Here is a 144,179-nt window from a genome sequence, read left to right as displayed (position 1 = left end):
ACTTTTCCCAGTACCTCAAGGAAAAATACTGAACACCCCAGCCACCTGCCAAAACTGATAAATTAGGCACAGTCCCTAAAATGAGCTTCAGACAATAACTTTTTCAAGACTATAGCATTCCTAAAAAGTGGGCTGACCTGTTTGTGTCCAGAATTTTTTTTTTTTTCTTTCCAATGGTGGAGGATTCTAGGAATGTGACAGCATGGAGGGCAAACCAAATGGCACTTGTGAATTAACACATAGATAAAAGGCTTTGAAATCTTGTTTGTTAATAACAAAGGCTCGGATATAGGCCAACTGTCTGGAGTGTGAGACTGATCCAAGGGCACTGACACATCAGCAGTGCACAGATACAATAGGTAAGATAACAAGACATGGAAAACAGCATGCATTTAAACTTTCCCTCAAGATGTTTGGTTTATTTGAAGGATTCTGTGAGATGTAATGATCCCCTGCACCTTTCTGCATTACAGTAAGATATGCACTTGTCATGTAATGCGTTATGACATGCATTATGGGCATAACAGAGTAATTATGCACTTTTTACAATAACCAATGTGCAACTCTGAAACAATAAAACTCAGCTTATAGCAGGTTTTCTTGCAAATACACATTTCCATCATCTAAAAACAAGAAAATACATTTATTTTCTAGTCAAAATAACCCAACCTCCACTTCAAAAACATAAACATTCACCACTTCAATTAACATATATGTTTTAAATATGTTTGTATGGGTCGCCGAGATGTAAAGAAAAGAGTGTTAGACAGTGTTGCTGGGTAAAGACTCAAACGCCCTTCGAAAAATCCTCCCTGAATGACTTTACAGGGTTGTGTACTGTCTCCACTACACACCAAATCCAGTATTTTTCCATCAAGTAGCGCGCTGGACCACGTGACCACAAAGGAGAAAAAAACGCTGTCATGTTTGCATCCTCAATTGACAGCGGTGCACGCGCTATGTGGCTCTCAATTAGCAAAATAAAGCCGGCGCTGATACATTTCTTATCTCTGCTGCCACTGACACTATATATTTAACAGCTCCACGGTTCACTTTGGTAGTGTTGCCCGTTCGGGGAACAAATTCTCCTCCAGGTCGTTTTTCTAACCCCGTGCGTTCATGATCATGTAACCACTCCCACTCGTGGCTGGTGGAAAATTACCAGCTTACAAGCAACAGGCAAATGAATGGTACTTGCGGTTTCGCACATCGTTCAACCTACTATGTGTAACTGCGTGAGACAGCCACTTGTCCTTTCGGGGTATATTGCGTTTTAAAGTTGTAGCGCTTTCACAGAGAGTCAGAAAATCATTAAGAGGCATTAGTTTTACGCATCGCGTTAAACGCACGTGCACTGATGCTATGTTGCATTTACATGAATGCAGGTAATGTATAACTCGACCCTGGGGAATTGCAATAAACGATAGTCGCTTACATATTCGCTATTCTGATAAGCGGGAGTCATGTACAAGTCCATTCTGCATGGGAGTCTGCCCTCTTTTTCTCTCCGGGCGGAGTAGTCGCGTGGGCGCTTGAGCGAATTGAAATAGACTGACAGGCTATTCATCCAATGGGACGCCAAGTAGGAAGTCTCCGCCAAAGCCGCAGCCAATCACAGCGCGGTGTGGGCGTAACCTCAGTCCAAACTTTACGCGGCGCCATCGGCTGAAAACTAAACCGAGATGGAATCTCCCAGTCTGAACCGGTTTCAACCGGTTGCGAGTTAGTTGCTTGAGAGAGGAGAGGAGGCGCAGGCACACAACCTCTACACCGCCCCGCTGGAAAATTATTAGAGTAACGAATTAATTAGTGAATCAAGGTTTACTTTGTTTCGTAAAATGTATCGGAGTGACATGTTGCAGGGTTTGCCGTGATAGTAGTTTTGGAATCCACATCAGTGGTTCTTACCAGCCAGACATCACTCACTGCTGGAGCTGGAGATAGTCAACGCTGCAGAAATAGGAAATCTCTAATCAACAGTGATACTGAAGTACTCACTTTATCTTGTAACTTCTTTGGCAAACGTCACTCTTTTCAGTCAGAGCCTTGGACTTTAGGTAGGTAACTGGGGTGAAGTGCAAACCTGCCATGCCGTGATTAACGTTTCTTGGCTTTATCTGTAACGCTACGGGGAATAAAATGCATCGTGGTGTTGGTATTTAGTTGTGTTATTTTATAATTAACATATTAACTGTCATAATGCTCCCGAAAAGATACGCTAATTCAGAATGCAGTAGCATCAGTGGGATAACCAAATAGCCCTCGACTGCCTGCTAGCTAGCATTTACCACTTTATAAGGATTAGCTAATGTTGGGTGTCAGATAAAGTGCCGTAACTTAATCTAACTTAAATGCACAACTAACCGATGCTACGTCTTGTAACGTTACGTACGACACTGCGGAGTTGCAGAGCTCTGTGTGATTAAATCCGTGCCTCTCCCACCACAGCAGCATCACCCGGGTGTCCGTGATGTGAGCGGATGTCAAGTTGATGTTGCTAGGTACTTAGCGGTAGCCAGTGTTAACTTTATCTCTGCGTAATGCAAAGCGTCTGTTAACGTAACTATCGGGACAACCCGCTGCCAGTGTTCATAGAGAGGGACCACAACACAAAGTGTCAGCCTCGCCAGAACAGTGTTGTTAAAGGACACAGCGAAATTAATGTATGGGCACTCTCCGTACCTGGTATTCTTGGTGGGAGTGGTTGTAGTCGGCAGAGAAGGACCACATGTGAACTGTTTGTGCGACACACTTCTAATCGCTAGCTAATGCTAGCATTTTGTGTAAAGTACGCTAGTGGCGCGTGCACGCTGTTTACGTTAGCCACGCTTTGGGTAATGGTAGTAACTTGACATAATCATAAGCGTTCATTATGCTGTTTTTACCATGACTGCCTGCTACTTGTGTTGCGGTTGGTGTTTGGAGGAGTGAACTCCGTCACTTACAGATGTAAACAACGTGACGTCGCCCAGTATATCCGGCACGTGGCTCGGTTAACCTTCTTAATATGGTCGTAGAAAGAGGTGCATGATTAGTAGAACAGAAGAGGCAGACTGTGCAGGATCTAGCTGCTAATATCTGAGTTTGAATGTATTGTTAAGTTGTTTGTTTAAATCAACGAGTAAATGTCATTGACTTTGATTTTTAGAGTATGCCTAACCCGTTACAAATCACTATTAATACATTTTTGGCAAGATTGTGTGTTGCCAGTTTAGTAAAATCCCTTCTATCGCTAATAACAGTGTGGTTACAAGGTGTTTTCAGACTTACTGTAACAGTCTAGTGTTGGGGTGGGCGATATAGTACTCAAGTAAAATCCAGATATTTCAGGGGCTTTTTGTGATAATAGTATTTTGATGATTAAAAAAATACTAAAAAATCTTTTTTTATTTATGCCAAAAACATACAATGGTAAAAGTTTAAAAAAAATGAAGTGTTATCTTTCTTTATGTGTCAACATAAACAGTACTCTACCCTTCCTACTGTCACGTGTGCCACTCAGTGCTGACTGAAACTTAATTCTTCCACCGCAGAGCTGGTAGCAATTTAACTCACAGCCATTTTTGTTGTTGCCATGTGTAACCATATAACGTCTTTATGTCAACAAGCTGAGATATTGCCGTTATTACGATATGAAATATTCTTACCATGCCAAAAATGATACCAGTGTTATTGTGAACGTTATGATAGGGCACACCCCTAGTCTAGTGTTACCAGCCAGCGGGTGAGATAATTTAGTTAATTTGTCTTTGCTGCCTGAGTCCCTGCTTACAAGTCTTTACTCCTGGGGCGCACTGTGTTCAATTTGTTTATCCAAATTGCTGTTTTCTAATCTCAGTCCATGCAAAAAAAAAGAAAAAGAAAGAAAAAGCTTTCCTCTCCTTTGCATACTTTTTAGACAGTGACAAACCTGTGACACCATGGGCTTAACTTCTTAGTGTGACAGCTCACTGGTGGGGATGTTTGTGTATTGGTCAGCTGTTTGGAATTGTTTCTAAACACACAGTTCACATGACTTTGCCTGTTGAATGTGTTCGCCGCACTCATGACCCCCTCCCTCTTCTGTCCTTGTTGCAGAGCTCTATGCCAGCAATTATGACAATGTTAGCAGACCATGCAGCACAGCAGCTGCTGGACTTCAACCAGAAACTGGATATCAACCTGCTGGATAATGTGGTGAACTGTCTATATCATGGGGTGGGACCACAGGTATGTTGTGGAGCACATACAAGTGCTAAGCCAGCTGACACAAAGTATGCTGGTGTGGCAAACATGTATTCATACCTTTTATAAAATTGACCAGCTGCTTTTCTATGCCACAAGTTGTCTTTAACCCACACTTGACCTACTGTTAATTTGTGTTATATATTTACATTTTTTTGTGATGGCACAGAAAAGTCTATATTGCTGTTCTTTTTCAAATATGCATTTGCAAGTCTCTTAATGGCACCTCAGTGTTATATCTAAAGTGTCATTCATATTTGTATTACAGCAAAGAATGGCACAAGAAGTGCTGACACACTTAAAAGAGCACCCAGATGCCTGGACGAGAGTGGACACCATCCTCGAGTTCTCCCAGAACATGAACACCAAAGTAAGCTAACTCCAGTTCAGAAAACATTGGTGGAGAGACACTTTCATGTGCTTTGAGGAAGTGTATGCAATCACAAATACAATTAGAAAAATGAAAAATAAACTAAAGCATTTCACTGAGCCACAGTGGTTTGCTGATAACATGCTTTAAATTATATAAAATGTGATATTTGGTGGATCTTTTTTTATTTTTAAATTGAGTGCATGTTGTTGGTGCGCATAGCCCCCAGCTGGAGTTGAATACATAGTCCTGGTGGTACTGGCACCATGCCGCAGCTCTTGAGCTATGCAGGACCTCTGTCCTTCTGATAAAAGGAATTCTGTTGGATCTGAACCTGCTAGATGAACAACTGACTTTTCCTGTCAACTCCTGCTGGTAATACAATACATGCAATACAATACTATTTAAGCCTTTGCAGATTCTGCCCTGTTGTGTCTGAATGGGATTGAACCCCTGCCATTTTACCCATCTCAATTTATCGCACCAAACCTATCAGTTCTACTTATTTTTGTGCTGCTTTGTTTGTGAATACAGAGTCAGCAGCAGTGCAGGTCTCTGATTCAGTGAACCCTCTAAGGAATGCACATTTAAAGCATTTTTCTTGATTAATTATCAAGAAAACATTACAAAAATGAGCAGCAGTTGCTCCTGCTTTGCTCGTCATTTAACACATTTCTACACAATGTTCAAAAGTTTAAACCCTTCTGTATAGCTTGCATGTTTTTATCATACATAAATGAAATGAGACTAAAACATGGAGGCAAGTCCAACTCATTTTATATCAGTGAAAAACCTTCAAATACCAACATCAGGTAGAAAAATAAAATGAGATGCCCCATTCTCCTTTCAAGTTAGATACATGGGCATATCTGCAGGCTTTTACTGTAACAGCTTGTTTAAGATCAGTTAAGAGTTAAAGAAAAAAAATGCATCCGCTTCATGTGCTTTGATAAAAAGCTTCAGGCAATAACGCTGGAGTGAACTCACACTTCCAGCACGTCATCAAGGTCAACATACCATTCTCATACAGTTTCCTGCCATATAAAAACACTGCGCCCACAGCATGGGCTCTGATAAGCTATGACAGATCTGGCGACCTTTAAGCATAGTGTTTAGTTGCTAAAAACATGCACACGTGCAAACCTATACTCGGCATATTCTTAAGTTTTAAAATGAATAACAGCAATAAACTGATTACTGATTAATCATTAACATCCCTTGCTCCTTTCATCCGTTATTTAAATTTAGTCTACGGATATAAATTTAATCTAAAAAAATCACCCATAAATCTTATGTTCAAGATGGGAAATTATTGTATGTATTGAGTAAGAAATAAAGTGCAACGCATCCACAACTTCCTCAAAGTACACAGCGTGTGACATTTGCCTTTTTTCATTTTTGCTTGCCTGTAAGAGTGCTTTTAACACTGACGTTTATTACTAATGTCTAAGCTGATGTACCAACAGCACTTTTTCTAGTTTTTTAAATTTGTAATTTCCAAGAAATAGGGGCATTAGAGGAAAAGAGGAAACAAAAGGTAAACACCTTGAATTCTGCATTCATCTTGTTTCATTAGTTAAAAAAGTGCATCATTTCAAAGCACTTTGAACATTTGGCTTTTTCGTAGTGATGACAGTAATTATGATATTTAAAGAAAGAAATGTAATGAATTCAAGCTGTGACTATTTGATATTAATCACGATGTTCCATTATGTTTATGGCTTGTAATAGGAAGAGAAGGGGTGTGTCATCCTGTGCATCATGACACAGCTAGGCTTTGACGGCAGGCCTCCACAAGGTCTACCCTTTTTTAAATTCCCTTTGACTGAATTCTGTTCATCCGTTTCTATTGCATCTGTTTCACTGGACAGAGGGAGGGTGCAGGCTGCAGTCAGTAGGCTCCATTGTAGAGAGACAATCTGTTGATGGCTGAATTTCACCTGTAGGGATCATGGCTCTGTTCCCGCTCCACCCTTTTTCTCCTTTTACAGTGCATCCTTCTCCTCTTCTCCCCTCTGTCCTCCTCAGTTCTCCAGCCAAGACCCTCTAATAATGTGCTTTTGCCAGCAAAAAAACTGCAAAGCATTTGGCAGTTCACTACTGATACTTTGTCTCTTGTAACCTCTTGTGGTGATTTGTGCAAAGCGTGGCAGTTAAAGGTGAAACTAAACATGTCGGAAACGTGTTCAGCACTCAAAGTAACACCTGTCAGTGGTGTACAGTCAGTGTGCTCGTAAGGAGATTTCACCTTTAATCTTCCAGCATCCATTGTCTGTAGCACATTGTTAATCCTGCTTTGATAACATCCTATACTACATGTCATTTATTATTATTTTTTGAATCATTGTCCCCTTGAAATGATGATCCCTACAGCTGAAAAAGTCAGTTGAAGCAACACCAGATCAAAAACATACAAAATATTTTTGTTTTGCTTCACTGTTAAGCAGAAATTAATACAGGGCATAACCTGTGGTTGGTCTTGCTGTTCCTTGTGGCACACCAGTTAAAGAGATCTAATTTAGGCTGACTTTAGACTTTATCCAATATTTTAGTGTTGGGAAATTGAGTCGCATGGTTTAGGGTTGGGTATTGATTAGGGGTCGACACATTATCAGGCTGGACAATTATTGATTATTTGGCATTTTGCAGATTATCTGTATCGGCATTTTATTTTAATGATCACCAGTAAAATTAATTAAAAAGTGAAAAGAAAGTGTCAGCATAGGAGGATTTTTTTATTGTAAAACCTCAGGGATTTTTATGTATTCATTTTTTAAAATATTCACTTGACTTAAAAAAAAAAGTTGCAGGGAACTTGCTGTGTTTAATGTTGAACATTTCAATTTTGATTAAACATTTTCTAAAGGCATTTAAACAAAGTTCTGTGTTGGAGTTTGGTATATTCCAAATCCTGAATGTTGACGGAAAGATTTTCTTTTTTTTTTTTTTTTTTTAAATGCAAATTGGTTCCAAATATTGGTCATTGGTCTCATTAGCTTCTAATAATCGGCATTGGACCTGAAAAAAACGCTATTGGTCAACCCTCAGTATCAATGAGACTTAATTGGTCTTGATTAGGCTTGTTGATTCTTAATCTCATGAAGTGACTGTTTAGACTCTTGGCATGCTGTCTGAGTAATGAAAGAAACCAAACTGTTATGGTGAAAACCACCTTTTATTTTCACCAGATTTTAGCCTGCTATAAAAAAAAAATCACCTGTCATAAATGAAAAGATATTCTGTGATAAACTTTTAGCAATAAAAATGAGATAAGTATTGATATCATAATATAATCCCAATTAACTTGTTTTTATTTTATTTGGGCATAGTTTTCTTGCATATCGTGATAAAAAAAATAATCAAAATATGTTGATTGTGGTAAATGTGGAAAGTTGTTGCATCTTATACAGTCATTTTGTTTTGCGTCACAGTGATCTTTTTAAAATTCACATTCATAATACAAACTTATCTACAAGAAATATATGTTTGTACATATTTTATTGACCCGAAGTACCTTCCTGGATAATGTCAAAGACCAATTCTTGATGCCCAACCCTACATATTGTCTGCAGTCCAAATACAAGAACATTTAACAAAGACCTTGTTATGTCTTGGAGACCATTAGACTTACCCTTGCAGTAATCGGAGCCAAAGCTGGTTAATGGATTGTTGTATTTTTCTTTGTCTTTTGCTGTCTGGTGTGATGCTGGGAGAAACAGCAGGACTTCTGCAGTGTTCCAGCTTAATGCTGCTTGTAGAGATTTAAAAAAACAAACTACAAGAGAATGTTTTGCATTACACAAAATCTGCATGAGAGATGTGGCTCAGTCCAATCCAATTTAGACTGCAAGTTATTACAGGCTGGTTCACTTCATACTGTTTTTGGTTAACATATAAATTCTGCAATGTTGAGTGGTATCATAACAGCTTTATCCTAATGCTTCTCCTCCTTGCATGTTACAGTACTATGCTCTTCAGATTCTGGAAACGGTTATCAAAACAAGATGGAAGATTCTTCCCAGGAATCAGTGTGAAGGTAAAAGCCGGATTTGTGGTACAATCGACAAAGTGTTTTAAGTCTGTCAATGTTAGTGGCTTTTTAAATGTTGTGATGTGCGGTTGCCAAGTTGAAGAGTGTTCCCCCACTAAGCATGCTGGTTTGTTTTCTGCTCGACTGGCTCACACTGGCCGCTGTAAGCAAGGTTGGATTCTGCACTGTAGCAGTTGTTTTAGAGAGGAAGCAGCCAAAATACCCGAGCACTGATTTTGAAAGCTTTTGTGAAGGAGCAGTTGAAAGGGAAAAGAGGAACTCAAGTTATTACTGTGCTTGCTAATTTTGCTTTAAAGTGTTAAAGCCCCCGTTATAGGTTTTTTTGTAACAGTATCTGTCATATTTCTCTGATGGTATGTGTTTTTGCTTGACAGACATTCCCAGTGTTTCTAGCAGCCCATGCATCTTATCGTACCTGTATTGACATCAATTAATCCTTGCCACAGTGTCTTTTAAATGACTACTAGGACTTGCCAAAGTCAGAAATGTTGAAATCTTACACATGGGGGCTTTAATTAGACATCTTGGGAAACAATCCATATTTCATTAAAAATTGTCATGAATGGGAAGTTGTTTATAAGATAAATTCTTCTTAAACATGTGCAGACTTTAAAGGAGCTGTATGCGACATTCAGAGCATGTCTCATGGATATGACAGACAGATGCATGGATTCTATGACTGAGTCTTAGCCATCATTGCTTTCACATACAGTAGCTCTCAACATGAAGGTGGCTGCGCCGACAGCTATTAGCTGATACTGCTGTCAACAGCAACGGTGCTGACAAAGCTAACCATGTTAACATGGGGAGAAACCAGAGGGTGGGCGTTATGTTTCTCAGACAAGGCCACTCTGACATCATGGTTTGGCACAGCGTTATACCACTGTATGAGCACATTGCAAAGGGGCGTTAATTAGCACACCATTAGGATGCACATAAAGGTACTGACATGCACTGATATCAGGCCTTGAAGGATGCCACTCTGCTCAAAATAGACAGGACACTTTGAGCTGCAAACAAGTTCAATTATGAATCAGCTATGAATTTTTGATCCATTACATTTTTTTTCCATGAGCAAAAAAAGATATTTAAAAATTTGTGATGGCATCACAATATAAAGTCTAAGCCTAGTGGGAAGTGGCGGGTTGGGCCAGCAAGAGAAACCCAATTGCCAATATCCAGTGGGCCGTATAGTGCAAAAGTAAAGCAAAAGCTAGAAACTTTTTTGCCTTAGCGCAGCAATTCCATTAGACTGAAATGGGGACATCTTGGGGGGTCGGTATCTAGTTATTATTATTCATCTATTACTAACTTACAGCCAGACCAGTTTCCACAACAAAAAACAGAGAAGCTCAGATTACAACACACACACACAGATATAGCGTGATCTAATTCTTTGGTTAGGACGCCGTTACTCCACTATATCTTTACATAACAGATAATGGTTTACTGCTATATTCATGCTCTAATGTCGTATATTGCACCATTAATTGTTGCCATATTGCCAATTCTACTTCAAATGATCTCTACATGTTCCTGTTTTTTTAGATGCCAAACTGAGAGTTATTGTCCCTGATTACCACATAATGCTTAAAATTCTTTTTGAATCAGATTTTTTTAAGAATCTAAAAACAGAGTGGGATGAACATTGTCTAAGATAAGTTTAGATGGCACAAAACGAAATGAAATTAATTTAATGATAATGTGCAAATCAGTTGATTCTGCCTTCTTCCATTCTTCTCTAATTTTGCTCAAAATTCATTTTTTCCATTGACCTAAGACTTCCCTGCTTCTGACCGTAGATGCCTGAATTTTGTTCAAGTGGCTAATCCAGTGCAGGGCGACCGGCAAGTATGTCTTTTCCCCCTTGTGTCAGAGTATTGCCTTGTTTTCGGCTCCGCTCACTGCACCCCAGCACATCATTTTCAGAGTACAGATACAGCTTAGTAACATGCGAGGGAGCTGAAAACACTTTTTTTTGAAGATGCTCTGCTCACATTGACAATCTTGGCTGTCTACAGAATACCTGGGGAATGGTAACTTCCACTGAACTGACCAAAACTTAGACCCTATAGAAGTTCAGTGGCAGTTTCACCCCACATCCATGTTTTTAATCAACTGGTTTGGCAAGAGTACGTAAATAAAGAACTTTTTTTAACATTAGGTACAAATATACTGGGATAAAATTGTCTAGATTCAGCTAGTTCTGAGCCCGCAGAATGTGTTGAGTAACATGCTCCAGGCATTTCGTCATGTCTGGATGTGTTTCCATTTCCACGTTTTATTGGTGCCTGCTAACAGTGTCCTTCTGATATCTTTGTGTGTTTGCCAGGTATAAAAAAGTATGTTGTTGGTCTCATTATCAAGACTTCATCAGATGCATCAAATGTGGAGGTGAGTGAAAACTGAATTCAAAACAAAACCTAACCGTTTTGGTAATTGTATGGGTGAATTAGCATAACGACCTAACAATAACTAAGAATGAGAAAAATAATAAGAATTATGAAAAGATAAATCCTAAAATAATGGGAAAATTATTGGGAAAAATGGAATATATAATAAAAATATTGAAATTAATTTAAAAAAAAGAGAGAGGTAAAAATAGAAATATGTGGCATTGGTTAATTTTTGAGCTCAGTTCCAAAGTTGATTCTGAAAAAAAACCTAGCAAAAATGTACACATGGACAAATAACTGTTATTCTCCATAATAATAAAAAAAATCGGTAACACTTATCTTTACCGTCTTAAGTTTTCCTTACCACAACCAGGGCTACATTAATTCAGTCAACACCTGACGCATGAAGGCCGTTTTTACCGATCTGAGTGAAGATCTGAGTGAATCTCATTATGTTTTGTGTTCATGTTACATGAGGACAGCCATGAGTAATGTTGGTAACCATAGTGCTGCGTCGTCCAGACCAAAGACAGTGACATCAGCTGCTTTTGAAAGTGTTTTCAGCCAGCTTGACCTCTCAAACAACCAGAAGGTTGAGATGTTAAGATTGTGTTTAACCTACGATAGCACCTTTTTCTGCTGTCCTCTGGAGATCGCAGCATTTTGACTATTACCTATTGTAAACATACGTTTGTGTGATTGCTCTGTCACTCACATGAGAGAGGCAGCAAGTGTACAAACACAGCCGTCTGATGTGATTTAGTTTGAAAATGAAGTACATTGACATTCAAATCCACCAATCCACTAATGCTTACAGCTACTTCTGAAAAAGTCACTTTTGCTGGCTCTCACTCTGCTGTATAATCCAACTGTATGATCATGACATGCGAAGGAGGGAGCAACGCTGCTTATGGGTGTGTGAAGTTGCCTATACCGTTATACTACAGGTATAAATTATAATCGAATCTATTTTTTCCTTTTTAACAGAAGCATTATTGTTACTGTGAATGAAAATTAGCACTAAAAACATTTAAGACTAAATATATTTTATTTTTATGACAGTATGAAAAAAAGAACGTGAAACGGAAACAAAATGAAACTTTAAATGTATCTGGAAAACCAAACAAATTAATATCAGAATTAAGCAGGTCTGATGAAGGTACAGTACAAATACAACATTGTGCTGTTGCTAGTTTAATCAAACCACAGTCCAACTGTTATTCCACCACTGGGCTTTTAGTATTTAATAAGTAACTTCATGCTGAGAAGGCATAACACTTTAAACCCAACTGGCCAGACTTGTCCCAGGTTATTTAGATTATTGAACCAACTAAGTTGATTGGACTGCTTTAAACTGTAATTTGAATTCTGAAATGAAATTTCACATTCAGGTGCAGGGATTTTTTAACTGGTCAGTTATCCAAAATGACTTCATTTCATTCAGCTTGGAAAAAGATAGTTTGCTGCAGTGTAATAGATGGTATTATCCGAGTGTAAATGCATCACTTAGTTTACTGAAGGCTATAATTTTAGGATACATTTGAAGTTTGTTTTCAAATTAAAATAAGGATGCACAAGGACTTATAAATAAAATAAGTCCTTGGGCGTCTTTTACAAACACAAACGACTTTACACTTTTGTAATAAAAAGGTAACATTATGTATTTACTTTGATTCTTCCAAAAACATGAAACATCATAAATCAAATGTTGAGCTTTTAGTTATCTTGTTGTCAACTTGTACCTGTAATTATCTCACTGTTTGATTTGCAACCTCTAACTCTTCATTTATTTTTTGTTATATTACATTTCAATATGTTCCAAATTAATTTTTTATTGCTGTGATGAAATGACAGAAGGCCTGTGTTCTGAAACTGAGACGGTATGACTAACATTAGTTCATCCCTTGTTTATTTTCACCGTTTAGAAAGAGAAGGTGTACATTGGGAAGCTGAACATGATCCTTGTTCAGGTAAGCCTTCAATACTAACAACAAGTCAAAGAGACTTAGAGCTACTTTTAGATCCTTATGTTAGCTGTTTTTGGAGCTCAAAGTTTTTCTCTTCTTCATACTTGCATTTTTTAAAACAATGTGCTTTTGTATTGTTATAGCCCATTTCCCAAATTATATTACATGCCAACAATTTTGCATGTATACATATGGCTTCTAGACTGTGGATAATATAGTGAAGTTTAGAGTGAAAATGTGTTTCTTTTCTGGAAGGGATGCCTCAAGCCATTTTTTATGATCAGTATTGTCTTTATGGCCATTGCCCATCATTGTGGGTATCCCAGCTGTTAGAAACACCTTATCTTGCTCTGTTAAAATAGTGGTGTTCCTCACCCCACAGTGCTGCATGTGAGTGAGCTGTAGCAAAGAAGTGGCAGCAAACAGTTTCAATGAAGTTATCCACATTGACAGTGGTGAGCTCACCAAAGCAGGAAACTCACTTCTAGCAGCTACTCGAATCCTACTCATTGCCTCAGACAATTGAAGCTACTGACGAGTGCTAAGGCACTCAACGACACTGAGTACCCTGTACAAGAGCATAATATACACAACAACATTATGGCTCACTGGCTGCTGTTGGAAATGGTTTGTTCGTGTCTCACAGGCACAGTTACTGAGTGTTTAGGCAGATGGTTTAAAAGTTAAGTCAGATGAATAAAATAATTAATTAGCGTAAAAACATCAAGCTCTCTGTCATTAAGGTAAACTCCCTGGATATCTTGCATGTTTTTAAACTATAGAACAATGTCTCACTGCACAAGGTCCCAAGACTATTTGGTCCCCAAAAGTCATTATGTTAGTGCGGAGATCGGGAAATTGGCTTGTAAATATTATGCCTGACACAAGTGGAACAACTTGCAAAAGCTCTTAAAATTAGATGCGCTAATCCCCCTTAATCAATTTAAATCTCTCCCGACTGACATAGAGTGCACTGAATGCATGTGTTTTCTTTGATTGGTGTCCCATGTGTTGATGTTTTGGTCTTTTTGTTGATGCAGTGGCTTTTGTGTGTTTTTGCTTGTAATCAGCACTTTAGCATCAGCCACATTTCTCATGTTTTGTCGATGTGTGCTATAGTGTGTTCTGTTGTTTATATATGGAATGTAATTAGGGTGTCCTTGTAAAAGAGGGCTTGCTCTATATGGCCTTTCCTGTTTAAATACAGGTTAAATACAAAAATTGAAATAAAAAATTTGAAAGTTGAGGTAAAAATATAAAAAATATAAATGTAAATATAAATGTAAAAATATATTCCTAATCCTAAAATATAGCAGGATCAAGGACAAATTTAATTTCATTTTCTAAACTTTGTTTAAAAAATGACTAATAAATTTACCTTCTACCCTCTAAAGGAATACTTCACCTGCAAAATTTCAACTTATATACCAGTAACTCACCATGTTAGCTTTTATCTGTGAGGGAAACTTTGTTTTTCTTGCATACTTCCACAGTGAATGAAGAATCCAAAAAAGGCAAACATTCTTCATGAACTGAGGTAAAAAGGGGCCATTCAACAACAGCAAAACTATATCAAAATATAACAAACTCTTACACAATTCGTGCAGTATATTCCAAGTCTCATACATGCTCAGGCTCGCTTAGGGTGCACAAGGTGTATTTGGAAATTATTTATATTGTTGTATTTTAGTGAAAATGCATGGATTTGGGAAGTACTGAGCAAACCGCTGGTTAAATGACACTTGGATAAAACCGCATAAGTAGTATGAGAGTTTGTAAACAGATGTTTTGATGCAGTTTTGCTGTTGTGAAACATGGTCCTTGTTAACTTCAATTCATGAAAATTTATTTTTGCCTTTTTTGGATTCTCTGTTCACTGTAGAGGCATGCAAGAAAAACACAAATTCAAGGTAATACGCAGTAAGTAACGGATAAATCAATGATAATTTTGCAGGCAAAGTATTCCTTAAATGTCACTGCTTGGTGTGGATTGTAGATTGTGGCTTTTCTGTAGCTAAAATGAGGGTGCATGTGCCAAGGAATGCAGTGATTAAGTGAGTAAAAAATATATACTCATTATATAAACATACACTACCTCTAAATGTTAGACAGTTTAGCGCATCTGTATGCATCAGCATGGTACACTTCATATAAAAAAGAGATGGATATGCTGATAGTTTGTTTTAAATAGACTTTTTTAGAATAACAATGTGTGTCTGGGCATCTTACTGCTGCCTCAAGGCTCCCCTCAGCCTTTGCAGTGATACTTTTTAACCTGAAGATGTCACTCTTAATTAGTCTACACGACTCTAAACTGTCCAGGTCAGCTGAGTTCATGATTCCTTATTAAAATTAAATATTAATTCTCCTTGAATGTCTCAGACAAAGGCAGCGGATGTGTTTGAAATTGTCTGTGTGGCCTTGTGGATGGAAAGAGGATCTGAAAGCTGAAGCAGAAGTAGTGAATGTGTTTGTATGGAAACATTAGAATTCAAGATGTTTAGTTTTTTTAAGCAGTAAAGAGGATATTAACAGTGACGCACAACGTAAGTACGGAACAACATATTATATAACGAGTGGTGTCAGTGATGATTGCAGCCATACTCCAGGAAAATGCTGAGTCCTGTAAACACCGGGCCGGAGAAATTAGCTGCTCACTGCTGTGTGCCGTCTGATCAACAAATTAGTGCGGACCACTTGAGGACAGAATAGTGACTCACTGAGATGTATATCAGAAATATCTTGAGTCCAACACATTAGAGCACTTGGTGTCCACACTCTTTCACTCTCTCACTTCCTTTTGTATGCAAGCAGGTGTGAGTTTGTGTGTGTGTGTGTGTGTGTGTGTGTGTGTGTGTGTGTGTGTGTGTGTGTGTGTGTGTGTGTGTGTGTGTGTGTTTGTGTGTGTGTGTGTTTTTGTGTGTGTGTGTTTGTGTGTGTGTGTTTGTGTGTGTGTGTGTGTGTGTGATGTATATTCATGTGAAGGAGACAGAGATTGGCTCACTGGCTACACGAGTGACTTTGCATTAATGCCAGTGAGAATGAGTCAGCGCCTGCGTCAGCTGAGCTAACATTGTTTTGGCCTTCAGGGACTGTAGAGCTCCAGATTCCTCACTCATCCTCATGAGGCTGCATTTAAAGTGTTTGTGCACATGTATGTTGTTTTGTAGTAGCGTTGGGGTTTGCTTGTGTCATGTGATTTCATTAACAAACTTCTACACTGGTTTTTGGTTTTACTAGTTTTTGATCACAGGAAGACAGAAACAGGGGCACACGCCTGACTTGAGATTAAAGCAGTTATTTTTAGCAAAGAGTCACAGATTCATCCCCTTAATTTTTTATTTTCAGATCACATGCGGTTCTCAGCGGAAAATGTCACAGTTGAATTTTGTAACAGAGATGTATGCGTGTTCTCCTCTCTCTCTCTCTCTCTCTCTCTCTGTGTGTGTGTGTGTGTGTGTGTGTGTGTGCGTGTGTGTGTGTGTGTGTGTGTGTGTGTGTGTGTGTAGATCCTGAAGCAGGAGTGGCCCAAGCACTGGCCCACATTCATCAGTGACATTGTGGGGGCAAGTCGTACCAGTGAGAGCCTTTGCCAGAACAACATGGTCATTCTCAAGCTGCTCAGCGAAGAGGTCTTTGACTTCTCCAGCGGCCAGATGACCCAGGTCAAAGCCAAGCATCTAAAAGACAGGTCAGCATGCTGCATCTTTATAAACCCCAGGAAGCACAATCCTGTTATTTGTAGAAATTGTCAAGGAGTTTGTTTTGATGACATTGCTGGGAAAAACCTTCAGTGTGTTTAAAGTATCTGAGTGTATTACCAACATTTTATAATTAACTTATTAAAAGCTGGGGCAAGCAGAAATCTGGAAAAAGAAAAAAAAAACCCAGCTGAATCTGAAATTGCACCCCCTTCCTGCAGCTGTATGCACACACTTCATACAGTAACCTAGTGTTTCCAATACATATAGATTTATTTATTATTTCAATGTAGAGCTCTATCTGTTTATCAGACCACAAATGAGACAAGAATTAGCTAGCTTTTACCCCACTTTCCCTCCACCTTGCTCCCCGCTGCTGTGGACTGCTTTACCGGGTAGAAGATCTGACAGCAGCTTGCTAGATGGACTCTCTGTCGGCAGCTGCAGCGGCTCAAATTCAGCCAGTGACCCACCAGCAGCAGTCTTGGGTCTAACCTGTTTAAGGGCAGCAAAAACGTTTGCTGATCTGACGGGGACTTGGAGCTGTCCAGTCCCTCGGAGGTGGGATTTGTGGTGGCTTGATTTAGGTTGCTGCAGCGGCTGACTGGTGGTCCCTCTCTGGAGCTGCTGCCCGCTTTCTTCATGGCAAGGTTGTCTGTGGTGGTTGGGAGAGAAACTAAGAACTGTGATTCGAGGCTCTATTATTAGCTAATATTAGCTATGTAAATGTGAACTTGAAGCCACAGCCGTGAGCCTTTGGCGCTGGCTAGCAGAAGATTAAACTATTAGCAACAGTGTCTCTTCATCTCTGAAACGCTTTGCTTCTTTTTGGGGGGGCAGTTGTTGCCAATGCTGGAATAGCAACTTTCTCTGTAGGATTCTTTTCCACTGAATGAGTCTTTTAACGAAGGGACATGCACGTGCATCTGCATGTGTAGAACAGCCAATAGGATCACCCGCTCTCTGAAATGACCTGTGATTAGTGAATGTCTCCCGTCAGAGGCCTGATTTTCAAGAACATGAAACAGAGCGAACAAGAGATGCAGAAGTCCAGTTTCCTCTCATATCATTACATTTGATATGCTCGAAAATTTATTCTAAATTTTTGCGCAATGACACCAAAATAAAAAAATTGCCTACCCAAGCTTTAACCCACAAGTTATTTCAAAGTCAAAAGACAGATTTTCTGTTGATTATCACATCACAGGCAAACTATTTGTAAATGCTAAGTAAGAAAAATTTAACTTTTAGAACATGGTATAATATGACCTCTGTGTTGTCATTTTAAAAAATGTTTCAGCAGGCAGTTTATCGAATGATGAAATGCTGTACTCGGTATCTCACAGACTTGCAGACAAACTGCTGTTGCTGTGTACTGGATGCTTCTTGTTCTTGACACTTTAATAACCACTCCATTTGACAAGTCAATCAGTGTCGTTGCAAGTACTGTGCAATTGATTTGCAATTTCAGTGTTGCCCTAATTGCAAACAGTTGCGTACTGTATTTTACACACCCTGCCTGTACAGTAGTAATAAACTATTCACTGGGTGTGTTTTGCTGCACAGCATAGGAAACTTTGATATTCGTAAAATTTTTGCTTGTCAAGCTTACTTGGCTGTGAATGATTTTTTCTCATATTCTATAGTTTATTAATATACATTAAATATTAAGCTATCATTCCATCGCTTATGTTTAGCAACAACCTATTTGGTCTCAGATGTTCCCAGAGTGTCTTATGACTGAATGGAAAGCTGTACAAGTTATTATTTGTGATTTCTTGGACTTCAGATTCTCTGTTCCATATGGTTTTAATCTACTAAAAAGCACCAACTTTTGGAGAGTGTAGTAGAGTTTCCCTTTGGTCTGTTTGTCGTTGATATGATCTCATGCAAGTCACCCATAAAGCTGCAACAGTCTCTCACCTGAATATTTCAACCACTACATTTGACTGTGGCTTTGCTCAGCGTTGTTGTAGCCTCAGGTGTGTCATATGAGCTTTACAGGTGCGACTGTAAACTTGGAGCTTTGATTCATCAGTCAAGGGAACATGCTTTTATCCTTTAAAACAGACATTTTTCCCCCAGTGTTTTATTTGAGAGGCAGCCAACTTGACTGAAATAATTGTCCACCCACACTAACATCAGAAAACAATAATACTCTTAAGAGAAGGAAGACTGACCTTCAGGGGAAATATCAGAATCCTCATTTCACACAGAAAAAGTCATAATTAATCAGTGATTGTATAGAAACAAATTGATCACAAGAAATGTCTCAGGATCTGTCAGATGTAGCTCAGCAGACAGCATCTCATCCCATAAATCCCAGCGGTGATGCGTTTTATATAAAATATCAAGGTGAAATCAATTAAGAAGGAGCTTGCAAATGCAGGAATGTCCCTAAAATGTCAAAATGCTTTAGTTGCATACAGTATGTTCCATAATGCCTCTCTTTTTCTTTCAGCATGTGCAATGAATTCTCCCAGATATTCCAGCTTTGCCAGTTTGTAATGGTATGCAGACCCTCATCTCTTACTTTTCAACATTGGTGTACAATCTTTATTCATCTAGGTGTTGACATGCTAGTTTTTGATGTCTCATTGGTTGCACTTTAGGAAAATTCCCAGAACGCCCCCCTGGTTCACGCCACTCTGGAGACCCTCCTACGTTTTCTCAACTGGATTCCTCTGGGGTACATCTTTGAAACCAAACTGATCAGCACATTGGTGTATAAGGTATGTTCACAGATGCATAGGAGGTCACAATGTCGTTTGCAAAACAAATCCTCCCACGTGGATTTGTTAGCAGCAGTGAAGTAAGACATGTACCAAGCAAGCTTGAAAATACTACAGATAACTGCAAGTGTATACACAAATTGTAGCCTGAAATAGTTTTAAACTAAGTGTGTGTTTCAACTGTTTTCAGTTCTTGAACGTGCCCATGTTCCGCAACGTGACACTGAAGTGCCTCACAGAGATTGCCGGTGTGAGTGTGAGTCAGTACGAGGAGCAGTTTGTCACACTCTTCACCCTGACCATGTGTCAACTCAAACAGGTGGGTAAGACAGAGGAGACAATGTGCAGATTCACATTTATTGTTGCAAAGATACAAATTAAGATTTAATCTGGTTTGTGTAGATGCTGCCTCTGAACACCAACATTCGGCTGGCCTACGCCAACGGGAAAGATGACGAGCAGAACTTCATCCAGAACCTCAGTCTGTTCCTCTGTACTTTCCTCAAAGAGCACGGGCAGCTCATTGAGAAGCGGCTCAACCTCAGAGAAACGTTAATGGAGGTGAGAGAGACAGGGACGCAGTCCAGGGCTTTAATGGCTTGTCAAGACAGGCTGCACGGGAGAAAATTGGGGACAAATAATTGCAAAATAAACGAGTAGGAGTAGATAACTGCCTCCATTGTCTAATTGTTCCCTTGCTCGTCTCCTAGGCCCTCCACTATATGCTGCTGGTATCAGAGGTGGAAGAGACTGAGATCTTCAAAATCTGTCTGGAGTATTGGAACCACTTGGCTGCTGAGCTCTACAGAGAGAGTCCCTTCTCAACATCGACGTCCCCTCTGCTCTCTGGCAACCAGCACTTTGACGTGCCACCACGCAGACAGCTCTATCTGCCAGTACTCTCTAAGGTAACACACACAGTCAGTCGTATTGTATTAAACTGCTTTCTTGAAGAATTCACACCCCTGTAGCCTTCATTGGCATCGCCCCCTTTTTTCCACTTGATGACGTATGCATTGATGCAATACGATGCATACTTGGGATGTCAACAGCATGACCAAAAGCTGTCATACTCAACATTAAGTATTTGAGTTGGCTGTTGTAACTGAATTTGTAAAAGCAACATTTACTTCACAGAAACATTTAAGTTAGAGATTGCAGAGCGGTGATGTGTTAAGGGGTGCAGAATTGTTTCAGTAGAGTCTTAGCTCGCAGTCATATTAGAATCAGTTGGCACTGGTGAAGCAACAGGTGGCTGCTAAACTGCTGCCAAAAGATTTGCTACTTAGAACGTTTGTGAAAATCAGCAGCCCGTAAAGCAAAATAACAACAGATATTTTTCTCTTTAGTGTGAATATTTTACCATCAATTGCATGGTGTGTTTATGAAGCCATTAGACTCATTGTATATTATCCTTTTACATGTATCCCTACTCAGGTTACACACTGTGATATACAGTGTGTGTGTGTGTGTGTGTGTGCGCAGTGAAGCTGTTCTTTGACGTGTGTGCTGGCTGACAGGTGTTTATCTCTTGCGACAGGTGCGTCTTCTGATGGTAAGTCGGATGGCCAAGCCAGAGGAGGTGTTAGTGGTGGAGAACGACCAGGGAGAGGTGGTCAGAGAGTTCATGAAGGACACAGATTCCATCAACCTCTACAAGAACATGAGGGAAACCCTGGGTAAGACTTTGTAATAAGAGATCTACCCCCACATCCACTGCTATTATTCTTAGCCGAATTTTCATGGCCACTTGCCTTAAACTGCAGCGCGTAATTGAATGAGGGGCTGTATTCAATTTATAAAATACAGCACTCAGTTGAACAATTGTTTTTGCCCCTAGTACAAACATGAAAGTTGCAGAGCACTTTCATTTTGACAAAATTACGCTTGAAAAGTGACAAATTAGTGCAAAAAACATTCACCAGAACTCAAAATTGTCTGACAGAGGACCCCTTTTTTGTTGAAGTGAAACCTACGCCCTTGCACTCAACATACAGTGTCAGAGTGGTCCCATTGAAACTACAGAATCTGCTATTGCAACACAGCTGCTGGAAACTGTCCAGTACTGTCCACTGCCCTCAATACCAAAGTCCCTAATGTCAAAAAAATGTCCCATTTGTATGACAGCCCATTATCCTAAATTGTGGGATAGCAGGAATCGGCATGTCTTTATAAAAAACTAAAAGCTATTGTTCCAATGGGCTGTTACTCAGCTCTCTCAGAAAAAAGCACACACATAATTATTATGCAGAATGATGTCATAGGGCCCCCCAATTATGGCAAAGGTATAACATGCCCCACTCATTCATCCTCATTATATGACAAAATTCTCATCTATTAGAGATTAACGCCTGCACTGCTTTGTCACTCATTTTTTACTCCCAAATGTCTGTTTCAGAAACGTGATATTTTTAGTTGTTGTTCCAACGTGTGCATGTGTGATGTTACTGGTTGCATGTGAGGCGTCTAACCAGTTAAAACTGATGTCAGATGTAGGTGACTTCAAACATGAATGCAAAGAGTCTCGATAGAAAGATCAGATCTGGTGGGAAAATGGGATTGAGCATTAAGCCTGGTAATGTGAGCGTAACCTTAGAGTGATTGGAAACTTGTAGACCAGCCGTCCATTGAGGCTGTGTCTCCTGGGACAGACTCCAGCCCCCTGTGAACCTGAGCAAGATTAGCCATTAAGAAAATGGATGCTGAGAAAGCTTTTATGATGATACTCTTTGCTATTGGCTGCTTGTAACATTGGCTATCTAAAATAGAATGATTAAAATGATTATACTGCCTCTAGGATCATAGAATGAGAGCTAGAAGGCACCACATGCTGGTAAAATTAGGTTTTGATGTATATATTGATCAGCATCACCACACTGGCAAAACATTTCACTGTCTCTGTTCATTCTTTTTTTTCATGTCCAGATGTGCAACATCTCAGCTCAGAGATGTGCTTTTGGCTTTTAGTCTACGATGAATTGTACACATGCCTATACTTTGCCATCCTGCAGTGTACCTGACTCACTTGGACTATGCGGATACAGAGCGCATAATGACAGAGAAGCTCCACAACCAGGTGAATGGGACAGAGTGGTCCTGGAAGAACCTCAACACATTATGCTGGGCCATCGGATCCATCAGCGGGGCTATGCACGAGGAGGACGAGAAGAGGTTCCTTGTCACTGTCATTAAGGTACAAAAAAAAGCCCTTAACTTGCAGAAAGAGGAACAATATGCTCTGTATTGTAGTTAAAACTTATACAGTGTGTTGAGAATTTTATAAGTTTTAGGTTATATATTCTGCATATCTGTAAAAAGTAAAAAAATGCTGATTTCAGACATGCTCAAATATTATGATTTTTATAATAAGTGAACATTTAAAGCAGCCCTTTTCTAATAATAGATAGTCATTCTCTTCCTGGTCAGGTGGTGGGATTTTTAAAAACAGAATTTTTAAAGCCATTGTACAGAACACTGAACAATGTGTCTTATTTTGAAAAAAACCCTTCCTTTGTCTCAGGATCTGCTGGGTCTGTGCGAGCAGAAAAGAGGAAAGGACAACAAGGCCATCATAGCCTCCAACATCATGTACATTGTCGGCCAGTATCCACGCTTTCTCCGAGCCCACTGGAAGTTCCTCAAAACTGTGGTCAACAAGCTCTTTGAGTTCATGCACGGTGAGGGATGATAAAGTGCACAGCAATGGTTTAAAAATGTTAAATCTATAAATATCATATAAAGAAATTATCTCAGTGTTGATCACCTTCCATGTCTTTCTCCTCATCAGAAACCCATGACGGTGTTCAGGACATGGCCTGTGACACCTTCATCAAGATCGCCCAGAAGTGCCGGCGCCACTTTATCCAGGTGCAGGTGGGAGAGGTGATGCCATTCATCGACGAGATCCTCAACAACATCAACACCATCATCTGTGACCTTCAGCCTCAGCAGGTCAGCTAATACATGCTCGGTGGCATTTTTATTTAATTATTTATTTATTTATTTATTTTGATGTTTTATTTGATTTCACCGAAATAGACTGTTCACTTGACAATTATGCCCACTTTCCTCCACCTTCTAAAGCCCAACGTCCACCCCATGGTGCGAGTAATTAAAGAAAATAATAATAATGTTACATTAATGTATAAGGGATAAAATATATTTGTATATAAAACACATTGAAGAAAAAACATCAATAATGAAAAAGAAGAAAGACTAAAAACTTTTTAAAGATTCACATGATTTGAAATTTTGATCATAAGGTAGTGTGCTATACTACATCACAATTTGCACTGGAGATCAAAACAATAACATACATGAGCACAAACAACAAATGCATTATTATAACACACATTATCAGCCAATAGTACCTCAAGCTACCCTGTGTGCCATAAATTCGAATGTGGTTGCCATATTTAAAAAAAGTCCTTGACTCTTACATCTTATGTTGTAGTAGATTTTATCTCATGGAATGTAGCTTGACTATTCATTTAACCAATGTAATATTGTAGGAGGGTGATCAGATTTCTAGTAGATTGTAATGCACTTCCTTGCTGCGATCAAAGCAAATTTTCATAATTTCTAAATTATCTCTTGTGCAGAGTGCAGGGAGATGCAGTCATTATTTTATAGCACGCTGCTTGAAAGTAATTTCTCTGATTTGTCTGTTTAAGTTTGTATGCTGACAAGTTTTCCTGTTTGCTTCCAGGTGCACACGTTCTACGAGGCAGTAGGTTATATGATCGGAGCTCAGACAGATCAGGCTGTTCAGGAGCACCTGATAGAAAAATACATGCTTCTGCCAAATCAAGTGTGGGACAGCATCATCCAGCAGGCTACCAAGGTAAGAGACAAGTATGATGCCACAATAAAGTTAACCCAATATACCAGTCCAAACATTTATGAGAAGACAAACAAGAACAGTGTGTTCATCTGTCCTGTGCTTCATCGCTCCTCCTGCTGCTCAGAACGTGGACATCCTGAAGGACCCAGAGACTGTGAAACAGCTAGGCAGCATCCTGAAGACCAACGTCAGAGCATGTAAGGCCGTGGGACACCCGTTCGTCATCCAACTGGGACGGATTTACCTCGACATGCTCAACGTCTACAAGTGCCTCAGCGAGAACATTTCCGCTGCCATTCAGACAAATGGTGAGGGATGTCTGTGTGTGTGTGTTTGTGTGTGTTTGTTTGGGATAATACAACTGACTGACAATATGTCTGTAGATTCATCTTATTGTTGTTCACAGCATGATGTTACATGAGTCAACAGGGTCACATGACTAGTTACGCATGTCAGTTAAGGTGTGTGTAGGAACCACCAGAGATGGCAGGATTAGCGCAGGGCAATATGCACAAATATCACAATAATTTTGACAAAAAAACTCTTGATATTATGACAATATTTTAGAGCTGACAATTGGGGCACTCAAATTATTTACATAGTGAGATTTTTTTTTTAAATAAAAACTCACCAGTAATGTGGCTATCATGACTAAGGTAAAGGCAGATCATAGACCAGCTGGAACAGTCTGGTAAATTCAGAGAGTGACACCACTTTACACAAACATGATATGCCACACACTTTTCTCTGCCAATCCAAACCACTCTCTCCGTTGTGGTAGTGTATGAGCAGGTAAGGCATGTGTTTTTGTATCTGCAGGGCTCCATATTGCTGCTATTTTTAGAATTTTTGACCATGTAGCACCAGTGCGACTTGCAAATGAAATGAATTGGAAAGTTGTTAAATTGTTTCAAGCCTACATTGAAGAAATCATCATTTTTAATATTGCTGCAGTAAAGATTTAACTCACTGCTAACATCAAGCTGTTGACTACAAGCTACAAGTTTTCATCAAAACATCCACACTTCTGTCTGTGGTTGAGTCGGGTGCTTAAAAATAGAAGCATCAGTGGTTCCACATTGATTTATTTGATTAGAAATTCTCTATATTGTAACAGAAATACAAAATTATAATAAACTACAGTTACAGTAAAGCTAAACAAAGCAGCTACTGCCATATAAAAAGGTTCAATAAAATTAGTTATAATAAAGTTTCATAACATACTGTTACAATGAAGTTAATTTAGTGTACAGTAGTTTAGAGATTTCAAAAATACTGAGATATATATTTTGTATTGTGATATAGCTGATAAATATTGCAATATTATTTTAAAGCCATTTTGCCCAGCCCTAGCTTTATTACAGTAGTGCTTAATTTAACTTTATTATATGACAATAGCTACTTTTTTTTAACATTATCATAACTACAGTTAATTTAATAATTTAGCCTTTTAGTAGTCTATAGTAGTTTAGAGGAATATCATCATCTAAATATCAAGATAAATATTGTCTATCGCAATACAGCTTAAAAATATTTCAATATAATTTGTAGCCATATTAGCCCTATGCTCTCATATCACAATATCCATTTGTGCAGGACTTGTTTGGGTTGTTGAGCCTGTGTACAGATCTGTGCGTTGCATAGGGTCCCTTCATTGTTGTTTAGGCAGGCAGTCTTTTGTGTAACTCCAGCATGGCTTCGGTGTGTTGTTGCTGGGTTTGAAAAATACAGATGCTTTCAATACCATATGGTAATTTTACCTTTTCAGTTGGCGCTTAAGTTGCACAACGTATTTGTTTTGTTCTAGCCTTTTCTTTTGTATGTGTGTACGCAGTAGCATTTCAGTATTTTGTCATTCAGTAGTGGCATTTATTTGTAGACCTGCAATACTTTTTACTTGCATGCGCTTGTTTTGGTGACTCATCTGTGAGTCTTCTGTGCTTAAATGGGAGGAGAGGTGCCGTATGAGGTCTGTCAGTAATAATCAAGTATCAAGGACTTCTGCACTTGCCTGGCCGCTGACTCAGAGCAGGGAGGAAATGCCGATCCACACAGGAGGAACAAATCCTATTCAAATGCTCAACCGAACCTTTCTGAGGACAGTGTATAGGTCAGCTTGATTATAATCCTTTTTTTTTCTAAAATAAGACACAGCTGACAGTGATTCAGTGCAGCGCAGATGGTTTTTCAATTCAAAGGAAATAATCATTTGATTGTGATTGAAGCCAGACTCCTCACACCTAATAATGAATGAACTTGTAAGGGTGGGCGATAAGGAGAAAATCTTCTATTAAGTGATATGATGTCAGTTGGGATTGTGTTTTCTGGTGTGGAAATACAATTAAGAAACCAATTATAGATAAAGTAACAAGATGGAAATGTCGGGGATGATCCGTTAATTATATACCTGATGACAAATAAGGAAAATGAATCACAATGATACAAAAATTCTGTTATTCTAACATTGGCATACAGCAGACTTTCTCAGTGATTTGTCATTTTAGCTCACTGAACACAGGAGCTGTTGGTCTGCTGCTCACTAAATCACACAAACAAAATCACTGATTGAGGCAGTGGCCGATTAGCAGCTCCTGTGCTCAGAGATGTTAAATCACTGTTTTTCTCTATGGAGTCTGGCTTTTAAGAGAGCGATATACAAGTTTTAGTTCCATGTCTGACAGCAAGGCAAAGTGGTCAAAGTATTCCAAGTGAAGCGTACACTGATGTTGATTTTTTTTTTTCTTTTAGGTGGCTGCAATATGTTTTTGTTGCCGACCCCTTTACAGTAGAACAGTGCTCAGCTTCTTGCAGGGTCACTGCAGCTTGCCTCTCTCAACTGGGGGCGTACCAACTGACATCTACTGTCTGTAGTACACTGTTGATGGATAAGTACCTCATACAGCCCCACTTCAAAAAATCCAAACTATCCCTTTAAAGTGTTCTCTAGAGCAATTTAGCATCTACCAAACTGTAATGTGCAAAAAAACAAGAGAGACCCCGACACAGAGCTGTACCCCTGCAGATCCTTAGCTGCTCACCCAGTCAGCATTTTTCTGATGCAGAGCTCCACAAATGCTCTGTGTGCAAAACTTCTAGATCAAAACAATATATTAGATGTGTGTGGACATTCTCTCGTGTACTAGCTTGAATGTGTCTCGTCTTTGTGTTGCAGGTGAGATGGTGACGAAACAGCCCTTGATCCGGAGTATGAGAACAGTGAAACGAGAGACACTGAAACTGATCTCCGGCTGGGTCAGCCGATCAAACGACCCACAGATGGTGAGAAATCGCTCTGAAAGGCGCATCACTGCTGGGGGAGGAAAACCTAATATTTCTGAAGCTGTCTGGGGGAACAATAGCCTATTTTGAATATTCCTGTCTAAATTCATTTAAAAAATGCAAGGAATGGTTTAAGATGATGTACTTAAGTTTTTTAAAAAAGTTCATGTGGTCCTGAGCAAACACTAGTGTTTTATTTTTACTTTCGTGACCTCAGGAGATACTACACTCTGTAGCAATCAATGAAACGGTTGACAGTAGAAAAGAAGCAGAACTAATCCATCTGGTATTTTTAGATCAAACACACAGATTTTGTTTCCTTGTGGCAGACTTGGACAGTTGCGCCCTCAGCTGTGTTTTTATCTGCATAACAATTAATATTCATAGCGTGTCAGAGTTTAGGAACATGTGCAAAAATTTTAGCTGCACCTTTGTAACGTACCTGTCGAAACTGAGCCTTAAACAATCCTACTTCACTGTCTTTGCTGCACCTGTCTTCAAATGTGGATACTCCTGTTTTTTTCTCTTTCAGTTGTTGATCCTTTCTGTTGTTTTTCAGGTTGGGGAGAACTTTGTTCCACCGCTGCTGGACGCCGTCCTCATCGACTATCAACGCAATGTTCCCGCTGCCCGTGAGCCCGAGGTCCTCAGCACCATGGCAACCATTGTCAACAAGTTGGGGGGGCACATCACCAGCGAGATACCGCAGATCTTTGACGCCGTCTTTGAGTGCACCCTAAACATGATCAACAAGGTAAGACAGTGATGGACGCAGCTTGTGATCTGACAGTTAGGATTCTAAATGGGCTGATCATCATTTCAGCGATCCATTAAAAAAGAGTCTGGTTTACTGTGTGGGTCTGTGTGTGTCGGTTTGAAAGGTTTTTCTAATCGTGATACAGACAGAGATCTTAACATTTCTGTTTTTGATATGTGATATCTAACACTGATAAGTACTTGTCTGATATATTTGACATAATGCAGATCTTTTGCCGCTTCACTGAGCTGATCAAGAACACAAACATCTGAATGAACAGGTTTCATTTACACACAGATAAACAGTCTACACCATGTGGCCTTCACAGCAGTCTGTTCATCAGAGCGCTGTGTTGCACTGATAATGGTTGTCCTCTCTGACATGAGAGGACATTTTCAGTAGAAAACCACGATGAAAATATGTTTTATCAATACAGGAACAGTGTCTTTTAATGACCCACGTTGGGTTACAGCCTATAGGGATATATATATCAATTTCCCCTGTAGTTCTGTATCATTGTCTCAAAGTAGAGTGCAGTTTCCACACACTATTGACTTCATTGGCATGTGCAGTCACTCTTGGGTTTACTAGCAGTCATTTCCTGTCGTGGCTTTCAAGTTTCAGGAAACTGAATTAGATAATCTGTGATATAAATCTATTGATCGTGCTATTGTCTACTGAACTACTGACTACAAAAACTATTGCAGAAAAAAATATGCTGCAGGTAATAACAAACAAAGACAACTGTAAATCATTCAAGTTAGTTTCTCAATTGCTTGTAGGTGTCATCTCTGAATCTATGATGCAGACTATTCAGAGCCTGCAGACAGACTGCAGAGCAAGTCTCCCCATGCTCTACGTTTGTTTGCAGAAAATGAATGAATGGATGGATGGATTTTTTGCATGTTTCTAAAATATATATCTATTGATGCTTAGTACAGTCAGACTCCACTCCTTGATTTCATGCATATGACAAACCTCACCCCTGTGTACAAGGACGTCAGTTTGTTTTCATAAGTAAAGAACAACATTAAAGGTTTGAGGTTATTTATTATCAAATGAACAACAATTTCAAGAGCAGTCATTGCCACCGAAAAACTTGTTTCACTGACTTTTGTGAAATCACTCAAGTAGAAACACATATAGAGAAATTGAATATAAGAGTATAAAGTAGTGCGAGTTAAAATAAACGATAAAACATAAGTAACGTGAGGTAAGTGATATAAATCAGTCAGTAGTTGCATGATTTCTATAAAATGGAAGAGGAATGCACTGAAGTGAAAAAGAGAGACTTCAGGAACTCTACCTAAAACAATAAAGAATACCATTTTGAAAAGTAAGGGGGACATCCTCTGTGTAAGTTGTTATCTAAGTCTGTCTAAATACAGGCCACACTGATCTGACTGTAGATTGAATTACATAGTCATATTTAAACAACTTGTTTTTGTGATTTCTTTTCCCTGATAGAACTTCGAGGAGTTTCCAGAGCACAGGACCCACTTCTTCTACTTACTCCAAGCTGTAAACTCTCACTGCTTCCCGGCATTCCTCGCCATCCCTCCCGCCCAGTTCAAACTGGTGCTGGACTCCATCATCTGGGCCTTCAAACACACCATGAGGAACGTAGCTGATACTGGTGAGGCTGCAGACACGCCCACTCGTTGTACTACATGCATTAATGTTCATATTGAGCAAAAAACGCCTCGAGCATGAACACTTAACACTTTAAAACAATCTGGGTCTTGTGTTTAATCGTGTCAGGAGGACAGAGTGTATCACAGGTGCGGACGATCTTCAAACAACAAAAAGACATTTTTGTTGCCTAGGCAGAAATGTTCCACTGCAGATGCACTGTGATACACTGTGTGTTACCTCGGAGATGTTCAGAAGCAGTCGCTGGTAGTTTCATGTCAGTAGAGCTTTTATTCTCTGCTTGAACCCAATTAGGACCGACCGAACGGGTTCAGGCCGAGCGGTAATTTGTCACCATTCCCTCTGGCTTTAATCGGCTTCTTGCCAAATTAATGTTTGTTTATTTATTTATTTTTTAAATAACTGTTGTAAACTGCTCATGCTTAAATGGCACTTTGGCAGGCTTTTGAATGGACTGAATCAAGAGGAAAAGAGAGAGAAAGAGGGTGGAGAGAGGGAAAGCGACGAAATGTGGAGAACTGAGGAAGAGAAGGAAGGGGGGTTTGCAAGGCAAGATGGTTGGCAGTTTCTGCTTCTGCCTTCAGTGGAAGAGATGTGCATAACATGCAGTTGAGTGGTGATCTACATCTGCGTGCTGCATCACCCTCACCATGCATACCAGCGCCTGCTTTGCTGAACCTGTCATGCACAAGATGACAGACTAACAGAAGGAAGAGAAGAAGGACAAGTGGTGCGAGGAAACACTCCAGCCCTTAGCTTGTAATACATGTTTTAATATCAAAAAGTAGTCATTTTATAATATATAAAATGTAATATACTGTAGGCCTATTTTTTCAGTAAAAATTCAGGATTTTAATCGGGCCCGGGCCCAAAACTGCTACCGTGGCTCGGGCTTGGGTTCATGTAGGGTCGGGCCTATTTTTTTGGGCTCACTCTAAGCTTTACTTGTCAGATCGTTTTTCTGGCCGTGTAATCAAGTTCAGGTATCGTGTTCCTCGTGTGAGGAAGTTTGAGCTGAGCAATGTTTATGAAGCTGAGGTGGAACTTCTGCTGTTCCAGGTCTGCAGATTCTGTACACGCTGCTGCAGAACGTGGCCCAGGAGGAAGCAGCCGCCCAGAGTTTCTACCAGACGTATTTCTGTGATATCCTACAACACATCTTCTCTGTGGTCACTGACACATCGCATACTGCTGGTGAGTTTAAACACACGTGTAAGCCGTGGGGAGACCTGAACACTCAGGTACAAACATCTTTTACAGATGAATAATTGAAGTTTCCTTAGTAAAAGGTTGTGTGTTGGTGTGTGTGCTGCAGGCCTGACGATGCACGCGTCCATCCTGGCCTACATGTTCAACCTGGTGGAGGAGGGGAAGATCACCACAGTGCTAAACCCCGCCAGCCCCACCAACAACCAGGGCTTCATCCAGGAATACGTGGCTAACCTGCTCAAGACTGCCTTCCCCCACCTACAAGAGTCAGTATCAACACGCACAAACTCACACTCTTTGTGTCGGAGTAAAACACACATTTGTTAACATCACTGCGAATGTGTGTGTGTGTGTTAGTGCTCAGGTGAAGGTGTTTGTGACCGGCTTGTTCAGCTTAAACCAGGATATTCCCGCCTTCAAGGAGCACCTTAGGGACTTCCTCGTCCAGATAAAGGTGAGGTTTTCAGACTGTGCCATCATACACAATGCTCCTCTCACTCAGAAATCACTTTTCACAGCATCAGCTGCTGCAGGTGTCAACATGAATTAGAAAAGAGCAAGCAGATCTTGTTTTTGTTTTGTTTGTGTCATAAATTCATTCTAGCACCTTGGCTGGGTCCAGACTGTCGAATTTGCCCACTCCATCAAGTTGATTCATTCGTCAGCATTATGACTTGAAAAAGCTGTTCCTGGTTTGAAATTACAAAAAAAAAAAAAACATTCAAAAAAAAAATAAACATCCGATGAGCAATTAGCCCAAATATTATCTTATCAACTTATTGTATGATGTACTGACATAACTTAGAGATTACCTCAATATGTCACCCTACATTTTAGCCAACATATTGCCAGAATAAACAGCAGTGTTTTGCCGATCATTTTGAGACTTTGACACAGCATTTCTCACCTTTTTTTTCTCCATTGCGCCAAAGAAAAATAAAACGCTGTTAAGATGACACAGCATAGTTTACCGGTAGCCTGCAGCTGCACTTTCGGGGTGGAAGAGGCGCAGTCCTGATGGGTGTTAGCTTACCAACCAGAGTGAACCTTTAACCTTCCACACCTTCATTCTCTGTAAATCCACCAGCAAACCTCCTGCCTCCTCTGCTCTCCGTCCTCGGCTGCTGACTGCTGCACATCAGCCCGATATCTGAGAAAACTGCAGTTTTGTTCTTGTTGGCCAAATTTTATATTAAGCCTCAAACTAAGTCATTGAGGGCTGCTCGTATAAAAGAACTTTAATTTATACTTTTTTGTTTACATTAACAATAGTTAATATTTAAAAAATATATGTCATTTTTTTATATTCAAATTCCAGTGTCTTAATATTGTTAAGAATTTATAGTTCATTGGTCTTTGAAAAGGTGTACTACTTGCATCATTATGCGATTTATATTATCATTATGTCAGTGGCATAAAATGGTCTCAAACTGATAACACTGTTAGTCCCAGTTATTTCTGGGGCAAGATATGGTCCAACAGAAGCAGTGATGGTGACAGGCCTAATCAGCACCACGGTTGTGACAAATGCTGTTGTCAAACTGCACGCTGAAACCAAGAAATAACTACAAAGGCGAGCACTGAAGGCAAGAGGGATGCTGCTATCAAGGCTGTTTGTTACTGTCACGTCTTCTCAATATCGCCCAACGTTGTAGTTAGTTTTTACATCAGTGTGGACATGAAATAATGTTAGTTTCAGGCAGATATGTTTGTCTCTACTGATTGGTTAGAGCATTGAATCCCTCTTCCCCTTGTGAATACAATATCAGACTGAAGATTGAGACGAAATGCAACGAGTTGACAACTCTGCCTGATATTCGGAAACCTTATTCCTCCTCTAAGGGGCGAAACAAGATAAACACAAAAGCCAAAGCTTCTACTGCTTCTACTGAGTGTTAATTGAACATAGTATATGTGAAAAGTCTCCGTGTGTGTTTGTTTGCTGATGAGCTGAACTGAACGAGGCCCTGCATGCCTCCGGCTTTGCTGTTTGTCGGCGCTGCGCGGGCTTTGTCTCTGGTCACAGAGGTTATCAGGGAGCACATAGTTAGCTGCTTAGCTGTTGTTTCCAGAAATAACACTTTCCTGCATGGTCAGGTTATTCTGCTAAGTATATGGAAGGTCTGCCGCTGCTGTGCCAGCTTATTGTTGGAATAAAACTGTGTATGATGATGTGAGGCTCATGTGTTAGTGTTTTTTTTTTTTTTTTTGGTCCACAGTTATCAGCTATCAGGCTCGGTGGATTTTACGGTTGTTATTTTTTCAGACTGTAATCTTAAAATCTGAGATCAAACTGAGCTTTTGAAATCGAGGCTAAAATAATTTGTTTATCGAATTTGTTCTCAGCAAATCAAATTATTTTTCATAATTTTGATACTTGGATTCCTTCCTTATTGAGCAAAAATGCAAAACATTTGTTTGGTGCATTTTTCTCTGGTTGAAATTGTTTTAAATTCACTATATTTGCACATTTCATTTTACCTCTGGGAAGTTTACAGTCCTGGCAATTTTCAAACTAAAAGATTTCGCAGTTAATAAAAAAAATGAACTGATAATGAAAAACATCAAAAGTTAGGGTTTCTACAGTCATAGAGACCCAAAATCACATTTATCGTGTTTTCCAGGCTTGGAAAAGTAATGGAAAATGGAGTTTTGTTGTGTATGCTAAAATTGTTTCAGTAATATTACGTGGATACTGGGGTTGCACATTGAAAGCACCTTCCATAACTGATTAATTGGTAAAATTAACGATCAGTTATTATTTTGAAAAAAAAACCCCAGCTTTGCTTATATTAAACAAAACCAAATACGTTTTTATCCTCAGTCAAAGCTCACAGCAACATATTGCAAATATTTTGAAAGCACATGACAACCTTTCAATTTATGTATTAAATTTCAATTCTGAACGACTGATTAATCGATCAAGTATCTGTTATCATCTCTAGTGGATACTCGTCCATGTAATGTAACATAACAGCAAATGTATTCTCTAACATGCATGGATGCGTAACGGTTTGTCACATACGTTTCTTTATATTTTGCCTGTGTTTTGTCTCTCCATGTGTGCGGGCGAGCAGAAATCATCTTAGAGTAGTTTGAATATGATGTGTTTGGAAAAACGCCAGGCAGGTGGGGCCAGAAAACAAACAAAAAAATATGTTATTATCAGTCCTTGAAAAGTTGTGAACTTTTATCCATTAAAAAATGTGTGGTGACCGTGTGAGTTGCAGCCTCAGGATCTTGCACCGGGATCAGCGAGTGTAGTTAGCAGATAGATGGAGGTGTAGTCTGTCTTTCTAACAGCAGCTCTTCTGTTTTCTGCTGCTTCTTCAGGAGTTTGCAGGCGAAGACACCTCAGACCTGTTCCTGGAGGAGCGGGAGGCGTCACTTCGTCAGGCCCAGGAGGAGAAACACAAGATCCAGATGTCAGTCCCGGGCATCCTCAACCCGCACGAGATCCCCGAGGAGATGTGTGACTGAGCAGCAGCTCCACCAAACTGTACAGTACTCCAACAAACCAACACACAAACAAACAAACAAACAAACAAACAAACCCTAACCACAGCAGACACAACAAAACCCAAGAGAGGCACTTGAGTGTGGCGGGAGGCCGCTCACCCTCTGCAGAGCGCGTCGTCCCGTTGGATGTTTGTTGACCAAAACAATGCCAACAATATGTAAATGATTACCGCGTCACCCTGTGGCCCTTTTTACATAATCTGCGTTTTCTATGGAGACTTTTTGTGTAATATCTTTCCAGAACTGTTAATCTAAGCTTATGTTTTGTTGGTCTCTGGCCCAGTCAAGACCTGCATGAAGACGTTGTAACGATTAGACAACTTAACCATCTTGTTTTTTGTTCTGTTCCCTCCATGTTTTTCCCAGTTCTTCCCATTTTTTTCCCCATATAATTGTTTATATATAAATATATTATATATACAGTCCGAGCAGGGTTTTTGTGAAAAACGGCATATGTGTCAAGTGGGCATAGAGGCTTCCAGACCTGTGGCGTGACAGACAGGAAGTGGTCTTTTAGTGGCACACGCACCGCTTGTTTGGTGCCCCACGGCATTGTGGGAGAATGTGAATCTAATGGATAATGAATGAAGGCCGAGAGATGCTGCGTCACGGATCAGCATCTGTTGCTCATGAGTTCTGCTTCACCTAAAAAAAAAAATATTTTTTTTTTTAATAGGGAAAGCAAAACTGAATCTGTGCATATCATCCCAATTGTATAGCATCTTTAATACCATGGGAACATTTTTTTTCCTTTTATTCTATTGTTTCTTTTTGTTGTGGGTGTGTGCGCGTGTGTGCTGTCGCCTAGTCGACATCAGCGTTTTGTTTTCCTCTAAGAGGATTGTTGCTCATTTGTGAGCCTTCATTAATGGGATGTTTTAAGGAAGTGGCGAAGGTATTTATGGGTTCTTAGTTGGTTGCATCTTTATAACAACTCCTGTTTAACTCAGATGGCTTTCCAGATTTTGAATTGTACTAATTTAGATTGTTTACCATGCAGTAGTGCTTCAAGACACTACCTTTAGAGCAAAATGAAAAAAAAAAATAAAACTGGGTTTACATTTAATTTTTTGGCATTTTTTTCAGTTGTACCTGTTTGAGTTCTGTCCAAAAACACAAAAGGCTTTTTGTCCGGAGAGCAAATGAATTGCCAACGAGTTTAATTAGGAAAAGAATGTATAAATCCAAATAAGTACCCAATCTCTAATGGCAAATTTCCCTTCTCAAGGTGTTACATTTGTTGTGAACTTTTTGAACTGATTAAAGTTGAGAATTTTATAACCCTGCCTTCGCTCCCATTTCTTCATTCCACAGCAACTAAAAATGCTAAAGTCCTCCCAGTCCACTCAGAAAGGTGTTTTGTAACTCCAATGGACGATTAAGCTCCACTTCGAATATAAAGGAGATGGAATTTCAACAATTTCTAACAATTTAATTGGCCATAAAGTGTTTAGACTGTTTATTTACTGCTCTGTGAAATTAAAGTCAGAGCCCTGCATGCTTTATATTTAAAGCATTTATATACATTAACTGAGTGAACCAGTGGGAACAACTTACTGTACATTTCTGTTATTTGGTGTGTCGCTTCTTAAACTCTTAGAAGGTACTGAATTTATTAATGACGGTGTAAATAAGTCATTTCATCACGATACAATATTCTATCAATTTTTTTGAACACCGATTTGATAATCACTGATATCACAAAGTCTGCTATGATACGATTCGTTTCAGTTCGGGGTCCTCTGATCGATATGAGGGGATGTCAGTAAATGTCCTAATTGTCTTCCTCTTGTCTCCTTAGCATTATCGGCCTGGTGCTATACTGCCAGCTCAGTTTGAACTTCTAGGAGGCAGGTGAGCTTGGAAGGAAATCAGGAGAGGGGAATTTTACAAAGATGTATTCTCGAGATGTCGATGTGTATGGATGTTTTCACTTTACGTAGATGATATTGGATTGTTGATCACTGAATCGATATATCAGCTCAGAATGATATATCATTACACCTGTATTCGTTAGTCTAAAGATAAAGCCTAAATTGATATTGAAATGTCTTCAATCAATATTTCAAAAGTCATAAAAGACGTAATTCAAGTCAATTTAATTCAATTTTATTTATAAAGCCCACTATCACAAAACACAGTTTGCCTCAGAGAGCTTTACAGCATATGACATATGACAACTACAAAAAATATAGTTTTACTTTTTTTTTTAACCACAAATGCAGTGTATTTATGTCCCTTCTCTTATGTAATCCTATATAATAATTTTAAGCACGCCTGAAGTGATTGAGCCTACTGATAATATAGCCACAGTCTTTCGCTTGTCTGTTCATTTATCATCAAATTCAAATAGAAGTAAGCTTGTATAACTCCTGAATTTTTCCCCCATGTCCCGTTGAGTATATACCGCTTGAAATTCCTCATAGAGCTCCATCAGCAGTTTTTGTTCAGCTGCTGCGACTCATTTGATCGTCTTTTCGTCCGTCCACTCATCTGGGCTTCTTATGCACCCTGTGTGAGCACATGGAGAGGCTCTGCAGCCTGTCTGTAATCAGCCTTGATTAGATGAGGCTTTGAGTTAGTGGAACGACTTGAAGCTTATTTGAGGGATGGCACTACTTTAAACTGGGCATTTTCAGGTGAGCTTGGCTTAAAAGTGCTGAAAATCGAAAAAAATAAATAAATAAATCGTATAGAAAACTATACTTTTTTTCTGTAACATCATTTGAAATATATGCAGTTATAATTATTGGAAGTTTAGTTTGGACATGTCTTGCCAATTTCCTAATTCTCTGCCATGTTTACAAAAGAAATCAAACCCAGATGCCCAGATTTCAAAGTGTTTGCTCGTCACACAAAAAAACGGATGCCGATCCAGTTTTAAAAGGGTTAAAAAGCAGTCTTTAGAAATCTAAAATCTAATTTGCTTTAAGCTGTTGGAACCCTAAACTAGGTGTGGTGCTGCTCTCAGTACAGTGAAAATTCTTGATCCAGACCCACACCGGGACTGCTCTGACCCGAGCTCAAACTCACTGCTCTCACACACATAAATCCTGAAAGGAAAGGTAGATGATGATGTTGATGGATGTCATCTGTCACACACACAGTATTCCTGTGGCATCTGGCCATTTCCGCTCAGATCTCTCTGGCCAAGGTTGATGCTGTGTAAACCGAGCCCACCAGTAATCCCTGTGAACACGCTGGTATTACATTAAAGGTTATGATGACGCCCTGACACTGAAAGTCGAAACACTCGTCTGATGCAACCTGTCAGCTCTGATGCAACCAGAGAGGAAACTGCCGGAGTCTCACCATCGGACTCTGAATTCTGCATCATTCTGCATAGAATAAATAAAGTGCTCACTTTGGTTGATGCGGGATGCAGGAATATAACTAAGTACATTTACTCAAGTACTTGGGTTTTTGAATCTTAAGATTTTTGTTAGAAAAGAGTTTATAAGTTAAATTACCAAACAGTTTTTTGGCCCCAGATAAGTGAGCGACGATGGATGGAGGGAGGTCTTTTTTTTCTCGCTGGTTTTTAATAATTTGGTGTTTTAGGTTTTTTTAAAAAATATTTCTTAAAAAAGTTAAATAATTTTTCATTTTTGAGGAGGGGGTCTTTTTGCTTCTTTTTGTAATAATTTTGAGGGGTTTTGTTTGGTGTTTTTATTTTTTATTTTTTCTTTTAGTAATTTTGAGGTTTTTGGGGTGTTCTTTTTTTTCATTAATGGTTTTGTGTTTCAGTGTGTTTTTTCTATTTTGTTTTTAAATAATTTTGAGTTTATTGTGTGTCTGTCACCATATAATATGATTTCAAGTGGTCTTTTCTTTTTTTAAATTATTCTTAGGGGTGTTTTTTTTAGGGTGTGTTTTCGTATTCTTAAAAAATTTTTTTTTTTGCATTGGGTACTTTTACGATAAAGACTTTAAGTACATGTTCATGATTATACTTACTTTTACTTAAGTAACATTTTCAATGCAGGGTTTTTACTCGTTACAGTGGCATATTAATACTTAATACTCAATACTGAAGGATCTGAATACTTTGTCCACCACTGATGTCTGTTCTGGGTCTGATAATGTTTTATGTCAACACCTGGACAGAGGCCACTTGTTATGGCTGCAACACACCTGTAAAGTGCTGCCTTTGCCAACTTTAGTGCTTCAGCTTAATGTGGGCATAGTTTTTTGGAGTCAGCATCTCCTTCTGGTAATTACTCCTTCATATGTTTGCTTTGGTGCTTTCATATCTAACCACCTCACTGGGGCTATAACTCAGTCCGGCTGTAACTGGACCCCCCCCCCCCTTCCTTTCCTGACCCAGATCCAGAGATCTTCAGCCATTCTTGGCATCCGCTGTCGAGGAGTAGAGGGAACAGCTGGGGTAGCCCCCGCCCACCCACCACCTTCCCAAAAAGATACAAAAAAATCCCAGCTCTACACCTCCTCATGCCCAGCTCTGTGTCTCTGCTGTGGGCAGGAAGAGTTATTTATACCCCTGTGAGTAAGTTGGACAGGAAGAGCCAGGTTAGCACACCCGCTGGACAGCGCCTCTCCAACAGAGAGGGTGGTTGGCCCTCTACCCAGCGGCACATACCAGCCCTCTGCCCAGCACTCTCACACTGTTTCTACTAAATGAACCAGTTCCAGTCTTTCGGGCGAGAGAAAAAGGCCCACTAAGGACAAATTTAAACAGTAAAAGGAGTATAGACAGCTTTTTTCATGTAAATTTAATTTTACTCTCATAAAATTCTTGGATGTCATCTAGCAGTGACTTGGAGCAGTGGTGACAGGTTGTGGTCAAACTGGGGCAAAGTTGATCATTAAGAGCTCAGTAACTCCCCCAGGTAATACTGCCACCCAGTGGAAAGAAACCAGAGCACAGGGTTCCCACAGCCAAAACACCTTAGATTGTAGAATTTTTTAACAGTTTTTAATGCCGCTTAAAATATAATTTAACACCATATAGTGTAGTATATCATAACATATGTCAAAGTATTGCATGTAACACACATTTCAAAGTACAATATGTCAAAAACTCTGTATAAAAAGTCAAAAAGAAGTCATAGTATAGTATGTGGTAAAAAAAAACTTATAAAAAATGACATGGTATGGTCACTCATCCAAAAATCATAGTATAGTATGTCATCTAAAAATCATCCAAAAACATCATTAAAAGCACACATCGACATAGTATAATATGGTGAAAAATGTCAAAATATGACATATAAAAAAGGGCTGAAAACAACAAAGAATACCATGATGAGTCATGTCATAGTATAGCATGATGAAAAAAAACAAACTAAAATATCATTTTAAAGCACTTTGAAATTTCAGCCAAAATCGACGTAGTATAGTATGTCGAAAACTGTCAAAATATGACATGTCAAAAAAAGGGCTGAAAAAAACATAAAATTGCAATTCAAGTCATGTCATAGTATAGGTGATAAAAACAGCCTAAAACATCATTTTGAAGAACTTTGAAAAATCAGCCAAAATTGGCATAGTTTAGTATGTCGAAAAATGTTAAAACATGACATGTCAAAATAAGGGCTGAAAACAATCTAAAATAGCATTTCGAGTCAAAAACATCATTAAATAGCACATTGAAAAAATGGTATGTATGTGTATGTGTATATGTATATAGTATGTCGAAAAATTTCGAAATAGGACATGTCAAAAAAGGGATGAAAACAACATAGAATTGCATGTCGAGTGATGTCATAGTATAGCATGTTGAAATAACAGCCAAAAACATTAAACAGCGCATTGAAAAAATGGCCAGAATCGACATAGTATAGTATATTGAAAAAATTCGAAATATGGCATGTCAGAAAAAGGGCTAAAAAAAAAAAAAATAGCATAGTATAGTATACAGTGGGACAAAAAAGTATTTGGCACCCATGATTCTGCAAGTCGTCCCACTTAAAAAGATGAGGTCTGTAATTTTCATCATGAGTATACTTCAACTGTGTGAGACAGAATGTGAAAAATAAATCCAGGAAATCACATTGTATGATTTTTAAACAATTTATTTGTATAATCGTGCAGAAAATAAATATTTGGTCAATAACAAAAGTTCAGCTCAATACTTTGTAATGTTACTTTTGTTGGCAATGACGGGTCAAACGTTTCCTGTAGGTCTTCACCAGGTTTGCACACACAGTAGCTGGTATTGTGGCCCATTCTTCCATGCAGATCTTCTCTAGAGCTGTGATGTTTTGGGGCTTTCGCTGGGCAACAACGACTTCCAACTCCCTCCACAGATTTTCTATTGGGTTGAGGTCTGGAGACTGGGTAGGTCACTCCAGGACCTTGAAATGCAGCTTACGGAGCCACTCCTTCGTTGCCCGGGCACTGTGTTTGGGATCATTGTCATGCTGGAAGACCCAGCCACGTTTCATCTTCAATGCTCTCACTGATGGAAGGAGGTTTTTGCCCAAAATCTCACCATACATGGCCCCATTCATCCTTCAAACAGATCAGTCGTCTTGTCCCCTTTGCAGAAAAGCAGCCCCAAAGCATAATGTTCCCACCGCCATGCTTCACTGTGGGTATGGTGTTCTTGGGATGCAACTCGGCATTCTTCCCCCTCCATACACGGCGAGTGGAGTTATTACCAAAAAGTTCTATTTTGGTCTCATCTGACCACATGACATTCTCCGAATCCTCCTCTGGATCATCCAGATGGTCACTGGTAAACTTTAGACGGGCCTGAACATGTGCTGGCTTAAGCAAGGGGACCTTTTTGGCGCTGCAGGATTTTAATCCATGACAACGTAGTGTGTTACTAATAGTAACCTTTGTTACTGTGGTCCCAGCTCTCTTCAGGTCATTGACCAGGTCCCCCCGCGTAGTTCTGGGCTGATTCCTCACTGTTCTCAAAATCATTTGTACCCCACGAGGTGAGATCTTGCGTGGAGCCCCAGGTTGAGGGAGACTGTCAGTGATCTTGTATTTCTTCCATTTTCTAATTATTGCTCCCACAGATCTCTTCTCAACAAGCTGCTTGCCTGTTGTAGACTGGCTCATCCCAGCCTTGTGCTGGTCTACAATTTTGTCCCTGGTGTTTTTAGACAGCTCTCTGGTCTTGGCCGTGGTGGAGGTTGGAGTCTGACTGTTTGAAGGTGTGAACAGGTGTCTTTTATACAGATAACGAGTTCAAACAGGTGCCATTAATACAGGCAACGAGTGGAGGATAGAAGAGCTTCTTAAAGAAGAAGTAAAAGGTCTGTGAGAGCCAGAATTCTTGCTTGTTTGTAGGAGCCAAATACTTGTTTTGCGCAAGAATTTACAAATAAATTGTTTAAAAATCATACAATGTGATTTCCTGGATTTTTTCCCATTCTGTCTCACATAGTTGAAGTGTACTTATGATGAAAATTACAGACCTCTCATCTTTTTAAGTGGGACAACTTGCACAATCAGTGGCTGGCAAATACTTTTTTGCCCCACTGTAGGTAATGACCAAAACAACCAAAAACATCATTTTAAAGCACTTTGAGAATTCAGCCAAAGTTGACATAGAATATGACATGACAAAAACAGGGAAAACAACAACATAAAACAACATAAAATAGCATTTCAAGTCATATCCTGGTATAGGAAATGAAAAAAGTGCCAAAAACATAATTTTAAAGAACTTTGAAAAATCTGCCAAAATGGTCATAGTATAATATGTTGAAAAATCAGTCAAAAACATCATTAAACAGCATGTTGAATAAACTGCCAAAAGCGACATAGTATAGTATGTCCAAAGATTAAATATGACATGTCAAAAAAGGGCTGAAAATAAAATAGAACTGCATGTCGAATGATGTCATAGTATAGCATGGTGAAAAAAACCCAAACACATAATTTTACAGCACTTAAAAAAATCGGTCGAAACTGACATAGTATAGTTGAAAAATGTCAAAATGTGACATGTCACAGGCTAAACATCGTACTTGTAGTATAGCATGTCGAAAAATGTGAAAATATGACGCCAAAAAAACAGCTGAAAACCTCATAGTATAAAATACTAAGACACGTCATAGTATAGTATGATGAAAATACGGTCAAAAACATCATAATATAGTATGTCGGAAAAATGGCAGAAAATGTCATAGTATGTTGAAATATGTCAAATATGACATATCCAAAAAACAGCTGAAAACAACATATCATAGCATGTCAATACACATCATAGTATAGCATGTCGAAATATGTCAAAATATGACGTCAAAAAAACAGCTGAAAACCACATAGTACCACATAGCTGATGTTCAGGTCCCACTTGAGGTTCTGGGTGATGGTGGTCCCCAGGCGGCACAAAGACACAGCATTGCAGAGGGTGATGGCCGCAAACTTTCTGAAATCCACAACCTTCTCCACCGTCTTCAGAGCATTAAGCATTAACCTCTAAGTTGTTCTTAGATAGTATAGTATGTCGTCCAAAAATCATGAAAATGACATAGTATAGTATGTCATCATAAAAATCATGAAACTGACATAGTATGTCATAATCATAAAAAAATAATAAAAATCATTTAAAAAAATGACAGTGTGGTATGTTGACATTGTTTAAGATGTTGTCCAAAAATCATAAAAACATCATACTATAGTATGTCCTCCAAAAATCCTGAAAAGGGTCATAGAAAAGTATGATGTCCAAACATCATTAAAAACATGATAGTATAGTATGTCGTCCAAAAATCATCAAAGACACCATAGTATAGTATGTCATCCAAAATTAGTAAAAGAAGTCATAGTATAATATGCATTCTAAATATCATAAAAAAAACCATCATACTACAGTAAAAACTGCAGCGTGAGTTCGACTCCGGCCTCTGCTGCATGTCATCCTCTCTCTCTCCCCCTTTTCACACTTGTGCTGAAAAGGGGAAAAAAACACCATACTATAATATGAATTCTAATTCTAATTCTCATCAAAAATGTCATACTATATTATGTCATCGTCCAAAAATCACAAAAAAACACATGAATTCCAAAATTCATAAAAAAATCTCATGGTATAATGTTGTGAAAAACTAAATTTATCATGTTGTCCAAAATAAAAATAAACATTATAGTATAGCATGTCATACAGGAATTTTTAAAAAATTCATAATATAGTATGCCAAATCACAAAAAACAACAGTTAGTAAAGTAGTAGTATATTATAAAAGTCATAGTATATTACCTCAAAAGTCATACTGTAGTATGTCATAAAAAATGTATAGGTCATGTTATAGCATGTCATAAAAAATGTCCATAGTACATACAGTAGTAGTAAAAAATGTCATAGTATAGTATGTCATAAAAACATGCTGTAGTATTTTTTAATGTAAAAAAAAGTCATAGTATAATATGCCATCAAAAATGTCAGCATTCTATGTCAAAAAGTCAGTTTAGGTTGTCATAAAAATGTAATTATAAAGTATTTCATAAAAAAATGTCACAGTATATTATGTCACAAAAAAGTCAGTATTGTATGTCACAGTATTTTCTGTCAGGAAAGATGTCAAAGTGTAATATGTTAAAAAACAATGAAATATGTCATTGTAATATATCATGCATAAAAATATGTATTAAAAAAAGACGCTACCATTTCTTTTGAGAATGTACAATGCGATGACAGAAAAACGTACAAAAAATGTATTTAGGCCCTGCTAATACCAATTAAGGCCTTATTTTAAGATGAATGAATTTAATGCCTTTTTTAATGATTTTTTAAGGATCTGCAGGAATCCCTGAAAACAACTCAAATAAGGTTCTGGCCACAGTTCAGTTTTATTCGTGTTTTATTGGTCCCAGTGTTGTACAGTGCAGTCACATTCCAGTACAAACAGGAATGACTAAACCTATATACCTCTACCAGGACTGGGGGGTGGGGGGGTGGGGGACATGTTAGTAACTGTTCTGTCTGTCTCGTCCAGATGGCTTCACCACAGAAGACAATGAGTGCTAATACAGAGTTCATTTGAGCGTACTAATGTTGTGTGATTGGTGGTTTAACCAAAACAAGCTGAACTGTGTTGACGCAGCACTATCTTGCATTTGGCATCACTTCTCTTTCTCTGAGAAAGTCACATACGTGTGGAGTTCACTGGATCCGAATAATTCAGGTCTTCAGGTCAGATGAAAGAATAAACTAGCATTTCTCATGTTGTCCTTTATGGAAATTCCCAACTTGTCAGGCTCCAAAACTAATTCCTGAAGACACAGTGAGATCAGTTCAAGTGCATTTCCCTAAACTGAGCTGGACCCAGAGAGCTTGTTTTCCAAGGACGGACCACAGCTGCACAAATAAGTAGCTAGCTGAGACAGGGGGCGCAGTTGATGGTGATGCATACATAGTCACCTGAGTTAAGCACAGAGGGGGAGGGGCAGGTCTGACGAGGGGCGAGGGTGAGGAGAGGGTTCACAGCTGGGTTATAGGTTGTGGCTGTGCTTAGGGGGCTACCAGGAGGAAGTTTTTTTTCTTGTACTGAGCCCTCGCAGAAGGACCTCGCCTCTTCCTCTTTGTTCCATTGACTCTTCATCAGTTGTCATGCTCGACTCTTGGGCAGCTCAGGTCCTTTATGTTGTCCGGATTTGAGCGTAGCGTATTTTAGATCTACTGAAAAAGAGGAAACCTGTCGGTTATTGACTGGGACATGATGATGTGTGTGTGTGAATACAACTTTTAAACCTGGGGTATTCAACTAAAATTCAAAGAGGTCCAGTTACTAAAATTTCCTCCCCACAAAGGTCCGAACCTCATAATGTCTATCAAATAAAATTAAAAACGTACAATTCCATATCGTTTTGACAATAATTATTGTCAATTTTCAGAAAACAGACACATTATGGCACATGTATGGAAAACAAATAGCTGCATTTACATAAATGAAGTTATTCCCAGCACAATAAACTTAAGACCTCCAGTAAAAGACAACAGACCATAATCCTTCTGAATGAAAACTATGCCTTGTGCAAACAGAGTTTTAAACAAACTCTTTTTTCAAATTCTTCTCTACTTCCCTTCCTTGCAAAATAAAATTAAGGCCTACATTTCAAATGAAATAACAAGTATCTCAAGTAAAAAGTAGAAATAAAAAGTGCAACTTTTGAGAAAAAGTGTGAACAGTGTGGGGCAGAGTCTCTCTGTCCCTCTTTCTCTCTCTTTGTCTCTGTCTCTTTCTTTAAATTATTTTCTACTTTCCTTACTTTGGAGCAGGCCGGACAGGAGGGCGTTTTGGTCCGCCATTTGGTGCTTGTTTAAACTGACAGAGTGAGGACATTTAGCCCGGTCCTCACCGCTTCAAGGGTCTGTTTTAGTGTTAAGTCTTGGTATTAAGGTTCAGGCTACAATTAGGTCAGTTTTCGGGTTAGGGTTGGTGTTAGGCATTAAGTTGTGATGGTTGAAGTTCGGGTTAGGGGCTCGGAAATACATGATGAAAACGTGGGTCCTCATAAAGACAAAAGTACAGGAATGCGTTTATACGAGTAGTACCTGGGTGTCTTCTCTGAACTCTGTCTGGTTTGAGAGGCACTCTTAAACTGCGCTTCCAGTCTGGAGTAGATTCCTCCTGTAGGCTGCAGCAACAGCAACCCCACACACACACACACACACACACACACACACACACACACACACACGCACACGCAAACACACACACACACACACACACACACAAATTGAGCAGAAGAAAAACAAGCCAACATCAGGCAGCTGCAAAAACTAGGACAGCAGGACATACAGCTCTACACGGGTCATGACCACATAATGTGAACCAGGGAAATAAATCCTTGTTAAAATTACATTTTTTAGCATCCTGGTTCGAAATAACATTTTGCATGAATATGAACAGATGCTTGCCTCTTTAGTGTCCTTAGATTTGCTCTGTTCCTGGTCTCCAAACCTCATCTTATTCAGGTAGCCGACAATCTCCACCATGCGACGCTGGTCTGGTTCAGGAAGATAGAGAATAAAAACACAGCGAGGCAGCATGTTAACTTAGTGAAAATGTAAGAATAAAAGAGTAAATTAATAGCGTTTATAAGACTGATTTGAATGAGTGGTACTGAACTTGATAATATGTGTAAATAGTATTAATAACACTCAGTTCTCCTTTACCTTCTTCCCTCTGAGCGTCCTGGTTGTAACGCATCGAGCGAGAACTGTCCCACTTACTTTTCTGGACACTCACTCTACAAAACACAAACCATGAGGACCAGTGTTAACCAAAGATCAGCCACATTCAGGGAAAACACACACCTATTCTAGAGAGGTGCCACACAAACTGCCTTCTTCAGGATCCTGTAAAAGGCCTTTTTTTTTAACTGCATTAGACACATTTTTGTGTCGCATGAATTCAAGTTTTTTTAAACAGCAAAGGTCAAATCAAAGCACAAACACACGTCCATCCTCATCTGATACTGCACATTAGAGCTGCAGTTATTAGTCAATTAATCACCAACTTACTTGGATAATAGATTCATTGTTTTGCTAATTTTTTAAGCAAAAATGACATACCATTGCTTGTTTCAGCTTTTAAAAATATGAGAATTTACTGCTTTTCTTTAACATTTATGATAGTAAGTGAAGACTTTTGGGGTTTTTGACTTTTGGCAGGACTAAAAAAAGTTTATTGACGATATCACTTTAGGTTCTGGGAAACTGTGATGAGCATTTCCTACAATTTTTGACATTCTATAGACTAAACAACTGATTATTTGTAAAAATGATTGTTAGTTTCACCCCCACTGCAGATACAGATATATGTCAGCATGAGTATAAGCTGTAAATGATCTCAGATGAACTCACATGAAAGGTGTGTTGTCTCTGGACTGTGCCTGAGGGAAAGAAAATCAGATTGAGAGAACATAACAAAGCAAGTTTGAAAGTTTCTGTTTGCCACTTAAAGGTATACTATGCAGGATTTCCCTCAGTGTTTAGACTCATACAGAATAATTCCTCTCAATCATCACCTATGACCCACTAGAAGTGTGTGGCGGTGTGTTTATCTGCAGAGACTCTGCCCTCTGCTATTCACGACTTCACCTGAGCCCACAAACGTTCCAACCACAGCGAAATAAGAAGAAAACGAAAGGTAAAGGCAAACAGGTGCCAGATTACAACCAGCACTGATCCAAGAGGAAGATGAGTAAATTGCAGATGCAGTGCCAAAAAAATGCAAATATAGCGAAGTGAAATGCTCTCTAAAAGTAATTTTTACTTTCACTTTGGCTGGCCATACTGTTTACAAACAGTAGCCAAAAATTCCTGCATATACTTTAAGTATAAATATGTACTATACTGAGTATTCAAGTAGGAATACAGCTACTAACAAATGCACTATTAACACAATATCTAAATAATAAATACACAGTATAAAATATAACCAAACAGACTTAAGTGTTTCTGAGGGGATCTACAATAGCTTCTGGATGTAAACTATAAATAGTCAATTATAAGTACAAATTCGTGACAGCTGAATTGATTTTCTTGGATAAACAAATTATGAACAATATCTAGTTCATATATAAATAAAAAAATTAAAAAGTCACAATATTGTGAAAAAAAAAAGATTTCTGTATCTATGTTTTTTAGGCTTCAGATAATACAGAATTATATTGTATTATACCATAAGACCAAAACAATATCTCTCAGATGTTCATTCAGTTCAGTTGCATTCTGCAGAATTTTAGCAATTTGACTTGAATATTAATGAAGTCAGTGACTCACTTTCTCTGCTTTGTCTTTGCGCTGGAAGTTTGGAGAGGACATTTGTTTTTTCAGAGGTCTGTGGGCCTTCTTGGCCTTCTTAGCAGCTGGAAACAGAAAAACAAAACAGACAGAAAAAAAACATGAATATGGAGACGGGATCTGATGCCATCTACTGGCCAAAGAGAGCATCTGATTTATTTTCCATCTTGAAAAGGGCTGGAAGTAATAACGAAAATGTTAAAAATAGATGTGATGAACATGTGAAATTGAGAACACTGGTGATGTGCTATAAATAGAGAAAGTTTCCTTATGTGTCCTCATTTGACTTTTATCATTTAAACTACACAAACAGTGACTCAGCATTTCTGTCTGCACCACAAAGAACTCTCACTGATGCAAAATGTTGATTTTCTCTTTTCCTGCTGCTCTAGTTCTCTAGATAACATGACAAACTCTACATGATAATCAGCTATAAGCAAATGTACACAGTTCAATGTAGGATTATGAAAAAGAAAAACCTCATAAATGTGTCCACATGCTGCTGTTATATTCAGAAAATCCACAGAAACATCTATTATAACTGGAATCATCTTTAACTCCACAGCATCACTGCAGTACTCTGCTTAAAATGTTTTTGTGATGATACACAATTAACCATATAAACTGCAATTAAACTGTCATTATGAGACTGTTATAATGGTGAGGGCACCGACACTTGCAGCCTGCAATTAAACCTTGCAACAGCATTTTAAAGACATGAATATATCCATAACTTATTATTATTTCTTTCAGACGAGCAGTGCACCAAATCTGCTTCAACAGCTTGAGCGGAAAATCACAGATATATCATCATAGTTTAACCTGTTTCCAACATTTTCTTCTTTTAACCTACTAATGAAGACAAATGAAGGTCAAAGATGCGTGTTTGTTATTAGCACAGAAACATCAAGTTCTTAGTTAAACAGCTGATCTGATCTTGTTTTTTCCACTAAGGTAAACTAAACTGGCTCACATTTATGTGACTTATAAATAAATTTTACTTTTATTTTATTACATTTATGCTTTGGGATCATTTTAATAAAAAAAAAAGATCAATGAGAAATTTCAAGAAGTTGTTAAACATCTTTACAAGTATAGTTTTCCTTTTTTAATCAATATTATCAACATCAGTCTCAGCCAGAATTACTGTTTTTGCCAGTGGAATCTGGTAGCTTTGACGAGAGCAAAGAGAGTAAAACTGGAGCGGGCTGTCTGACAGAGAGGTAAAGCGGTGAAAATATTCTGAAGAAGGCCTACATTTGAACTTTTATGTCTGTCTTGCTGCTGCTCCTGTCCACAGCAGTGTCTTGTTTAATAAAAAAACATGACTAATCCTCAGTTAATGCACCGTGTGTGTTGCAGCCTTACACGTGTAAAATGTGTCCTAAATCAAAGCTGTAAGCACCAAATGGAAGGGGGAATACCACCAACACCACTTTAGTCACTCATCACGGCGCTGTTCGCCTAGAAATAAGCAGCTACCGACATGAACCAGCAATAATTTGTCAAAAAAAAAGTCTCTCCACCTTGTTTCTTGGACAGCTCCTCTTCGTCCCCCACCTCGTCTTCAGTGACCTCTGACCCCGTGGTGTACTCCTCGTCCTCTGACAGGAGCGACTGCTGCCTCTGGACGGGTAAAGGTCACAAATATCAGACATTCAGCTGCTTGACGACAATGCCTTTTTTTTTAACCCTTTTTCTCATTAAAGGCAGCTGGACGTGTTTGTAATTCTGACAGCTGTCTAACAAAATCAGAATATCCGCAGATATAATGAGGGAAAAGAGGGAAAGGGTCCTACCAGTTGTAGACTCCAGTTTTTCAAAAGGGAAAACTGGTTGACAAAAAGAAAGTAGCTGAAGTCAGAATCTGGAAAATGTGATGCTGGTAGAAGAAAAAGCATCAAAGAGAGAGAAACACTGAGAGAGACGGACAGACTTACAGTGCTGCCGTCTCCTCTCAGAGGTCCGAGCAGCGTCGGCTCCAGGAGAACATCACAGTCCTGCTGAACCTTCTCTGCACTGGATGGACTCTCCTCAGTACTGACACACATACAAACACACAAAAAATGAGCAAAGTAACACCACTAGTCTTTGGCAAACAGACACGCTGCCACACACACTCGTGCTCACCCCTCTGCAGGTGGTGTGTTCAACAAACACACTGCGTCTCTGTGCAGCAGCAGGTCATTCAGGACTCTGGTCTGGGCTGAGGTCGCCTCGTCGCAGTTCTCCTCATCAGGTACGTTCACGATGTGGTCTCGCATCTTACAGCCCTGAACGCAAACACAATTTAAATATATATACGAATAAGAATTTTCTTGAAGCTCTACATCGCTAAGAAATCATTTAAAATGTACTTGATCACAGGATGCGCTATGAACCCTTTGAAACCTAAGAAAATTGGCTTGATTTTGCTGTTTAAAAAAGGGAAGAAGGCAATGAGCAGTTTAACTAACAAGTGCCCAAAAATGAGCGAGAAATTTGTAAAAAAAATTTTTTAAAAATACAGGCAAATAAAAATTAGCAAAAAAGTAAAAGCAATAAAAAAAACTTTTTTATGTAAAATAATCAAAAATATATGTAATTACAAGCATAAAACCTAGTAAAAAAATAAAAATAAATCCAATAATCCCCCCAGCTTATTTTCTTGTCTCCTTTTACAATGTTTTTGCAGGTTGCAGGACATTTCTTGACAAGCCTTTCGTTATCTTCTCCCTGTGTTTTAGAAAGAAGTCAAACCAACTTTCTCAGGTTTCAGACGTTTAAATATGTGTGAAAGGTGTCTCAACACAGCACAGGAAAACTGATGCAGATGCAGTTGTTTAAGGGTTAAAATGACAGGTTACAATCAATGCAATTTAGCTGTTGTTGACCGCTGTGTTCTCTGTGAGCTTTCCTTTATCATTCTCTGTAGACCGGGTGGATAACGGGGACAGTCCAAGCCTGCAGTGGGACTGCACTCTTTATAAGCCAAGTAGAGGATTTTCAAAAATGTCAACTGTCTGAATAAAACCCTAAGTTTTGCTAGAGTTGGTGAACATTCCTGTGATCATGATCGGTGTCTTAACTCAGTGGTTTTGTTGTCTTTGTGTTTGAACAAAATCAAACGCGTTTACTATTCTTATGAGTTTATAGTCTTGTTTCATGCAAAACTGATGCTCAATAACAGCACAGATTTTAGTGAGCAATCTGAAGTTTTGAAACGGTATTTCCTCTCATATACATTCCATCTCATACCTGTCTTAATATTAATCCATGAATCATTACTTGAAAACATAAAAACTTTACTCACTTCAAACAAATGCATTTTATCCTCAGTGAAAGCTCACAGCAACATATTGTATAGATTTGACAGCATTTCATGGCATATTGATTCATTGATTCAATTTCAAATGTTTAATTAAATTATTAACCACTGATTAAATGACCATTGATTAACTCTTATCATCCCCAGTTTGGAGTAATATTTTCCACCAGAACCAGGATGGGAAATAATCTAGTCTTGCAAATTGTGACCCTGCAAGATCGCCAGACTTTGTGCAATTGTTCTGTTTGTACGTGTGTTAGACTTTACATAAGTACACGTATAATGTGTGTGTGTGTCCATACCTTGGGCATACCACTGGGGTCAAAGCGGAGAACCCTCTGGTTGCAGCAGGGGTAGATTCCTGCACCATGCCAGCCTTTCTCAGTACCCATACCAGGGTACAGCACACTGTCTGGGTGGTACTTACAGTGGGTCAGCTCTGCACACACAAACACCTACACACACACACACACACACACACACACACACACAGAGGACATCATAGGAGTTTAGTTGAATATACTTAGTCATAAGTGCTCAGGTTTATAGTATCAACATATATATAACCCTACATGCACTCACAAACACTCACCTGTTGGCATCGGGAGCAGGTGAGGTAGTTGATGGTACCCCAGATTCTCCAGTAGACCAGGACCCAGGACTTGAGCTCCTCATACAGACTGCTGATGTATTCATGCACATCCCAGCTTTTCTGTCTGCAAACACACACATGGATGCACACAGACTGTGATCGGAAATTGAGCCCATTTAAACAGGATATTTCTGTACTACACATATTATTGCTGGCAGTTTAACAAATCAGAGAAATATATAACATTGCTATCGTACTTAGTGTGTGTGTAGATGATCTCTCCACGTGCATCGATGTTGATTTTCCCTGGAACACAGGAAATCTTCCTCTCCGTGTCTTTGGTCAGCATCTTAAGGCACAGACCACACCTGAGATTAAAACAAAAATATGACAAACAGTGAATACAATAGAGTACAAAAATTGAGGTGAGAGAAAAAAAAAGTGCAAGGTGCCAGCTAAGGCTGTTGCTAAGTAGTGAGGTAGGTAACTGCTTGGAGTAACTCTGAGACTCACCTGTAGAGAGTGGAGGCGTTTCCAGGTGAATCTCTGCTCTGGTAGTTTGGATCAAAGAGACGCTCGATTTTCTTCTGAAACAATTTGCTGTGAGGGGAAATAAAATAAGAAATAGACACATCTATTAATGAAAATGTAACCTATTAACTAAGTGTGAAGTGTGACCTACTATCACTGACTTTACTCTCACTGTAAAGGCAAAAACACACTGGCGTGTGTTTCAGTGTACAAGCCCACACCGACAGCGGCTATACGTGCATTTATCCTTCAAAAAAGAGCCATAAAAACTGTGACAACACAACCACTTAGAGAGAACCGACAAACCCGCCCTTTATCAAATTAAAAGCACTTAAACTCAAACATTTGGTTGATTTCAAACAGTTCAAATCATGTACAGAGCTAAGAATCATCTACTACCTAATAATATCCAAAAGCTGCTTCACATGAAAGAAAGATAACATGATCGGAGAGGAAAGTTTATGCTAATGAAACAGTTATTGAGGACTAATGCAAAATATCACTGTATTACATCCAGTGTGTGCTGGGAGCGGCACATGACACAACTTGGCGCCAGTGTGTTTTCAGCTTAACAGTTAACCCTTTGAAACCTGGAACAAGATCACTTTTGTTGTGCTGCTTTCAGCCTTTTACAAGTTTATAACCCTTAAACACCTGAGAAATTTGGTGCAATTTGGTATGAAATGTAACAAAATTTGCACAAAATCAGTAGATTTAGATTTTTTTTCTTTTGAAGCTAGGGGAAATAGAGGATGTCAAGGGAGAAAAAAAATGAAAAGCTAGGGGAAAAAATTGTTTTAATTTTCATAATTACATATTTAAAATTATGTTACAGAATTGTTTTATTTTTTAGGGCACTTAAACAACTTTTTTCCTTTGTTTTTATCATTTTTTTATATATATATATTATTCTCTGATACTTTTCTTGTACTTTTGATTAATTTCTGGCTAGTTTTTGGGTCATTTTTTCTCTCATTGCCTTTCTCCCTTGCCTTTTTGAAAGAAATCAAGCCAATTTGCTCTGGTGTTCAAGGGTTTATACCAGTTTCATCACATTCAGCCGTCAAGATGCTTCCAGAAATGACTCGAAATAAAAACCCAAAGCACCACATTTTGAAACTCGTTACCTTTTGAACTTGTCTTTTTTGTCCCTGATGTCGTCGGCCTCGTTGTGGTTGAAGAGTTCTGCGATGCGTGTGGCCAAGTTGCTGTTGATGCAGTTCATGTTGCAGGGTGTGGCCACGATGGCGCTCATGTGTTTGTGGCAGTACTGGATGCACTCCTCCACCTGAACACGGACAAACATGAAGCACTTGTATTAAACTCTTCACAGTGACAGTGAATGCGATTTCAATGATTCTACATAAACCAAACACTACTTTATCATTGCTACGATGTCAGCTCTTCTAACAGAGCCTTAGCAAACACAGCAGCGGTGAGAAAACTACGGTTTAAAGAACTCTTGACGGCAAGAACATCTACACTATTAACATCCATGCAACGTTAACTTAAAGCTCTACGTTTGGGCCTCTGGTTTTTCCAGGACTAGGACACATTACCAGTTATCAGTTCAGAAATATTTGTAAGCTGCTGGTGCTTTTTGTTTTAACCCTTTGAAACTTGGATCGACATCACTTTTCTTGTGCAGCATTCAGATGCCTTTCACAAGTATTGAAGCCTTTGATCCTTGAGCAAATTGGCTTGATTTCTCTTAAGAACCATAGGAAAAGGCAATGAGCAACTTGACAAGAAATTTGCAAAAAATTAATGAAAAAAAAATTTTTTTTTAAAAAGCTGGGGAAAAAATGTATAAGATAAACTATATTTAAAATTGTCATCATTACAAGTTATTTTAGAGAATTGTTAGAATTTTTAAGCACCTTTTTCAGGTCATTTGCTTGTTTTTTTGCTTTAGTTTTTACTTACCCATTTGTTAATCTTGTTTGTTTGAGTTTTTTATGCTAATTTTCTGGTATTTTTTGTCCTTTTTTTTAATTTACTATTTTCTTGCTAATTTTTAGGTAATTTCTTCTTAAGTTGCTCATTGCCTTCTTCCCATGCTTTTCAAAGAAATAAAGCTAATTTCCCTAGCTTTCAAAGAGTTAACATATTATTTTGGATATGTTGCCAGGCCATATATCAATAATGTTTTACATCAGAAAAACAAAAGGCCCGTCGCACATCACCACACCTAGCGTCACACGTCACAACACTTACTAACGTATCCATCTTCAAGAACTCGGAGGAGATCAGGATTGAGATCACATTGCTGGGCTCTGTAACCGACAAACACCACATGACCAACCAAGCAAACCCCACAACCCACAAACAACACAGAACACGCAGCCAGTGGCCCACCAAACACACACCACGTTCAGTGACTGAAAAATGGAGCACCGTCCACGGATTTACACAAACAGGTCAGAGACAGCTCAGGCATTCCCATGAGTCAGAATGTGATATTCATTATGTTCTTTACAGTTTGTCCAGAGATTTACCAAGGCGGGGTTTGTCCTTGTTTCCCTCTCCAGCGGAGTTCCTCCTGACGTAGTTCATGAGCCAGTCGAAGATCTGCACGTCACAGTGAACGGAGATGTCCACCTCCTCCCACCTCTGGGCGTCCACAGACAGGTACTCAGCGAAGTAACGCATCTCTTTCACTAGGAGATCTCTGGGACACGTGAAGTCCTGCTTCAGGTTCTTGGTCTCGTCACACACATGGATGACCATGTTGGGACTGTAGGAAAACAAGTTCATATCCATGACTTAACATTTAAATATACCCAACAGAAACATTTACTGCTAAATATGATAATTTTATAGCTGCCTTTGAAGTCCACAGAGAGTGAGGGATTCAAACTATAAAGATTTTTTGAAAGTGGAGTAAAGAACGGAGGATTAGGACCATGTTAAAGAAAAAAATTGTTAGATTTCAAATATAAAGTCATAATATTGTGAGAATAAACTCTTATTTTCAAGAAAAACATTGCAATATTATAAGGAAAAACCTGTAAATTTCTGAGAATAAAGTCATAAAATTACAAGATTAAACTCATGATTTCCTAGAAAATAAGAGCTGTAAATATTAAGAGATAAAAATCGTAATTTTATGAGAAATAAAGTGATTAATATCAGAAAGTTAAGCAATATGGTAACATCCCCCGTCCATAATTTCCACTTTTATGCAATATTTTCAGCATTCTACATCATAATGCCGATCTTTCATCCATCACTTCTCATCATTTATTCATACTTTGTCACCTTTTATACCATATTACCCAAAACTCTGGTCTTAATTTGTCACTTAATTTCTCATAAAATTACAAATTTGATCTCATACAAACTCAATGTCTAATATTACGACTTCTGGTGAATTTGTGAGATTTTCCTCGAAAATATATCAACTTTTTTCAAATTTAAATTGCAATTTAATTCTCGTAATATTATGACTTTATTTCCAAAATCTACGATTTTTTTTTCTGTAACATGGCCCTAATCCTCTGGTGTAGGTATGTTTAAGGAATCAATGTGCATTTTTGCTAACTTTGTTAAGACTGAGGATAAATCCTCAATTCTTACTCTCGTGGCTTCTGAGGTTTGTCCTCCTCCTCGGCTGAGACTCGTCTCTCTTTCTTCTCCACAGCACCAACTCTTCCTGAGGGTGTCGATTTGGAGCCTGCTGACATCAGCAGAAAGAATGCAAACATATTCTTAACCCAGTTGTTAAATACAGCAGCAACCATCAGTAACACAGCAACACATTTTTCTGACGTACATTAAAAACAATGCATTATACTGCTTTAAAAAAGATGAGGTGTCTGCAGGTGTCCATGTTTTCTACTAGCCTGAGAACAGTTCTGTTGAAAATTAAGCTCCGCTTAAGTGATTATATCTTGTAAAGCAAAAGGCAAAATCAGAATGGTCAAATTAACTCTACTTCATTTGATAAAAGCTTTTATTAAATGAAATCTACATGCATTTAATAAGATAAAACATAAATGATTTCCGTGATGAAAAAAGCACAACAGAAATAAATAAGTGCGAACTAATAATAAGGTTTCTGCAGTGTTCATTTGTAAACTGTATAATACCACATAAAATGCAATTTAACCTGTTTCATGATCATGCCATCCAAAGTATGAAAGTGTGATGGAAAAGCAGTAGGAACTATATGGCACAGAATAAGGTGAGAGAGAATATTTTAAAAATTTGCAATTTTGCAAAGATTTTTTAATTCTCTTTTAGGCTTTTTCTGAGGAAGAGTGATTCACTGCTTTTTAAAGGGACATCTCTGCCGCCTATCTCTACAACACTCGGCAGCTCACACAAAAACAACGTAGATTGATAAATAGCTCTACAGGTAAGAGGAAAAATATATGGTTTCTGATTTTGGGGTGAACTGTCCCTTTAAGACTTAAGAGCCATGCATTTATCCTGTATGAAAAGAGGCTCAAACAGATTTATAAGTCATTTAAAAAAAAGTAATGTTTAATACTGAGCTTTTGTAATTAAACTGAGCTCAAAATGTAAACTCAGGATGACACTATACTGACCTGTAACTTTGCTGCTGCTCTGCTTGCTCCCTGTCTCCACCACCTCGCCAGTGTCCAGCAGCGCAGTCAGGCCATCTGAAGGGGAGGTGCTTCCTTCTGTCAAGGCGTTACATTGATTGTCCACGTGAGGAAAACCCCCTGTGCTCTTCAGCTCCTCGAATCGCCGGGCACACTGTAAGATCACATCAGTGCACCAGTATTACTTCTTAGCAACAAGCCAGGCCTAATGTTACTGAACCATGGGGTGAATGATGGATGGGACCAGACATGTGGAGGAGAGGATGGATGGAAGCTCTCATAGTTACCCAGCATTCCAGTTACCTCCTTGGGAGTGAATCCTGGAACTAGCTTGGCTACATTGTCCCAGTTTATGGGTTGGGGCATTCCCCACAGAGAGCCCAGCACCATGTCCAGAACCAGGACGTTGTTGTCATAGGGAAAGTTGTTGTTGTCTGAGCAGAAGCGGCTCATTTCTACAAAGGCAGAGAGACGAGACACGAGAGGCAGTAAGTCAACAGTGAATGCCCACATCTGCTAGTATGATCATCGCATCCAAATAAGAGCTAATATTATTGTTTGATCTACAGAAAATGAATTGGAAATGGTTTTTATGTTCCAGTGTGTAGGATTTAGGGTGAATATATTGACAGGAATGGAATAAAATATTCATTACAATGTTTTTATTAGCCTGTATTCACCTAAAAATAAGAATAGTTGTATTTCTGTTGCCTTTGAATGAGCTGTTTATATTTACATGCGGGGCAGATCCTCTCTGATGGAGTCCGCCACGTTGTTCTACAGTAGCCCAGAAAGGACAAACTTAACACTGGCTCCAGAGAAGGCCATTTGTGTTTTCGCAGTAGACACCTTATTTACCCTACACGCTTTACAAAGGGGAGGAGTTTCAATTGGTTGCAATCTGCAACCCTAACATTAGGTGACACTTAATCCCACACACTACACCTTTAATTCTCACTTACATCATAGTAAACTGAGTATTTCTAGGGTCTGGACTGTGGACCAGGCAGAGGAGAAGCGTTGACGAAATTTTAATGCGCCTTTTTCTTTCTTTTCCCTATTGATAGCCCCAGCTATTTAAAGTTTAATAGAAAAAATAGTCACCACTAATTATGAATGATTTTGTTATCTCAGGTAAAATGGGATATGACAGCAATAGCAGCCATACACAAGATTTGAATTGAATTACCATATGTAAGGTACTGCATCACTCAAAAATGATTAATGAATACCATCCAGCTCAAGTCACAAGTGAGACTGTAGCTAGTGCAGAGTAATGACTCTTAGATGTGGAGGGGTTAGTGCAAAACAGGGGGAGGCGGTTAACATAATTTATTTTAGGCACTGGGGAGGTGTTATATGTTTGGATTTGGAGTAGGAGGAACATTCAACTTAAAACTGTTGTATTTTGTATTTATTCTAATAACCTCAGAACCCCAAAACCCTCTAAAAAGGTGTGTTTTCTTCAAAAATCTCCAATATTGACCGATTTTATATTGCCAGAATATGTGAAATATGGTTATTTATGGTGGTGGGAGAGTCTTTGAATTTTCCCCCAGTCACTCAGGGATGCTCAAGAAAAAATATTTGCAGCAGCTGGATAACATGATATTAAAGAAAACAAAAACAACAAAAAGTCACATCCCAGCAAAGCCTACTATAATAAATAAAGTACAGTACATTAAACATATTTCTGTAGTAACATTAACTTTAAAACTGTAAATTCACACATTTATTTTGTATAAAATAAGCAGTCTCATATCAATTTAAATTGTAAATGATGTATTTTTAAAGGATTTGTTTTAGTGCCTGTTCGTTGCGTAACGTGATGCGCCAGTCACTAGAAGTCAAAGTTACTAATGATTTTTCTGCCCCTGAATACACCACAGGTCATACCATCCTGGAGGCTCTGCAGAGCTTTACTGTGATACTGTTAGCAGCCAAAACAGATCAACGATGTGTGCAGTTTATATACATTTGCTAACACAGGCGTATACCCATGGTATACAAAAGAGAAACTTCGTAGAGTCTCGTTAGTGATGATGGCGCAGGCCGAGTCCCTCTGTCCTCCTGCTGCACCAACATCTTTCAGGTCGAATTTAATCAGCTGATGCTTTACACATAATTTAAACAGCAAACAGGACAAGATATCGCTGACATACTTAACTGGTGTTCCTCCAAGTCGTCTCGTACAGTGAAGTCAGCTGGTGCCTGTTTTATGACATTGTGTATGGCTGGTGCTGATGCTGCGGTCCTCTCCTACCGGCTAACTGCAGCTACTGCTAATGCTAGCTAACTTTAAGGGACTGGATCTGCTGCCTTCAGGTACTCCTACAAAACTCCTCACAACGAACTCCACACGACACGCCACGAACATAGACTAAATATGATGTCAAGACCACCATTCAGCTGCACAGTACTGCTCAGTTGTTGGTGGTTGCTGCCATTTTCCTCAATTTAGGCGAGTTTAATTATGCTGCATTGTTATTATGCGGTTTACAGCCCCATATACAATTTACTCATTTTCGTTGAAGTGGGAATCTTTCTGCAAAGTCTTTTGGGTTAAAAAGCTGCACGGTCAATTCTAGACACGGTGGAAGAAGTGGACAATGAGATCAACAGCTTATGTCAAAACACTATTTCCTTTGAGCTCAGTTGCATTACCGCAGTATTTCCGATAGTCCTTGAAGGCAGCATTGGCTTTAGCTTCAAACAGCTAGCGTGTCAGCTAACCTAGCTAAGTAAGTGGCTTCTTAGCACAGGCGTTTGTAAATGTTTAAGCCCAGAACACGGCGGAAATGTTAGCGACAGGCTGCACTCTTAAAACACAAACTGAGATGTCAACTCCTAAAATAATTGTGACAAATAAACGTTGTTTGGCTGGTTCCGTCGGTGACTTGTCCCTGCTGTCGCAGTGCAGCAGGTTAGGCATCCTGTTGCTAAGAGACAGCAGCCGCAAATCCATTGTTCTTGCCGCAATCCCCCTTTTAGAATAGAAAAATAAAACAAAGTCACATGGAAAAAAATACAGACCTACTTGCACTATTACATCATAACCTAAAACTTAAAAAAAACTAAATAAATATCTCTTGAATTTAAGGTTGGCTCCTAACTTCTCAGATATTACCAGAGGTGGGGCCAAATCTTTTTTTTTTCCAAGTCTCAAGTACCTAGTCAAGACAAGCAAGTCCTGAGTGGGTCCAAACTTTGAGTTTCAAGTCTAAAACTTCATGTTGTGCTCTTTACAAAATATGCCGTTTTAACAATGGAGTAATTTCTATTAAATTAACAAATATCATTAATGGGTTTTAGTCAAGTGCAACCAAACTTCATCATAGAAAACACAATACTGACCTTGTACTTTCATAAATCTCTATTAACATGTAGCACAACAGAGAGGATCTTGTTGCATTTAACTCACCCCACATTTAATAATTTTCTCCTCCCAAATTTGCAAGACATAATTAGTATTGTATGTTGTTGCATGTTTTATATGTAAATGAAATAAAAAGATGAACATTAGTTGACTCAGTAATGAGGGGAAATTAATTGATTTGTGGCACTCCTTTTTAATTTTTGGGTTTGGGGGAAGGCATGACGTATTTTCAAGTCAAAATGCTCAAGTCCAAGTGAAGTAATGAGCCACCTCTCGAAGTTGCTGATGTGTAAACCTGACTATTACTAATTAAAATTAGGGATCAATAGATATTGGTTTTTCAGGGCTGATGCAGATTACTGGTACATAATGACACCTTTGACTGATATTTGGAACTGATATGCATTAACAATAAAAATGAAAATATTTCTGTCGAAATCTAAAATTTGGAGTATAACAAACTCCAACACAAATCTTTGTTTTAATGCTTTTAGTAAATATTGAATCAAAACTGAAACTTTCAACATTATAAAAAGATCTTCAACAAAAATGAATGAATAAAAATCAAAAATAAAAATAAAATGCAAAAACAGATAATCAACATGCTAAATGTCTGCCCTGATAATCAAACAGGCCGATAATCTGTCAACCCTTTATTAAAATTGCCTTTATGATCCAATTTTGATTGATGAAGATATTACACAAAACATGATTTTTTTTTACAATATTTATTTTCAAAATAATTTTATTAAATATTTTAAAAATTACTTTCTGTGACAAATGAACAGCTGAATATGTGCAAAATGAGCCCTTACTCATTCTGAACGAATCCAATCCCATTTACTTCACAGTGAAGAAAATGCAGAGAACCACGTAGCTGATAAGTGAGGGCGAAAAAACAAAAAACGCAACGTAATCAAACAAAATATCCTGGCTTTGTCCTTACACCGTCAGTATACACATGATGTATCAGTGCACGTCATTTACTTAAGACATTGAACTAATTGTAATCAATCTCAATAGCATGACATCTTAAATCAGACAAAACTTTTCGTGTACACGCTCTGACTGAAGAAATGTAAGAATAAACTCCTAATTTGAGATACAGCACAACCTGTGTATGAAAACCATTTTTGACCGATAACCTTATCAGAGTCCAGATCGTCTTTCATGATTTGTATCATTACAGATGAGCCAGGGAACTACTTTAAGCAATTTTGCATGAGGTGTACAGTGTACGGGGTTTCCCCACACATCTACCGTCAGCTGACTGTTAGTCAAGTTTCAGTGTTTAACACTGCAAAAAAAAAAAAAAACAACTGACTGAGCCAATAAATGTTATGAACACATAAAGACTTGCATACCAAAAAATGCACACATGCACATCACAGGTCGGTCTTCTCGGGGATGTTCAGCACCGTATTGGAGGGAAAACTGGAGTGGGATGTTCCCAAACTGAGGGAGGCTGGTGTTTCTCTGTACGCTGACTCTAGCAGCTCCTCTGAGGGAGCGGAGGAGGAAGCCAGGCCTGAGGTGAAGCCTCGAGCAGGATCTGATTGTGGGTGTGAAGCGGGGGCTGTCTGGGAGGCCTGTGTGTTCTCCTGCTGCACCTGAGCCAGCCTCTCCATCTCTGCGTGCTTAAAGCCTCTCCTTTTGCCTAGGACCTTGACGTAGTTAGCTGGGACAAGTCCAGTGGTCTGTCCGTCCACGCTGGCCAGCAGCCAGCCACGCACTCTGGGCTGTTGTTCTGTACATGGGGGAGAGTAAAAGTTCATGACCTAAGCTAGTCAACATGGCATAAAAATCAACTCTCTCGCTTAAAAAAAAAAAAATCATTAAAAAAAAACAAAAAACGGCAACCATTTTTTTGACAGAAATCAGTGAGAGAGTGATGATGACATGCAGCATAGGGCTGCCGGTTGGACTCGAACCCCGGGCCGCTGCGACAAAGACACACAGCATCTGAATATGGGGTGCGTGCTGCCTGGCCCCTGTGAAAAGCAACAACTAGCAAATGTTGTACAGTTGGAGAAATTAAGATTTTCAATGTCACACAGTGAGAAACTCTTTCAGAAAAATCTGTCGACCAGTCATTAATCTGATCAGAAAACTGAATTAAATGGTTAATGGTCTAGCAGGTTAACTGTATCAGTGTGTCATACGTCAATAACATGCGTCCATGTTATTTTTTCTGGTCTGCGTTACCGACAATGTTTTTTTCTTGCTTTTTTCCCATTTCTGTTTGATTCTTCTGTTGCTTGCACAGTTCTTGTTGTCATTGTTTTTTTCATGTTGTTGTTTGTGCATTTGCGGTTAGTGTTTTTATCTTATTGTATTCTTATACTACTCTATAAAATCAATAAATGTAAAAAAATGTTTTTTTGAAGATGACTGAACAAGAGTCAGACAGAGATTTTTTGTATACGTACATAAGCAAACTGTGTACAGTGTTTCCCACAGAATTAGCATGACGATGGGATGTGCATCCTTATTGTAACCATTCTGTGTCCCCTCTCTAAATTTGGACATTTTTGCAGGTCTGTGAATGCTGCACAGTTGGAGCTTTTTGTCTCAGAAGCCTCGTCCTACCTGATCTGTCGATCCATTCAGAGCTGATCACATTACATCGATGAAAAGATTGAAGAAAAAAAAAGGTTGAAAAGATTGACCCGGTGTTCACTATAGGGATATGTTGTAAAAATAAATAAATAACTACTTTTCTCACACCCAAATTAATTCGATTATGAAAAAGAAAAAAACATCTTAATATTAAACCCTTTTTCTGGTATCAGGAACACTTCATTGATTTGCAACACTGACCATAATGAAAGGGCTGATCATGACGTCATAAAACATACAGACAGGCATTTAAAGCCTAATTTTACAACCCTAACAGAAGCCTCAAATGTGAAAAAAAAAGACATTCAGTAAAACATGCCATACCATAATGGCCCTGCATACCCAGACGTGTTCAACCATTTTTGTATAAAAGGAACACGAGGACAGAATTGAATGTGTAGCAGTCATTTTAGAGCGCTCACCTTTAGGGGCGAGGTTGAGCATGTCTCCAGCCCGCAGAGAAATCTCCTCCTCAGATGCAGCTGAAAAGTCGTACTCTGCTCTGGCCACCACGTGGTCGTCCTCCCCGCTCGCCCAGTTAGTGGCTGAATAAAAAGAGACAAAAGACACTTCTTAAGGATTAGGAGTAAACGACGCAAGGACTTAAAAATTGTTGTGAATGAAAATGTGGAAGTTCCCCATCTCAAGTAAAATATCTTAACTGTAACTCACCATTTTCTTCAGAGCCAGAGCTGGAGCTCAGCAGTTTCCAAATAAGGTAGGGTCCCCCCAAAACTACAGCGAAAAACAGAAAGATTGGCCAGGACTTCACGGGCTGACCCTCCATCCCTGTTCCATCCCCTCTGGATACACTCGTGGCCAAGGCATCACTCGCACTGTCTGCCCACAAGTCGTCAACGTCGGTGTCTGACCTTCGTCCCAGCAGCCTCTGCAACCGTCTGTACAGGTAGCGCAAGGTGCGTACTAGAGCAAAGGCTGACAGAACTCTGGTGAGGTGCGCACGCAGCCGTGTCAGGTGGTTGGCTACGTCCAGCACGGCACGGAAACTGTTATATACGGCTGAAAAGGTGGCATCCAGCATCATACTGACAGAAGCAAAAGCCTGGACGATGCTTTCGATGGACTGGAAGGCACCACGACTGCTCTCCTCTGCCTGTTGCACAAACCGACTGGGGGCAACGTCTTCCGTGTGAGAGAGGCGGCTGTACCCTCCCATGCCGTAGCCACCGCCATAGCTGTAGGGGCTATAGCCACCGTATATGGAGCTCCCATAGGGGCTGTAAGAGGAGGTGAAAGAGCTGTAGGATGGACGGTAGGTCTGCTGGACGGGACGAGGAGGCACAGGGGGAACCATTCTGGTCAGGACAGGAGGACCTGCAGAGGTGGAGGGGCCTGCAGCCGGTCCAAAGTTTGTAGATCTGTTCAGTGAAAATGTCAAAACAAGACAAAGTTCAAGACAGCTTTTGTGATTTTTTATAATTATTCTTTAATGATACAGAAGAGCATGAGTGAGATTTCAATTAGCCAAATGCCTAATATTAATTAAAACTACAAAAGGCATCAGAGACCCGCTGAGCCACGGGCGGTCCCGGCTGATATTCCTGTCTTTAAGAGGCTGAAGCAGGCTAGAGTGACGATACCGGTATATGAAACTAGAGGACCCAGGAAATCCAATGATACTAAGCATGTCATGTTAGCTTCTCAGGAGGAGGGCTAAGTAACACTCCTAAATATGCATACATTTTGGTGATGAAAAAAATGGCTTTGCTATTTTCACAGGGATCTCTTGAACTCTCAAGATAACTGAATGTTCTATGGGTACCCAAGCACTTTCTCCGATTGTATTTGAATATTTCTTCATATTGGGGCCCAAGAACAATCTGGAAATGCAGAAATTGGGGATGACTGGAAATATAAGACTACTGTGGATGAAATGAAGCCAATCTATTCAAGGATAGTCACAGCCTCATGACACTTTACAGCCACAAACATTCAGAGGTGTATGGCTTTCAGAGGTACAGCTGAGGTTTCTCAGCAGTGTCCAGAACAGAAGGGTTCACCATCCAACTGCCAAAAAATGCAGTTCCTTCAGAAATCTCCAATTATCAAAAGATTTTGAAATAAAATCACAGCATACATTGTTGCTATTATGTTTGATCTTAGTGTCTTTAAGTACTTTTTAAGGGGATTTGGACTTAAAACGTGTGCAAATTTAGTATCACAACTGTATATGAAATGGTATAAACACTAAAAATTGCAAGAACAACTTTTGAGATGTAGTTTTGCATGAGGATGGCCATCATATACTTTCATCATAACGCTCTTATCCCCTTAACACTCTGAACCTCCAAAGTTTGAATGGGCACCTAACCAAAACACAATGTTTATTTCAGAATTATGACTAGGAACACTTGACACACAGAACTGAGCTGCATCTCAAATTGATCTCCAGGCAAAAGACAAATTGGGTCTATATAGGTCTTAAAGGGTTAATGGCTCTGCGTAATCACTGGAGTATCAAGTTAACTCTATGGATTTGCCAACAACATGAAATATCAATGTACATTTTTCGAGCATGGTCTAACAATTATTCCTATGAAATTACGTACAATTGAAATGTGACGTCAATTGAACACGCGAATGACGTTATTATTTCAGTTAGTGTAAAGAAAAGACGGTGTTATCGACATTTCTGACCAGTATCGTATCAACAACCATCCGAAGTAGAGAGGGGAAAATAAAAAATACTGCAAGTTTTTAATCAAAGCTCCGTGTCGTGTTTACATTCATTAAGATAATACGACATGTTAGTTAGGGAGCCTGGCGAGTAACACAGCACAGCCTGTCATGTGCAGAAGGACTGCACATGACAGGCCCTCAATTAGGCCAATAACAGGCTAGCCTTTAGCACAGCTTTAACCTTCTTTAAATTACTATAGTCGGCAAAAAATATTCTCACAAGTGCAAATTAATTGTTTTTAGATACCTTACACCACTATATCAAAGCCTCCACTGTTTGGTTGATATCACCTCGCTTGTGCAACAGTCTAAGTCTAAGCTAGCTAACGTTAGCAACAACAGCTAACAGTCAATAAACGCATAACAACTCTCATGACGGGGAGCTAGCTAACGCGGCTAACATAGCTCGTTTACCTGTAATTTACAGGTGCGCTCATTGCCCCTGGAATCCGCCTTTCCCACGGCTTTGGAGGAGGCTGCGAGTCCATCGCAAAATAAATGTCCACAACAAGTGTGAAAAATAACGCGAACTCTGTTCCGGACCCTATCCCCCTGAACTCTGCTGCCTTCTAGTTCTCCTGGTTATTTCCTACTTCTGATATCGCAGCTTGTGTGCATGTAGGTGGATTTAATGGCCTTTAACAATATTCAGTGTTTTAGTGACGTTATATCTGACTTTGTGTCTTGGCCTTAGGTATTCTGATACGACTTCAGTTGAGCTCAAAGGAGACATAATGGAATTGGTAATGTTTAAAAGAATAATTGAAATATTCCCGACACCCCTTAAAGGCACCAACTGTGCTGTTTGTGATCAGACCAGAATAACTGATGGGAGATAGCTTTAGTTAGTACAACGAAATATATCCGAAACTGTTTATATTATAATTTATATTGACTTTAGAGATCTAATTTTTTTGCAGTAATTATATGTTTTTTCATTAATTCTTATTAGTTGTTGCTGCTTAAATTACCTCTCAAATCCATTGACAATCCATTTCCACACTCAATTAGTACACCCTGGACACATTAACGAAGAAACGCACTTACCCCTCCTGTCCAGCAGAGGGTGCTGTAGCTCACCAGACAGAAAGCCCTCTTCACAGCATGAATGTATGATGCTTCACAAGCGCCTAGAGCCAACAATGTTGCAAAAAAAGGGAATACCCCTCCTCTGTTTCAAACTGTAGTTAAACAAAGAATGATAGTATTTTATCAACGAACACTAGGAAGTTCAGACATAAAATGTGTGCTTAATAAACAGACTACTGTTATCAAGACAGGGACTTCACTTTATTTATCAAGAAGGGGGTGACGGGTGTGGCTTTAATTTAGTATAGTTACGTTTTTTTCAACTTGACCCTCCCCAAAGTCAACTCCAAATGTATGTGGTTTCGGAGCCACTGCAACAAGCAAACAGCACAGGATTGAGTTATTACTGAAACATACAGCTTATTTCTCAAGCAAAATTCAAATCCTCCTTAAAACTTACATGTTAGAGGGCCACCAGAAATTTGAAAATGCAATAGTTTTGGCTAAAATTGTGTAATTTTGACAGTTTTTAAAGAAAACATGGCTTTCAAATCTGCCAGAGGGATTTAGTGTTCAGATGATATTTAATATAAATACAAAATACTATTATTTAAAGTTATACATCCCTCCCCTAACACAAAAAAAGCTTCCCCTGTTTTGCAATATTCCCTCCCCCCTTGCAGGCAATGACACAAAAGTCTGTTGTCCTCAGACTAATGCTACTTTATGAGAAGATAGTGTTGCCCATTTTAGCACTCAAATGTAAGGTGCTAATTTCTGCTTCTAATTCATTGTCAATTCATTTTAAAACATGTCATTCACACCTATGTTAAGCAGATACATTATATCACCCAATCAGACCACTGACAGTAGATAGAAACCTGCTTGTACAGCAGAATTTCTTTAAATGTATCGAACTGTCATGGCATTACTTTGTCACATTGATAACTATCACTGTTTCCTGTCTCATTCTCCTTGTATTGCTGACATGGCAACTTGGACATATAAAACGTGTGAATTTGAGGATGGATTCCCCTCTGAATGTTCACTCGCTCTCACCATCAAGTCTAGTGTTGTTCAGTTAACCCCATAGTAAGTTTTGGGAGGGGGCGGTTTGTAGCGGCGCTGCTGCAAGTGTGAGGGAAGCTGCTCTTGAGCGCAAGCAGTGAGTGCAGAGGTGGACGGTGTGGTTTTAGGAGGGAGCCCTGGTGATGTCAAGTGTTATGTGTGGGGGGCAGCATGTGCAGAACTGCCACACTAGATTTACTGGGGGTAGGCAAACAGAAGATGCCTGTGTGTTGCCGCAGTGTAGGTGTGTGCAACTGAGGCTACCACTTTTGGCATGACAGTGTCAGGATCCCGGGCGAAAGGTGGGAACCCAAAGTGTCGGCCTGTGATGTCTCTGTGCGTGGGAAGATGCTTGAGCTGATGATTGTCCTGGTATTTAAGATTTGTGCAAAGAAACACGTTACCTTTAGTACTGTGGTTATATAGGAAGGTCAGTCATTAACATATAAACATTGAAGCAGTCTATGAAAACAAGCCTTAGAAATACATTAAATGGTCAAAAGTACGAGATGCCCAAAAATGACATCCATATGTGATTGTTGGATGTAAACATGCTGAGGTTTTGATCCCATCTGTCAAAAATGTATCCATTAACTTACAGACTTCTCTGTAACAATGTAAGTCAATGACAAAAAAGTATTTTGGGTCCCAGTGGCATCATGTGATGTACCAGGACAGTGTAATTCCACTTTTTACAGGGGCTGTTCCTGAAGGCTTGGGGACCTATGGAGGCCCCCCGTATTGTATGTACAGTAGCCCAGACTAGACAAGTCAAACACTGGTGCTCAATAGGCTCATTTGCATTTGAGCGTTTTCTCATTTTTGCTTTTTGCATTGGCCACCAAAATTTTCCTACATGCTCGACACATGGGAAAAGTTTCAGTTCTGCAACCTCACCACTAGATGGCACTAAATTCTACACACCGGAACTTTAAGGCATTGAAATGAAATAATTTAGCAGCTCATAAAGCATAATGGTTATGCCTATGAGTCTATGAGTCCTTAAAGACACAATCTAATGTCCTCCTGTTGGGCAAGAAATCCTCAAATCACCAAAATGCAGATGCAGCAAAAAAAACACATCAGTCTGCAAGTATTTCCAGAGCTACTGGAGGCCAATGCACCAGTAGTACCTATAAGGGCAGCCTGATATTTTTAGGTGATATGTTGCCAATTTTTGCCAACACACATTTCACAGAGATTGAAAAACTTTTGCTGGGGCGGCCACAAACTTACCGTGTATATTCCTGCCTCTATATAATGTCAACAGACTGTAAATATACAAGCCTGTGACACCGTAAAACTGTTGAAACAATCCCTAAGTTTTCCCTGATACTCATATCTGCTAAGTTTCTGTTCCCGTCTACATATTTAGCCTACTGGTCCAACCGGGTCTACGACATCACCATTACGCTGCATTCCTCTACTCGCTCTGAAATTCCAGTGTTCCTAACCAGTTGTATGGTGTATTTTTGACGGGCAGCACGCTAGACTGGCCTGAAAGTGATGTGGGTACTTTTCACAAACACTGGTTCCTCCTTGCTCAGTGTGTGCGATTGTGTATCTGTGTGCTGCATACGTGTGTATTACACAGAGCATACATGACAGACAGGAAGATGGTGGATGATACAAAAGTGGAACTATCGAGACAAAATATTGGTGGAACATACAGAGCTCAGCTGAACATTGACATCATAGTGTGTTGTCATGATTGTGTGGCTGATTATGAAAAAATGAAATATAGTAACTCAAAACACTGTAGTGTCTGTTTTAATGGACCTAAATGGTATCAAGTTCTGTTATCTGAGGTGTAAATAAAAAAGGAAGGCAGACAGCAGTCACAACAGAAACTGTGAAGTTGAGAAAAAGTTTTGAAATTTGATTTGATTTAGAGCAAATCACAATGTTTAATATCTTGGGGGAAGAAACCCTCTGTGTCACGTAAATTAGTCTAAACAGTGTTGAGCAAAAACTGCTTCAATTGGTTAGTTTTAGTTCCCCTAAAAGATATAAATATATATAAATTTTGCGTCAGATTACATGTATGCTATATTTAGAATTTTGAATATTTTTGCATTTTTGTGGTGTAGTCTATAATTTTATACAACAAATCAGACATCAAAACTCAACTTAAATATGTAGATACTGCGTTCTGGCTTGGTAGATCGCTATACGTGCTGAATAAATGACTGCAGCGTTTTTACCGACTTAATTCTATCTACTTTCCACATAAGTGTATATCATCAATGTGTACGGTTTCACTCCCTTGATTCACCTTTAGTGTATCTCTAAAAACAATGGCATAAATCTGTTGAACACCCTGGAACACACAGGTAGGCCTATACGCTGTTAGGTCAAACTTTCACAGTCAAAGCTTCGTGGGATTTTCCCTGCTCTGAAACATGAGTTAGGTCTTGCATGGGGAGCCTTTCTAGCTACACATAAGGTACAATACCTATAATTAAAATGTGCTGCAGGAAGTTTGCAAATTGTAGGATCAGGGAAATTGCTCTCAGAGAATGGAAGTAATAACTGCTTTGCATTTTTCATAGAGAGGGCTTGGCTTGGTGATCTTATAGGTGGAAAAGATGACTATATATGTGTTTATGACATTGTTTGGGCTTCAGTGCATGAGCTGAATCAGGAGACAACCTTTCGGGCCATGTTTTATTCCAAAAAAGATGAATTTCTACGCAGATTGACATGCAGTGATAAATCAAGAACATATTTTGTTAACAAATTTAATAATGATAATTTAGTAACTTAAAGGAGGGAGATATTGTGTTATTTTTATTCTTGTGTATTTTATAGCAACACCTTGAAAACGTGGAGGTCAAGAATACCTTTCTTAAGTAAGAAATCCCCATACAATAAGACAAAACATATTATAATATTTATAGTTATATGTAGCATTATAACATCTCTGATTAATTTAATTTAATTTAATTTTTAGTTTAATTTGTTTTTAACTACTTTGAATTTTAAAGTGTTTAATGTGAAATAAAAGGGACAAAAAAACTCAATATATGTGTATCATAACATCAGATAAAACACATGTAATGTTATTATCCAAAAAAACAACATGCAAATAAATACATGGAAGAAGTGAATAAATACAATTAATACCTCTGTGAGTGCACTTTTTGAATGCATCACTGACAGCCCTATCCTGTGCTAACGTGAGATAATGGCGGGTTCATTCAGGTGGAGTGTGACCGGATGCCGGTGTCGTCAGCAACAGTGAGAGAGGGTTTGTGAGCTTCACAGGAAGGGGAGAGAAGGGGAGGAGACAGAGCAGCAGAGGAGGGGCATTACTGGAAATAGGTGGCTAAACAGGTCTAGGTTGCCTTTTCCAGGACATGGTTAGGAAACACTGAAAGAGACACGCTGCACCGAGTACAACCTCTAAGTATGTGTGCATAGAAAGGCAAACATGGCTGCAGCATACAGTGCATGCATGTGCAACCACACACTCATACAGTGTTTGTATTGTACCTAACAGTAATGCAGCTCATGCAGAAGTGAAATATCCTGACTGTTGGAGAAATACGTAAATGTTGTCTATGTGAAGACATTTGGTCCTTAATTTGATGTTGCAATACTTTTGTTTCATTACAGGCTGTGCACAAGCTGTGCATTTAGTAACTCTGGATGAGTAAGCGCAGGGTTAAACATATACTGGAGCCAAGAAGTTATTGTCTCCTCGATGCCGTTTTTTTTTTTTTTTTAACGTTTGGCTAAATGAAGGTGGGGGTGGGGATGTGGGGGTGGGGGTGGGGGTGCTAAAATAGACGTTGCAAATTTGAAAAGGAAGCGCTGAAGCAGAAGTGTAATTTGAAAAGCCATTTAAGGCCAAGTGGCTGCCAAGGTAATGAGAGGCCATTTTCTAGCACGTGAGCAGGGTGCTCATGGAGATTTGTTTTCCCATTTTTGCGAAAAAAATTAAGAAGACATATTTAATTTCTTTCACTTGCTTTAAGCTTTCATTGTCATCAAACACAACCTTTACATTGTCATTGTAGGTCATCAGGTGCTGTAAGTAGTGCAAGTTGACTTGTCATTTGATAAAGGCACAGTAACCATACATAAGTATACATATACTGTAGATTGGTTCTCCCAGAGAAAGAAAAGTCTGTGTGTACTGTATGGTTTTCTTACTACTAACATCCCTTTTAGGAATGTAAAATTGAACTCTGGCAAACCTCAAGAAAAAAAAATTACACCAGCCTACTTCAGATGTCAAAATATCAATGTTCTGTCAAAAGGTTAATGTGGTAACAGTTGTTACAGGAACACATTAACTGCATTACCATTTTTTTTCAACCGACTGTTGTTACTGGTATTTTCTCAAAACCATCCATTGTTTTCACTGTTAGTTATGTTATGTTTGATAAGAACAAAACCTGTTCCTTGAGAAAAAATTAAAAAGCTGCAGTAATCAATATTTTTATATAGACAGTAGGTTAAATAGATTTGTATGATGGGACGGGTGTTGTTATAAACCCATAGAGAATTATCATTACCAACTTTGGTTTAGTCACTCTTGCCAATCCTGTTTCCAACCACACAAACAAGCTCTATAAAGCAAGGAAACTTTCATAGTGGCCAAACAGTAGAATTATAAAGTGCGGATCCATCATGTGATGTCATGGAGCCCAAAAAGACTTTTTCTAAAAGACTTACATTGCAAAATATATGTCTGTATATCAATGGATACATTGTTTTAAGCATCACAACTGATGTGAAATGACCCTTTCTAAAATTGGGATTTGATCCAACAAAATTCAAAACAAAAAGTCTAGAAGACACACATTATTAAATCATTTCATTCCCAGTTAAGTTAACCAGATGTTAGCGACTCGACTGGTGGACATTAGCCGCTCAGCCGTGCTTGGCCACCATAAGTTTCTAGTGCACTTGTTGTATGGACCCCATTATGCAGAAGATTTGGGTAACTTCATACCAAAGAAATTTAGCCTTTTTTGACCTCATGCGCCACTGAACAACTTTCATAGGGATGAACAGGGATCCTCCACCGCTGTATTCAGTTCGCTTTAAACATCCATGCCACAAATCCACTGTGCTCTAGCTTTGCTACTCACTTTAGATGTTCGACAGACAAAGTTAACAGCCACCATGTGAACATAATGGAGCATTTTGCAGACCAAAATCAGGCTAAAAGGAGAGTGAACTGCATTTATGTATGTCAGATGTCCAAAAACATTAATTCAAATGACAGCTAAGGTTGCTCCCTGAGCAGTAACAATGCAAGCTTTATCGACTTTTAAAGATTGTAATTTGTTAAAACATCGATTTTTCTTAACTGCCAATTGTGACTAAGGTGATTTGAGATTCGGTTCTCACTGCCTGAATCAAAATGACAACCACTGTTGTCCTGTGTACTTTCAATTGAAAGTTCAATTATAAAAATGTTGTCTACAAATGACTTGGGACCAGTGAATCAAAACAGAAAGCCTGTGAGCAGACTGTTGACAGTATCCTGTGCGCTGAGGTTAAATCAGGGTTCACTGTGGTTCTCTAAAATGAGACAGGAAGCTACATACACATACACCTCAGTCTCCCAATACGAGAGAAAACAAACATCTCCAATGCAGCACATCCTGGATTCCTTGGTAATGACGCAGCAGGACATACTGCTCGTAAAGTACCTTGTCGATATGAAATGCCGAATTTTTCAAGAAATAAGATTAGTATCAACATTTATCAATTGTGATGAAAATGTGAGTGACTCTGGCGTAAACATGAAACTGCATAACAAAATTCAGTATTGTCTAAATGAGTCAATGCTACGTATACTGCTATTGATTGTCTATCCTTTTGACATCAAGGGTCATGGGTTAACAACTGCGGTGCAGCCTAAATGCTGGTAGTGTGGCAATGTGTCAGTCCACCACTTTGGTCCAAACGAAACTATCTCAGTAGCCCTGTTTACATCTGGTATTAACATGGGTGATGGACAAGCGGACAGCTCAGGTGTGAATTCAATGTGTCTTGAGGTACGATCGCTCAGGTCACAGAGATAGTCTGGAACACATATTACCACATTCTTTCAGCAGTGTGTACATTTACTTTTACTGGCCCACATAACCCCACTCAGCTGACATCATTATTGCTGGATAAGCTATCATTGCTGGATAAGCAAACTTTCTGTTGCTGCTGTTACACAGGCTCGACGCAAAGCTGAAGGACCATGCCCAGAGTCACCCTCCTCCTGACGAATGTTCAGTCATCTAAATATCTCTTACAAGAAGCAGGCCCACTTATGGCAGAAAAAAACACGTGTCTTTTTTGTTTTTGTTTGTTTGTCTGTTTTTTAAAGTGTCCTTCAGTCTACTTTGCCTGCCAGCATGCATCTGCCCTGTTGAAGTGCAACTGAGTCAGACACTCTAGTAGCTGACTTTGACAATTTTTGGAATATTTTCAATGGATATCCCTCACAATCTTGCCACGAGGTTGTCAAAACCATGCAGTAACAATCAGTTTTACATTTGTCAGAATTGCACATCATTTTACTTAAAAGTACATACAAACCAAAAATTAATTTATTTGATGGCCAATGTTGTGTACAATCAACAGTGACTGTGAAAGATTATCATCTGTATTTGGTTGCAAATATAAGGAAATATGATATAAATAAGAAGTGGGGTTATTAGATTTCAGCTCCTGTAAGTTGCATTATAATGCTACATTTAATAAGAGGAACTTAACAGGATCATATTTAGAGAGCTGTTATCTGTAAAGGATCATATGGAGAAATATTCGTCTTGAAAACTACATGAGTAATTAGAGATTAAAAGAAACAGTTAGTTTAGTAATAATCATTTTGACCTGCTACTAAAGTGCCTACATTTATTAAACTCTAACATAAATAAAGTATCTTGACTTAGAATTTGGTTTAAGCCACAATGTGATTCACATGTAATGGTTTGGTGCTGTTTTTTTAAATTTTATTATTATTATTTGTAGGGTTGGGAAGAGAGCAGCATAGATGTTTAAAAGGGTTTGGGCAAAGCTGTATCTACTTACTCAACTAACATTGCTCAACAATACTGACAGTAATTATAGTCACATTTCCTTTATTGTGCAACAAGTGCCTTCTAAATTTTACCATATTCTGGTCAGAAACCTGACCATTTAGTGTATTGAACAAAAGTTTCTGTTCCATAAAGTGTGTTTCTCGGACACAAAGCAACGTATTTAAGTGTGCAGTTTGCTGTATGTTCAAGCCATCACAAACACGTTCAACTGCACAAAGTTTTCCCGTGACTGTCTTAACCAGTGTGTGGGCGGGAGTGTGGAGTGAGAGTATAATGAGTGTTTACTGAGACAATGTGAGTATGCCACAGAAAAACTTAAAACATAATTAAAATAATAGTTTGACATTTTGGGAAATGCTTGCTTTCTTGCTGAGAGTTGAAGTAGATGATTGATACCACTCTCATGTCCACGTGGTAAATATTCAGCCATAAGACTGTTCGCTTAGCTTAGCATAAAGATATGGGAGAGGGTGCTCTGTCAGAGGTCACAAATCTGCCTATGTCTCCCGCAGGCTTACTTATTAACACGTCATATCTTGTTTGTTTTATTGGTGTTGTTTCCCCCCGCTTCCAGTCTTTACGCTAAAACAAGCTAAGCTGTAGCTTCATATTTGGCTGAGAGAGTGGTATCAATCTCGTCTTACTCAACAAGAAAGTGATCAAGTTAATTTTACAAAATGCTGAACAATCTTAATGCTGTAGGCTAAATGACACGCTGTAGACTATGACATGCTGCAGTTTGACATGGGGTTATGTGCCACTCTATTTTTTGTGTTCAGTCTTCGCACTATGCTAGGCTGACCTCTGGTTTTAGATTAAAAGTATATTTACCTTACAGGTATGACAGTGGTATCAGTCTCTTGTAAAAGAAAGCAAATAAGCATATTTCCCAAAAGTGTCCAATATTACTGATACTAAATCTGGCTGCATTCATTAAGGTGGTTACAAAACGTGAAATGTAATTCTGGCAGAAGTGTTTCAAAACTATAAAAATCTTATAAGTGATGCAATTACACTGTTGAAATCATATTACACTTCTATATTTGTGCATGGACATGAAAGCAAAAGTATTTGATCAGGCCACAAAAGTTAAGTTTCACTGCTCACACTGGGCAGAATTTCATTTCAAGTTCAGTCTACCTGAGGTTGGATTTTTCATGTTGTTTCATCAGATTAAGAAGAAAGGGAAGAAAATGATTTGGCCAAAATTGTGACGGACACCAAGGTCATGATAAGCTCAGTGTAGCTCAAAATGAAAGTGCAAAGTCATGTGGCTCGGTCCACTCATCACTTTGTTGTTAAGACATACTTTTGTCAGAGTCAGGTGGACATGCATCATAGCCTCTTGCTCTATTGATTTATAACACCATTCAGGTCACTTGACACAGCTGCACTTCAGATAACAATGAAATCTTGTGATTTTGGAGCACTATTAGGTACTTTCACATAGTTAGGGAGCACCCTTTATTCCATGACCATGGAAAATATTTGTTTCTGATTGGCTGGCAGGTATCACTTTAACCACTCTTTATAAACCATTACTGTTTCAAACTGTGCTGTATCTGTTAAGTTGAACAAACTTGACTGATGTTGGCAGTAAGTACAAAACATATATACATATATATAATTAGAGCTTTGTTTTACTTTTGAAAACAGTAACGATAAATAATTAGAAATCACACAGACTTGTATCGTTTTGCTATAACAAAATCCTATTATTCTGTCATCTTCAAAAGTGTATTAGCCTTTGTACACAGTGTGTAGCTGCTGTCCAGTACTCCATAAGCACCCACACTAACACTTTATCTTTTTCTTACTCTGTACAACTTTGTGGCATATTGAGGTTTTGCAGGGGTCATATATATATATTATATATACATATATATATTGGTTCGAAGCAGTAGGCTAACTTTCAGGACAGAGTCAGGCTACCTAAGATCATGTGTACAGTGTAAGACATATAAAGGTAATAATTAAATGCCAAAATATGTGGAATAAGTCAGACTTGTTTATTAAGAACTGATCTTGTAGAAAAATCCAAAAATAGCAAATCTTACAAAGAACTCATCAAAATATTTGCTTTCATTGAAAACCAATAAGCCAATAGGATACACACAAATAAAAAATGACATGCCTGCAGGCTGCTCACTGATTTGAAACCTGCACAAGAGCCAGTGTTTGTTCATTATCAGCCATGTGTCCAGTCACAAAGTCCGCGAGCAAAGCGCTCTGTGAAGCTATCAGTAAAAGCCTCAAATGAATGAATGAATAAACTATAAAAACACAAAACTGACATTAATAAAAACATCTAGAAGAAATGCTCTGAGAACTCTGTCTAACACATGTGATCACTGTTATGACATAGTCATTACAAAGGAAAGACAACACAATGTGCTGCCTTCCACTTCCTCAATGGAAATTTCAGTACCTTGCCAGTTCTTGAGGGTTTCAGCACAGTTATTGCTTTCACTCTCAACTATGGCTAATATTTATGTACAGAGCGCCTTTAACAGCAAATACTCTGCTAAAAAACCAATAAAAGCACAATATGTAAGAATCTTTTACAAAACAATAAAAAGTAAACCCTTTCTAACAACCCACTTCTTTGTCATATCCCTAACTTGTGTGTTTTTTTTCCTAGATCAAATACTCCAACAAAACATTTAAAACTATACACTATGTTCACAGTGAATCCAACTTCACCTGAGAGAGACAAAGAAAGAAAGTAGTACATTCGATTCTGTGGAAATCTAACTTTGGCTTGGAAACCATCAGCATGCTGTTTGTTATCTTTACAAACTAAGGCATGGTTCATCCACATAGAGGTCTTCGCCTTGCAGAAACCAACTGAACTCATGTAAGTTCAGCTTTAGTTAAGTTGAGATTAATTGAGAAATTGGAAGAACATCCACTGAGGTCCATTAGACCAGCAGCCGGAGGCTGAACCAATCAGTGACTAAGGGAGAATGACAATGCAACTTGGCCCTTTTGAAACAACCCAAAAGTTTATAGATTAAATGCTGGTATGGGGCCTGTACAGAAAAACATTGTGCAACAATTGTGAACTTGGGCTTTGAACAAGTTGTCTTGCCTTAAATTTACCAAGAAATCAAATCTGATTGATAATTTTTAAGAGAACAGTGTCTTTTCAGAGTAATAATGGGAAGCAAATACTCATGACAGTTTACAAAGCACCATGGTTGGCCAGTCAGTTGTAGGAAGCATTCTTGGTGATGTCTTTTAAAAAGTAGGAACTAGTGCAGAATTGATCGTACTGCCTAGAAACAATGCCTTTATCTGGTTATCGATCCAAACAGCTGCCAATAATTTTGCTTGTTTGCAGACTGATACAATAACCCAAGTAACTGCCCACTAAACTTGCCTGAGTCCAGACCTTTGAATCAACTGACTACACCAAGTTTGAGTTGACCGATTTGTTAGGCATTGTGACATTAAATGCCAGTTTCTAAATTAAAATGAAAGAGGACCAAAGAACCAATGAATGCTGCAGGAGGACGCGATTAGCGAATCAGCTGCACAGACAAGATTAATGACATTGTCAAGTTGTTGTCAAGCACTGTCAATAAACCAATACCCAAAACGAATGAGAAGTAGCTTATAATAACAATGTGCTGAAGACAAGGTAGACTCTGCTGTAAAGGCGGTTATAAATCACCATGTCTTCTCAATCTCACCCAACATCTCGAAACCCTGGCAATGCACGTATTTTGGCCTCCCTGTGTGTAGACTTAAAATGATGTTAAAGTCAGGCTAGATTGGTCTCTAGTGATTGGTTTCGAGAAAATTGAATCCTCCTCCCCCACAGAAATTTGTGAGAGTGGATGCAATGTGAGAGAATGGAAACTTATTTTTCAAAGTCAAAATGTCAATTCGGTCTGATATCAGGCAACCAAAAAGTCTTACTGGGCCAGAATGGCTGAAGCCAAATCTCTGGCTTTGCAAGGTTAAGCAAGACCAATGTACTGCAAGGAGCTGCTTCTGTTCATTGATACAAACAATGTTACTCCTTTTAGTCACTTTGTCGTGTTGATTTGACCCAGTCATCCAAATTGTTATAGTGGCCTTCATTGGCCATGCCATTGCTTGAGTAAGGATAATGTCGATTTTTAAGCGGCTGGGTGTTGCCACTAACATCTTGCCTCATTGGTTCCATATTGTTGCAGTTGCTCACGGGACGAGGAAGCAAGTTGGTGTAGGTATTTTCTTGGCTTTCCCTTGGTGACTGCATGAGAGAAGCATGGCTCTCTTGTCCCACTGTGATTTGGGGCTCTTGCTTCAGCTGGAAGCTGGTCTGAGACCCCACCAGGTCCTTCAGAAAATCGTCCCCTTCTATTCCCCCTAGGAAAGAGAAAGTGCCCAACCCCTGTGACCCCCCTCCACCTCCAGATACTGACCCAGTAAAGGTGTTCTGGACTGGACTGGGGGTAGTAAAATTGGGCCAAACAGTCTGGATACCCTGGTTCTGGTTGCCTAGATGGTTCTGGGTCCGGGTCTCAGACCCGAGCTCCTCCCTTTGGTGCTGCAGGAGGAAGAGGGATGGGGACTCCATCTGGCTTATTGCAGGGGCTTGGGGAGCTGTATCCAAGCACTGTAGGTCCCTTATGGAGAGCTGAGGGAGGGTATTGTGCTCCATTCTGTTGGGGTAACTGGATCCACGGTTTGCCTGCTGTTGGCCACTTCTATTAGGATGTGGTAGATTGCTCATGGCACCAGACTGGTTTATGGTGACTGTATCCATTGAGATTGTTGGGTTGGGATTTGTCCACGTTTGGCTGACTGATATATTAGGAGCCTGTGATGTCATCATTACATTCTGAGGGCCAGTTTGATAGGGCTGGTTGAATAAACCAGGTTGATGCTGCATCGAAGGTGTGGGCTGTTGCCTTGGGTACATGTTGTTGAGGTCTAGAAAACAAATAGTGACTTTTAGTGTGATAGCAGGACAGGATTATCCTTATCTGGATGGAAGGGTAGTACTTGAGTTAACATCTAATGATTGCTATTTGTGGGAAAACAAGATAAACCAGTTACCTTTCCGCATGTGACTCATGTGACTCTGTGGCACTGCCTTTGGCCTGTTCATACTTAGACCAACAAAAGGACCACCTGAAGAAGGGCCAGAAACCTTTGTTACAATATGCATAATGTCATACAAAGGACATGCTTATTCATGGGCATGTGGGCATATCAGATTGCCTTTATTGTATATACAGCACTATATCTTTTACCTGTCAATCCTGATATCTTCATCAAGTGCTCTCTTCTGCGCTTTTTCTCATTGTAGCCATATGGATCTAAAGCAAACACAAAATGTTTCACATATACAACTTAAATCAAACTAAAAACTGAACCAATTTCTGGATGCTATCATCAGACACAGAAAATGGTGGGAGTTTGAGTTTAGCAGTAAAGCTTTGTTTCCAACAAGCAGTCCGATTCAGTTCAGTTCAGTTTCTTAAACATTAGAATGGTTATTTTTGCGTTTACATGGTATAAAGTTGTAGGTGGTACCAATAGTACCATTCTATTCCCTCTGTTGGGGTACATCGCTCACTCGCTCTATATACGGACTCTGTGCACAAATCTACTACTTTAAATATCCCATTGATCGTGACAGAGTCTCATAACACCTCAGCCTGTCCTTTTTTGTTCTGAAAATGTTGGTGTGCAACCTGCTCTGTGGATGATCAGCAAGGTGCAAACCTTCATTTACATTGCTGGTGAAGAGGAAACAGTGAGAGCTAGATATACCAGAAGTTTTTGTAAAAATTTGGCTTTATAGTATGAAGGTGCTCACCTTTGTCGTCTGGCAGGTATCTGAAATCCATAGGTTCACTGACTTCCTGATCGGAGGGTCGGCGCAACTGCATGTGCACTGTGACAGACTCTGTTATGGAGGTGTTATAGTAGGAAGGAGTCTTGAAGACGATGGCTACTTGGCGATGAACATCAGCCTGGGAGAAGGAGCCTTTAGCCTCCCAGCCATTGGAGGAAAAGAATCGCACCTCAATGTCATCTGAGGGAGAGGGGGACGATGGGAAGACAGGAGTGGAAAACTAAATGAACATGCAAAGAGATGGACACTATGGCTATGAGAAACAAAGTGGATTCATGGATAAATGGATTGAATGAGGATGAATGGAAAGAAAATAGATGAATAAATGCAAGCCATATGAAAAAAAACACAATATACTGTAAAATGTGTGCAACAATGAAATGCTTAACTGATGGAAATGTCTACAGAACATTGATGTTATGTACCTTTCTGTACTTTGTCACACAGTAAGAAGATCTCATCCCCTCCTTTGACGCTCCCACTGTTCTTGTTGACCCGACAGATCCTCAGCTCTGCTGTGTTTGGGGCCCCTGACGATGCAAAAACAAGCTGTAAACATGAATCCGAACAGATGCAACAAAACTAACAATTCAGACAGCGTTCTACACATGAGATTTATATTTCCAATGGTGATAATGTCAGAATCCACCTTTACTTTATCAAGGTGATACTGTTGTGACAAAAACAGCTTTAGTGACTCAGTGTAACTTGTTCAGTGTTTGCCTCAGTTTAGAAAAAGACCACATTCAGTTTACAGTTGAAGCCTTAGCAAGTTGAGTCACATGTCACATGCCTGCTGACAGAAGAGGAAGTGCTCCATGGTAACAGTGTTGTTTGAGGGTTAGTGTGTATATAGAACTTCCCCTTTCTCAATGTGTGTGAGGAACACTGTACTAGTTTGCTAAGTGCAACACACCAAACAGTGTTGAGAGAATCTACTGGACACACGTATGCAGGTCTTTCAACAAACACTTGCGTGCTACAGGTACATACTGTGCGTGCACAGCTACTTGTGTAACTTCTAAATTCTTGCATAATTATTAGTACCTTATTTTAAAATGGTAGAACATTTATACAGTTCTAGGTAAGGTTAGGAAATGACATCTTCATCATCTGCTCTTGAAATCCACTGTTAAATTGAACCCTGTGGCTGACACGCCTAACCTCAGGCAGCCTGCTTCCCATAAGTACAATTATATGACAATGTCATGTTCTTGACACTTGTAATTGCCTAATGTGACGTCAGCATAAACACACTTTGGTGCAGTTGGAGCTCAGCCACTCACTGTTGTCGTAGATGGGGTTGGTGACGATGGGGTTGAGTGCTCGGGTGTAGTGGCCATTCTCGTCCTGCAGGAAAACCTGGATGCACAGTCGAACCACGTTCAAGTCGTACTCCTCTGTCTGCAGCAGCTGCTCACGTGGCACTAAGGTCACACACACACACACACACACACACACACACACACATAAAGATAGACATCAGTATTTGGCCAGCAAATGATGCTGGTAGAGGCACCACTACTGGTATGAGAAAAACAAAAGATCACCAAGATTACACTCGAGGAGCTAATGGTGCTAACTCCATATACAGCGCTAAAAAAGAGCAACAGTGCTGACAGAGCTAACAAAGTTAAGCAGGGGAGGAACTGGAAGGTGGGCGCTATGCTCACACACTGATGCCATCCTGATATCAGCAGTGACCACCATAAGAGCGCAGTGTAAAGCAGCAGTGATGAGTTAGCTAGTGGGATACACACATGCACTAATATGCATGTGCAGCTGGACCAGCTTACCAAAACAAACCACAGAGAAGCTCAGGTAACAACTCATAAAGTATTAGCTTGACTTCATTCTCTGCTCAGAACGCCATTACTCCACTATATCTTTTTATAGCAAATAGTGGTTATGAATGCATATGAATGTCCCATGCATCATATTTTATAAACTCATATTTTTGTATGAAAAAAATAGTAAAGTAAAAAGCAAAGTAATTATTTCTATCAAAATTTTAGTTGCATAAAAAGTACAAAAAGTGCAACATGTCCTTCTGAACTTTGGTGATAAGAATTAGTTCTTGGGTAGAGTGGTGGAGTTGTGGTAAGTGAAAAATTGTGGTTATCTCTGCATAATCCATAGATCTATGTGAAATGAATTTCAGAGGAACTACTTTCTGCTGAAAAAACCGTCCCTATGAAAACTGTTAATAGCCCCGTCTATGAATTATCTTATGTAAGCAGAACATTATCCAGGAGAACCGATTGGCTCTTCATTCATTTAATGTAGTTTCGTAATTCTCTAACCACAATAAACACATGACTGCAGAAGTTCCAAAGATGGATATATCTATCATAGCTGCATGGCCGGACAACACTAAAAGTAAATACAAACATTTTTGTAATTTAGGTGCAATTGCATCATAATTCATATAATAACATATATGAGCCAAATGTGCAAAACATTGATGTGACCATTAGTTAATGATGTCAAAGCACAGAGAGATTGTTCACACTCTTGTCAAATCTGTAGGCTGTCCCCAAACCCTCAAATATGGATCAATGTAAACACGTCACAGATAAGCTTTTTCAAGCATCCACAGCCTACACTCTCATCTGCACATACACACACGCACACATACATGCAAGCGTCACATATACCGACCTCAGAGGCAACACGCAAACACACACCTTGCAGGGACAGCTTATACTGAGAGACGCCCACACACCAACACACACACCAGGCTTTCACATCTGCCTACTTTCTCTTCCTCCATCTCTCCATTTCTATCTTTCACACTCATGCCGAGGCCATCCCCGCCTACAGTGTGTCGCCACGGTGACGCTCGGGGGACGTCACCTCAGGGTGGAAAGAAGTGTGTGTGCATGGCTGTGTGTGTGAGTGTGTGCACAACACAGAGGCAAGAGATGAGACTCCCTGCACGAGTGACCATGAGGGCCTGACGTGTGTGAAAGTGATGGGACAAAAGTCTTGAACTTTGTTTTTTGAGTCCTTAACGATGTTTCTCGCCTATTTTAATGATTTTTCCCAATGCAAACACCAACAGCGCAATACCAGAATTTGTTTTTGCTGTTCTAAACACATTACCATGTTATGTTATGTGCATATATTCTTGTCAGAAACACGACAAAAAGCAGCATTGCAGCTACATATGAGATGAGGGGAAACTCCTCATTATTTCTGGATGTGTCACTGGACATGCTCAGAGCAAACAGCTAAGTATTTCCCCTGCTCTGTCTCTGCACGCCTGGCACCAGCCATTATTATTCGCAGGGCTCAAGTCTGAGTAAAGTAACAGGTTATCACTGCAGTCAAAAGTCTGTTTGAATTTTGTTGAGTCAGAGGGCCTCAAATTTGGGTTTTAAGTCTGACTGACCTCCACAGCTGAGTAATTAACAAGCACAGAAAAAGAGCTCTCAAGGTGTCTTATCTGCTTCAGCATTTGTAGTGAGAAATGATACAATACATGTCAACATCAGACCGACTTTAGTCTGGCGTCGACATGAAGCCTCAAGCTTTGTTTAAAACATTCTGATATCTGATATCAGATTGAGCCAAAACATGTCAGCTTGGCTTTGACTTTTATAACTATGTTCAATTTTGGATAGTTTACAACATTCAGACTGTCTGACCTTCATTGTATCAACTGCAGATGTGTTTGAATACAGAAACAACTTGACATTTTGGGGGAACATACTTATTTTCATTCTGTCTGAGATGAGAAAATCAATACCACTCACATAAATGTCTGTTAAATGTGAAGCTACAAGAGATGGTTAGCTTAGCTTAGCATAAACACTGGAAACAGGGGGAACAGGGAATGTAAAATGGGATAAAATTTGTTACCTTTGGACAGAGCTTCTATACTTCTACACAGTATACTGTGTTTTGGGCTGATAAATGAAGAAGATCTGGCAGCCAGTTGCATATTTTACAAGCATTTGGCTGGTGGCTAATGCTAATTTACGACCCTGATAGTGGTTCAATTTAAAGTGCGTTGTACTGGTTCACATTCAGACTTAAGGCAAGGCTAGGCTAATTTATTTCTATAGCACATTTCATTCCCAAAGGCAACCCAAAGCACCTTACAAATGAGTCAACTCAAAGTTCATCAGCCCAATCACAAAGCATACCCAAAAGGACTGTACAAATAATACTTTCACTTCAGTTTCAGTATGATCTATAAAGTACAATATCACAAATCACAATTGCCTCGGAGGGTTTTACAACATACAACATCACTCCGCCCTTGGACCTTTAAAGTGGATAAGGAAAAACGTCCCTCAATATAAAAAACCTTTAATGATAGAATAATAGTAGAAACTACTGAAAACCACTGTATTTGAAACATAATTTCAGAACAATAAATTCATATAATGAAAATATATGTATAGAATCAGAAAATATCATCCAATATCACATTATTTACCACATTTGGTCCATAAAGCACTATTAGTTTTTATAATGCAGACAACCTAAAGGGTGCTTCTAACTGCAATGGAAACACTTTTTTCACTTTATAGGTCACATGATGTTATGGCTATGCACTTGTAGGTAGGAACTGGCTTCATCGTGATGCAGCAGGAGCTACAAGAGGTGTTATTGCATTGCATAACTTTTCAAAAAAGTTTAATGGGTCATCTGTAAGTTTTAAAACCACAATTCCTCTGTGAAATCTGGACTATCACCTCCCAGAAATCCCTCAGATATGGCCACTACCACGTCTAAGGGGCTTGTCTTTCCATTATCGCTTGCATAACACTCCTACGTCACTTTCAGTTGGAAATAGTGACGGCTAGTGTGGTGACTGCTATAGAAATGAACTTGCTAATGTTTTGAACATCCATCGACATGCTTCTTGCAATGTTATCATGAGAGGAGAAGTCGAATAACATTATTTGAATGAAATGCATCATCTCGCAATTGTATTTTATCGACATTTTGAAAATATCGCTTAAGTTATGCACATATCTATTATGGAAACTTGTCAAGTAACAACATGAAAATCATCTCCTGGGGGCTGCATGGTCTCTTTGTAACAACAGAGTCAGGTAGCTCTGCTCTAGCTCAGCTTTCTGTTTGGTCATCAGGTTAGTGTGTTGTAGGTGGCACAAACAGACACAGTGGAGAAACTGAAGGAGGGAGACATGAATACTTGTTTGCGCATGAAAGCGGAACTTTTGCAGCAAATATTGATGGAACAAACAAAGTTGGTTTGTGCGCGTGTGAGTGTATGAAGGAGGCAGAGGCTGGACAGGTGCAGAAAAGTGGGTTGGAGGTAAAAGTAGTGGTGAGTTTGTGGCGGAAAAAAAAAAAGTCGCTGGGCACCGTGTCTGCACGAGGCTGCAGTTGCAGAGGATGAGGTCATTGGCCGCGGTGCTGGGGGGGACAGTGACGGCGGAGGGGTCGGGGGGGGGTGGGAGTTTGAGGTGTGGGGTAAAGTGGTTAGTGTGAATGTGGGAGCAGTTTGTGAGAGTGAAAACGAAGGGGAGGGAGGCAGGTGCCAAGCCTCACCACAGTGTCTCCACTGCATGACTCACAATTTCATAGAGCTTCATGACATGCATCGCCCAGTCTGTGTCTCACTGAGGCAAAGACTCCACTATCATACATCACTGTTACATCATACATATGATCCGACTCCGGATAAGCAGAAGAAAATGGATGGATGGATGGATGGATGGATCATACATATATGCCAATATTACGCTACATTACCATTAATCGATTATTAATTTTAACAGTAGTCAATTAAGGAAAGTGCTTAGGATTTGTAACCGTATTTTGAAATTATTTCTAATCTGACATCATTAAAATCTTGTTGACTCTTATTTGAGCCTATTATAGAGTGATATGAATATATAACGTGTTGCCACACCTATGATTGTTACTCACTGGATTCAACAAGTAAACATTTTCCTCCATGTGACTTAAGTCAGCATTTAGCAGGTGCATCACCACCATGAGAAATGAGAAAAAAACAGTAATACAGAAACATGCCACCACGTCACAGACACACACACACACACACACGGTATTCAGTTCTGCGTCATCAGTCGTACAGGTGAGGTGAGCCTGTTCAACCTTACTGTTGTAGTATGAACAACTCTTCACATGAAACGAGGTGCAGTCGGGGGGGATTGTGTGTGTTTTGAGTGTGTGTTGGGGGGGGTGTGTGTGTGTGTGAGGGGGCATATCTCCCCCCTGACACAGGAAGCAGCTGAGTTTCACAGCAGAAGTGAGCTCAATAGAGCGGAAGGTTTGGGCCATGTGAAAAAGACACCAAGCAGCCCATTGTACAGTATGAAGCAATAAATACCTTTTATCTCTGTCTACGATACCATCCGACCAGTAACACCAGTGATCCTCCACCTCCTGTGTCTACACCCGGCACTCGACAAACGTGATAAGCTAAAAATGCTCTGTTAAAAGAAATACTTCACCACAAAATGATTATTTGTATCAATTACTCACGATGTGTCATGTTGAATTCCTGAAAACAACTGTCGCATGTCTCTACAGTGAACGAAGAATGCAAAACATTGCAACATTTCTTTATAAATTGAAGCAAATGAGGGCCATGTTTACTGTAAGCAAAACTGTATCAGAACATCTGTTTACAAACTCTCGCAGTATAATACAAGTCAAAAACATGCATTTTTGTTAAAATCTTACTATTTTAATCCTTCAAAACCTGAACAAACTGGCTTAATTTCTGTCAAAAAAAGGCAACAAACAACTCAAGAAATGACACAGAAATTAGAAAAAAAGACGAGAATTATCTGAAAATTAGTTCACAAAAAAACGAACAAAAAACAAACAGCAAAGTTAAAATTATACTAAAATTATACTAATTTTGTGAAATAATTTTAAATATATAATTATGATAATTAGAAATAGAGTTTCCTGGAAATGTTTATCTAGCTTTAAAAAAATAAATAAATCTTAATCTACTAATTTCTTGCAATCTGTGGGACATTTATTGCTCAGTTGCTATTTGCCCTGTTTCCTATGCTCTCAAATGATATCAAACCTTATGAGTAGCACACCTGGGCAAGGGTGTGCATTCGAACTATGCCCATGTTTTCCATTGTGACTTGGATTATGCTGCAGGAGTTATGCGAGAGTTGCACAAAACTATAGCAAAACAGATGTTTTGCTATAGTTTTGCCTTCATTAAACGTGGACCCCATTTACTTTAATTCATCAAGAATTTTCTTTCTCTTTTGGGATTCTTTGTTTATTGTGGAGGCATGCTAAAAAAAGTGTTTGGGTTTTTTTTGTTTTCATTTTAATGGATTCAATGTAACATGCCGTGAGTAACTGACACATAAGTGATCATTTTGTGGGTGAAGTATTCCTTTAAGGTTGTGCTCATTTAGGTATAGAAATTAATAATTTGTCTATGGTTACAAATTGTACCTGCATCCTCCCAAACTAGCAATAACGTGCTTCAAAACTTTACTCTCTAAGACTAAATTAGTTCTTTAAGTGTAATACTAGCAGCCAGGTAAGAGAATAGAGATGTGGTCATATATGGTGAGGCTCAGTCGACAGAGCGTGTCACTAAAAATGTCAGCTGGAGTTATAATACGGAAGCAATCTGTATCACAGTTTTGTGTTTTTGTTAGGTCGGTCTAAGTTTACAGGATTTTGAATAAAAGTGAAGTATCGGGTATGACCACAAAGGCTGCAAATGCCTAAAGAAATAAAGCATTGGAGTTAGCAGATGTCTGGTTAATTGAAGCTGTTTTGGTCAACATTTATTGACGCAACATGCAAACACAAAAACCAAAAGCGCTTAAGTCTGAATCAACCCTGCATATAATCCCTCCATGCTTTTACAGACATGTAAAGCACCATACCCTACTTTTATCATCATCTCTGAGGCTGGGGAACCCCCTTGGTCCACCCTCCCCCTTTTAATGAATCCTGCATTCCCAGCTCTCACGTGGCATCCTGCACTGTGCTGAATTGAGCAACTGTGACTAAGAATGGGGAAGTAGCTCAACGCCTGTTTGTACACGAGAAGTGCTTGTCTGTCCGCACCGGAGGACCGCAGACTGAAAGCACACTGAGGAAATGGCACTCACTGTAGATGGTGCGGTGGCAATAGAGCGGATTTTGACTTGATGTTAGGAAAATCATCTCCACTGCCTGAGAACTGGGTCAACCAGCACTCGATAACAATTCTTATGAACTGTTTTGAACCTGACTAACAGGAACAAAAGCAGGAAAAGCAGCAGCAGCATCAGTAACCAGCCACAGTAACTAACAGAAATGATAACAGTAACAAAGTTTTTCATTGAGATACATACAATGACATTCTGTCCACTGCTAATCTCAGTCAGAGTGATATCTAAGACTAATATTGACTGACATCAGCTTATCTTTATATTCAGCGTGGCTCAAGACTCTAACTCACTGCACAAAGACTCTATGAAAAGACCAAAACCAACAATGCTTTAGTGTGTTCCCAAATACTTCCAGACGATTAACACACATTTGGTGTATGTTGTAAAGCCCTCTAAGGGTAATTGTGATTTGTGATATTGGGCTTTATAAATAAATTGAATTGAACTGAACTGAACTGAAACGGGGTCACTGAAAATCTTGGGGTGGCAAACCAAAAACCAAAAGCCAAAACTGAATTGTGGAATATCGATTAAGCTATGATGATGCTGCTGAAAACCATGTCGAAATACAGAATTCAGGAATAAGTAAATACAGTAGCCATGTTGACATTAGTGAAGGAATATGTTGCTAAGTGCAGCGTGACTCACTGATGTGTTTTTCATTGTTTTTGGAAAACAGTGGAGCTCTGTGGCTAAGATACACACACAGTATCTGTTGTCAGGATACATTCAGTGTTGGTTTGGACCTTTGCATTGGATTACCTGAAAAATGACTAAATTTGGAGAGACCTGCATGAAGAGATAAGGCTGGCAGTATCGGTGACTTCTTTTAAATCACCTCTTAAAACCCATTTCTGTATACTTGTTTTAATGTGATGTTGCCTTTTATCTTTTTTTAAAAAAAATTTTAAATTATGTTTTATTTGTTTTATTTTGTGGTTGTATTGCTTTTGTTGTTATTAGTATTTTTATTTTTGATTAATTCATATTGACATTTTGCATCATGCATTATTTGTCCTCTTGTTTTAATTTTCTTGTTTTGTCCCACTTGTGTTCAGACTGTTTGGCTTTCCGCTGTTGTACTGCTCTCAGAGAATGCCGTTTCTGCCTTTTTTGCTTCTCTGCTTTTTTAAAGGAGCAACATAAATAAAATTATTATCATGGTGGTATTTAAGTGTAATCTACTTTTTTGTGTTTATGAAGATGGTTATGTCAACAACAAACACAAGCCAATATCTGATCAAGTGTGTTGAAACCAGTGCTATCACTCAGTGTGATGAAGGAGATGAAAACAACACTGACACTCGCAGCAGGTCGACTCACCATTGAAGGGGTTGATCCCTCTGGTCATCCTCTGTACGATAGCATCTTTCACTTCCCTCCTCCTCACACACTGGATCCCCAGATTTTGGAAACTGTGTGAACATTGATACAACAGGGCTGTGAGGAAGTGAAAGTGACTTAGAGTTCTGCAACAAACTGATTAGTATATTAGTATATTAGTAAACCAAATACACGGGGCCACACCTGACTTAAGTATGATCTCAGAAAAAAGAATGTTGTTGCGTCTGTGAAAGGTCAAAGAAAATGTGCAGCTACTTAAACCTGTGTGACTGTGCTTTAAAAACGCGACCATAAACTAATTTTACAACCACGTCTGGCCACAATCTGCCGTACTGCGAGGGTTAAAAGTCCAAATTTACTACACAAGTTTGAGAAGATTTACAAATTATACACTCCAAAAGATACTGACTCATTCACACTCTTGCACACATGCTCGAGTACACACACACAGACACACAGACACACACACACAAGCTGTGTTTTTTTCTGACACACAGCAAATATGGGTGATGTCACTTGGGGAATTCCCATATTGCAATCCCCATCACAGACATGGTTTGACAAATATGCTTTGTGTGTGTGTGTGTGTGTGTGTGTGTGTGTGTGTGTGTGTGTGTGTGCGTGCGTGTGCGTGTGTGTGTGTGTGTTTTGCTGTATGACTTTCTCCCTCTGTATCAGAGAGGTCACTGATTTTCACTAGCTGCCTTCCGAAACCTGCCACGTGAAATGTGAAATACTGTTAATAGAGAGCAAATTGATTATATTGCAATGTGTGTGTGTGTTTGTGTGAGAGAGAGAGACAGAGAGGGTGTGTTTGTTTATTTCGATAAAGGCTTGCTGATTAAGACTGACATTGAGGCGATATTTACTCTGTTGACGACACTGACGGTGAAGTCAGTGAACGTCGCTACAGAGCGCTGATGGACGGAGGTGACTGTGGGAGAAGAACTCACGCGATCACTCTGCGGTCTGGACCAAACTCGGCCTCGTAAAATCCGTCTTTGCAGTCCTTCCCCACCAGGTCGTGTGGATGCGGTCGGTATGGCTCGTTCTTCGTCACCAAATAAACACGTACTTTCCCTTTACCGCAGTAATTCAGGATCTGTGGGGGAAGAGGAGGTCACCTTAACATTTAAAGGTAACTAGTACAGAAACGTATACAAAGGTGTAAAGAAGTTCCAAGTATGCATTTACATCTTTGTGCTTGAGGAACCTTAAAGAACCAGTGTGTAGGATTTAGGAGGATTTAGTGGCATCTAGTGGTGAGAATTGCAGATTGCAAGCAGCTGAAAAATTGGCCAGTTAGAATTCCTTCATTGTTCAGGAGGTTTTAACTGGGACACAGAGGTCTCCTTTTCTCAAAAACAAATGGACCTGCTGATTTAATCCGGTAAAAGCACTGAGCGACGCATTTTTACTGCTCATTGCAGAGGTGTTCAAATGTGACTGACCCTATCGAGAGCCAGTGTTTGGTTTGTCCATTCTGGACTACTGTAGAAACATGGGCGAGGACCTGCTGCTTATGTAGATATAAACAGCTCATTCTAAGGTACCAAAAACCATTTTTATTTTCAGGTGATTATACACTATTGAGAACATACTATATATATTATTATATATATATATATTATTATATATGTTATGTTTATTTTTAGCTAATATATCCCCCCCAGATCCTACACACTGGACTTTTAAGTTGTGCTGACTGACCTGCAGACTGGGGTAGGTCCTGTTGTTGTCAGAGCTCTTCTCGCCGGGGATGCTTCCGGCTGAGCGACCCTCACACTTGTACCTGAAGCGCATTCCCCTCTGCTTGGGCTGCTCGAAGATTTGGATTGCCGGCTCAGCCACTAGAGAGGGCACAGATGAAGGAAACAGTAAATGAGGAGAGGAAGAGATGAAGATGGGTTCAGGCCATCAAACCATAAATATTTCCCCCAAGATTTGTTAAACAAATCAGCGAAACCGATTAGAGTCATTTTTGCTTGAGTTACAAAAGTCTATAGTCAGTCTATAGTCAGGATCAGTAAGTCACATTAAAGCAGTTAATGAACACGCTTTTAGAATGTAATAAAACTAGGAGACAGTGACTTTGTAGGTCAAAAGATGTCCAAATGTTAAAGTCAAAACTGTCCAAAAAGCAGACATTGTGACTTCAAACTTTTTGTTATACAAATTGTCAGAAAATAGCAAAAAATTCAGTGCTGATATCCTGTTTGCCTCTTTATATTTTGGAGATATGCCTAACTGATCGTGTAAGAGTGATTTAAAATGAACACCTTCTGGTTCATTAATGAATTAATAAGCATGGATTTAGTGATTTACAGTTACTTCATACATATTTGTTAGACTTGTAAAACTTGGCTGAAAAGTTAAAGCTTTTCAAGGTTTTCAGCGAAATTACTGACATAAGATTGAAACACAACAAATGCAAGGGGGAACTACATTAAAACTGTAGTCTACTTGCTATGTCACAATAAAAATCAGATAAACTACGTCTTAGCAAGTCTAAAAAAACATAGCTTTAAAAAAACAAACAAACCTGTCTTCAAAAGGTTGTTCAACTACACCCAAACTACAACACAAAAATGATCACAATCTGAGTCTGGAAACTCATACTGTTACACAAACTGACATCGAGTACAGTGAAGGCGTGTTTGAGTTAGAGCCTGGGGCAGATTCATGCTCACCTAGGCAGCCCAATGATGTGTTTTAAGGAGAGGATATGGGGATTTTTTTGAGGTGGAATTAGAAAAATGCTTACCTTCTAGGGAAATTCACAGTATTCTATTGCAGATATCTTGGTTGCAAACCAGAGATGATTTTAATCAAATAGCAGGCGACTGTTATTAAAATGACAACTGTGGCCAATTAGTTGTGGCACTGTGCCACAGAATCCTATGAATATGTAGTTTGTAATTCACTACATAAACTACATGACCCAAATTAGTTAACTACCAAAAAAGCTACAGAGATTTGAACACAGGTAAACTGCCACCTAACTAATGCAAACTGTAGTTAAACTAGTAACTGAACCTCATGTTGTTTTAACTGCTCTGAAACAGTCCATGCAACTTAGATGTCCAAAATTCCTTTAGCATTAAATTTAGCCTTGTTAGATGTACAACTGTCTTTTAAAAAGGCAAACCTCAGCCATTCTACACCCAAAACAAAGCATGACATGAGTTTATCAGTTCTACTTTGAACCTTTTGCAAGACACAAAACCACCCCACATGATGCCTGTGTGAGAGAGGAACTAAAACTGATCCGGGAAGTGTGTCTCTCTTTGGTTTGTTTCCAAATGATTAAATTGCACAATTTATTTTCATGTGTGTGGACATAACAGCTGAGAGACCTGTGCTCAAACCAGTGCAGCGCCCAAACGCAATTGTTAAGTGGAGCCAGAATGAAACAAGTCCTGTAACATTGCTGAGTTCATTATGAAATGCATGTTTGCCAAACAAGTGGCTGGGCCGTGTCCTGCCTTCCTCATTTTGCAGCTACTTTAACAGAGGACACTTCAAACACAGAAGTGAGATATGATGGCGCTCACATGAGATTTATAAAACACATGATATAAAGACATACCCCATAAACTGTACAGATGAGGATAACAAACACCTCTGGCTCTCACACTCACACACCAGAAGTGTGAAAGGCAATGCTTACCAATAAAACAAAATGAGGAAGTGAAAGACACTGCAGTGCATTCACACACAGCTTTGGCACTTAAACATTTTGACTTGTGGAGACAGGCAGCTAATTTTGACTTGAGAAGAGGCATTAAGATGTACTTACTTAGGTGTGGATCGTCCCCTAGCATGGAGGGCATAAGAACTGAGGAGCAAAATGTGACAAATGGGGAGAAGTTAGGGAAAAGTGCATGAAAAATTAAATACAAAAGCACTCTGAATAGATGTGATAGCATGAAAAAAAATAATTTCACTCAAACTGGTTTGTTGTGTTTTGTAAACTCATTCAGTTCTGCTAAAGCTGTCCTGTAATTACTCAGACTTAGTCCAATAAAACTGTCAATCATTGCAACAAGAGGGGAGTTTACTGTGCTGATGAACTTATAATAGTACCAAATATTATTAACTTGCTATTATACATTTGAGCTTACTGTATTTAAAACTCACTCTTGAGTTAGTACTACATGTTCTTGAACATCACAGACATGAATACTACATTATATCCTGTCTAACACCACTCATTCTACCAGTTTCCATTGTTATTATTATTATTAATATCACACAGTAAGTTAAGGTGTTGCTACTCACCATCCATGGTGCACACACTCTCACTCTCAGTCGTATCACAGGTTATTGTCTCTTGAAGAAGCCCGAGCTGAATGAGTGACAGTGGATAGGAAAAGTAATGTTTGTTAGAGGAGACCAGCGGGGGAATTCCCCTCCGTCACCGCCCCCTGCCTATGAACGGACCAATGAGGAGCCGCGTGAGTCACAGCAGAGAGGATAAGGCAGAGCTGAGAGGAGTCACTCCCTCCGCATTACCTGTCTGTGCCTCCACAGTGCTGCTCACAAGGGAGAGAGTTCACAGGGCTTCAAGATAAGAGACTGACTGTAGGGAGACAGAAAAAGAAATTAGAAAAAGCCAAGAGGGAGAGTAAAAACAACAACAACAAAAAAGTAAGATAATCAAATGGATCCACTGCTATCAGAAGTGCTGACCTGCTGCATGTCAGCACATGCATCAGACAGCAGCACCAAACTCACTGTGAAGCATGGTGGTACGGAAGACCATTTATGCCAGTGTAATAAAAAAAGATCCTTTATCCTTTGTCATTATAATGAGAAAGTTATGACATGATGACTTACTTACCTCAAAATCACAACTTGCTTGCCACAAAATTGTGTTCGTATCTCCAAAAAATGGCTTATTTAGAATGTGACTTTCTCCAAAATACAGACATACTTAGAAAAAACAACAACTTTGTAAGATGACTTATCTTTTGATTAGAAATAATAACTTGCATCTTTTACTTTTATTGAAGGAGAGAAGAAAAGCATTGAACAAACATAGGTGATGCTTAACTTTTTAAAGGCAGCGCATTACAAGACAACTATGTATTTTCATTCAATATAATTTTTCTGTTGTGCACAAAAGCAAGGACACCGTATTCCCTATCCAGGTTTATGTGAAAAGACTCAAGAAACGGGTTCAAAATATATATTTAAACAGTTAGTGACAAAGCAATCTTGCAATCTCCTGGCTTTATAGTTGCATTACACGTTCGTCCCTAGGATGGTATGTTTGTATGTATGTGTACACTGAACTAATATTTTAAACATTTAATCTCCTATTGTCACACACTATTAGGAACTTTTTTTGAAACTATTATAAGTTGTAATTGTAACGAAAAGTAACTGAAAAAAAGAAAAAAGTTACTCTTGCATTCTTAAAAGGTAATTTTCCGTTCTGCTAAGTGTATTTTTATGTATTTTATTATTTAAGTAAAATGACCATTTATGACATTTCTAGGGAACAAACAAGGCATGTAGGTATTATTGCAAAGCTTAACACATGGCACAAGTGGCGAAAACACATGAAACAATATAAAAATATGAATATAACAAAGAACTCTGACGCAGATATAGTTTTTAGGGGTTTAATGGGTGTACGGACTCATTTAAAGGAAGTGATAAACACATACAAAAATACCCTTTCAATACATTTTTAGAAACAAACATCTAAATGACCTGTTTTGTTAAATGTTTCTGAACAGCATAACATGAGTTGTCTGAAACAGAGTGGTGCAGATTCATTCAAAAGAGACCTACCTGCTATGGATGCTATTAAAAAAAAGATCACATGGTACAAATATGCAAATATAAATAAAGTGATAAGAAAACCCCCAATAATGAAGAATATGCCTTTTGAAAAAAACTGTTCTCTGTACATTTAGTTGGGGAAACCGATGCTTGAAAAAGAGCCTGCGTCCCTGTTGTCTCTACCTGCTCTGAAGAAGAGGGTGCCTCGTCAGCATCACCCTATACTCTGTTGTATACATATATCTCCTGTCCTGAAATCAAACACCCAGTCTCAGAAAGGAAAGATGGAAGGTCGGGGTCTGCGGCAGGACAAAAAGTCTCCTGCCCCCCTGCCCACCCCCAACCGTGGCCTCAGGAGATGCTTTTAAGAACCTCCACAGGAGGCGCAGAGGGTTAACATCCAAAACGAAGGGAATTGCGTCTCTCTCTCCGACACATGAACACAACCATGGATGCATGCTCGCTCACACACACAGTCAACCATATGCGCATGCATACACATACACACACAAACCGGCACAACTCGTCAAAAAGCTTCAAACCTTTTTTTTTTTTCCACAAAGCACCACAAACTTTTTCATGGACACGGATGCAAAAACAACCAGAACTTTGCTTCATCAGCTTCACTTAGCAGACAGACCACGGTGAACTGGTGGGGGAATGGGAGGGGGGGGTCAGCAGCATCCCGAACATAGGACCCTTTTTTTTTTTTAAACTGTTTAGCCCTCCTGATGGACTAGAGATTCATTTTAAATGTCAGACAATCACGGGTACGTACACAAAACTGATATTCAAACACTTTCTTGTGACCGCCTACGCTGTCCAGTACTCACTCATCGCACCAATGTGGCATCGAGGGCTTAAACGCAGCAGGAAAAAAGCTCAACCTTTTCTTTTAATCCGAGACGCACACTAGGTGAGACACTTTGACACTGAAGCTACACTGAACGGAAGGATTAGCGTGTATTATTGATATGGTTCTTCTGTTCTGTACTAATCCCTCTGAAAGCTTAACAACAACTGCACAGCTTCAGACCTTTTTCATCCAGAAAAATGTGTTTCCTGTTGTCGTAAGGGTGATTTTCTTGCTCTTATCTGCACCTGAGAAGCCCTGATGTCACTGAGTGTCTACGATCACCTACACACAGCAAGTCCAATACAACCTGGAGTCCTCTTTGGGTGGTCGTGGTGCTCCAAAGAGTTGTTTTCCATCATATCCAAGCAAACCCTCAATAAAGCCTCCCTGCAACTGTATCCAAACCTATACAGTGTTTACAAAAAATATCCAGGGCTGGAGAACTTTTTTTGGGACAAGCAATAGAGAAAAACAAAAACATTTTTTTTTTAACAATTTTTTAAACTTTTTTTTTTCCTTTTTAGATAAAACTACAATAGAATGGTCAAAAGACTTAACAGTGATCTTTTGCTTTTTTTAAGACAAAAAAGTTATGTACATCAACATTTACTGTACAGTTTTCTGTTTGGGGAAAAAAAGTAAAGAAAAAAAAAATCAGCATACACCAGAAGTGTGTGTAGCGAGCGTTGATAATGGGCTGTTTTAAAATGTGTTAAGTGGGAGGAGAAAAAAAAAGGGAAAATGAAAAGAAGAACAGCTCATTTTCCATCTGTACTGTGTACAATTTTTAAACAACGAGGGAGAAGACGAGTAAAAAACGTCCACTTTAGCTCTCATGTCGGATATCTCCGGGACTGTTGTGTTAAACGCCCTCTGGCTGGGAGCGGGACAGAGGGCGCTGACAACATCTGGTTTGAACCGAATCACCTATCCACTGGCAAATCTGTAATCTTGGAAGATTTGAGGTGAGGTGTCCGTCCTGCTGCTTCACACTTGAGATGGACCGACCTGAACGCGCTCCCTGCCCCCCGTGTGAAGTCATCTTCTCGGTGTTTGACTTAACTGTAAAGCCCCGACTCTGTGTGTGTATGAATCCAGTCTGGAGTTGTGTGTTCAAGCTATGTGGATTCTGGCCTTTTCTGTTTCTTTCAGCCTCTTGGCCTGCTCCTCCATAGAGGGGGAGTGGGCTCTCTTGGAGGCCGCTCCGTTTAGCGGGTCAGCTCCTCGGCTCACTAATGTGGGGATGGAGCTGCCGACGGGGGGCGCCGTGTGTTTGGATGCCACGTGTTCTATAGAGACAGACAGAGGGGGACAAAAAAGGTTTATTTTGGTGGTTATTCGTTTTACCATAGACGCATTTTGGTCGTTTTATTTTTTGAAAAACAATTGTAGTTTTCGTCAAATAAAATTTAGTCTGATTCGTTGTGCTTTTCGAATTAATTTCGCTTCTTCCTTGTGTACATTCGTTGTACTTTGATGGAAATGTTGAAGAACAGACAGGTTTGGGATAGTTTTAAACATTAATTTTCCACCTTTCATATTGCTGATGGGAACTGTAATATATTTTGTTGAAGTTTTTGGGAATCTATAAATCAATTTCCAGAACTGAAAATTGAATTTTTTTTTTTTTAAACACTCACTTGAGCCAATAACAGGAATGGACATGCCCTTTTCTTCGCTGGCGGGAGGAGCATCAGTGGTGACGGTGTCCTCAAACACTGGTGGCTTAGGAGGTGTGATGCTACATTTCATTGAAACAGAGAGTTGAAACATTAGAAAATTAAACAACAGCAGGAGTTTAAATTGCAGTGATGGTGCTGGGAGAATAATTAAAGCTGACTTGTGGCGGTTGAGGGCCAGTTTAATGGAATTTTTCACAACACGACAACTGTGGCTGGCTGGGAGAGGCGAGGAGGCGTCTGGCAGCTCCATGCTGGGAAGTCTCTGCGGGAGGAAACAGCGACATTACAGAGCAGTTAGTGTCATACACATACTGTATGTTCACTTGCTACAGTTAGACAGCAAATTTACGATCCACAAGACTAACCCCTCTTTTTATTGATTTATTTTCTTGCAGAATTTAAATTTGTATCTGTTTGTTTTTTGTAGGCGCTGTTGTTTTGTTTGCTTGCTGGCTTTCTGAAAAAGCTTGATGGGTTGCATAAGGTGTGAACTATTGTTGTGCTGTCTGATTTTCAACTGTACTTGTACAAAACAATGAAGTAAAGTTAATGATTTACAAAGTAGACACTACCTGTGTTCTTGAGGTATCAATGGTTGGAATGGGCTTAGCCTTTGATCCGAGGGGGGTCTGAGGGTGAAGAGACACAATGAGAAAACGTTTTGTTTCGTCTGGCATCACACAGTAGATAGAGGCAGGCAGAGAAAATAACACTTACAATATTGTGCCCTTCTCCGTGTGGGTGTGAGTCAGAGGAGGGTGGATATGGCTCTTTAAATGCAGAGTCATCATTGGACACCGCCTGCAGCAGAAAGTGTCACAAATCCCATAAAGTTTAAATCCGACACCAAATGTATGTGACACAAACACACACAGTAGCGTGTGCCCTCCTTACCTCTGCGTCTTTGTGCCTCTTGGCCAGGTCCTCTTGTGTAGGTGAGTGTGGTCTCTTGGCAGAGGCTCCGTTGACGGAGTCTTCCAGGCCGTTGGGCTCCTCTCTGGGGCTGCTGGTGGCGTTTGGCTGGACGTCTCCGCTCAGCGCTGCGGTGACAGAGCTGCTGGCTGGCGGGGAGGGAGGCTTTGCTTTAACTGCAGGCTCTGCAGGATGAGAAGGAGACAGACGAGAAAGAAAATTAGATCAGGATGATTTATCCATGTTTGTAACATCCATTTAATGACATGCTTTCAACATCTCTTATATCAAGAGTTTTTCTGATGTTTATTTACAGGATTATTACTAATTTTGCATCTCAAAGTTCCATACTTTTGGGCTGCAACTCTCTCACAAAATGGTTCAGATTTTGGCTGCACCGGCTGCCTGCTCCAAACACCATGAAAAAAACAGTCTGCTTATATGACCGATTCATTTTTATAAATTCTGAATATTATATTTTAGAACACAAAAGAGGGGCAATAATCTAGAAACACATATTTTTCCCATACTCTTTTTTCTTTTTCAAAATTTAATTCCATGCTACGTATGAACCTTGTTTTTATTATGTAAACTGACTTGGTAACAGGACAGTCCATTATGCCATTTGACCTTTTATGCTACTTCTAAAACATTAAAAAGCCCAGAGAGGAACTTACTTCAACATACCCAACAGACAGTATCTGTGTAATAAATGCTGAAAAAATGACTCACTCGAGCCGATGACAGGGATGGACATGCCCTGGTCCGTAGAAGCTGCTGCTGCGCTGGGTGCTGGGGACACTTCCACGAAAAGCTGCTTGGGAGGGCTGACACTGTAAAATACAGAGGAGACATTCGCTCAGCATCATATTGTGGATTCCAGCATGGTCGCTGTAAAAGTAATAATAATACATGGCAAGAGAAATTGGATATGCATTAGAATTGATTATCTGTGGATACAAAAATCTAAATTAATTGATAAAAATGTGCAAATAAAAACAGACGGCACAAGTATCATACCTGTCGTCTGTGTCAGACACCGGCTTGGAGGGTTTGCTGGCTGGGGAGCTAAAGGGCGTCCCTGAGTCTGTGTCTCTGGAGCTGTCCAGGTGACTGCTGTCCAGAGAAATCCGCTTAGAGCTCCCCCCGTTAGAGCTACGATTCAGCTCAGCTATGCTCTGCAGTAAAGAAGACAATAGCGGACATGAAGAGGGACACCACTGACAAAGAGGAAAAATGTTAATGCAGTAACCATGAAACGTTTGGACGGGAAGATCTCTCACCCTCTTCTTCTTCTGCACCAGCTCAGGAGGAAGGTACTGATGGAGCTGTTTCTTCTTCACATGCGTTGCTTCAATCTTCATCCCGTCCTTCAGCATGTTGATGTTGTTGGCTTGTCTGTACACTGAAGACAACAGCACGTCATGTTAACATTTACACTGTCATGGATGTATAAATCCTGTTTTCTACTTAGTCCAACAGACTGCTGACCACGTCTTCAAACTTTGGAACTTCAACATTTGATTTACTGGATTTATATATTCAAATACTTTTTGAAGGCTTACAGTAACAGAAGAACTGACCATCAGGGCTGAGGGCTGGGCAATATTTTGGTAATAAGTTACACTTCTGCATTTTCAAACCCGGCATCATCTGTTTCTGTCTGGTCATGAAGAGAAAGTGAATTGTGCTCATGTACTGAGGTGATTTTATGGCTTACGCTCCTGCAGGTCGCCTCTGTACCGTTTTCTTACTGACAATTCTGTTCCAGATTTAACATGTTAAACCTCCGCTAACATTATTCATACAAACCGAGAGTATATCTCTGTTTATCTGTAAAAGGGATCTCCATGTTTATTACTATAAAAGTAAATAATGTGTTTCAGATTTAAAAAGGTCACTTACGTTTTATGCCAAGCTAAAAAGTTTTGTTTCTGTGGGTTAGGGTTAGCCATTTTGTTTCTGTTTGGAAAAGTTTGAAATATTTTGTGGCAACCAAGAAATCAAAACTGTAAGAAAAAAAAGTCCCAGAACCTCTGAATTCATTTTATATTAAATTCATATTAAATAGCTTTTTATCCCACTACCTTTTAGCCATTTTAATTACTTAAAGGACACAGTATCGCAATGAATGTCTTGTGTTTTATCCTATTTTATCTTAAACGTTTGACTAGGCTGTTCTATGACCACCATCAGAAAGTGTTGTGACAGAACCTACCAGTGTCTGTGAAGGACTGGATGTCGTACGTCAGGTCGATGTTCACACTCTCCGCATTCTCTACCTTCTTGAAGATGATCCCAATAAACCACATGGACACAAAGTCGTTCCTGTTACACAAACACACAAGGAGCAAAGTGAAAACAAGTGTCATGTTTATTTGATCCTGATTTCAGTTTGTGGAAGTCAACATGCTTGTGATGCAGAGGTTCTCAAGCAGAGGTTAGGAGACAGCCAGGGGTCCTCGAGGGAGTTTCAGGAGATCCTCAGAAAAATGGAGAAGAGTTTATTTTCTGTTGCATTTACTACAGAAGTGAGACAGTGTCAGTTAAGGTTATTATTATGAATATAGTTTTACTTCCTCAATGGTTATCTTCTCCGCTGTAGTTGAAAACTACATAATTCTTGTCTTAATCATTTTTACCAACCAAAATCTATTTGAATATAAGTCCCTGAACAAAATCTTATCAAACAGGGGTTTACGACCTAAAGTGCATTAATCTAAAGGATTCTTTGCGCAAACTGAAATTGCGAAAATAAAATCCGCCTAAAGTTAGTAAGCTTTCATAAGGTGGTATTTCTGACGATTCAAAAAAGCCATATTTTGCAAAACAACAATGGTAACATGATGTTATGGCTATGTGCTTGTCAGTAGGAACTGGCTCCCTCGTGATGCAGCAGGAGCTACAAGAGGTGTTATTGCATCACATAACTCTTAAAGAGTTAAGTGGATCAGTCAAAAGTTTTGAATCCATAATTCCTCTGTGAAATCGTGGACTATCACCTTCCAGAGATCCCTCATATGCGGCCGCTCTCACGTATAAGGGGCTCGCCTTTCTATTATGGCTTGCATAACACGCCTGCGCTGCCTTGGATTGGAAATAATGATGGCGAGTTTAGTGGCTGCAATAGAAATAAAGCTGCTAATGTTTTGAACATCCATCGCCATGCTTCTTGGAAAGTTACTGCCATAGGAGAAGTCGCATAACATCACTCAATGGAAAATGCAGTCATCTTGCAATTGTGTTTTATCGACATTTTGAAAATGTCGCTTAACTTTTGTGCAAATCCGTAATGGAAACCTGCTGAGTGTGGTACAAATTCCAGCACTTGCAGAACTCTAACAGCTAACAGCTATTTGTACGTATGGATAAACTGAGCTCACTCGTTGCGGTTCTCCTTGGACCCGGGGAAGGACTGGGGGTTGACATGAGCCAAGGTGATGTACTCGTTCCTCTCCAGGTTTCCCACCAGAACGCGGATCTTTGACTCCACCAGACCGATCCTGAAGGAAAATATCAATGTGTAGTCACAGATGTGCCGATAACACATTATTGCAGTACTGCCCACACAGTTTTTACACAATGGAAAGTGCGGGTGGTTTTACACGATTTCGCCTTACAGACCTTATAGTCTTTTGACACTCACCATTCTAAGTGGTTTTCTTCTGTGGAGGCACTGGCAGTCAGAACGATGTAATGCCTGCAGCACATGACAGAAAATTAGACAAGATGTTAAGTTGTTAAACACAGCAGACAACTTCAAAGACACATAAAATATACTTATACAATGACTGGCAGCAATGTGGCAATATTTGCTATTGACTACCAAAGTGTTTTTATGATAAAATCACTGAAAGACCATTTACTGCAAAAACCTTCCCTTAATAAAATCTTTATTTCTTAAAAGACTTCTGTGCAGGCATAATGATCTTCCGTGAATCTTTACATGTAATTCATCTTAATTTAAGTGTACATGAAATATTAATCAACATTTTGATTATGAGAACTTGTGAATTCAAACATAACCAATCACACCCGTTCTCAGGGGATGTAGCTCCAGTGGTGAAGCAACAGCACCAACAGAACATGGCACAAAACTTAGTTGTGGTATTTGTGTGGGAGGAACTCTCATAAACAAAATGAGTCGACCAAACTCTGCTGACCACAGTTAGGATGAGTCAAATCTGCCCAAAACCAAAAAGTGAAAACAATAAGCAGGCTGGAAAAAGAAAAAAGAAAAAGAGAAAAAAAAAGAGACTTGCATCATCCGGTTTAAGTTTCAACAGCACCAATACACTCTACAGCCTGCAAAAATTCTTTATGCCAAACAAACAGCTCATTTCTACCTAACTCAACACCATACTGGCTTTTATAATATGGACAACTTGCATGTACGAGAATAAAAAAATCAGAGAAAAATCTACCTCGACATGTTTTATGTATTTTGTTTTGGTTAATAAATCCTTTATTGTACAACTTACTTGTACTTCTGGAAAAAGTTGGGTGGCTCAAAGAGTTTAGACCATTCTGCTTTTCCCTGAAGAATCTCATCTGTGACGCTGAGGCCTGTTCACGTCAAACACAGGGGGACAAAGACATATCAGGAAAGACAATTCCCCATTCAAAGTGGAGACCACAAAACTGTTACCACTGCCTTTCACAAAACTAGTTCTCGGGCCATTATAGTGACACAGCGATTTGCAAATGTATGAGGAGATATGCAACTTTATCTCAAGTGACTCTCAATCTCTAAATGCTGTGGTTGGGATCTGCAGATTCGTGTGGGGTAGCTATACAGCCAACTGGGGGCTGACTAACAATTTACAGTTGAGTGAGGAGGTGCTGATCACTGATTTTGACAGAGAACCGTCCAGAAGTTCAACATTTTTTTAGCGCTACATATTTAGGGGTTTAGGATCTATGAAAAGTTGTGGTCTTACAGGACTTATTGCTGCAGGTTGCTGGAACTAACATTGATTTGGGAAAGAGTGCTTTTAGGGTCTTTGCACACGTGGAGTAAACTGCAGTGTAAGCTGAAAGCTTGATACTCTACTTCCAATGGGTCAGTTCAAAAATCTCATCAAAATCATGACTGATTTTAACTGATTGTTTTTAACATGTTTTAAATTTACTCATTGCTGTATTTTATTGCTTTATTAAAATTAATTGTTTTTGGATTTTCTTTTTAATTATCTCATTTAAAATGACCGGTACTGTACATTTTAAATTGTTACATGTCTTTATTATGTACTGAATATGAGATCTCAGAAACAACTGAGAGGCCTGCCTGAATTGTCTATGTTTCGTGCTCTTTGAGCAAAAATACTTGTGACTCTTCATCCATTAATACATATGTACTGATTTGTCTACACATGAACAGATTTATGTACACATTTTCAGATTTGTCTATAAATGAAACAAATCTCAGTACACTTGCAAATCTGAAAACATATTTGGAGATTTTTTTGCATACACTGGTTCTGAATACGCATGTTGAGATTCCTGTACACATTCACAAATCTCAGTATGCATGGAGAGATTTTTTTGACACATTTACAAATTTGATAATGCACACAGAGAAACAGCTGCACAACTCTCCACACATTTGCAAATAGTTCTGCTACAATAATAACCCCATTACTAGGAAAAGATAAATTTGAAGAACTGAAAAAGCAGGTGATGAGGTGTTACATTTTGTTTCAGTCATGCATTCATTATTACCGTATTTGAACTCCTCGCTCATGATGGTGCGTGTCGACGTGGAGACGTTGTACGTGGAGTTCTGCTGGGGATAGGCTGGGGTGATGATGGGCATCAGGTGGTATCTGTCGGAGGGGTTCACCTAAAAACACGGCACAGGGACCAAGATTGGTTTCGCTGCAGGAATGAGAGCCTTCAACACGTGAGTACACTCCACCCACACAACTGAAAGAGTGGGACAACACACCCACACACAAAGTTAGCCTAAAACCAAGGGCCCACATCTCACTAACACAGGGTACATCCCAATTCATTTTATATTCTTCACGCTTCATTTGCATTTTTTTTCCCCTTAACTGATGTGAGGGAGGAATCAGAGACACCGTCAAGAGGTGTTTCCCTCTGACACATCATGATTTGTCATTTACTGATGAAGGCTGCACAGCTGAATGACTTAGCATTTTCCCAGATAACGTGACATACTACCCAACAAAATCACCAATGTTAGTGCTATTCATTTTGTCTATTTCATTATAATGTTCTCCAGCAGGTCAACACATTACTTGAAATATTACACTTTGATAATAAACCTGCATTTAAACTGTGTACAGATCAGTCAAAACACAATTTATTAAAGCCAGCAGGTGCAATACACTGAGAAATTAATCTGTTTTACAACCATTCAATAACCTTGTCCAGCTTTTCCTTTTCCCTTCCTTGTCCCTTTTAAAAAGGGACTAGGTGAGAATGCTTCCATACTACCAAGAGCTGTTAGACAACAAAATCACATTAATTTTTAGCAAATTCTGCCAGTAGCAAAAACTTAATCATGCCATTATTTGTTTTACTTATTGTAATAGTCTTAATCATGATGACCGTACGTCACAGTGAACATAAAGTAACGAAAGTAGCCTAAATATTTGGAAAATAAAGGAACTGTGTTTAAGACTACACTTTCTGCCTGATGCAGGTGTTTGTTGGCCATGCTGTGACTGAAGGGAAGCGACACCAATAGATAATTAAAATGTGTTTATTGCTGAAGGGACACAACAAACATGACACAGCAATTACAGCAGCTAGAATGTTTTCAATTAAAGCTATAGACTAATTCGTTTGGTGTAAGTTTTATTTATTTATAATTTATGATATCAAAAACAGTTAAGGTCAAAACAAAATATATATTGAAGCGAGGCAAAGAAAATTCTAAAGGATAGCCTACAGGAAAAATGTGTAAACTTGTCCTTAAATATTTACTGTACTGTACACAGTACTGTTATTCATCTGTCCACACAGGTTTTTGAATGCAGTGATATAATTATGGGATTTTAACACAAAGTTTAACTTTGTTGTGCTATTCAATTGCTAACGTCCACGTAGGAAGTCTTCCTCGCTCCAAGCTGCTCTGGAAGCCTCCTCCGAGCAGAGTTAAGAGCATCGGAACTCATGAAAGGGGGACCCGATCAATTTTCGGGTCACATGAGGACAGAGGAATGAGGAGACATGAAATGAGAGAACATAATGTGCCTATAGTGTGTTGAGCTAACTTTCATACACTAAAAAACAGCTTAGCAGAGTAACATTGTCCAGAGAGTGTTTCCTGTGTTTTAGGAGCAAACAAAACGGAAGCAAAATAACATTATCAACATTTGAAAATAAAACACTGGTGCCATACTCACTCGAGGATCCCACACAGGTAGATTCAGATTGCTGTCCTCAGGCTGTTTCAATAGCACAGGGTTTGGCCACTCCCTGAAAGACAGCAATGTGAGAAGATTTTAATGAAAACTGTAAAAATGCAATGCATCACAAAAGGCTGTGAAATACTGCCATCAAGTGGATCTGAACAAATTTGGTAGCAAAGCTAAAAGAGCTATATTGTCACCATTTGGAAAACACCAAGAAGAACTTGTGGACCAGCGTGGCGGCCACAGCGTTTGGATAGAGCTGACAGGTCCTGGCCACCAGCATGGCCCATGACACTCCACCTAGAAAGCCCAGCATGTTGGAGTAGATCCCACGACCTGCAGGCAGAGGACACATTACAACAACCTAAAGACACTCTTAAAATGCTGGTGTCACTCAAAGAATGAGCAGAGTGTCAGTTTGTCAGGTACAGACTGAACATGGAGGTAAAAACCTTTGAAAACCAAATACCTTTTAATTCTACACACACAAAGATGTTATATATTCGATACATCAACTCTTATATTGTGTCAACAACTGGAAAAAAGCACGCAATAAAATCAGACATAGAAAAAGTAAATGTTATGTTGTAAGTGCATTCGACATATGAATCCACTTACGCTTCGCCCACAGTTTGATGGCTCTCAGTGTCAGTCTGAAGTTTTCTTTGTTTGGCACCAGGTACAAAATTTCATCAGTCACTCGACAGCCTGCGAGAGAAAAAAAAACAAACAAAAAAAAAAACATCAGACACTTAAAACACTGCAAGGAAAGTATCACATATAAAAACTCTACGTGAAAAATATTTAAGGTTTAAATTTTCTTTTAATTTGTGACTTTTACAACCACAGCTTCAAGAGTAAAGATTTTTCCCCCCAATACTTACAAATCTAATGCCTGTATAAAGCAGATATAGTTCAATTTAAAGAACTGCATTTCCTTTCTTTCCCCTACTTTTCTTTCTTTTTCCTCATTATTTTTGTAAAAGAAAAAGCAAATTTATAATACTTCCATATCCACATATGCTCACTTATTTACACATATCCATCTGTACACCTAATGCTGAAGTTTCAGAGGAGACCAAACTTTTGTCAGATTTATATGCCTGCCACAACTTGCTTCTGCAAATGTGACATACTATAAAGATAATTTTACTCTCTTACTTATGAAATCTCACCTCAAAGAACAGCAAAAGCGCAAGGCCTCAAGTCAAACTCTACTGTTTGATTAAAAGCCAACAGGGGCCGTGTAATTTACCGTTAAGGCTGCGGATGCACCGAATGTCCAAGTTTCTCAGGATGGAGTCTCCCCTCAGGTCCAAGTTGTCTGGGATTGACTGTAAGGCCAGTCTGGCAAAAAGCAGGTCAATCTGCTCAGACAGAAACAAAAGAAAGCAGAGATGAAATAGTAAGTATAAACAATATCTAAAGTCACTATTCAGGGTTGCAGGGAAACACAAATTTCTGAATTCTGCGGTTCTCAGAGTTAAATACTTAACTTTCTGGGGGACTGTGTTTTAACCTGTATAAATTTCTTTAAGTTGGATGAAAAACATCATCCTTTGCAAAACTATAGAAGCAGACATCTACAGCTATAGGGAAACAATCTTCAGGATCACAGTCTCCTCTGTGTACATCACGGCAAGCACATCACCTATGGAAGCTTTGTCAAAATGGTATTTATGCTATTTCTGAGTAGCGTGCATTTAGTTCTGCAATACTCCTACATGAGGACAGCACACATCACTTGGATCTCAAAGTGACTTACCTCTATTCCATCAAATTTGAATTTTATCACCGGTACAAAGGCGTCCTCGACAGCCTTAAGAAAGCACCAAAAAAAGACAATCAGTAACACATCTGAGACAAAGCCATGTTATATAACTGACATTATCACACACAAGAGGTGAAACTCCAAATCAAGAACAGAGCTTGCAAAGAGACATGTAGTAATGCTTGCAGTATGCTACTTCTTCAGAAAGTCACCTACAGTGCTGTGACAATGTTTACAGACAGATGATAACAGATTTGATTGAGAATGGGTTCAAATTCAGAAAACATGAGCACAGCATGGAATGTAAAGTCACCTATGGCTGCCTTTGGAGACAATGGCTTCAAAATTCAACAAAATCATCATCCTCCTCTTACAAAATTAAAAAACACAGATGTACTCAGTGTTTATTGGATGTTACTTAGTTTAGTAACATTGATCAATCAGTCGAAGTGCACTCAGCCGCTCGACTGAAAGTATCAATGTGTATACTTAGATAACGTCACCGAGGTAAGAATTTGTTTAACTGAAAGTAAATACTTCATCAAATATCCCTTAAGTTGATATTTGCTTTTGATATAATTTAAATGTCACAATAAACAAAGAAGTGTTAAATATTTACCAAGGATGCACACTGATGTTAATACACACTGTGGGAAATTAACATTACCAGCAGAGCTAAAAATGCCACAGGCAATACTCATCTGCTGAGGGATACTACAGAAAGATAAACACAGCCATCCAGAAGTAACTGAGCAATTGTTGCCAACGTAAGGTATAACTGTGCATTCCCAGTACTGCTTTCCAACAGAGCGGAGCTCTCCCAGGAGCAGTGATGCAAGCTCTCTGCTGCTCTTTCATCTTTCAAACTGAAAATCTTTTGACTGAGTAGACCCATTTTTCATGCTCAGGGTAACAGGGGCTTCGTTAAACCGGGAAATGGCCAAACATGTCACAGACACTTACCCTCAGGTCTTTGATCTCTTCGTGCTGTTTGACTTTTTCAAAGAAAGACTGGAAAAAGTCACTTCTCTCTACATGGCGTGGAGCCACACACAAAGCATCAATATCAGCTCCTGGAAGAAACAGTTACTGTTAGCTGCGTAATCTGTGTTGCCAAGTGGGTTAAATGGTAGATGACTTCAACAAAAGTCAACAAAGTTGCTGTTCTCAAGGCTAAACAGAGTTCATGTGGTAAAACACTGTGGATGAACAACAAGTAGAGAAGCCAAAAGGAATTGTAACTTTCTTCACGTCTGACTGATAAAGCCTGACTGTACGTGTGGGGACACAGCCCATAAAATGTTATTAGTTTCGATATTTTACCAAAACAAACAGTGCTTGTTTTTCTACTCACTGATGACCTTAAGTGAACCCATTTAAAAGGCAGGCAAAATTGAAAAAAATGTCAAGTATTTGTAAGACTAGAGGTGAATGTCAATCTTCTATCTGCTGACCTGAAACTTTTCCAGGGTTCCCACACATCTAACTAATATATAATATCCAACATAAACAATATATTTTACCCTATTTCCATAACTATAAGCTGCATAAGAGCCTAAGTCTATACTGGACAAGCAAGCTGATAGCACTTGCTAACTTTACTCGCTCATTTTGACATTCCCACTGCCAGCTAGCTGTATTATTGTGCCAATTGCCATTAGACAAGACAACACAGATGGGTACTTTGCAAAACATCGAGGCTGTGCTCCTGTCTGGGTGATAGACAACCAAAGATCCTGCTGACGTCAATGCAATTTGACAAAATGACAGAATATTCACACATCTTATGTGCCTCAAATCTCAGTTTGGAAGCCTTGATTTACCCGCTACCAAACAGTTTTACATTTTCCTGTTTACTCGTCTTACGACAGCTCGTTTTTTTCCCTGGTGTCAGTCTGCTCTGCGTGATGCACTCTACATTGCAACAGTCACTCAGCGCAGCACTAGATTTTAAATTTATACAAGGTCCGTATTTTGCCAAACATTAGACACGTTTTTTTTAAACATATTTTAAACAACTTAAAACAACATATACTGAAAACTTTTCCAAACTATTCTGTTAATTCTAAACTGTTTCCAGGCCTGGACTCAGTTTTTATAATGCCATAGCTTTACCAGGAAGTTCCTGACTTGAGGATTTTCTGCATATCCATTTCTCCAATCTAATGCTTGTGCATCTTTAACAGTGTCTCAAATTTGGCTTTAAAAAAAGTCATTTGAGACTGGAATTAACCTGATATCTTCACTGTAACTGTAAATAATTTATATTTACTGTGAAAGCTATATTCATGTTCTACAATATATGAGAAATGGTGAAATTCTCAACAAATGTTTAATGGCACACAGTAAGCCTGGGAATGAATTACTTTTGCACACCAGCTTTAAATGTTTTAGATTTTAACTCTTTATAAACTGAACAAAATTCTGAACTAAATCTTGCCAAGTGTAAAGTAGAATTATAATAACACTGGTAAAGCAAATTCAGGTTAGATGATCACCTGATGAGACAGGATGTTTGGACGGGATTCAGACAGCCTGTTGTTATCTCAACTATGCACAAAACATAGTTTCAAAAGTAGTTTTCAACCAACAGCAAACAATTTGGGGGGGGGTGTCATATCTGTGAAATTACTTTTTTTTTTTTTTTCACCACAATGGATCAGCTGACTATGCCAATCTACATCCGCTGTCTCTGTAAATATTACTATATATATACTATATATATATACTATATAAATATTGTGAAGTGAAACTTTAGCTACTTCACATTAGTTAGCTTTTCTCTGCAGTTCACTTGCTCATAACTATGGTATGAAGTTCTACTCATGTAATGCAACATAATGGGACACATTTAACATTGGATTTATCCAGAAGTGCAACAGGTTGTTATAGAGCACTGATGATCGATTTAACTTTGCAACTTTGCATTTAGTTTGGAACATCTTCAGATTCATTAAAAACACTATAGTTTGACCAAAACAAAGAGAAAAAATTTAATTTACACTAATTTTGTTGTACGACAAATGGTTAAAAAAAAAACCAACACAAAATGTGTGTTTTTCTGTTATGTATGTATGTATTTTTAAAAATCATTTTTATAGTTTAATCTCCCTTGTGTTTGTTGTTTAAAGCAAGATTACATTCACAATAATGCCTTTAGTCCATAGTAAGCCAGTGTTTTTACCTGGCTTTCAGACCCCCAAAACTCATCTTTTCATTCTCAAAAGCAGAGGATAATGACAATGCGAGCTTCATGCTTTCGTGTGGTCAGGGTGAATTGATCTTTTCAAAAACAAGGTAGGCCTAGTTAGACAGGCTCTAGTGCTGGCAGGATTGCTCTTTGTTCTTTATGAATGTTAATACAAGTCAATCACACAGTACAGGAGTTGGCGTTTAGATTTAATGCTGTCAGAGCTTCCTGGCATTAAAAAATGATTTCATTGATGATGTCGCTGTTATCAATAGCATACCTTTTGTGTGCACTCCAAGGCGGTATGAACCAAATGTAAATATCTTTCCCCCAACACAGCTTATAGCAGATGGTGGGAGGTTCTGTAGAGGGGAGAAAATATACATTGAAATCAGTATGACGTTTTTTTCTCTTTATGGCACAGGACTAGACAACTTTAGTGTCCCTTATTTAATAGTAACCAATGGTGACTCCAAATAATACATCATAAATCACAGATTTTAGGAAGAAACCACCCACCTTTAATTCACTGATCTCTGCGATCCACTCTTTAACAAAGTTATTCAACTTTCCAAGAACTGCAAGTCTGCAAGGAGATACAACTTTTAGCGAGCAAATAAAAATGATATAGAAATACGCAACACATTTTCACAAATTTAGTTGATGTACGCATCCAAACATTTATATTTATCAACTACAAAGACATGAACGGACGTCGAATGCAGCAAAACAACGGACCTACACCCCCGACAAGCTTAGAAGTTTTCATTTTTCTTGAGGCTACCAGAGGAATGCTAGTGCATTATATTACAAGTGTTCATATTTTCATGTGCATTCCATGAATGTGTAGTTTTGATTGTTGAAATTAAAGGAGTGCAGTCAATATGGCCTGGTGTTTTGTTATAACTAATATAAAACTATACTCTCTGTTCCTCACCTATGGTTCAATTCCTCTTCATCTTCAAACACCCCAAAAGGTTTCATAGCATCACAGAGCTTCTTGGTGTACTGGTGGTCTATTTCCCGTGGCGGTGCAAGGCTAATGGCAGAGGTGATGCCATAGTGTTTCTGAGGCTGCTGCCCACCAGGCATGGTGCTGCGAGGGAACACAACATGGACACACGGCGCGATACATGAGATGACAGCTACTAACGTTACACGACACTTGACAACACTACATGAATTCTTTCATGTCATGGTTTCTAAAATACCATCTTAAATAAAGCACAAAATTACCAAGAAAAGGCGACTACATGTTTTAGATGTAGGCTATTTTTAAGGTGTCATGCTTTGCTATTTTCAATGTCTCTTGTATTATTACCGCGAACCCTTGGTGTAAACAAGCTAGCGTTGTATACTCTAAAACAGTGTGCTTAACGTAGCGTATTATTACTTAACAAAATAAGCGTATTAACGACTCCACATTTACGTGCTATTCCTAATTTGAGAAGTTTACCAAAAATGCCAAAAAGTGTTTGAAATGAGCTCGCGGCGAGCAAGCGTTAGCCGAGAGTCTACAAACAGGTTTCAAGCGCTAACAAATTGGCTAATTTAGCAAGTTAGCAAACGTTAGCTGGCTGCTACGGAAGGATTGGTTTAACTAATGACTCGCTTTCCGGTTAAACTTATTAGAGGGTCGACATTTTCTTAGTCAAAAATAAGTGAAAATCTTTCAATTTGTAAGGGCAAATTCACACCATAGTTACCCAACAACAAACAGGCGAGCTAGCCAACAAACCGTGGCTGCAGGCCTTGTTTGGTTGTTGTGACAGTTTGGCTAACGTTAGCGTTTAGCCTATTCTTCAGGACTCTCTTTTGAACGCGAACAGAAATGTTCATAAATGGGAAATGTGCCACATACATGACTTACCTCGACATTTCTTTCATGACACTCTAAAAAGCTCGCACTGTTTTTGCTGCTGTAAACCCGTAAAAAACTAAGAAAGTCAGCAAGTGGAAATGATAACAGCCTCGACCTGATTACAACAATGGTCACTTTCCAGAGAGCAGTTCAAACCTTCCCACTGAACCGGAATCACTTCTTATAAGATAACGTATCAGCTCCCAATCCTGACAGAATATGCATATCTAATTCGTTTACAAAAAGCGCAGGACTTTTTGGATGCTAGCACCTAACACGCGTTTAATTGCTGTTTGGACACTTTTTCTTTATTCAGAACTACAAATGTAACGGCATTTGTCGGGACAACGTCTGCGTGCGGCACGCTGAGCTACCAGCGTCAGAGGGCAGGCACCAAGTCACGTGACAGCGGAGGCCCGAAGCTGTTGAGCTCGAGCCCACTTCATTTCTAAGCGTTAGCTGCAACATGTCACCTACACCTGTCACACAAAGTGCGTCTGAAGTCGTGAAACACAAAATATGGCAATTGAGTTGTAACTATCTGTACGTTGCATTAGAGCTAAAGAATAATACTTTGATGAGACGGTTCGTTGGCTAAATATGTATTTGCTATTATTGTTTGTATTATTTGTTAGCACGCGAAGACTCAAATACAGCATTTTTCTGTATTTGAACTTTTTTTCTGCCTGCACACCGACTAAATGTCAAGCCCGTCATTACATCCACTCATTTAAGAATTAAATATATCGTCCAAGTCAACATAATAGTTACACTTTTTGAACATGATCAATGAAAAGGTGACATACTATATTTTGTGTTATTTAGGGCACGTTCGTTATTTATGAGGAGGGAGGGGTGGTGCAATAAGGGGGAGGTATTTCAAATAATTTTTGAAATACTGGGGAGTGACTTAGGTTTTTTTTAATTTTGGACATGCAATTTTAAATGGCTGAATGTTGTATTTATTTTACCACAAACTTTCAAAAGAAGAAATGCAGGTTTACATTAAAAATGGACAAGATTGCGCCATTTATCATAGCCATAAACTGTAAAAACAGAAATTATGATTGGATTTTCAAATTTTGAGTGTTCCTTGGATACATCATTTGAAACAAACACTTCCATCAGAAACAAAAACACATAATCAAATCTACACTTAAAATATTGATATCTCATCAAAATCACTTTATTCTATGTCTCATTTAAATTTTGCCAACAATAAATTGTTTGCTCTCACTAACAAGCATGCATAACAAGAGTGAAAAACCAAGCCTTTTTTTTTTCAACTTCAGGATTTCGTCTTCAACTTTTAATTTTCAAAAATCAAAGTGTAAGTTGCCAAAATATAATAACTAATTTATGATGAAGGGAGGGTCATCCATATTCCCCAAGTCACTCAGGGGGTCTTAAGGAGAAAATATTTATAGCTTAAGGGGGGGTCATAAACAAAAAAAAGTCGTACCCCAGCCACCCTCACCTTTGAATAACAAAGAACAGTCCCTTAGACACAAAAGGAATACAAAATAATACATGCAACTTCCATATATGATATTTCTTCATAACAACTATAAATTACAAGTCTGAAAAGTAAAGTGCAGTGTGGTATGGTTGTACAAAAAGTAACTAGATGAATAAATGATGAGGTCTACCAGTTTGTAACTTCAGGGGTCAATAACCGCTGATACTGTCATATGATCATCACTAACACATACTCTTAACACAAGCTGTTCAGAAATATAGAAAAAATTGAATCAATCTGAAGTTTAGCCTGGTAATCAGCAGGTCAAACAGCTCTATCTAGTGGACAATGTAAATTATTGCACTTGGTGTAAAATGACCTCAAATATGCAGTGTGACCATCAATCTGATTGGCTTCAGTGAGCAGCTGATGATTATAAGTTGGTCACAGTACTTCTCAAATCTCAGCAAATATTTGTCCAACAGGACATGATACCACAAACACACACACACACACACACACACACACACACACACACACAATTCAGGATTGTGTAATTGCAACACACATTGTTTGCCATTTTTCCCATTTAACTACTACTAACAAATTTAGTACACAGTTGTAATGAATCCTACTGCATATAATTACATTAAGTTTGAAAAATATGACTGCAACATGTAGTTGATTAATGTATGTTCGGGCATTGTTCTGGCTTTAAAATGACAATCGGTTTTCATTAATCTGTGTATTCTTTGCTCAGCAGTAGCGCTGCAATGATGAGTCGGTGTACTGATTATTTGATTTATTGATTAGTTAAGCAACTTGAAATCAATCTGCAACTATTTTGATAGTCAAGTAATAATTTCAATATTTTTTAAACAACAAAGTTAAAACCTTTGTTGGTTTCTTGCTTCTTGATTGTGAGAATTTCTTTGTCATGCATGATAATAGACTGAACTACTTTGGATTTTTGGACAATAAAACATAATAAATCACTATTTGAAGATTGAACTTCTTGGAAATTACACAGGGCATTTTTCACCATTTCTGGGCGATTTATTGAAAAAAATGATCAATTGTTTAATAGAGAAAATAATGTGCAGATTAGTGGCTTATGACTAGATTTCAAAAATTTGACTAGAACTTTGATGTGTTGCGTGAATTTAGATTTTTAAAAAAATATGGAGGAACTTGGAGTGTTTCCAGCGTTATTTCATTAATGTTGCAAGGGATTCCAACAGGTCACCTCAGGATGTTACTTATTAGCAGAGAACGAGCAAACTTTCAACTTTCAACAAACTCAAACTCCTCCCCCGCTTCAAGTAGACCTACTTCTGCATTTTGGACTTTCAGTGTCAGTCACATTGTCACATTGTGCAAAGCAGTCAGGTCAGCAGACTGGTCAGAGCGGCTTCATACTGCAGCAGACAGCTTATACAGTTTCAAAAATGAGTGTTGTGAATGTGGACCGCTGGATTGAGGAGAACAAAAATGCTTTTCTGCCTCCAGTGTGCAACAAGCTCATGTGAGTTATTCTAGTTTGAAGTTTACCACATTGTGACATATATTTATAATTGCAGTCAGTTCTGATTTGCAACAATTTGATGGATTACATAATGAAAAAAAAACAGCCACAACTTTTCAAAGATTAAAAGTCACAACAAGTGCACAGTTTAGATACATTAATAAATAACCAACTAGCAGAGTTCCACTGACTGTTTGTAGCTGGAGCATTATTGTATTTCATTCTTTTCACTTTAAGGCACTTTTCTCAGTTGAATGTCATGTTTGTTGGAGGTCCAAACACCAGGAAGGATTATCACATAGAGGAAGGGGAGGAGGTAAGAGAGAAGCACTGATTTATTCTGCAAAAAGCTAGATTGTATAATGCAAACTTAAAATTAAATTTTTTTCAGTGATTGCATATCATTATCAGACGAAATACTGGTTGTTATTTTAGCCTCCAGTTCTCTGCTTTACATTCACAGTTAAAACTGTAGTTGGTAACTTTTAGTAAAAATTACTTTTTGTCACATTTGCTGAAGCTATCACTATCCTGACAGTGGTAGAAGAGATTGTCAGTTTACATGGCGACAGAAGGGGTTGCATTTTCAACACTCTGGAACCTGGTTTCAAAAGTTTGCGTTTTCAGGCCCCCAAAACGCTGTTGCCATGTAAACGGCCCCTTAAACTAATATTGATGTTTTTAGAGGCTAAAATACATGCTCTTGGACAGCAGTGCAGCTATTACTTAGCCTCCATGTCAGACTCCAGCCTGCTTCTCCAAACTGGGGGCGTGTCGGGTGAATCGCCAGTATGTAGTCAACTGACTCTGGATAAGTACCTCATACATCCCCACTTACAAAAATCCAAACTATCCCTTTACCTCCACACCACAGTCAACTCCCACCTTTCAGGTCCCCACATGCGGACTGCCTCTAGACTCTTTCCACACATGCTCATATAGGACACTCGTAGCATCCTGTGCATCCAGGCCGGTCAGGTGACAAAAGGTGAGATAAGGAGTACACCACACAGGTCTAGTAATCTTTCTAACTCCACACCCCCAGACTCTTTTTCATTTTCAGCTTGTATTTCAGCCCTAACTAAAGTGAGATCACCAGAGACAATTCCTCAGCCATCACACAGCTCCCTCTGGAGACACTAAAGGGTTCATACAACTTTTTTTCACCCGTGCAGCAGCACTTTCCAAGACGTTATCCCTTTGAAACCTTGAGCCACATCAGCTTGTTTTGTGCTGCATTCAGACGCTTTTCACAAGCATTTAAACCTTTGAAACGTGCACATTGGTTTGATTTCTGTCAAAAACACAGTAAAAAAAGCAATCAGCCACTTGTCATGAAAAGTCGCTAAAATGCTAAAAAAAAATGTGAAAGTTGTGAAAATTACCTAAAATTAGGTCACAGAAATGTGTTTTATCATTTAGATATATTACTTTATTTTATCACTTTGTGCTAATTTCAGGTAATTTCTTTACAGATTTTTTGCAACTTTTTTGGGTAATTTCTTGCTCAATTACTCATTGTCTTTTTTCCATGTCTTTGTGAGAAATCTATTTGCCTTTGGCTCAGGTTTCAAAGTGTTGATGTGAAGAACCTGTGCAGTTCCCCTTTAATCTAATGAGACAGTTTCCTCTGTCTTTCACTCTGTTTTAAACAGCTGTTCTACCAGGTGAAGGGGGACATGTGTGTAAAGGTGGTAGAAAATGGGAAACACAAGGATGTACACATAAAGGAGGGAGAGGTGAGCTTTGTTATAATTTGATAAATTGATTTTTTGTTTTTGGCATATTATGCATAGTAAGTTACATATAACATATTATCACTATATGAAGGCATTTTACTTTGTCACTGCTCTTTTCATTGGTTTAGGACTTTTACAATGCTCTAGTGCAACTTCGTCAGTAAAATTTGTGTAATGAACCTTATCATATTAACACTGTTTTAAATTTTATTTTGTCCCCATTTGTAGATGTTCCTGCTCCCAGCTCGGATCCCCCACTCCCCACAGAGACAGGCCAACACTGTGGGGCTGGTGGTGGAGAGGAGACGGCTGCTGACTGAGACTGACTGCCTGAGGTTAATTACTCTATTGCCCTCTCTTCTTAAAAATAACGATTTTATAAGGTGTTCGAGAAAATACAGTAGTTGAAATCTTTATACCTTTTGCTGATATTGAAATGAAGTGAATAATTGTGACTATTATTAGCAGAAGACAAACATTTTCAAGAAATGTCTACATTTGTAAATGTTTGGAAAACCTCATTCTCTATGCAGTAGTTTTGTGAAAAAAAGAGATTATTATTATTATTATTATTATTATTATTATTATTATTATTATTATTATTATTATTATTATTATTATTAATAATAATAATAATAATAATAATGTATTTATTTATTTTTCTTGAATTACTCACGCCATGGGGTAGGGGGTGGTTGTGGTTGTATAATGAACTGTCATCTGTATATTTCTGTAAAATCATATAAAACACCAAAAAAGAAAAGAGAAGAAGAAGTCATTAATACTTCAGCGGATGCATTTGAAGTTGTGATCACTATAAAACAGTAGCAATGCGTCAGATCACTGGAGAAAACTGTACACTAAACTATAATGTGCAACACAAAGATTATTTTTGTAGTCCAGAGGTTCACTGAGGTCCAAATGACCGAAAGGATTCCACAACATACAAGTTCCAAGTAGCACTAACGTGAGTGTGTGTTTGTGCCCTCAGGTACTATGTGGACAACACTACTGACATCCTGATGGAGAAATGGTTTTACTGTCAGGACCTCGGAACCCAACTGGTGCCAATTATCAAAGAGTAAGACATCTTTATGTTTATCTACACACTCTCAGTCTCTATCAGATCTGGTAGTTCGTTTTAATGCAGTCTGTTGTTGTTGTTGTTGGTTGATGTTTCACTTGCAGGTTCATGGCATCAAAGCAGTTCAAAACAGGAAAACCTGATCCCAGTGAGTTGCCCTGAAATTCCTTGTGATTATTGTTAAAATGTGATTTGTCTCGCTTTAAGTCTTTAAGTAAACCTTAAACTGGTGTTGTGGTTGTCTTTGGATGAACAGATGTAGTCTTTGGAGAACCTGCGTTCCAGATGAACACCATGAATGTGATGACGCCCTTCTCCTTCAAAGACTGGCTGGACAAACAGAGGCCGGCCCTGGCCAGCAGAGGGCTCGTCAACATGTTTGGAGCTCAGTTTGAGACAGAGGTACAGGGGATCATGTTTTCAGATGTGTTCTTACAAAAGTTTTACATTTTCAGCATCTTCTTTGGTATCAAATGATGTGTTTATCAACCCTTTAAAACCGGAGCAACTTGGCTTGATTTCTCTCAAAAACATGGGAAGAAGGCGATGATGGTGGTGATGAAGGTTGATGATGATAATGATGATGAAGATGGCGATGATGATGATGACAATGATGGTGCTGATGATGACGATGCTGATGATGATGATGATGACAATGTTGATGATGATGATGATGATGACAGTGTTGATGATGACATTGATGTTGATGATGACGATGATGACAATGATAATGACAATGACAATATGGAAGAGTTTCAAAGAAGCAATAATGCTCCATCCTATGACCACAATAGGTGATGGTGTTTGGACCCGGGCGGACCGAGGCGTCAGTACGGCAAAGTGATGTGTGGATTTGGCAACTGGTATGTTCTCTAAATGTCCTGTAGCTTCATGTGTCCGACCTGTCTCTCAGTGCTTTTTTTAACTACCATGTATGTGTGTTGGACTCTTTGTGTAATAACCAAACTCTGACTTTTTTAAAATTATCTTCTTTTCTCATCTCCCTCTCTCTCGGGCTCTCAGGAGGGATCCTCAAGAGTAACAGTGAACGAGCAGGAGTTCAGTCTGTCTGCAGGAGACAGTTTACTTGTTCCTGAACAGAGCCAGTGAGTCAACATGAATTAATTAATGACAAACTCTTGTGTGCTGTTGTGATATTTCAAATGTTTCTCAAATTTTGATTTTGACTTTTCCCTCAGAAAGATATTAAATAAGGTTTCTTCTTCTTCTGTAGGTACCAGTGGCATAGAGATGAGGGGACTGTTGCCCTGTTTGTGGTTCAAAACCCTGAGCGGAAGAGACCCTGAGCATCACCTGCAAATTCTCTCACACACACGCACACACACACATCACAGTATTGTGTATATGTGGGCAACAGAACTCAGTATTACATGTAGTAGTGAAAATAAGACAGTTTATAATCGCACGCAGTAAGTATTGTAAATCATGCACTCATTGAAGTTCAACACTAATATATGTTAATAAAAATGAGCATTGACCCACTTCCGTACTGATAAACACCAGAAGCAACTGAACTTAAAACTGTAAATTGCACTCTGTTGTTTTAACAAAAACACTAATCTTATCAGTGTACATCGTTTCTATTTCAATTTATGAAAGAAGTCAAAAGAATAAATAAGTGTCAAGATAAAATTGTGAACTGTGATCGTTTATATAAACATGCAAGGGAACAACATTTGACAAAAAAATCTTACTATTATCAACCCTCGTAAAAATGTTTCACAGTTCCAGTGTAGTTGTGCAGTTAGCTGGAATGATGTCAAATGCAGGTTTCAACAGGTTTTGCAAAAAATGACCATGTTCTGAGATGATAATCTAGTCCTTTTCCACAGAAACCCTGAATTGACTGGGCGTGATTTGGAGGTTTGTTTGTGAAACATGTTTTCAGACTGACATCTGAAACAAATGGCATCTCCTACAAATGGGTGCAGCTAGTGAATAAACACAGGGGTAGGCTTATTGTAGATGAAAGTCTGCGACAAAAAAAACAAAAAAAAACATGGATCACATATCTTCATAGAATCTGCTTTTCTTATGATTATAGACATTTTTGTGGATATATTGTGCATTTATTAGTGCAGTTAACTAACTACAAACTAGGATGTAAGTAAGTTTTTCACCCTGCAAACCAAAAAAATCAGATATTTGCTTATGAATATTTCAGAAAAGTTACAAATGTAGCCTGTAGAAATGGTTCTAATGTTCTAATAGATTTGAAAACGTGCTCAGACAGACCTGGTGGCATTATTATAATATGCTGGTGGACGGCCGGGAATTGGTCACGCCCATATGCAATGCACAGACACGGCATCACTTGACAGCATGGCTGGATGGAGCTGCTGGATGGGTTCCACAAACAACTGACTTTGGTGCAGGTGTCCAGAGTCCAGAGTGCAGGGCAGGTTGTTTTATTTTGCCTTTTCCAGATGTGTGTCTACGCGAACTCTAATGACACAGCTAAATGAGGTTCAGCAGTTGCTCCAGATTTTCACATACACATGTCAAAATCTCCCAACAGTGTGGTTTTGTTCCTAAAACAATGTCCCCAAGTGCTCTATAGTTGCTTTTGGAAGCCCAGTATTCCACACTGAATCAGCTCAGTTGTGCAGTCTGATCCTCAGAGTGTTCCTTATCACATGCTGCTCAGCTATAAGTGCAGCCACAGTCCAGGGCAAAGCATATTCCAGAGTCACTAGTCCTCCAAGGTTGTACCTATAACCTGAGTAGTCCCAAGGACAGGCCCGCAGCAGGCTCAGCCCGGCCCCCCAGCTGAACTCCCACAGGTAGATGAACAGAATGTAGGCCGCCAGACGCACTGGTAGTGGGAAATTCTCAGCCAGCAGCCGGCCTCTCAGGATCTCCATGAGGTAGATGGCGGTGGCGTACATAGGCAACGCCCAAAGGCTGCTGTGACCCTCCAGCCTCCTGTCCTGGGTGCTGCACCAGTCCCACACAGCAGTGAAGGACACCTCACAGAGGCAGCCGTGCAGGGCGTACACATAAAGACGAGCTGCAGCAGAGAGGGGACGGCTTGAGATGCTCCCATTTGGTTCTGCTGGGGCTTCACCTACAACACCGGGCCCTGTCACAAAGACAGTCATTGGTGTAAACCTTTGCCCCATTTGGAGATTTTTATATGCTATCCAAAATGTGGCAAAAGTAACATGTTCACAAAAACAAACCAGACTTGGAGTTAAAGCTTCTGGAAATTGGGTATTTAACATGCATGGACTCTTCCTACATGTTTTAGTCAGCTTGACATTGCAAACGTCAGCAGAATTCAGAAGTATGCTTTTATCCACTGTAGCAGGTCTACATTAAACTACTGTTTTGAATTTCTCTCAGTTGGCTGTTTCTGAAAGGCCTAAAAGTGCATGTGAAAATTTGACAAAATGTTGAATTGTTCCAGGAATGGTGTCTAAGCATTTGAGAAACCTATCAATTATTTAAGAAGTTATAGAAGCTTCTCATCTTATTCTTTGACAGTTAGTGGTTTGCTTCCATTGGAATTATGAGTTGTTCCATGAGTTGTTCTAGAGTGTAATTGGTTCCAGAATGTAATGGTTTGGGAATGGCAGAGTTCTAGAATGTTTGTTGGTTGCAGAGTGTTAGAGCTCTAAAATGTAAGGTTCCATGCTGACGATTAAAGAGCTCATGATGTTCACGCTGAGGCGTGAGCATGAGTGTGCCATTAGGAGGGGTAGCTGGTCCCTGGGGACCGGGGTGCGCATATTTTCCTTATGACATGCTCATGTATAGTTATGAGTTTTTGATTGTTAGGTGTTCTAAAATGTTAGTATTCTAGAATGTTGTAGTTCTAGAATGTTCGGGCTCTGGGATGGAAGGGTTCTAAAATGTCATAGCTCTAGAATGTTATGGTCCTAGCATGGCAGGGTTCTAGAATGTTATAGTTCTGGAATGGTGGGTTTCTAAAATGTTATGGATTTAAAATTGGTAGGGTTCTACAATGTTGGTGGTCTAGGATGTTGTAGCTCTAGAATGGTAGAGTTCTAGAATGCTATGGTTCTAGCATGGTAGGTTTCTAAAATTGTATGGTTCTGGAATGTGATAGTTCTAGAATGTAGAGATTCTAGAATGTAATCGTTCTAGAATGGTAGGTTCCAGAGTGGTAAAGTTTAAGAATGTTATGGCTCTAGCATGGTAGGGTGCTAGAATGTAGAGATTCTAGAATGGTAGGTTCCAGAATGGTAAAGTTTTAGAATGTTATGGTTCTAGCATGGTAGGGTGCTAGAATGTAGAGATTCTAGAATGTAATAGTTCTAGAATGGTAGGGTTCTAAAATGGTATACTTCTAGGTTGTTATATCTCTTGAATGGTTTTGTTCTCGCATAATAGGGAATGGTAAAGTTCCAAAATGTTATTTCTCTAGAATGTTTTTGTCCGCATAGTAGGGCTCTAGATTGTTATAGTTCTAGAATACTTGCCTTCTAGAATGTTATGGTTCTAGAATGTTATGATTCTAGAATGTAATAGGACTAGAATGGTTGGGTTCTAGAATGTAATAGTTCTAGAGTGGTAAGGGCCTGGAATGGTAGGGTTCTAAAATGGTAGACTTCTAGCTTGCTATGTCTCTTGAATGTTTTTGTTCTCGCATAATAGGGTTCTAGAATGTAGGGTTTCTAAAACATGTGCTTTCTAAAATGTTAGGATTCTAGAGTGTAATAGGTCTAGAATAGTAGGGCTCTACAATGTTATAGTTATACAATGTTTTGGTTCTAGAATGTAGTAATTCCAAACTGGTAGGGGCCTAGAATGTATTGTTCCAGAATGGTAGACTTCTAGAATGTTTTTGTTCTCACATTGCAGGGTTCTAGGATATTATAGTTCTAGAATGTTTGCTCTTTAGAATGTTGGGTTCTAGAATGTTATAGTCAAAGAATATTTGCCTTCTAGAATGTTAGTTCTGTTCTAGAATGGTAGGGTCCTAGAATGTACTAGTTGTAGAATGTTTGGATTCTAGAATGTAACAGGTCTAGGATGGTAGAGGTCTAGAATGGTAGAGTTCTAGAGTGTTATTGACTAGAATGGTATGGTTCTAGAATGTAATAGTTCTAGAAATGTAGAGTTCTAGAATATACTGATTCTAGCTATTCAATAATTTTATAGTTATAAAATGTTTGGGTTCTAGAATGTTATGGTTCTAGAATGTTAGATTCTAGAATGCAATGGGTCTAGAATGCTAGAGTTCTAGGATGCTAAGGTTCTAGCTTGGCAGGGTTTTAGAATGTTATAGTTACAGAATGTTTGTGTTCTAGAATGTTATAGTTCTAGAATAGTAAGGGTCTGGAATGGTATGGTTCTAGTATGTTATAGTTCTTGAATTCTTGCCTTCTAGAATGGTAGGGTTCTAGGCAAGGGAGCAGTCATTACATTAACACTGAGGCAGCTGAACCTTTCACTGGACAAGAGAGGGAAGGGTACACAGTTATATCACACTCATATCACACTGGATTGTTTCTAACATGCCACAGATCTAGAGTGTCACAGGTTTGAGAATGCCACAGTGTTCTAGACTATTACACGTTTGGTCAAGTTATGGTTCTAGAATGTTACAGTCCTAGAATATTACGGTGTTGTAATATTATTGTTCTACAATCTTAAATCAGGAAACAAGAAGATAATTACTACAACAATTGCAATAATGAGACGTATGTCGTTATGGAAGTTATTACTTTTAGATAAAGTGGGTGTTGCTTACTGAGAGTTGCATTTATTGAGAATTTTAGTCATTCAATTCTACATGTTAAACGACAAAACTTAAACCTATCTGGTCAATCTCTTGACAGGTAGTATTTCTTTTTGAAAGAACATCTTTTTTCTAGATTTTATTATAATTCCTCAGTGTGTATACAGTTCAGTTTGGTCCCTCCTCCACAGGACACACGGCACAGCGTACATGCTCTAATGTGGATTAACAGGCTAATAGCCCAGTTAAGCAAATTAAAGGCTCAGAAAATCTTCAACAGGTTTTCACTCTGAACTACAACAAAATACCATTGACTGATGCAAATTCATCTGACCGTCTGTTTTTTAAAATGAATTTATCCTTAAAATAGAATAGTGTCAACAATCCTACAACACATTAGCACCGATTCCAAGTCCATCACTTGGCCAACTTCAACTGCGATAAGGATGCAATGACAACAAAAGCCATATTATGCCTCAAAGTGTGGCACTCTACAGATATTAAACATAATAAACAATAATCAGTAATAAATCTCACCTTGTTCAGTGCTACCTTGTGTTCTCCTCGCATGTAGTTCTCTCACCTCCATCCCTGGCAGCATATGGGTCCCTGTACCTTTGTAATCCCTCTGCTTCCTTGTGTGTGTGTGTGTGTGTGTGTGTGTGTGTGTGTGTGTGTGTGTTTGTGTGTATGTGTGTGTAGATCTTGGGCTAAACATTAAGCAGCTCCGTGTTATCGTGTGGGACAGTGATGTCCAGTGAGACAGTGATGTCTCTGTCACAGGCTGAGGTTGTGAAACCAAATAAGAGACCCAGGAAGCAAACCTGGAGCTCCTGAGAAAAACTTTTCTGTAATACTAATACTAGTATTAATCCCATAGTGGATGCGTTAATGGTTTATTTTAAGTATGCAGTAATTGTGCAAATGTGTTAAAGTGTGTTTTTGGAGGGCAAACTTGCAGGTTATCAGTAAAGCACAGTAGCTGGGTGTGTCAGGGAAGCAGCCCGAAATGTACACATAGATGATAGAATTGTCTGAGAACATCAACACTGCATCCACACATTCTTTCATTTAAAAAAAAAAGAAAAAAATATTTCATGAAAAATGATTAGTTCCCAATCTATTATGTTCCATTTTAGAATTTTTTACAGTCATATTTCAAGCACAAAAGTATTTCTACCACATTATGAGTATTATATTTTTCACATTTGTTTCATGTTGACTTTTAGCCTTTCTGTAAACATTGTGTGTTCATTTTGAATATTTACGCAGTTTTACAGGTGAACGTGCAAGAAAGAGATTTATGATGCTGTATAAAGATTATTAGACAATCATCTGCAATTTAAAAAAATGAGTAACTAGATGTTACTCACTGAGTGCTAGAAGCTGCCAACACACATAATAACTAATTCAATATAAATATGGATTTAGAGCTCCACCAGTGCAGCTTCCCACATGCACAGCTTGAAATCTAACCATAAAGTGTCCCTAAGAACAGATGTCAGTCCTGACATGCTGCCGCTGCTGTTTGCTGTGTGTTTGTTTTGTGTGCACTCTAATAAAACAGTTCGATGAATGGCGGACCTTTATAGATCAGAGTCCAGTGATACTGGCAAACACACCTTTGGGGCCTGGGGAGGGGGACTGCACCGCTGTACAGGAGTCAATGACCATAAAGTCATTGAGATGACAAAGATCGGACTCTTCACACAGTGGTGAGCAGGGTTGACATTGTGTGCAATGCATTGTTGTATAATACATTGTCACCAAAGAAAATTTGGTTAGGGAAATTCACATCCTCTTTCACACAGTGTGCAGGTTGGCAGGTTTTCATGTCACTTATCAATTACGTAAATAGACCTAAATTAGATTGAAATAAATTAATATTCATATTAACCCTCATTTTAAATGATGCCGCGTATGAGCAAAGACATTTAAATCAGTTAACAAGCAAACAAATAACAGTTAAAATAGAGATAAAATAAATATAAAACAACAAACAATAATAGCAATGTAAATAGATACAAATAAAAATACAGGCTAACAAACATGTTATGGTGGAAAAGTATGATAAGAAGCATTTATACTCAGTTAAAACAAGATCTGATATAAGTCACTGGAGGTGGATCTGGAATTCCAAAAGGGACTGTACTACAGATTGTTTTCCCAGGAACCATCATGACCCTCATGCTGTGACAAGCCCTTAGAGGAAGCCACCTTTCACTTGCGGAATGTTACAAGGATCTTGTGTTAGTAAATCACATACACCTGAAGTGAAAGAGATCTCATTACTTGTGTCTTCTGCCGAATGTACCGGTAAAACAACTGTATCCTCTGAAAAGGAAGGTGTTCAGATCTTTTAGAGGGAATTCAGAGGATTTCACTGTTGAAAACTGGTGAGTGCTGATATTTTAACTCTGTTTCCTATTCTGAAGTGTACATTCATTTTGAGGTTTGACATTTAAAAGACTGATAAGGTGTTTTAATGATCATTGGTATATCTCATCACTACCATTTAAATATGGCTAAACGTCAATATTTTCTTATACGAACCGATTCCAAAAAAAACGCGACACTGTCTAAAACATGGATAAAAACACAATAGAATTCTCTGCATATTCTTTTCAAACCTAATTACTGAATTCAGTACAAAGACAAAATATGTAATGTTCAAACTGATAAACTTGTTTTTTTTTAGAATTCATTCTCTTTCTGAATTCGATGCCTGCGGTTTGGTACAAAAATGTTGGCAAAGGTATGTTTATCACTGCATTACATTATCTTTTCACTTAACAACACTCACCAAGTGTTTGCTAACTGTGGACACTAATTGTTTAAGTTTTGAAATTCTTTCCCATTCTTGATGTACAACTTTAGTTGCCAAACAGTCTGGATTATTATTGTCATATTATGTGCCACACATTTTCAACAGGATTCATGTCTTGGCTGCAGGCCAGCTAGTCTTGTTCCTGCCCCTTACATTCTAAGATTTGTACATATTCTCTTAGTCATTTGACAATATTATGGCTTAAAATCCTAGTAATTCTGCACTGAGAAAAATTGCTTTTAAACTGTCAGACTATTTGCCCGTGCAGATTTTCCTTCTAACCCTAGCATGTGATGAAGATGCCCATGTCATACGCAGTCATGATACTATCATCCATTACAAATTTACCAGTTTACCCCAATTTCTTTTGTTTCCACATTTAAAAAAAAATGTATTGCAGCCATTCAGAATGAGTGTATATTTAAAAAAAAAACAGTAAAGCTGATTAGTTTGAACATTAAATACCTTGTCTTTGTACTGTATTCAATTGAATATATTTAGAAAAGGACTTGCAAATAATTGCATTCTGTTTTTAGTCATTTACTACACAGCCTCCCAACTCTTTTGGTTTTAGGATTGTATATAAATTAGGGTTAATCTATATTTATTTATTTAAATCGCGTTAACCACAAGCCAACATTTCCATCTTCAAGAGGCTGTATCTGTCTGAGTTTTAAAGCTAGAGTGATGATACTGCTATCATATAAAACTAGAAGACCTTAATAATCCAGTGATATCATGCCATGCTAGCTTTTCAGTAAGGAGGCTGAATAACACTCTAAAATAAGGCTAAATCTTGGTGATGGATAAACAGCATGGAAGCATGGTGGCGTTGTGGTTAGCACTGTTGCCTCACAGCAAGAGGGTCCCTGAGTCGAACCCGGATTGGAATGGGGTTTGATTTATGGGCGGGGGCCCTTCTGTGCGGAGTTTGCATGTTCTCCCTGTGTTTGCGTGGGTTCTCTCCGGCATCTCCAGCTTCCCCCCACAGTCCAAAGACATTTGGTGACCTGTCCAGGATGTACCCCACCTTCCGCCCGATGACAGCTGGAATTGGCTCCAGCCCCCCGCGACCCTTATGAGGACAAAGTGGTTACGGAAAATGAATGAATGAATAAACAGAATGGCCATTGCCATTTAACAGGGGTCCCTTGACCTCTGACCTCAAGATGTCTGAATGAAAAAGAGTTCTATGGGTACCAATGTGTCCCTTTTCAGACATGCCGAATTTATAATCATCTCATGCAGTTGTTTGTTGTCATTTGATTCATAATCAAGACAATCTGGAAAGAATTACTTTACCTGTTCAATATGAACTTCATAACTGTTTTGTAAAACAAAATAATGGAATTGAAAATGTGAATTAGAAAAGCAATTCTGCGATTAATAACAATTTAAAAATAAATTGTTTGACAGCCCTAAAAATAGATGGGAAAAAGACAGTTCTGTTATAATTATTATTAGCATTACTAGATGGATTTTGTTACATCTGGACGAAGCCAGGCTAGCTGTTTCCCTCTATTTCTGGCCGTCATGCTAAGCTAAGCTAATTGATTACTGACTGTAGCTTCATACTGACTGTACAGACATGGGAGTGGTATCAATCTTCTCATTGCACTCTCGGCAAGAAAGCAAATAAGTCTATTTTTTATTTTACATAAACTAATTTGGCAGATGCTTTTGTTGACAGCAACATACAAATGAGATTCAGTCAAAGCCAAAGTAGATCAAGGAGAAGCCTTTCAGAATAAGGGGTGCAAAATGTTAAAACTTTTGCTTTGAATGATTAATCCATGAAATATTACTGTCTATAACACTTTCTCTCCCTCTCTTTCTCTTCTCCTTGAAAATGTCAAGATCTGCTAAGAATTAGGAACAGTGGAAAAGAGAGATCAGACTGCATTCATGGCCAAAATGGATTTGGTTACCAATACCACAGAGGCAATAAATATGAATAACAGTGTCATCCATTGCCCATCAAACCAAAACTTTGAACCTTTGATCCTGCATATCCTCGTGATCATTGAGGTGATTGTGGGCCTGCCAGGAAACATGGTCGCTTTGTGGATTTTCTGTATCTGCATAAAGTGTTGGAAACCACACACTCTCCTCCTCTTTAACCTGGCTCTAGCTGACCTTCTGCTCCTCATAAGCGTGCCCTTCCGCATCCACACTGCTCTCCAAGGTGACCACTGGGTGTTCGGACAAGTCTTGTGCCGCGTCAACCTCTTCATGCTGGCTGTCAATCGCGCGGCCAGTATTGCATTCATGACAGTTGTGGCACTGAATCGCTACTTTAAAGTGGTCCATCCGCATCACTGGATCAGCCGTATGTCTTTAACTCAGGCCTGTTGGACTGCAGGTCTTATGTGGACTGTTGTGATTGCAGTTCGGTTTCCATTGTTAACCACCAACCTCCTCCTCCAACATGGCAACGTCTCTTTGTGTCGCAGCTTCAACGCCTACAGTGTAGTCCCTTTGCCATTAAAGATACACTATGTGGCTTTCGTTGCAGAGTTCTTCCTGTCCTGGTTCCTGATTCTGTATTGCTCCGCTCATATTGCATGCTTTCTGCACAAACAGCAGAGGGACACGCAAAAAAAGGTGCGGAAGGCAATCCAAGCGGTAGGGGTGATCAGTTTGGTGTTCACCATCTGCTTCTTGCCAAGTATCCTCACAGGCCTGGGTGCGCTGTGTGTCCAGTATTTCCACCCCACGAACTGCACATCCTACAATCTGATCACCCAGCTCTTTATGATCTGCCTCGGCTTCACCTACCTCAACAGTGCTCTGGATCCTCTCATTTACTCTTTCTCTAGTTCCATGTTTCAAGATGCCCTCAAGAGCTCCATCAGTTGCCTGAGCCTCAAGAAGAAGAATGTCAGACCAGTCAACAACCAATAGCAAAAAATAATACAATATTATATGACTTTTAATGGGTAGACTACTGAGGATGTTGAAGAGTCTTGGGGAAGATACTGGACCACTCTGAAGACAACCCATAAATGAAATGGAGTCACTGTTTATTAGGATGCACAATGGTATTGGCCGATATCTGCCTTGTTGATGGCTGTCAACTTATCTGTAAATACCATGGCATTAACACACATTACAGTTTTACAAAAAATGGGGATGGATGTTCTTCACATTTACATCACTTTATTCTTAGCTTTGAGTCTGTCAGACATTTATCACAGCATTTATGCTATAAAGTGAAACGCTGCATAGATGTAAGTGTGTGGAAATCTTTTTTTTGTTGTATTAAATTTTACGCTGGCAAAAAGCAGGGCTCCACACTAACGGTTTGAACAGCAACTTGGTGCTGAGAGCTAGTTAACATAGCTGTTAGCAGCTGCTGGCTTTCTCTATCTCCTTAGCACAAAAGGGGGAATAAATAACAATGGAAAACAGAATGAACATCAACAATAAAACTTCAGTAGCCTATTGGTATCAGCTAATGAACAAATTATTATTTTAAACATTTGTGTCAGTGGGTCCAGAATTCCACAATTTGTGCATGCCTAACTGTTTAAGTATTTAACCACAGTATTTTTTTCTGGTTTATGCCCCAGTCTGAGGACAGGAGTGCTGCAGGGGAATGTCCTGACAGGTACAGTTCTGTGTCTGCAAGTATTGACAATCACTATATTTTAAGAAGGATCTTTGTTATAACATCCACAACGTCAGATTCTTTACAGAAACCAATGGTGTTCCTTCCTATTATGTTGAAACTGTATGATATGATTATACATTTCAATAAAAGCATCTTAAGTGTTTGTGTTAATTAGTTGGCATTTATTGCATCTATTGCTGGGACGTGTGTGTCATCAAATACCAAGACTGGCACAACAATCCGGCAGGGACTGGAAACTGGCGCACAGTATTTGTAGCGAACAGGAGATGGCTTGACTGGAGACCGCTGTGCTGGCTGCAGATGATTCACAGGTGTGCTGAAAGCTGTGGAGTGTGATTGAGGGGGGAAGGGAAGAAACTGACAGACAGATAAAACCAAAATACATTAAGCACACTTCATTCAAACAAAGGTAAAAATAAAAAAAAATCAAAACAACCACATACAACTGTTACAGGCAGAGTCATGGAGTAGGGGTTGTGACATTTTCTTTCTATAAAGGACATCGGTTGATTCTGTGATAACAAAGGGATGACAAGTACTGTATTTACATTATATATTTACCAAAGGAAAACTTAATATAGTAGTCACTTTTTTTTACACACGCAACCCTCAATACTTTGTTCTGTTTTGGAGGTTCTACTATTAGGCCTATACCAGGCATACTTCTTAAGGTAAATATTTATCAAAGAAAAACTGTGTGTGTATATAACCTGCCATTTCAAAAATGATGTTCTAAATTACTTTATTATCATAGTTTATGGTAATTGATTATCAAAGAAATTCTGTTTACATATATATATATATATATAACCTGCCATTTAAAAATAACAATGCTAGTTCTAAATTACTTTATTATCATCGTGGAGAAAATTCCCTCTCAAAGTCAGATGCAGCTGATTATGGAGCACATCAAAATACCACCATAACTATAAGCAAGACAGCAAACATACAATACTTCAGCGCAGTCTGTACAGTGACATGCAAATGTTTAAAATAGACCAAAGAGTAGGCTAGGCTATAACATGTGGCAGTAGGTATCCCTAAGAATTCGAGAAGATAAACAAAAAGACAGAGGTAAGATAGATAGCTAGAGGGATCATTATAGGCTACAAAATCCATAAAGCTATGTATTGGGAGAGGATAAAAATCTTATATTTATTAATTTTCATCTTGTGCCAAACAACACTGCTAACAATTGTTTAGAAGAATCTGTTAGTAGCCTGCATGACCACTACAAATGGTCAGCAATAGCGTTCCTCTGTATTTCAGTGGAGACTTTCAGCGGATGTCTTATTGTGACGTGTTTTACTTTGAAAATATCAAGGACGGGCTGTGTTTCCTGTTGTCTTCCAGCGTACCGCTGGCTGTGAGCATGGCATCATTGACCCGTCCTTCTGCTGTAAGCCCGAAAATCAGCGGAAAGTAGCACGGAAAAACATGACAAAGTACTATTTTTTCGATAGAAATCAAGATATGTTCATATTATGACATTACTGTTGTGCTCGTTTACGCTACTGACTAGTTATGATAGCGCTAATATTTCACTATTATTCAATCCGCCATTGTCTTTCTGTACTTTGATACTGAGGTAAACATGAACGTTTGTGTGGAGCTAGTGTGATAGCGTTATAAAGCGAAAACAATAGAAGTAATGTGACAACATTAAATCCGCTCGTCCGTGTTTAAAAACCCAGCTGCACCACGAGCACAGTGAGCTCCAGTGGCGCAATCGGTTAGCGCGCGGTACTTATATGACAGTACACTGTAGAGCAATGCCGAGGTTGTGAGTTCGAGCCTCACCTGGAGCAGTCTTTTGACATACTAATTGTGAGTGTTTTATTTAAACATATTACAATTTGAATTACCAACTACTACTCACAGTAGAATTGATATGGTGTTTTATAATGACTAACCCATAACTTAACGACAGTTAGTGCAGTTTATGCAGCTTGAATTATGAAATGCAAGGTTTTTATTACAGACAAAGAGCAGTTTAATAAAAATAGAAAATGAATGAAGGATTTTTTAAAAAATATTTGGAGGCTGTGTAATATATTATTTGCAATTATTTTCATACTTTTGATCACTATTTATTTTTCTTTTAATTAAAAAAAAAATTAGATAAAAAACAAACAAAAAAATTGTCATTTATGCCTTTATTAATATTCAGTCATGTCATTTAAGTTATGACTCTTTAAACTCTCAAGATGTATTTCATTTTAACCGAAAACAGGGGGCAGTATCTCTCCATCACTGCAAAAAAAAAAGACTTTGAAAGTATGGTGAAAAAACATGTCACTTACAGTTGGTAATATGCTGACTTCATGTTTACATCATATTAAAATAAAATAAAACAAAACAAATTAATAAATAAAAAGCAACAATAATTATGTATTTTTGTGATTTGATATCCATTCAGAAATACTATAATTAAAGATGAATATGATATCTCATATCCTTGTATTTGTCTGTATTGTACATTTGATATAGACAGATTGGTGTCATAAACCTGCTTTTGTTTTGGCCCAAGTTTCCAAGACTCACTTTTACCCTGCCACCAATTTATCCAGTTAAAAACATTATATTATTAAATTAATCTCATAAAGACCATAATATGGTTTAAACCTCAAAATTCTCATGATGATTAGATCACGAGTCAGTGTTTAAAGTAAGAGAAGTGTTAATAATGGTTAATAAACTATTGATTTGACTCAACACTTTGCTGTCGTACCACTAGAGGACGTTATTGTCCACTGTTTGGACGTGCTGGTGTGTTTTTTTTTTTTTCTGACACAGATGTGCGTGCTTGAATCTGACTGGCTGTGTCTGCTGTTTGAATGAAAACAGTTGCTCTTCCCGTTTCTGCACTCTGTGTATTCTGCATGTGCTCTCATGTCTTACAGTTACGTTTCACACAAGCCCACTTTATCATCTGCTGGGATCTTCTGCGAGATGTGTGCATTTGAATGTCAGAATGACTTTTTTTTTAATGCATATTGATGAAAATGTGCCTTTTGCACTGCTGCTCCTGCATATATAAGAGTTAAACGTGCAGAATTATTTTGGTCATACTGCCATGCTGTCCATGAAGAATACTTTAGAGCAGTGCAGGAAGAACGTTGTGGGATATTATGCATGCATGGATGGAAAAGGGAATGGATATGATTTGATGCAAACCTCAGTTCAACATACACACACACACACACACACACACACACACACACACACACACACACACACACACACACACACACACACACATGCACACACTGGTTTCAACAGTCTTAACCCCAAGGTGGATGAGTAAGATGCATGTCATTGGCTATCACTGGGCTAATGTAGAAAACATGGTCTGCTTAGAGACTTCAACTTGCCCCATAATGATCACTTGAGGCCAGCTGCAATGTGCATGAGATCATTTTGCAAAAAAAAGTCAGTGCGTGTGTGCTCGTGCTTGCACAGTGAGTGTGTTGATTCGGATGCAAAGAGTACTCCATTACCCTCTCAAGTAAAGAGTAATTACAGTTTTCGTACGTGTGAGATGGAAAAGCTCACATTCAGGACACCACTGTGACTCATCTGATCTGACAAACATACTCTTTTATTGCTGTCCCTATCATCACTGTGCCGTACTTGTTTATCCAAACATTAGCAGGAGTCTTTTCATCCTTTGTCCCCCCCGCCCCCCTCCTACGGCTGACTCTTCTCTCCTCGGCCCCCTCCGTCCTCATAAGATTCAATGTCTTAGTGCACATCAGAGTGAAATGGTGGATAAAATATGAACTCTTATCAATATAGGATAACAACCAGTAACACACATGATTACAAGGATGCAGGAAATTTTGGGGATCAAAGTGATTTTTTCTCTGCATTCCTTTATTATTGAAATGTCTTTCATTTTGTCAAAGTAAAAGTCCTCTGCTATATGTATGTATTCATGTCTTTATGTTTTCAGTCAGTGTTACTTGTCCCTTAAAACTATAAAGTTAGATAAATAGGAAGAGGCACATCTACCAGGTAGTATATATGATAAGTATTATATATATATAAGCCCGAGTCCATCTGTAACACTAACTATTTTTGGGCCCATGATTTGTGAAAGCAATTTATCAAGAGACCTTTGTAAAGTATTTAACTTATGAGAGATATGTGATTTGTGTATGGTATTCTCCCTTTTGTACATACCAATATTTTCTCCATACACCTTTTTGCACTATATTTACATTAAGCTTTGGTACGATATTGTGGATAATGTATTTCTTTTAGCTATTTATTATGTAATTATGGTAGGTCACATGACTTGTATAGGCATCATGGGTATTTTAAATGGTGACTTTCATTTGCAGATCAGAGGGCAGAGGAAGAGCTGCTGGCTTGAAACATTACTCTGCAATAAAATGCAAATAGATATATTCATTTCAAGCGTAGTAACTGTCACTGCCCTCATACATCCATGCATTATTTATGTTGACACAGACACAGCTAACAGATTGCACTAGAGAGCAGAGTAAAAAGTTTCAGACAACAAAAAAATGGGGAAACAATGGAGGGGGTCACAATAACGTACCACATAATGGTGGCAACCTTGAAAAAGTTTCACCATATTACAGATTCTCTCTGTTGCTCCAATTTTGAATGCCTTCGTCATCTCCTATGGTCATATTTTGAACTACACTGCCTCCGCGATCTCAACGGGGTACCCTACTGCTCAGTTTCATCTGTATCCATAAACTTTAAGGCCACATTTAGACAAGAACGGCCCCACTAAAAACAGAAATGTCTTTCCTTTGCATTTTTAAAAAAAATCTGTGTTGATGTAAAAGTGTGAAAATGATCTTCATGTATACGGATCCACAATCACAACTGAAAATGCAGTAGTGTGCATGTCAGGCCAGTAGCTGGTGGGGTAACTTTGTAATGATGCACCACAGAAGAACATCATGTGCATGCAGAAAGTGTGTCACTGTTCTCACAGGATCTGCGCATTGCCGGTTTGCACGGGTGAAGAAGGGGTTGTATTCTCAAAAGATTAGACTCTGGAAACCGGTTTCAAAAGTTTGCATTTTCAGGCCCTCAAAACACTGCTATCACATGAACAAAAGGCCAAACCACAGCAAAAGTTTCACATTTCATACAAGAACTGTTGCCTTGTAAACAGTCCATTTGAAAATGTGCACTAATACAGACTTAATGAACAAAGAGTATGAAAAGAAGGCTCTATCCATGTCTGTATCTACCGTTAAGAAAAAGAACGAGTTCTAATAGAAGCTACTTAGTGTGAAAATTTTCTGTACTTTGCTAAATACTGAGGGGTATATGACCCCTGCGCCCCCTGAAATCTAGGCCCATGTGTGATTATAGGAATTATGATGTGGAAAAAAGTTAGCAAAAAGAGGGTGCTAATGCTACACTGTAAGTCATTTTAAATTAAACCAATGACTCAGCATAGTATATGTGTTAGCATTGAGCTAACTGTGCCACAGAAAATGCAAACATTTTAGCATTCATGAGGCCAACTGTCTCTCAGTTGCACTGGATGCTGAAGTGTTAACATTGAGTCTGTTGTCGGTTCACGTTTTCAAAATTAGCTGCTCAAGTGTGAGCCTCAGTATACTGATATACAAAACTTTGTTTTAAAAGTTTGTTACCATAAGGTTCATATCAACTAACACACTCCACCCGGGACACATTTTGTCTGTGTGTGAAGTATGTGGGTCATTACGTCTTTAGCTGTACAATAGCTTTGGTTTGTTTGAATATACAGTGTGTTGATCCATATCGCTCTAATGGAGACGAATAATTGGGGTGTGTGTGTGTGAGTGATAGTGTCATTAAAAGAGAGAAATTGTGATGGGGCGATGGGAAGGGAGGAGTGAGAAAGTGTGTGTGTGATCATGAGAAAGAACCACATAATCTCTGTGTGTGTGTGACGAAAGAGAGGCCTGAGAATAAATAGAGCCCGAAGGCATCGTAACTGCGAGTCTGTAGGTGTTGTAGCAAAGCCTGTTCTCATATCTCTGCCCCGATCTGGCCTGCAGCATTAATCACCTCCGCTCATTACCCAGCCTTATCCATGCGCATACACTTTGCACACACACACACACACACACACACACACACACACACACTTTGCGCACACACACTAATGCTACAGAAAATGCAGTCATTCAAGATTAAAGCATCACATTCAAGATTAAAGCATCACATTTACCACCACTGATTTTATCTGATAAATGATAAATGCATTTGGCATAAATGCAAACCACTAGTGGTTAAAATAAAGCTTTTATTTACCCATTAAGACTACCAACTTTGGGTAACACCTGGATCGACATCAGCTTTCTTGCGCTGCCTTCAGACGCCTTTCACAAGCATTTAAACATCAGAAACTTGAGAACGTTGGTTTAATAGCTTTTAAAAACACAGGAAGAAACATAATGAGCAACCTGGCAAGAAATGTAGAAAAAGATAGGTGAAGGTGGCAAGGAATGATTTGAAAATCAGCTGGGGAGGATTATTAGATACATATTGTCATAACACCTAGGGGACAATTTCCAGAAAACTATATATATCCAGAAAATTATATATATATATATATATATATATATATATATATATGTATATATAATATGAACAAAAAAGCACCTTCTTGAGGTTTAAGTTTCTCTTTTTCCCATGTAATTTTTTTTAAAGAAAGTCAGCCAAATTGCTCATGTTCAAAGGGTAAACTGGGAGGAGATACATGCATTGAAATTCCCTTGAAATGTAGCAAAAATATAGATATTTCAATGACCTCAAGCTCCAATGCAGCATTTCTGTGTTGTGAAAGACGTCTTGCAAAAGTACATTAAGATCTTTAGATCCAAGTCCGCCCCCGACCTGTTACTAACCACGCAGCTATGTGTCACAAGCTATAATTCACATCTGCCTTTGGTTAGCGCTCACTCACTATCTCGCAGTCTGACAGCTCCCAGGCCCAGCTGTTATGTACGGCGGCCCGTAGGCTCTGCTCATTACGTGTGAAGGTATAATTATTATCATTATTGTTTTTTTTCTCTCCCCCCTCCACAATTCACTCAACCCCGGAGCGACATCACTGATGAAGCGCCTGTCGAGTTGCCAAAAGGAAGTGATGTCATTTTGCCTGGACGCACACCAGCAAACTTTGAGGTCAAAGGTGTGTCTTGTCAGAACGGGAGACATGGGCGTGTGAGTATGTGTTGGATGTAACCTCCAGCCGTGGAGGGTGAGTGAGTTTTGGGAAAGACGTGATAATGTCTGGCTCCGAGGAAGCCAATTACGGAACTGTTCTTCTTGGGAAGTGTGTGAATTTCAAAGGTCATATGGTGAACAATTCCCAGATGGGTCATTTACATTTTTTTAACCTCTACTTTCTATCCTAGGATGAGGGGTTGCAGCCAAAAGGTTTTTAAAGGAGAGTTGCACTACAACAAACTACTGAAAGGGACAGCATACAAAATTACAGTCCAGGAGGTCCAGCCAAAGGACAATGAGACAGAGGACTTAGCATTTTGCCAAAGACAAACAATACAAGTTATTCTACCTAATATGTCTGAATTGCCTTTGCTTTGGCAATGTGTACCTTTTGTCCAGCAACACAAGGCGGATTTCCATTAACCGTCAAATTGTGTAAATTGAAGTTGCAAATATAAAATATGTTTAATTGAAATTTTTGAAAATACGATTTAAGTGGGTGAGTTATAAAAATGCATCACCTGTACAGTAGTCATGATTGTTGAAAACAGCTATAGAGACCATAATTTATTTATTTCTGCTGTAAAGCTGGGCATTTCAACATGAGCGTCTATAGCGCAAATTGAAATAACAAAAAAGTGCACGCCTAATGGAAACATGTCAATTTTGACAAAACTCCCATTTATCACAAAAAAGATTTCCAATTAAGACGAACTGAAAAATATTTTGCAAAACTGCAATGGAAACGCTTTTTTTTTTGCTTTTCTAGGTCACATGATGCTATGGCTATGTGCTTGTTGGCAGGAACTGGCTCCCTCATGATGCAACAGGTGCTACAAGAGGTGTTATTGCATCACATAACTCATCAAAAGTTGAGCGTATCATCTGCAAGTTTTGAATCCAGAATTCCTTGCCTTTCTCACTCCCATAACACGCCTATGGCGCCTTGGATTGGAAATAGTGACGGCTAGTGTGATGGCTGCAACCTGCTGATGTTTTGATCATCCATCGCCATGCTTCTTGGAATGTTATCGCAAGAGGAGAAGTTGCATAGCATCACTCAGTGGAAACGTAGTCAACTGTTTTTTTAATCGACATTTCAAACATATTACTTAGGTTTTGCTCAAATCCATAATGGAAACCAGCCTTGTGGGGATTGACTTGCTCCTGGAGCCAGCCCTAAGTGGCCATTAGAGGAAGTGCAGTTATTGGAACTTTGGCTTCATCTTTAAGGCCGGAGGATGAAGCTTGATTTTGGCATATACCATTCACTGAACTGAGACACAGCTATGGGTTTTATCCTGAAATGACTGTGAAGTAAACAGTGTAGTACTTAGCAGTTCACAACAAAGTTATCTACCTGGAATGTATGTGTGCACAAATCAGACTGGCCATTGCACTGTGGTGCCAGATGATGTTTCTTCATGCTGCATTTAAAGTTTAGCTAAGTTAAACTGTTGTGTTAAAGCCCTCTCTGTTTGGATTCTAACTGTGAACACAATTATCTATCTTGAAATGAACGAGAAGGTTGTGTCTTGTGGCACAGTGCTATTCTTAGTCTGAAACGACCTTATCACCCCAAGTCACAACAACTGCCAAAGATCCACGAGGCTAAGGTTTTACCTATAGCTTAAGAAGAGAAATACCCGGGTATGTGTGTGCTTATATGTATTATCATGAAGACGGGAATTACGAAATGTGACGTTACATGCTAAAATATAAGTTTAAAGGGTAAATAGAGGCTGACAGTCTTCTCCACTGCAGTTTGCTTTGTAAAGTTCTGTAGACACTAAAAATAAATGAAAGTTCGCTGGTGACTGCAATGTGTGCTGTGCTCTCCCTCTCAGGAATAATGAAAACTGAATACAGCAGCAGGTGGGAGTTCAAAAACTTACGCACTTCTCCAACTTTTACGTGGACTGGACACAGTTCCGAGCCCAACGAGCCAGACGCACTTAAGAAGTGGAGTGTCTACAAGTGTGTGTCTGTGTGTGTGTTGAGGACAAGGGTGCGTAAGGCCAGTTGGCTGTCTTCCCTGCTGCACCTCCTTAACCTAATTAAACATCCCTCCAACAGCCTGGCTCCTTTTGCCAACTCCAATCACACACACATACGTACACACACGCACACACAGGCTTCCTGGAAATTACGGTGGATTTGCAGCACTTCACTGTTCATTTACGGACTCTTGGGTCAGATACATGTATGAATCAGTGTTTGTGTGAAGGTGCACATGGATGTACTCATTCCCTTGTTTTATTTCCAGGAAACTTGTACTTTAAAACTTTACAACAGACTATCGCAGCATCATAACCTCCAGCAAATTTGGACTTGCATAACTTCTGCCACTACCGATATCTTCCTAAGCCAGATTTAAGGCAGGGGTACTCAATTTGCTTCGCTTGGGGGCCACTTTTACAAAACGATTAGAGGCCAGGGAGCCAATTACAGCAGCCCCATACGTCATTGTATGATTTTAGGATGTTTGCAGGATTTGGACATTTCTAGGATTTTAGGATATTTGTAAGATTTTAGGATGTTTGTAGGACTTCAGGACATTTCTAGGATTTTAGGAAATTTTCAGGATTTTAGTAGGTTTGTAGGATTTTGGTACAGTTCTAGGATTTTAGAACATTTCTAGGATTTTAGGACATTTCTAAGATTTTAGGATTAGCGGCTTAGTGAGGACCTCTGTTAGGGAGTGCTTAGGATCCTTCACTAGCACCTTTTTGGTAAACTACCACTATTTTGATGCTGTTTTATGCATTCTGGCACCTTATCCTAAAAGTACAAAAACAGTTACCAGTGTGGCTCACTTTATTTTCAGTGTAAATTAGAAAATGGTTGGGGGCCACCCAGCAGCCAATTGGGGGCGAGATCAGGCCCATGGACCATAATTTGAATATCACTGGTTTAGGGCTTTCATTTAAGGAAAAAACAGCATAGGGAGTATTACCATCCCAGCCAGAGGTTTAGTGTGTATCCCAGCCTCCACCCCTCTCCCCCTGGCCTAGGATCTTGGCCTGGCTGGGCCTGGTGAACGACCACATCCTCTACAACGTGCCTGCCCATCCAGATAGATGTCACAAATAATGGAGGGAGTGCAGGGAGTGTTTGATTTATGTGTGCGCAGAGCCCTCTGGAAGAGGAAGAGTGTGTGACCTGACGGAGGGCCAGGATCCCTAAAAGGGTCCTTCCTGAGAATCGGAGCCAAGCGGCATTCTTGGCTGGACTGACCTGAACTCATCACGAAGAGAGAGAGAGGAGAGTTTCTATGTGTCGTTCACACCGATGTGTGTTTGTCTAGCTTTCACAGTTGCCTCTCTGACTGCTGCACGGTCTTTTCCCATGAACAGTGTGCTGATAAACACAAGATCTCTAAATATGACCATCCTTTAAGACATCTGCTTCTGCTACAACACACGCTGACATAAATACACACACATGCGCTTCCCTCTGGTCACAATGTCTTGTGTATTTGCTGCTTTGTTGCCACGACAAACACCATAATCTTCATTTTGGCATGAGCCAGGTGTGTTTCATTCAATCCAAATACTTAATATGGACTCAATGATTTATAATGCATCCATTGTGTCTGTTTTGCTCGCTGCATAACAAACACAACATGAGTCAGATATGGATGGTATAATTAACAGAACGATGACCTTTGATAGAGGGAGCCGACTGTCTGATCATGCGCCAGCGTGACTGTGTACTCTACCTGCTCGGCCAGCTTAACGTCACCACGGCCGGAAAAGGAGGGGAAGATGCCTGATTAGCGTGTTTGTGTATTTAGTTCGTGTGTGAGAGAATGTGTACATGTGTATTTGCTAGTGTACGACTGTTTGTCTAGGCAAGGACGCTTGGTGTGTCTGAGCATATTTTAACACTTTTTTTTATGAATGAATGCTGTTTTCTCTGTTTATCTGTATTTTCCTGTGTTTATGTGTTTAAAAATCACAGCATAACTTTCTTTAAAATTAAGTTTCTCAGTTTGAAAGTGTGCAATGTTTGAGCCTGGATCATCTGAGGGGGTCAAATGGGCGCATAAGTACTTTTCTAGAGGTCACTATGCCATCCAATTGGGCAGCAAACAAACTGTTCTGTAAAAAAAATCTAAAATTACTGATGAGAATTGAAATAAGCCATTTATTTGGTATTTTTTTGCATAAAAGCAAGTACACAACAATATCTATCCTGCCTTTGATTTTATGGAAGACTATTGACTTATTGGTATGCCCCGCCCTCAAACACGATGAGCCAATGACATTTTGTGCAGCTACTAATGTACTCGGACATCCTGCTCGTAGACCTCCATAGAAAAGCATCAGAAATTTTGATTTTCCTGCTGTTTTATTTAAATTTCTGCAGTTATAACTTAAAAAATAGTCAAACAATGTGCATGGGGTAAAAGTAACATGGATACAAGGTATCCTGAGAGGCTAGAGAATAGAGAGTATTTTTTTCCGTTCCCTAAACCTCACATAAACAGAGCAAAGAGTCTCCTCTGGATTGAGCTGTTTGGCAGCTCAACGTAAAGACGTTAAACAAACAAGGATGTCTACATTTGTTCCAACGTAAAGCAACATAGAGTTTGCAAAATTTTCTGCAAAGGGACAAGTATATACAACCTCATGCATTATGTCGGCAACAGGGGTGCAGCCAACATTTCAGAAGTGAGGGGGAAAGATTGTTCAGGAATTAGCTAAATTTTATTGAGTTATTTATCATCTTTCAATTTCAATTGCGTCTCTCCTAGTGGCTTAAGAACCAAATAACCACAAACAGCCACAGTATGGCACCCGGGGACTGACTTCAGTTCTTTAAAATTATCAATCATATACTATCAAAATCAAAAGTCTGAGCTGCCAAGCTCT

The 144,179-nt window shown here is 39.0% G+C and overlaps 8 protein-coding genes and 1 non-coding gene across 17 annotated transcripts; 4 read left to right on the top strand and 5 right to left on the bottom strand.

Annotated features, from left to right (window-relative positions):
- The first annotated feature begins 1,236 nt into the window (after positions 1-1,236).
- xpo1b (exportin 1 (CRM1 homolog, yeast) b) lies at positions 1,237-35,987 on the top strand. Of its 2 annotated transcripts, none has more exons than XM_088086307.1 (25): positions 1,237-1,385; positions 4,078-4,209; positions 4,493-4,594; positions 8,558-8,630; positions 10,978-11,039; positions 12,967-13,011; positions 16,518-16,699; positions 19,171-19,219; positions 19,322-19,441; positions 19,632-19,760; positions 19,844-20,002; positions 20,152-20,349; positions 20,982-21,120; positions 22,453-22,634; positions 22,962-23,118; positions 23,229-23,392; positions 24,150-24,284; positions 24,409-24,592; positions 27,457-27,563; positions 28,123-28,317; positions 29,788-29,956; positions 31,033-31,167; positions 31,289-31,448; positions 31,540-31,636; positions 34,516-35,987. In XM_088086307.1, the coding sequence occupies exons 1-25, from the start codon at positions 1,380-1,382 to the stop codon at positions 34,660-34,662; spliced, it is 3,228 nt and encodes a 1,075-aa protein (XP_087942433.1). In that variant the 5' UTR covers positions 1,237-1,379; the 3' UTR covers positions 34,663-35,987. The 2 variants fall into 2 exon arrangements, with proteins under 2 accessions (XP_087942433.1, XP_042357895.1); XM_042501961.2 differs by lacking the exon at positions 1,237-1,385 and adding an exon at positions 1,679-2,057.
- Positions 35,988-44,468: 8,481 nt separating this feature from the next.
- On the bottom strand, positions 44,469-60,400 carry sanbr (SANT and BTB domain regulator of CSR). 7 transcript variants are annotated; one of them, XM_088086793.1, is made up of 21 exons: positions 59,600-60,400; positions 57,741-57,892; positions 57,420-57,591; positions 56,446-56,545; positions 55,365-55,603; positions 55,084-55,142; positions 53,994-54,154; positions 52,849-52,935; positions 52,593-52,703; positions 52,336-52,459; positions 52,046-52,198; positions 50,567-50,709; positions 50,377-50,476; positions 50,236-50,268; positions 49,963-50,062; positions 48,416-48,501; positions 47,495-47,523; positions 46,805-46,878; positions 46,547-46,635; positions 46,181-46,256; positions 44,469-45,301 (listed from the first exon to the last, which is right to left on the bottom strand). In XM_088086793.1, exons 2-21 carry the CDS (start codon positions 57,888-57,890, stop codon positions 45,234-45,236), a joined length of 2,154 nt encoding a protein of 717 aa, XP_087942919.1. In that variant the 5' UTR covers positions 57,891-57,892; positions 59,600-60,400; the 3' UTR covers positions 44,469-45,233. The 7 variants fall into 7 exon arrangements, with proteins under 7 accessions (XP_087942919.1, XP_087942917.1, XP_087942921.1 ...); XM_088086791.1 differs by having other exon boundaries at positions 44,469-45,304; positions 59,605-60,400; XM_088086795.1 differs by having other exon boundaries at positions 44,469-45,304; positions 46,181-46,263; positions 59,600-60,399.
- A 1,701-nt stretch (positions 60,401-62,101) lies between these two features.
- Positions 62,102-66,710, bottom strand: pex13 (peroxisomal biogenesis factor 13). Its single transcript, XM_042502089.2, has 4 exons — positions 66,547-66,710; positions 64,105-64,811; positions 63,855-63,977; positions 62,102-62,560 (listed from the first exon to the last, which is right to left on the bottom strand). Exons 1-4 carry the CDS (start codon positions 66,618-66,620, stop codon positions 62,199-62,201), a joined length of 1,266 nt encoding a protein of 421 aa, XP_042358023.1. The 5' UTR covers positions 66,621-66,710; the 3' UTR covers positions 62,102-62,198.
- A 10,565-nt stretch (positions 66,711-77,275) lies between these two features.
- rel (REL proto-oncogene, NF-kB subunit) lies at positions 77,276-94,998 on the bottom strand. Its single transcript, XM_042502638.2, has 11 exons — positions 94,923-94,998; positions 94,441-94,479; positions 92,352-92,491; positions 91,595-91,743; positions 90,621-90,712; positions 82,431-82,571; positions 81,570-81,674; positions 81,106-81,324; positions 80,537-80,602; positions 80,340-80,414; positions 77,276-80,213 (listed from the first exon to the last, which is right to left on the bottom strand). Exons 1-11 carry the CDS (start codon positions 94,927-94,929, stop codon positions 79,318-79,320), a joined length of 1,929 nt encoding a protein of 642 aa, XP_042358572.2. The 5' UTR covers positions 94,930-94,998; the 3' UTR covers positions 77,276-79,317.
- A 1,259-nt stretch (positions 94,999-96,257) lies between these two features.
- papolg (poly(A) polymerase gamma) lies at positions 96,258-114,471 on the bottom strand. The gene is made up of 24 exons (XM_042501959.2): positions 114,101-114,471; positions 113,168-113,326; positions 112,750-112,816; positions 112,511-112,592; positions 110,004-110,113; positions 109,035-109,088; positions 108,525-108,636; positions 107,888-107,977; positions 107,467-107,605; positions 107,261-107,333; positions 105,606-105,726; positions 104,366-104,450; positions 103,531-103,584; positions 103,268-103,387; positions 102,103-102,212; positions 101,168-101,289; positions 100,905-101,062; positions 100,617-100,717; positions 99,867-100,069; positions 99,690-99,773; positions 99,545-99,601; positions 99,131-99,234; positions 98,931-99,031; positions 96,258-98,579 (listed from the first exon to the last, which is right to left on the bottom strand). Exons 1-24 carry the CDS (start codon positions 114,115-114,117, stop codon positions 98,404-98,406), a joined length of 2,499 nt encoding a protein of 832 aa, XP_042357893.1. The 5' UTR covers positions 114,118-114,471; the 3' UTR covers positions 96,258-98,403.
- A 2,443-nt stretch (positions 114,472-116,914) lies between these two features.
- On the top strand, positions 116,915-121,551 carry haao (3-hydroxyanthranilate 3,4-dioxygenase). The gene is made up of 10 exons (XM_042502531.2): positions 116,915-117,075; positions 117,313-117,391; positions 118,731-118,814; positions 119,043-119,149; positions 119,806-119,895; positions 120,003-120,046; positions 120,155-120,300; positions 120,693-120,761; positions 120,922-121,004; positions 121,133-121,551. Exons 1-10 carry the CDS (start codon positions 116,999-117,001, stop codon positions 121,203-121,205), a joined length of 852 nt encoding a protein of 283 aa, XP_042358465.1. The 5' UTR covers positions 116,915-116,998; the 3' UTR covers positions 121,206-121,551.
- LOC121954341 (transmembrane protein 229B-like) lies at positions 121,296-126,274 on the bottom strand. 2 transcript variants are annotated; one of them, XR_015778462.1, is made up of 3 exons: positions 126,164-126,274; positions 122,155-123,001; positions 121,296-121,892 (listed from the first exon to the last, which is right to left on the bottom strand). XR_015778462.1 is itself a non-coding variant. In XM_042501787.2 (2 exons), the coding sequence occupies exons 1-2, from the start codon at positions 126,225-126,227 to the stop codon at positions 122,517-122,519; spliced, it is 549 nt and encodes a 182-aa protein (XP_042357721.2). In that variant the 5' UTR covers positions 126,228-126,230; the 3' UTR covers positions 121,296-122,516. The 2 variants fall into 2 exon arrangements, 1 of the variants encoding a protein (XP_042357721.2); XM_042501787.2 differs by having other exon boundaries at positions 121,296-123,001; positions 126,164-126,230.
- A 1,551-nt stretch (positions 126,275-127,825) lies between these two features.
- Positions 127,826-132,230, top strand: LOC121954941 (hydroxycarboxylic acid receptor 2-like). The gene is made up of 2 exons (XM_042502693.2): positions 127,826-128,022; positions 130,311-132,230. Exon 2 carries the CDS (start codon positions 130,359-130,361, stop codon positions 131,355-131,357), a length of 999 nt encoding a protein of 332 aa, XP_042358627.2. The 5' UTR covers positions 127,826-128,022; positions 130,311-130,358; the 3' UTR covers positions 131,358-132,230.
- Positions 132,231-133,801: 1,571 nt separating this feature from the next.
- trnai-uau (transfer RNA isoleucine (anticodon UAU)) lies at positions 133,802-133,895 on the top strand. Its single transcript has 2 exons — positions 133,802-133,839; positions 133,860-133,895. It is a non-coding gene; the product is annotated as a tRNA-Ile (tRNA).
- The last annotated feature ends 10,284 nt before the right edge of the window (positions 133,896-144,179 follow it).

The sequence above is a fragment of the Plectropomus leopardus genome, chromosome 13 (assembly GCF_026936395.1).
Source record: "Plectropomus leopardus strain MGB_pleo_1.0 chromosome 13, ASM2693639v1, whole genome shotgun sequence".
Taxonomy (NCBI): domain Eukaryota; kingdom Metazoa; phylum Chordata; class Actinopteri; order Perciformes; family Serranidae; genus Plectropomus; species Plectropomus leopardus.
This window is presented reverse-complemented; position numbering and strand designations above follow the sequence as displayed.

Bases quoted from the DNA above. Each gene is read 5' to 3' on its own strand.
- xpo1b (XM_088086307.1), top strand. The intron at 21,121-22,452 runs GTAAGACTTTGT...GCCATCCTGCAG, and splicing joins GAACATGAGGGAAACCCTGG to TGTACCTGACTCACTTGGAC. The intron at 24,593-27,456 runs GTGAGGGATGTC...TTTGTGTTGCAG, and splicing joins CGCTGCCATTCAGACAAATG to GTGAGATGGTGACGAAACAG.
- rel (XM_042502638.2), bottom strand. The intron at 82,572-90,620 runs GTGAGTCGACCT...GTGTGACCTTAG, and splicing joins AGGGATCAACCCCTTCAATG to TGCCACGTGAGCAGCTGCTG. The intron at 81,325-81,569 runs GTACATAACATC...CCTCTCCCTCAG, and splicing joins GTGTGACAAAGTACAGAAAG to ATGACATTGAGGTGCGATTC.
- sanbr (XM_088086791.1), bottom strand. From the start codon at position 57,890: ATGAGCCGCTTCTGCTCAGACAACAACAACTTTCCCTATGACAACAAC. The intron at 55,604-56,445 runs GTAAGAATTGAG...GTTTTCCTACAG, and splicing joins AAACCTCAGAAGCCACGAGA to TCCCAACATGGTCATCCATG. The intron at 52,704-52,848 runs GTGAGTCTCAGA...TTTTAATCTCAG, and splicing joins AACGCCTCCACTCTCTACAG to GTGTGGTCTGTGCCTTAAGA.
- papolg (XM_042501959.2), bottom strand. The intron at 107,334-107,466 runs GTGACAATATAG...GCTGTCTTTCAG, and splicing joins TTCTTGGTGTTTTCCAAATG to GGAGTGGCCAAACCCTGTGC. The intron at 104,451-105,605 runs GTAATAATGAAT...TGACGTGAACAG, and splicing joins GAGCGAGGAGTTCAAATACG to GCCTCAGCGTCACAGATGAG.
- LOC121954941 (XM_042502693.2), top strand. From the start codon at position 130,359: ATGGCCAAAATGGATTTGGTTACCAATACCACAGAGGCAATAAATATG.
- pex13 (XM_042502089.2), bottom strand. From the start codon at position 66,620: ATGGACTCGCAGCCTCCTCCAAAGCCGTGGGAAAGGCGGATTCCAGGG. The intron at 64,812-66,546 runs GTAAACGAGCTA...TTCACTGAACAG, and splicing joins AGCGCACCTGTAAATTACAG to ATCTACAAACTTTGGACCGG. The intron at 63,978-64,104 runs GTGAGTTACAGT...CTTTTTATTCAG, and splicing joins CTCTGGCTCTGAAGAAAATG to CCACTAACTGGGCGAGCGGG.
- LOC121954341 (XM_042501787.2), bottom strand. From the start codon at position 126,227: ATGCTGCCAGGGATGGAGGTGAGAGAACTACATGCGAGGAGAACACAA. The intron at 123,002-126,163 runs GTGAGATTTATT...TCTTTGTGACAG, and splicing joins ACAAGGTAGCACTGAACAAG to GGCCCGGTGTTGTAGGTGAA.
- haao (XM_042502531.2), top strand. From the start codon at position 116,999: ATGAGTGTTGTGAATGTGGACCGCTGGATTGAGGAGAACAAAAATGCT. The intron at 120,047-120,154 runs GTGAGTTGCCCT...TTGGATGAACAG, and splicing joins AACAGGAAAACCTGATCCCA to ATGTAGTCTTTGGAGAACCT. The intron at 121,005-121,132 runs GTGAGTCAACAT...CTTCTTCTGTAG, and splicing joins CTTGTTCCTGAACAGAGCCA to GTACCAGTGGCATAGAGATG.